Genomic DNA, 144,179 nt, shown 5'->3' with positions numbered 1-144,179 from the left:
TTTTTTGGCCTCTACTTAGCTTTTGGTGACAAATGTTACAGATAACACGAGTTGGGTCATCCTTAGCGATCTGAAAAAATGCACAGGCTATGCAAGGTTTAGAGCCCATGCGACTCTGCTACTAGCAATACTATCAAATGATTGGCTGGGTTAGATGCAGAGCGTCTGGGTTTGGTTGGAGGTCCCCACAGTCTGCCTAGGCTAGATGCAGTTAAAAATTCTCATTAGATACACAGGCGGTGCAGCTTGCTTCGCAGATCGGCTAATACGCCCAAAGTATTGGTAGACTCTATACTAAATAAGGAAGGATTCACTGACTGTGGCCCCTCCGTGGGCAGTGGCGATTGGTGGAGATTTGGTGAATGATTATAGGAGAAAGCTCATTAATTGAGAAAGTTGGTGGATTTATACTTTAAATACACGTGTACCAGCGGGTTTAAACATCAGACATGATTTGATGTATCATTATGAGTGATAATTTATAGATTATTATTATTTATATGTTCCTTTTTTCTTCTTTTCTTTTTCTTTTTGATTATTTACATTTATATGCATTGTTTCTATGCTATACGATTTTAACATGGTATGTGTGTTTAAATTTCTGATTAACTCAGCCTTGAACAGGTGCATAGCAGGACATGACATATAAATACCACTTCCTTGCTGTTTTTTTGCTATGCAATGATTAAGAACTCGTATATATATTGTGCAGAAAGAAGGGTGAAAGTCCGCCCAGGCGGGAGGAAATTGGAGTTTCATAACAAATATTTGAACTGGAGAGGTATTAGAGGCCTGCTATGGCCACAGGTACTAATGGAGGTAATCAAGGTAGGGAGAGAGGCAAGAGGTCCGGTCATCTTAGTTATACAGGCCGGGGGAAACGACATAGCTTATCAGAAGAGCGCATAACTAATGGTAATAATGTAACTAGACACTGAGCGCTTCAGAGAATTTTTCACAAAACTAACTATAGTATGGTCAGAGATTGTGCAGAGAATGGTATGGAAAAGTGCGTGAGACATCACGGCCATCGAACGGACAAGGCAGGTAAGAAATATTTGGATGGCAAAATTTATAAGAGACAGAGGCTGTGTAGTGATACGACACCGACAACTGGAAGGAGATAAAGCAGGCCTCATACGGCCTGACGGTGTTCACTTAATGGATATTGGACTGGACATATTCCTGTCAGGACTCCAGGACGGAGTGGAACAAGCGTTAAGAGTGATGGATGGTTGTCGGAGTCCTGCATACGAGTAGTGTTGAGCCACCCCCGTAGTGTTCGAGTTCGGTTCGGTTCGTCGAACACCCGTGTGTTCGCCGAACTGTTCGTCGAACTGTTAGTTGAACACCTTCGAACACCGTTAAAACCAATGGCAGGCAAACAAAAACACATAGAAACACATAGAAAACACCTTCAAAGGTGTCCAAAAGCTGACAAACTGCTCAGAAGACACAACTAACACATGGAAAAGTGACAAGTACATATAGTCATGCGAAAAGAAAAGAGGTGGAGGAGTAAAAGGAGGGGGAGACACAGATATAGGCATGTCATGCCCTTCTAAAATCCAAAAAGTGAGAAGCCGACACGTTCAGTCCGCTCCTGCCCGTGCCACCTCCACGTCGCCGGGTTTGTGCCAGAGCCGCGGTGAACCCTGACTGCCAGCCCCCCTCTCCCAATACTGGTGCCTGTCCGCTGGTGGGTCGAGCGAGCCCCCCTGTGGTGGAGGCAGCTCTAAGCTTTTAAATTTAAATTGTCTCTCTAATTTGAATGAATACAATTTAAATCCATTTACAAGGATCTATTGGAGGGCAAGTCTCATGCCAGCAGCCACGTAATTCCAGCTCCAGTAGCGTCCACTAAAGCTGCTGCAGTTAAAAAGCTTTTATAAGGATCGAGCTCGGCTGTCCACCCCAAGGCATCCTACTGCCAGTCCCAGCCCCTATACCTTGGGGTGCCTCCTGATGCTCTTCACTGAGTATCCCGTGGTCCCGAAGCATTTCCTTTGAAAAAATTAAGTGTCCAAACTACAGGTGGTGTAGCTTGCTTAACAGCCGGGATAATCCGCTGACTAGCAGACACTGCTACTAGGCACAAAGTATTTCCTGGGCTAGATGCAGTTAAAAATTTGTAATTAGATACTCTCGTTGGATGCTGAGAAAGCATTCCATAGAGTCTCCTGGCACGCCATATATGATTCTCTTAAAAAGCTTGGGGTAGGGGTCTAGGGGACACTTTTATAGCCAAAATCACGGCCCTGTATCGCAATACGTCACCTAGGCTGAAGATAAATGGAACTGTAGCACCCTGAGGGCTCGGTTGCTACAGAGGTATTGCACCTCACCCAGAGGTGTGATATCTCACTCTCAGGTAAGGATGTAGTGTGGATCAGGACCCGACACCTGCATGCATTACACCACATTGCCGTGGGGCAGGGCGACCAATATGCCCCTGAGATGGGCACGACAGTCCCTGTCCCTGGCTGGAGTGGGGGGAGGGAACACTGAGGAAGGGGAACCCTGTAGTGCAGGAGCAGGGAGGAAGCAGTTCCTGGGTGCATTGAGAAGGGAGTATAAAAGGTGGGCACCATCTTAGTTCAGTGCAGAGAAGTCTGAGCAGAAGTGGCAGGGAGCAGGGGCTCTGCATGAGCTCTGCTCCGGAGGCGGGCCTAGTAACAGAGGCCCAGGCCTGGAAGAGGGAGAAGGAAGGAAGAGGAGCGGAGAAGGCTCCAGGAACGAGGAACGAAGGGATCCCAGGGGTGCGGACGGGCGAGTCGCCACCGCACGCCCGAATCCACCTGCGTGGAGGGGTCAGGCCAAAGGGGGAGACCAGTCCCCGAAACTTGTGGAGGCAGGAAACGACCCTCAGCTAGAAACAGGAGGCTGTGACATTTTATGTGGCGCAGCCCCTCACTACACCCGCTAGGAAGGCACCACATAGGGTCAGGGAAACTGGCGCCAAGTTTACCAAGAGGAGGCCCGAGGCAGCCGGACAGAAGGGTTGGTAAGAAAGGCCAGACAAAGGACACACAAAGGGGGTCCTGTGAAGCGCTCCAAAGTTATCTGGGAGTTGTCTGAGCCCCTCACCTGGTGAGCACAGTACGACGTGGGCAGCCGTTACCTGCAGACGTGGTCTGGATAATAAGAACTGTGAGTAAAGGCCCTGGACTGCATCACTGACTCCGTGTCGTTACTGCTGCTGCCCTGCACCATCACCCCCATCCTCCGCATACACTGCCCTGAGGCTATACTCATCCCGTGGGGAGTTATGCTACGCTCTGCTGCACCCACACCAGCCTCAGCGGTCTGCCCTGCAGCGGCGGTTCACTCTGACCGCAATCCACGGGTGGCGTAGTCGGACATTTAAACATCAAAACCACATAAATAGTTCCGCCACTGGTTTGACTGCCCTGAGCCACAGAACCGGGTCACCGCCACGGAGACTACAACCACCAGCATCCACCAAAAAGGGTCCGGCTCCGGGTGTCCCAAGGCCCAGGGGGCGCGTCAGAACATTTTCATCACCTTTCACAATCACCAATGGGACAAGGCAGGGATGTTCTCTGTCCCCTCTCTTATACATCCTAGTGACGGAGCACCTGCTCTCATCAATTCGCCATAACCCCAAAATTAGGTGGATTGAGGTGGGAGGCACCGAGTACAAGTGCTCTCTATTTGCTGATGATGTCCTAGTATATATCACTCAATCACATATAACCATCCATGCTGTTATGGCTGAAATAGATCACTTTGTTACATGGTCAAATTTTAAAATCAATGCAGCGAAGTCTGAGGCCCTCGATGTCTCCCTCCCCAAATCCATATAGGATTCCATCCAGTCCAACTTTCCCTTTGCCTGGCCCTCACAGGGTATCAAATACTTAGGAATTCCTATTCATAGAGACCTCTCCCATCTATGTTATCTTAATTTTGGTCCCTTTATTGAACAACTCCATACAGACCACGGTTGGCAAGTTAGAACTGTAAGATTCACTACGTGAACCACTGGTGTTTTGTGGAAAAGCACATGTACACTGTGTTCCAAATTATTATGCAAAAAGTGTTTAGGAGTGATAAGGGAAGAATTTGTTTGTTTGTCAGTTACACTCATTGATGGTGATGTGTGTCAGGGCTCTTTATATCACTGTAAGCAATTGCAGACACCTGTGCTAATTAGTTTGGCAGGTGTGTCCAATGAAAAGCAAGACTACTTAAGAAGGCTGTCTCACATTATTAAGCAGCCTACATTTTCTGCCAAAATGGGAAAGAAAAAGGATGTGTCGGCTGCTGAGAAGCAACAAATTGTGGAGTGTTTAGGTCAAGGCATGACTACAATCAACATTGTGCGATGATCAGGATGAAGTGTCTTGGCAATCAAGAAGTATGTAGCTGATTCAAAGTACACACGTGTGCGTGCTGATAAGGGCAAATTGAGGACTCTTTCCTACAGGCAATTACGTCAGGTTGAAAGAGCAGCGGCAAAAAAGCCTTGTCAAAGCAGCAGACAAGTTTTTGAAGCTGCTGGTGCCTCCAACGTCCCCCGAACAACAAGATGCAGGGTCCTTCAGAGGTTTGCAGCTGTGCATACGCCATCCTGTCGACCTCCTCTATCCACTTCACACAAGCAGAAACGGCTCCAGTGGGCCAAACATTACATGAAGACTGATTTCAAAACTGTTTTGTTCACGGATGAGTGCCGTGCAGCGCTCGATGGTCCAGATGGATGGAGAGGAGGATGGCTTTTTGATGGACACCCCACGCAAACACGGCTACAGCGCCAACAAGGAGGAGGTGGAGTAATGTTTTGGGCTGGAATCATGGGGAGAGAGATTGTCGGCCCCTTTAGGATCCCTGAAGGCCCTAAAGATGAACTCCATAATGTATGTGGATTTTCTCAAACAGCACTTCCTGCCATGGTTCAAGAAGAAGAACCGTGTATTTCACAGCAAGATCATTTTTTTGCATGATAATGCACCATCTCATGCTGCACATAAAACATCTGCATCTCTGGCTGATATGGGCATAAAAGGGGACAAACTTATGGTGTGACCCCCATGCTCCCCTGACCTCTACCCCATTCAGAACCTTTGGAGCATCATTAAAAGGAGTGTCTATGATGGGGGGAGGCAGTTCACATCTAAGCAACAGCTCTGGGAGGGTATTCTGTCCTCATGCAAAACAATTGAAGCAGAAACCATCCAAAACCTGACAAATTCAATGGACGAGAGAGTTCAGAAGCTCCTTTCGAACAAGGGGTCCTATGTGCAAATGTAACATCACCTAGAATAAAGTTTTGAGTTGAAAACTGTTTGATTTCAGTTTCTAACAACCTGCTAATGCTTATAATTTCAAAAATGACCATTTTTTTGGTCTTTATTAAAATGAAAAGGTTGATCGAAAAGTTTCGGGGATCTAAGAGTGTGGCAACCCAGTAGTCATGATTACTTCGAATTCTGACAATATGAGGGTCATGCTGCAGGTAGTGCAGCAAGAAGGCACTTATGTGACTTGCGCATCTCGGAGCCCCAAAATTATTTTCCGGGCTAGATGCAGCTAAAAATTATTATTAATTTTAAATCTGGTGAAGCTTTAGTATAGATGGCCTAATAGGATCAGTGCTGCACACTGCTACAAAGCCCAAATTATTTTCCAGCCAAGATACAGATAAACATGATTAGTAATTTGAAAGCTTAAAACGGTTGGTAGGGTGATTTTTACCAATCATCAAGCTTTAACTCTCCCCAGGATGACACAGGAGTAGAAAAGTTGTTTCGGATCCATGATTTGTTCATCTTTATGAACGTGAGTCTGTCTACATTATCAGTGGAGAGCCGCGTGCGCATATCTGTCAGCACACCACCAGCAGCGCTGAACACACGTTCAGACAGAACGCTGGCTGCGGGGCATGACAAGATCTCCAAGGCGTAAGTGGCTAGCTCCGGCCTTTTATCCAGATTGGAAGCCCAAAAAGAGCAAGGGTCCAGTGACACAGTCGTGGCTTCAATGTTTACTTGGAGATACTCCTGTACCATCGTCTCTAGGCGTTGACTATGTGTCAGACTTCTTGTCTCCTGTGGCCTTGCAAAGGATGGGCTAAAAAAGTGGTGAAATGATTCCGCAAAATTGATGTTACCAGCAGATACTGTGGTTCTGTTACGGTTTGAGTGCTGAACACTTGACGGTCCCACGGTTGGAAAGTTGGAACTGTGAGGTTCACTACGTGCACCACTGGTATTTTGTGGAAAAGCACATGTAAGATTCTGCAACAGTCTCTGCTGATACTCCTGCATGCGTGCATCCCTTTCTATGGCAGGAATAATTTCTGCAAATTTACTTTTGTACCGGGGATCTAACAGTGTGGCAACCCAGTAGTCAGGATTATTTCTAATTCTCACAATTCGAGGGTCATGTCTCAGGTAGTGCAGCAAGAAGGCACTCATGTGTGTTGCGCATCCAGGAGCACCAAGTCCCTGTTGTGTTGGTGGCGAGGTAACAATCATGCTTCCTTCCTCTGTCCTCTCCCCCCAACCTCGCACAACAGAAATGTGATCAAGGTCTCCCTCATCTGATGAGTCTTCCATCAGTTCGTCCTCCACTTCTTCCTGGGCTCCTGCACCTTCCTCACTAGTTTGGCTGCTACCAAGCGCCCTGGTAAAACCATCTCCCCCACCCTCACATGCCTGCCGCCTTGGTGCTGCCGACAGTCTGGACCTTGCAGATGTTAGCCCTTCCGCATACAACTCCTCCTCCTCTACTTCCTCCACCTCCTCTTGTGCCACCACCTGACTCCGAATTCTGTTTAACATGTGCTCCAGCATGTAAATCACCGGAATAGTCATGCTGATAATGGCATCGTCAGCACTAAACATCTTCGTCGCCATTTCAAAACTGTGCAGAAGGGTGCATAGGTCCCTGATCTGAGACCACTCCTCCAGCTTGATTTGCCCCACCTCTGGATCTCGTTGGCCCAGGCTATACGTCAGAACGTATTGCACCAGGGCTTCCCGGTGCTGCCACAGTCGCTGCAACATGTGCAGAGTTGAATTCCACCGGGTAGGCACATCGCATTTTAGCCGGTGAAGTGGCAGGCCCAACAACTTCTGTAGAGATGTAAGTCGCTGAGCTGCGGGATGCGAACGGCGGAAGTGAGCACACAGCGACCGTGCACTCTGCAGAAGGCCATCTAGTCTGGGATAGTGGGCTAAAAATTGCTGGACAACCAGGTTCAACACGTGAGCCATACAAGGCACGTGTGTGACATTGCCCTGGCGAAGGGCCGCACCCAGGTTTGCAGCATTGTCGCACACGGCCTTCCCTGGTTTCAGGTCCAGTGGAGACAACCATTCATGAAATTGGTTCTCCAGAGCTGACCACAACTCCTCAGCTGTGTGACTCACATTTCCCAGACATTTCAATGTAAAAACCGCCTGATGACGTTGAGCCCTACTGCCAGCATAGTAAGGAGGTGTGCAGGATCCCTTCTGCGCAGTTAGAAAGCTTGTGGCATGACCAGACAGGCTTTGGGTGCAGGTGGAAGATCGAGAGGAGGTTGAGGAGGCAGAAGCAGTGGAGGAACTTTGACATAAAGAGGATTGACGCACAACTCGTGGGGACGGCAAGACTTGGACAGCAGCCCCTTGTCCTGCTGTCACCATAGTTACCCAGTGCCCAGTCAGCGACATGTAACGCCCCTGTCCATGCCTACTCGTCCAAGTGTCTGTGGTGAAATGCACCCTGTCACACACAGAGTTTCTCAAAGAAGCGGTGATGTTGTGTGCGACATGCTGGTGGAGCGCAGGCACACCTTTCTTTGAGAAGTAGTGCCGACTGGGCATCTGGTACTGGGGCACTGCGACGGACATAAGGTCTCGAAAATCCTCTGTGTCCACCAGGCGGAAAGGCAGCATTTCTGTAGCCAAGAGCTTGCAGATGGTGAAATTCAACCTCTTAGCTTTCTCATGGCTAGGAGGAAATGGTCTTTTACTTGTCCACATCTGAGGGACCGAGGGCTGGCTATTGTGCTTAGACGGGGTTGATAAGGGTGTCCCCGGCAAACTGCCGGTCTGTGAGGAAGATGCAGGCGGACATGTTAGGTTGCCTTGATCCAAAGGTGGTGCTATCGATGTCGGACAGCGCTCAACACCAGCTGGTGTTACCACCTCCAAAGAAAATGATGACCTGCCAATCACGCTGGCTGTTGCGGGTAAAGAGGTGGCAGGTCTGCGCCCCAAAACAGGTGTGACTGCTGTCCCCCCAGTCACAGAGGATGAAGAGGCCACGGATGCACAAGATATGGCAGACAGTGGTTGGCCCGGCCGGCTAGGCCGCATTGTAGCACACTGAGCTTCCCACTGCAACTTATGCTTCATGTCCATGTGCCGGTTCATGCATGAAGTACTCAAACTATGTATTTTTTGGCCTTCACTTAGCTTTTGCTGACAAATGTTACAGATAACACGAGTTGGGTCATCTTTATCGATCTGAAAAAATGCCCAGGCTATGCAAGGCTTAGCACCCATGCGACCTGAAGAGCCACCACGACTTGTGGTGAGAGGCAGAGTTGTGTTTGAGGATGCAGTTGTTGACGTGCTTCCAGTACTACGTCTCTGTCCAGGAAGGCGCAACCTGACCTCGTCGGCACTAGCATCTTCCTCCACCTCCTCTGCTGACCTCATCTCTTGGCTGACTGTGGGTTGACAGTAAGTGGGATCTCCAACCTCATCATCATCACCCTGTGCGTTATCACACCCGTCGTCCTCAGAGCCAACCTGTTCCTGCCCTGACAAAAAACTAAAGTTGTCGTTCCAATCAGGTATTTGAGTCTTATCATCGTCTTCCTCATTGTCTCCACCAACAGGAGTTACAGTTTGGGAATGAGGGTCTACATTATGGTCAGAACCTTCTGCGTCTGGTCCTGGATCCGACTCATAAAGATTCTGGGCATCAGTGCAGATCATTTCCTCGTCTGGATTCACAGAAGCGCTGGAGTCGACCTCTGATTCCCAGGCTATAGTATGAGTAAACAGCTCTGCAGACTCAACCATCTGTTCTACCTCATACTCAGACGGGCAGCTGGAGATTTGGGAGCTGTGAGGAAGCAAGTGCGATTGGGGTGACACCTTTGAGGACTGGAGTATTTGTGATGTTGAAGTTGATGTGGAGGAGAGCCCACTTAAAGGAGCACTTGATATCCGTTGAAGCACCTGCTGTTTTTGTGCCTCATCTGGAATTTGTAGCGATTGGCGTGGCCGTAAGAAAGGGATCTTAGCACATTGTCTGCTAAAAGAAGTAGACATTTTAGTTTGGCTGGAAGATGGTCTTTCTTGTGCAGATGTTACTGTTGCTTTAACACCTACCCCACGGACACAACCTTTTTTCCCCTTCCCAACATGCCTATTCCCCTTTCCACCAGCAGCAGGCCTTTTTCCACTCATTTTGGTGGTTAACTAATTAACAACTCTGGAGTTGTTTGCACAAAAAAACAATGGATGGGAACCGAGCAGAGCTGAGTGGCCAAACTGTGGTATTAGGCCAAAACTATTGGCTGGGTTAGATGCAGAAAAGAATTATATTCAATTTGCAACCTGATGGAGGTCAGTATAGATGGACTAATAGAGAAAGTCCCACACACTGCTAGAAGGCCAAATATTTTTTCAGAGGTAGATGCAGAAAAAAATATATTCAGTTTGCAACCTGATGGAGGTCTGTATAGATGGATTAATAGAACAAGTCCCACACACAGCTAGAAGCCCAATATTTTTTCAGAGGTAGATGCAGAAAAAAATATATTCAGTTTGCAACCTCATGGAGGTCAGTATAGATGGACTAATACAACAAGTCCCACACACAGCTAGAAGCCCAATATTTTTTCAGAGGTAGATGCAGAAAAAAATATATTCAGTTTGCAACCTGATGGAGGTCTGTATAGATGGATTAATAGAACAAGTCCCACACACAGCTAGAAACCCAATATTTTTTCAGAGGTAGATGCAGAAAAAAATATATTCAGTTTGCAACCTGATGGAGGTCTGTATAGATGGACTAATACAACAAGTCCCACACACAGCTAGAGGCCCAATATTTTTTCAGAGGTAGATGCAGAAAAAAATATATTCAGTTTGCAACCTGATGGAGGTCTGTATAGATGGATTAATAGAACAAGTCCCACACACAGCTAGAAGCTCAATTTTTTTTTCAGAGGTAGATGAAGAAAAAAATATATGCAGTTTGCAACCTGATGGAGGTCAGTATAGATGGACTAATACAACAAGTCCCACACACAGCTAGAAGCCCAATATTTTTTCAGAGCTAGATGCAGAAAAAAATTATATTCAATTTGCAACCTGATGGAGGTCAGTATAGATGGACTAATAGAATGATGCTATGCCCAAAAGATTTTACTTCACTAGGTGCAGTAAAAAAAAATTGGTATTCTATACACAGGTGGTATATCTTGCAACACAGATAGGCTACTCCACTGACTAACACACTCTGCAATAGGCCAAAAAGGATTAGCTTTGCTAGATTCAGCCAAATGCTGTGAAAAAAACTTGCACAGCACTGGCACAGACCTGCCTGGCAAAAACTGATAGGAACTGATGTAACCTAGTCCTGAAAAGGACTCCAATTACAATTAGTCTTTACTCCCACAATCTATCTATTTAAGAGCACAGACCTGCCTGATAAAAGTCGTAGGAAATGCTGTAACCTAGTCCTTAAAAGGACTGCAATCACAACTATTCCCTACTCCCAAGCTATCTGTAGATTTGTGCGAAAATTGGCTTGAAATTAACAAGGTATAGCGCACACAGCAACAGCGGTGCCGTCTAACACGCAGCTGCAGCAGTGAGAAAATGGTGGCGACGGGGAAAATGGCTTGGTCTTATAGGGCAAAGACATGTGACATACACTGCCAATGACACATGCCCTTGCTTGTGTGAAAAAAAGCACTTCGCTCCGTGTGTGCGCTGCTGATAGGCTGACAGATTGCACCTCCCCACTGTAAATGCGGGAAAGAGAAAAAAAAAATGGAGATCTTCATTGTTCCTGCAGAGATCCATCCCCTGCCCCTCCCCCCACCCCGCTGTACACTCAAACTGCGTATTAACATTAATTTTCATCATTACTGAGAAAAAATCCAGTTATGATTTTGGTGCACGAACAGTTATCGAACATAATCTCGAACAGCCGAATTTTTCTCAAATTGTTCGTGTTCGCCGAACGGCTCGAACACCACCCAAAACAGCTCGAATTTGAGATTGGCGAACAGTTCGAGTAGAACAACGCTCATCTCTACATACGAGTAAGCAGGATCCTCCGTGGCCTGGAAAAAGAAAGGACATGTTGGAGAGTTACACTTGTTGGCCAACTTGCCGTTGTGGAGACTGGAGACACAGGGCATGCTGCAACAAGCTGAATTATTTTAGAAATAAAATGAATTTCTAATGGAATGAGTATAAACAGTTAATAAAGCTGTGACCGATCCTCACCCATCCAGTTGTAAGAGTTACATGATTGTATTGTCAATGAAAGGGGGCATTAGGGGGCTGACCGTCTGGGTTTGGTTAGGGGTCCCCACAGTCTGCCTTGGCTAGATGCATTTAAAAATCATTATTAGATACACAGCAGGTTACTGCGCTGACTAGCAGACACTGAAGCTTTGGAGCAGACCTCTGAGTAAAAAACTCTTCAGACTCAACCATCTGTGTTACCCCAAGCCATAGTGTATGTATTTTCTTACGATTAAAAGGGGGAGGGGGAGACCCAACCCACCTCTAATTGATGATGGCAACGTCAGGTAAAACAAAGCAAGGGGACTCCAAAAAGAATCTCCATTTATTCCAAAAATTTGTGCACAGACACCACTTAAGTGGCATCAATTGCCCCAGAGTTGCTTAAAATGGTTGGTTAGAATGAGTACCACAAACTGCTACTATGCCCAAAATTATTTTCCAGACAAGGTGTAGCTAAAAATTTTTAGTAATTTGCAAGCTGGTGGAGCTTAGTATAGATGGCATAATAGAATGAGTACCGCACACTGCCACAAGCCCAAAATTATTTTCCAGACAAGATGCAGCTAAAAATTATTAGTATTTTGCCAGCTGGTGGAGCTTAGTTTAGATGGCATAATAGAATGAGTACCGCACACTGCTACAGACCCAAAATTATTTTCTAGACAAGATGCAGCTAAAAATTATTAGTAATTTGAAAGCTTAAAACGGTTGGTGAGGTGATTTTACGAAATCCTCCAGCTTTTACTCTCCCCAGGGACACAGGCATAGAAAAGTCCTTGCGGATCCATGATTTGTTCATCTTTATGAACGTGAGTCTGTCTAAATTCTCAGTGGACAGCCGCGTGCGCTTATCTGTCAGCACACCACCAGCAGCGCTAAACACACGTTCAGAGAGCTCTGGCCATTTATCCAGATTGGAAGCCCAAAAAGAGCAAGGGTCCAGTGACACAGTCATGGCTTCGATGTTTACTTGGAGATACTCCTGTACCATCGTCTCTAGGCGTTGACTAGGTGTCAGACTTCTTGTCTCCTGTGGCCCTGCAAAGGGTGGGCTAAAAAAGCTGTGAAATGATTCCGCAAAATTGCTGTTACCAGCAGATACTGTGTTTCTGTTACGGTTTGAGTGCTGAACACTCGACAGTCCCACGGTTGGCAAGTTAGAACTGTGAGATTCACTACGTGCACCACTGGTGTTTTGTGGAAAAGCACATGTGAGATTCTGCAACAGTCTCTGCTGATACTCCTGCATGCGTGAATCCCTTTCTATGGCAGGAATTATTTCGGCAAATTTACTTTTGTACCGGGGATCTAAGAGTGTGGCAACTCAGTAGTCGGGATTACTTCGAATTCTGACAATCCGAGGGTCATGTTGCAGGTAGTGCAGCAAGAAGGCACTCATGTGTCTTGCGCATCCAGGAGCACCAAGTCCCTGCTGTGTTGGTGGCGAGGTAACAATCATGCTTCCTTCCTCTGCCCTCTCCCCCCAACCTCGCACAACAGAAATGTGATCAAGGTCTCCCTCATCTGTTGAGTCTTCCGTCAGTTCGTCCTCCACTTCTTTCTGGGCTCCTGCACCTTCCTCAGTTTGGCTGCTACCATGCGCCATGGTAAAACCATCTCCCCCACCCTCACATGCCTGCCCCCTTGGTGCTGCTGACCGTCTGGACCTTGCAGATGTTAGCCCTTCCGCATACAACTCCTCCTCTACTTCCTCCACCTCCTCTTGTCGCACCACCTGACTCCGAATTCTGTTTAACATGTGCTCCAGCATGTAAATCACGGGAATAGTCATGCTGATAATAGCATTGTCAGCACTAAACATCTTCGTCGCCATTTCAAAACTGTGCAGAAGGGTGCATAGGTCCCTGATTTGAGGCCACTCCTCCAGCGTGATTTACCCCACCTCTGGATTCCGTTTGCCCAGGTTATACGTCAGACCGTATTGCACCAGGGCTTGTCGGTGCAGCCACAGTCGCTACAACATTTGCAGAGTTGAATTCCACCGGGTAGGCTTATCGCATTTTAGCCGATGAAGTGGCAGGCCCAATGACTTCTGTAGAGATGTAAGTCGCTGAGTTGCGGGATGCGAACGGCGGAAGTGAGCACACAGCGACCGTGCCCTCTGCAGAAGGCCATCTAATCCGGGATAGTGGCCTAAAAATTGCTGGACAACCAGGTTCAACACGTGAGCCATACAAGGCACGTGTGTGACATTGCCCGGCCGCACCGAGGTGTTCAGCATTGTCGCACACGGCCTTCCCTGGTTTCAGGTCCAGTGGAGACAACCATTCATGAATTTGGTTCTCGAGAGCTGACCACAACTCCTCAGCTGTGTAACTCACATTTCCCAGATATTTCAAGGTAAAAACAGCCTGATGACATTGAGCCCTGCTGCCAGCATAGTAAGTAGGTGGGCATAATCCCTTCTGCGCAGTTAGAAAGCGTGTGGCATGACCAGACAGGCTTTGGGTGCAGGTGGAGGACCGAAAGGAGGTTGAGGAGGCAGAAGCAGTGGAGGAACTTCGAAATAAAGAGGATTGACGCACAACTCGTGGGGACGGCAAGACTTGGACAGCAGCCCCTTGTCCTGCTGTCACCATAGTTACCCAGTGCCCAGTCAGCGACATGTAACGCCCCTGTCCATGCCTACTCGTCCAAGTGTCTGTGGTGAAATGCACCCTGTCACACACAGAGTTTCTCAAAGAAGCGGTGATGTTGTTTGCGACATGCTGGTGGATCCCAGGCACACCTTTCTTTGAGAAGTAGTGCCGACTGGGCATCTGGTACTGGGGCACTGCGACGGACATAAGGTCTCGAAAATCCTCTGTGTCCACCAGGCAGAAAGGCAGCATTTCTGTAGCCAAGAGCTTGCAGATGGTGAAATTCAACCTCTTAGCTTTCTCATGGCTAGGAGGAAATGGTCTTTTACTTGTCCACATCTGAGGGACCGAGGGCTGGCTGTTGTGCTTAGACGGGGTTGAGAAGGGTGTCCCCGGCAAACTGCCGGTCTGTGAGGAAGATGCAGATGGACATGTTAGGTTGCCTTGATCCAAAGGTGGTGCTCTCGATGTTGGAGAGCGCTCAACACCAGCTGGTGTTTCCACCTCCAAAGAAAATGATGACCTGCCAATCACGCTGGCTGTTGCGGGTAAAGAGGTGGCAGGTCTGCGTCCCAAAACAGGTGTTACTGCTGTCACCCCAGTCACAGAGGATGAAGAGGCCGCGGATGCACAAGATGGGGCAGACGGTGGTTGGCCCGGCCCGCTAGGCCGCATTGTAGCACAGTGAGCTTCTCACTGCAACTTATGCTTCATATCCATGTGACGGTTCATGCATGAAGTACTCAAACTATGGATTTTTTGGCCTCTACTTAGCTTTTGGTGACAAATGTTACAGATAACACGAGTTTGGTTATCCTTATGGATCTGAAAAAATGCCCAGGCTATGCAAGGCTTAGCACCCATGCGACCTGAAGAGCCACCACGACTTGTGGTCAGAGGCAGAGTTGTGTTTGAGGATGCAGTTGTTGACGTGCTTCTAGTACTACGTCTCTGTCCAGGAAGGCGCAACCTGACCTCATCGTCACTAGCATCCTCCTCCACCTCCACTGCTGACCTCATTGACTGGCTGACTGTGGGTTGACAGTAAGTGGGATCTGCAACCTCATCATCATCACCCTGTGTGTTCTCATACCCGTCGTCCTCAGAGCCAACCTCTTCCTGCCCTGACAAAAAACTCAAGTTGTCGCTCCAATCAGGTATTTGAGTCTCATCATTGTCTTCCTCATTGTCTCCACCAACAGGAGTTACAGTTTGGGAACAAGGGTCTACACTATGGTTAGAACCTTTTGCGTCTGGTCCTGGATCTGACTCATAAAGATTCTGCGCATCAGTGCAGATCATTTCCTCGTCTGGATTCACAGAAGCTCTGGAGCCGACCTCTGATTCCCAGGCTATAGTATGAGTAAACAGCTCTGCAGACTCAACCATCTGTTCTACCCCATACTCAGATGGGCAGCTGGAGACTTGGGAGCTGTGACGAAGCCAGAGCGATTGGGGTGACACCTCTGAGGACTGGAGTATTTGTGATGCTGAAGTTGATGTGGAGGAGAGCCCACTTAAAGGAGCACTTGATATCCTCTGAAGCACCTGCTGTTTTTGTGCATCATCTGGAATTTGTAGCAATTGGCGTGGCCATAAGAAAGGGATCGTATCACATTGTCTGCTAAAAGAAGTAGACATCTTAGTTTGGCTGGAAGATGGTCTTTCTTCTGCAGATGTTACTGTTGCTTTAACACCTACCCGACGGACAGAACCTTTTTTTCCTCTCCTAACACGCCTATTCCCCTTTCCACCAGCAGCAGGCCTTTTTCCACTCATTTTGGTGGTTAACTAATTGACAACTCTGGAGTTGTTTACACAAAAAACGATGGATGGGAACCGTTCAGAGCTGAGTGGCCAAACTGTGGTATTAGCCCAAAAGGATTGGCTGGGTTAGATGCAGTAAAACAATTTTATTACATACACAGGTGGTGGAGCTTAGTATAGATGGACTAATAGAATGAGTACCACACACTACTACAAGCCCAAAATTATTTTTTTAGCTAGATGCAGATAAAAATTATTTGTAATTTGCAAGCTGGTGGAGCTTAGTATAGATGGACGAAGAATAAGTCCCACACACTGCTACAAGCCCAAAGTTATTTTTCTAGCTAGATGCAGATAAAAATTATTTGTAATTTGAAAGCTGGTGGAGCTTAGTATAGATGGACTAAGAATAAGTCCCACACACTGCTACTATGCCCAAAATTATTTTCCGAGCTAGATGCAGCTAAAAATTATTTGTAATTTGCAAGCTGGTGGAGCTTAGTATAGATGGACTAAGAATAAGTCCCACACACTGCTACAAGCCTAAAATTATTTTCCGAGCTAGATGCAGCTAAAAATTATTTGTAATTTGCAAGCTGGTGGAGCTTAGTATAGATGGACTAAGAATAAGTCCCACATACTGCTACAAGCCCAAAATTATTTTCCGAGCTAGATGCAGCTAAAAATTATTTGTAATTTGCAAGCTGGTGGAGCTTAGTATAGATGGACTAAGAATAATCCCACACACTGCTAAAAGCCCAAAATTATTTTCCGAGCTACATGCAGCTAAAAATTATTAGTAATTTGCAAGCTGGTGGAGCTTAGTATAGATGGCCTAATAGAATGATGCTATGCCCAAAAGGTTTTACTTGGCTAGGTGCAATAAAAAAATTGTATTCTATACACAGGTGGTGTAGCTTGCAACACAGATACGCTACACCACTGACTAACACACACTGCAAGAGGCCAAAAAGGATTTGCTTAGCTAGATTTAGCCAAATGCTGTGAAAAACAGTTGCACAGCACTGGCACAGACCTGCCTGGCAAAAAGTCCTAGGAAATGCGGTAAACTAGTCCTCAAAAGGACTGCAATCACAACTATTCCCTACTCCCAAGCTATCTGTATATTTCTGAGAAAATTGTCTTGAAATTAACACTGAAAGTATAGCGCACACAGCAACGGCACCCATCTAACACGCAGCTGCAGCAGTGAGAAAATGGTGGCGACGGGGAAAATGGCTGGGTCTTATAGGGCAAGGACATGTGAAATACATAGCCAATGACACATGCCCTTGCTTGTGTGAAAAAAAGCAGTTCGCTCCATGTGTGCACTGCTGATAGGCTGACAGATTGCACCTCCCCACTGTAAATGCGGGAAAGTGAAAAAAAAATGGAGATCTTGATTATTTCTGCAGAGATCCATCCCCTGCGCCCCGCTGTACACTCAAACTGCGTATTAACATTGATTATCAGCATTACTGTGAAAAAATCCAGTTATGATTTTGGTGCACGAACAGTTATCGAACATAACCTCGAACAGCCGGATTTTTTTCAAATCGTTCATGTTCGCCGAACGGCTCGAACACCGCTCAAAACAGCTCGAATTTGAGATTGGCGAATAGTTCGAGTCAAACACCACTCATCTCTAGTCGCTGGCTGTTCAGACACCAATATATCTATTTTAACAAGTCTGGTATACACCAGGAAATTATAACAGTGGTTTTGCTGTAACACAGTTCAAATATCTGTATTATCCACTGTTTTGTCTTTTTTGCATAAAAAAAAACATTTTCAGTGTCTCGCTGACTGTTCAGACACCAATATATCTGTTTAAAAGAGTCTGGTGTAGGCCAGAGAACTAGAACTGTGTTTTTTCTCTTCCACGGTTCAAATCTGGGTGTTATCAACCAGCTTGCCTTTTTTCCATAAAAAAAACAGTTTGAGTGTGTCACTGACTGTTCACGTAAAAATTAATTCATCGCACACTCATAGGAAGTTTTGCTTTTTAGTGCCAATTTATTCATACAAATGAAATGTAGGAAAAATAACAGTGGTGAAGGCTACAATAGGTAGACGTTTCGGCTACACTGGCCTTATTCATTAAGTCGTTACTGCAAAAAAGATAAATAGGATGATGAGAAAAAAATATAAGCTGGAAGCTGGAAAAGGACTTGCAACGGTTCTATCATTCCATACGTCTCAAGACCCATTTCAGTCTATCTAATGAGATCACCGTGAGCAGGATACCTCCACCCGGGGGTACCCCGGTTCCGGAACTCTCCATTACTACTCTTGGCCTACGTAACCCGAGCTCTTTCAACCCCCCTCATACCAATCCTGCAGCAGAAACCACTATAGCCCTGATTGATAAAGACATCAGGAGTTTAATACACCAACAACGCCTGGGATTTTCTCCAACCCATCAAAATCTCACTATTGACGAGAGACAGACACTTAAAAACCTACAGAACAACAAACACATTATAAAACCCGCTGACAAGGGGGGAGCCACGGTCAAAATGGACAAATCAGCTTACACGGACGAAATTCTACGCCAATTGGCGGACACTGCTACATACAGACACATAAGCCATGACCCCACCAGTACCATCCACTCCAAAATCCAAACTATCCTGAAAAAATACCTTCACAACAACACCATTGACTCCAAAACTGCTTCTTTCCTGACCAATACCCACCCCATCACTCCCGTATTCTACATCTTACCGAAAATCCACAAGTCTCTTACTAAACCTCCGGGTCGACCTATTGTAGCTTCCACAGATTCCATCCTATCACCACTGGCAATCTACCTGGAGAAGATCCTGACACCACCTGTAAAAAATACACGAGCCTTTCTACTCGACACAAATGCTTTTTTAGGAATAATCAGGAATATCCCCTGTCTTCCACCAGGCAGCCGATTGGTCACGATGGACGTGAACAGCCTATACACCTCCATAACCCACGACAAGGGTTTGGATGCTACCTCACATCTTCTCCATAAATCTAACTTAGCACCATCATCAATTGAATTTTGCCTGGAACTACTCTCGCTTATACTACATGAGAACTTCTTTTTATTCAGGGAAGAATTCTACACACAGAGACGGGGGACTGCAATGGGCTCCAACGTAGCGCCAGCGTATGCTAATGCATATATGCATAAATTTGAGGAGGAATTTGTCTACATCAATGATCTCTTTAAAATATACTGCACCACCTATTACCGTTACATTGATGACGTCTTCCTCATCTGGCAGGGCCCAGTGGATACTCTCACCACCTTTTTCACCCATCTGAACTCCATTAGACCAGAGCTACAATTTACTCTTAACCACGATGCAGACAAGATTTCTTTCCTTGATACATTAGTCATTCAGGACGGCCGTGGCAAACTTACCACTGATCTATTCACTAAAACCACCGACTGCAACAGCTTGCTACACTACTCCGGTTGCCATGCCAAAACTACAAAGAATAGCCTACCCCGTTCTCAGTTCCATAGGATCACCCGGATTGTTTCAGACCAAAACATTCTTCCACAGCGATTACAAGACATGTCACAAAAATTTCAGGAACGCAACTACCCCACCAAACTTCTCATACAAGAAAGGAACCGGGCCCTGACACCTACACCACAACATCCACCCACCGTAAAAATTTAAAGGATACCATTCGTTCACACATATCATCCTTTTATGCCAAAAATGCACGCCACCATCAAAAAACACTGGCCACTTCTTTCCAAAGCCTATCCAGAGATCCCGGCATTTTCAACCCCGGCTCTTATGTGCACCAGGAGAACACGCAACATTAAGGATAAAATTGTTATAGCAGACCATGGCAGCACACGGACACTCCCATCCCAACGTTTACTCAATACCCGTCGCAACGGGACATTCCCCTGTCTCAACTGTGCAGCCTGCTCTAATATCATTAAATCCAACTCTGTCACCCACCCCAGGACAGGAAAGAGTTATCCAATTAAGGGATTCTTCACATGCGATTCCAACTTCGTCATTTATGTTATCAAGTGCCCTTGCGGCCTACTCTATGTAGGAGAGACGACACAGCACGTACGTGACCGGATTGCAAGTCATAAATCCACAATCTGCTGCAGTAAAAATTGGCTCCCACTACCTGCCATTTTTCTAAAGCAAAGCATTCCGTTGCCCAACTTCGTTTTCAAGTTTTAGAACACGTAGCCAGACCCAGACGGGGTGGTAACCACATCAGGCTTCTCAAACAACGTGAGACCTACTGGATCTATACCCTGCAAACCCTCTCTCCTGGGAGACTCAATAGGAAAATAAATTGGACCTACTGACATTCTTTTTCCTAGAGGGATACATACCTTCCAAATTCTCATAGTGAAATAAATTGGACTTACTAACGTATTCCCTCTCTTAGTGGTATATATACCTGACAAATCACCCCCTTTGGGATTCAATAGTGTATTAAGTTGTACCTTCTAACGCACTCCTTCTTTTACAGACCCATTAAAAAATCCCCCTTCCTTCGGGTGAGTACCTACTACCCCACTACCGCTTCATCTTTTTACGCATGACCACTACCCCCCCCTTTCCCCCCCCACTTTACATCGTGACAGGCATTACCTGACATTCTCTCTCTCTACCTCTCTATGAGTATATATACCATATAGCATGTTGTGCATAATTATTCAGGAGAATCGTCCCTACTTGCCATAGCATGTCACTCCCCAATATATAGGGTTACTTTACATTACCTTCTACCTGTTACCATACTATTGCTGTGGGTTACTAAACTCTGTGCTTCTATGCCATGATGGGTCAGTTCATACACGACAAATATCAGGTTCGCATCACCATGATAACCTGCATGCATCACCTCCCACATGTGACCTGCTCACAGCACGTCATTCCTCTGTATATCCCACGGCTACTCCAAGTTCAGCCCTCCATGCAGAGCTCTGTGACTCTGTACATGCCCACAGTTACTCCCTCTCTCACTACAACCCCCTACACAGCGCGATGTGGCTGGTTACCATGGCTACCAATAAACAACCGCTGTCACATGACGAACCAGCAACGTGCCACTTCCGGGACACTCCCCCTGATGACGCACTTCCTGCAGCACGCAGCACTGCGTATATAATTCAACCTGACTCCCACACTACCAACAGCCTAACGTGGGAACGCTGCCTGTACCCTCCACTTCTACCATTTATGGGACTCCCCATCTAGAGACACCCCTGATACAGGAACTGCAGGTACTTATTGACCCCTATGGGCTTTACTCCTTATCCAAACCCTTTGACAGCACTGGTAACCGGCATTACTTCTATTTCAGCTCTCCACAGGCTTATGAACCCCTGTCTTTTGTTAAGGTACTTAAATCCACTAACTTAGGCATTCTACCCCATGCCTCATGATACTGATCCGCATCCCCTCATTGTTGCAGCTTCTGACTGGAACTTCTCTCTACATTCTATGGTGCCTTCCTACTAAAACAAACTTGATACGAGTAAGGAACCCCCTATACTCAAATACCTGTGCTCCCCCTGGTATACCTTGACTGTTTTTAACTGTTTTTATTTGTATATAATATTCCTCTGCCTTCATCCTATCTCAACCCTCCACCCCAACCCCCCTTCCCCCCACTTTAACCCCTTCCCCCGCCCCCCCCCCATTCCCCCACCCCTCCCCTCCTCCTCTCTCTCCCTCCCCTTTCCATCCCACCCTTTCCCCTCCTCCCTTTTTGACATCGTCTATTCCGTCACCTACCTCTTTCATAACTCAGTGTCAACCGAGATGTATTTTTATGTATGACTTTCAATTATGCATCTTTTGTTATATTTTTTTCTCATCATGCTATTTATCATTTTTGCAGTAGTGACTTAATGAATAAGGCCAGTGTGGACGGAACGTCTACCTATTGTCGCCTTCACCACTGTTATTTTTCCTACATTTCATTTGTATGAATAAATTAGCACTAAAAAGCAAAACTTCCTATGAGTGTGCGATGAATTAATTTTTACGTGATTTGAGGACATTTCCAGTCCATTGCATCTGCACCTCAACTCTATTTGACAGTGTGCACGCTAATTTTCTATTTGCTGATTGTTCAGACACCAATAGATCTACTTTAACAAGTCTGGTATACACCAGGAAATTATAACGGTGGTTTTGCAGTTCCACGGTGCAAATCTCTGTATTATTCACTTTTTTGTCATTTTGCATAAAAAAATACATTTTCAGTGTCTCGCTCACTGTTCAGACACCAATATATCCGTTTAAAAGAGTCTGGTGTAGACCGGAGAACTAGAACTGTGTTTTTCCACTTCCACGGTTCAAATCTGGTTGTTATCAACCTACTTGCCTTTTTTCCATAAAAAAAAACAGTTTGAGTGTGTCGCTGACTGTTCAGACACCAATATATCTATTTTAACAAATCTGGTATACACCAGGAAATCATAATGGTGGTTTTGCAGTTCCACGGTTCAAATCTCTGTATTATCCACTTTTTTGCCTTTTTTGCATAAAAAAAAAAAATTCAGTGTCTCGCTGACTGTTCAGACACCAATATATCTGTTTAAAAGAGTCTGGTGTAGGCCAGAAAACTAGAACTGTGTACTTCCTCTTCCACAGTTTAAATCCCTGTATTATCCACTTTTTTGTCTTTTTTGCATAAAAAAAAAAAACATTTTCAGTGTCACACTGATGGTTCAGACACCAATATATCTGTTTTAAAGAGTCTGGTGTAGGCCAGAGAACTAGAATTATGTTTTTCCTCTTCCATGGTTCACATCTGGGTATTATCAACCTGCTTGCCTTTGTTCCATAAGAAAAAACATTTTGAGTGTGTTGCTGACTGTTCAGACACCAATATATCTATTTTATCAAGTCTGGTATACACCAGGAAATTATAACGGTGGTTTTGCAGTTCCACGGTTCAAATCTCTGTATTATCCACTTTTTTGTCTTTTTTGCATTAAAAAAAACATTTTCAGTGTCTCGCTGACTGTTCAGACACCAATGTATCTGTTTAAAAGAGTCTGGTGTAGGCCAGAGAAGTAGAACTGTGGTTTTCCTCTTCCATGGTTCAAATCTCATTTTTATTACCCTTTTGCCATTGATAGTGCGAGTGTAAGCTATTTTACTTCATTTACAATGGGCAAGGTGCATGGCAAGGGACGTGGAAATGGACATTCTGGTGATGGTGCGTGCAGAGGATGGGACCGTGGCCAAGGTGAAAATGTGCCACTACCAACAGCCACATCTTTTTGCTCCCAGTTCTTCACCGAATTACTAGGGAAGCACACAACAGCACCACTATTGCGAACTGATCAGTGTGAACAGGTTATTAATTGGATAGCAGATAATACTTCCAGTCACATGGGCACCACCACCTCCGGTCAGTCTTCCACACGGTCAAGTGTTAGTAGCCGTGAGTCTCGACTGCATACTCCTCCTCACCCTGATGCTCCTTCCTCCCATCATGCCGAGTGTCGTCAGACAGCAACTGATCCCACACTTGTCCACTCTGAAGAGCTGTTCACTGGTCCATTTCCATATTTGTGCCCCTCGCCTGCTCCGCTTGAAGTGGTGGAAGAAGAGATACCATGTAGCGATGCCCAAATATTTGAACAGCCACAGCCACAGGAAGGCGACGCTGGCAATTTGTCACAAGAGGTGGACGAAGACGAGACACAGTTGCCACGAAGTGAGGAGGAGGACCTTGGTGTGGAAGTGGAAGAGGAGAAGGTGGTGGATGATCTAGTAACTGACCCAACGTGACAGGAGGACACGCAGAGGGAGGCAAGCAGCACACAGGTGGAGGGAGGCAGAGAACCCCAACAGGCAGGAAGAAGCAGTGTGGTGGCCCCAGACAGAAGGCGGGCAACCGTTCCCCGTAACACCAACACGAGGGACGTTGCCAGTACAACCGGTAGGTCTTCCAGAGTCTGGAATTTTTTTAAAGACTCTGCTGATAACCCCAAAAAGGCCATTTGTACCACATGCCAGGCCAGCATCAGCAGGGGTGACAAAACTACGAGCCTGACTACCACCAGCATGATCAGGCACATGTCAGCAAAGCACCCCACTTTGTGAGGCGAACCCCAGGGTCCACGACCAGTGTCAGCGGGTGTCACCACTGCTTCTTCCGCTGTTGTGCGTGTAAGAGAACCCCCTGTTGTGTGTGCAAGGCAATCCTCTGTCCATACTGCTTGCAAAGATGGCCCCTCCTCTCAGTCTTCACTTGTTATGGCAGTTTCTCAAGAAACAGCATCAACGTCCACGTTCACGTCCCACCGCAGCGTTCAATTGTACATATCCCAGACCTTTGAACGAAAGCGGAAATTCAGAGCCAACGCCCCACAGGCCACAGTCCTAAATTTGCACATTTCACGACTGCTTGCGTTGGAAAGGCAGCCTTTTAGGCTGGTGGAGACGAATCCTTCCGCAACCTTATGGCGGTGGCCGTCCCTTGGTACTCGGTCCCCAGCCGACACTATTTTGCCCGGTGTGCCATCCCCGCACTACACAAGCACGTGTCCCAAAACATCTACCGTGCCCTCAACAACGCAGTTGCAGGGAGAGTCCACCTGACAACGGACACATGGACAAGTGCTTGTGGCCAGGGACGGTACATCTCCCTGACGGCACACTGGGTAAACATAGTGGAAGCCAGGACCCAGTCGGACCTTGGGACGGAACAAATCCTCCCCACACCAAGGATTGCGGGCCCTATGTCAGTCAGAATTGCCCCCACAGTGTACAACTCCTGCGCATCATCCTCCTCCTCATGTTCAGCCTCAATCTCAGATTTCACCACATCATTTACAAGCAGGTAGCACTGCAGTACTGCCTCAGTCAAGCGACAACAGGCTGTGCTGAAACTCATAAGCTTAGGTGATAAACCTCACACTGTTGTGGACAGCTGTGAAAGAGCAGGCAGATCTGTGGCTGAGACTGCTGAACCTACTTCCAGGAATGGTCGTGTGTGACAATGGCCGTAACCTGGTGGCGGCTCAGAGGCGAGGCGAGATCACACACGTACCATACCTAGCTCATGTGCTTAACCTCGTGGTTCAGCGGCTTCTTAACCGAGTTGCCTGATCTGCTCGTCAAAGTACGCCGCCTGTCAGCTCATTTTCGGAAGTCGGCTACAGCTTCCACCGCCCTTGCTGTGTTGCAGCAGTGTTTGCTGCTTCCGGCACACCGACTGGTGTGTGATGTCCCCACACATTGGAACTCTACCCTCCACATGTTGCAAAGGATTTGTGAGCAGAAGAGAGCAGTTGTGGAGTACCAGCTGCAACAAGGCCGTCAATATTCAGGTCAGACTCCACACATAAGACCTCAGGAGTGGACCTGAATGTCTGATATATGTACCATCCAGACAAACTTTGAGGAGTCCACCAAGATGGTGAGTGGCGATGACGCCGTCATTAACATAAGCATCCCACTTGTCTGTCTTTTGCAACGCTCTCTGCAGAGAATTAAAGAGGAGGCATTGCAGCCAGAGTTTGATGAGATGGATCAAGAAGCCATAGCGGGCGATTACACACAACCCAGCCTCATCTCATCGCAACGTGCATTGGGGGACAATGAGGGAGAGGAGGAGGAGGAAGAACAGGAGCTGGTATCATGCGCTGTAGACGGAAGTACCTGTACAACTGTCATTCTGTCAGTTCAGCGTGGGTGGCCTGAGAACAGGGAGGAGGAGGAGGAGAGCATGGTCAGTCGTCATCTTGGTGAGGACATGGAAGTCTTGCCCGTTACCAGTCTGGCACGCATGGCTGACTTTATGTTACGCTGCCTTAACCGTGACCCTCGCATTGTCAAAATGTTGGGTGACAGTCATTACTGGTTGATGACACTTTTAGACCCCCGTTACAAGGAGAACTTTCACTCTCTTATTCCTGAGGTGGAGAGGTCTACAAAAATGGGGCAGTACCAGAAGGCCCTTGCTGCAGAACTGTTAAAAAAATTCCCATCTGAACACGCTAGAGGCAGAGGTCACAGTTCGTTGACCAACCAAGGCGTACAGGCGAGAGAGACGCAACTCCAATCCAGCAGAGGCAGAGGAACACTCTCAATGTTCTGTCACAGTTTTCTGAGACCCGCCCAACTTACAGTCCCTGAGGCGCGGGGTACTCTCACAAGGAGTGGAAAGTTTCAAAATATGGTGAGGGAGTACCTTGCCGACCGTACCAGAGACCTCCATGATTCCTCTGTGCCTTTTAATTATTGGGTATCCAAGCTGGACACTTGAAATGAACTAACTCTGTACGCCTTGGAGGTTCCTGGCCTGCCATGCCGCTAGCAAGTTATCGGAGTTTGTTTTTAGTGCCACTGGGGGAAATATAACTTATAAGTGCACTCGACAGTCAACTGACAATGCTGACAAGCTGACCCTTATCAAAATGAACAAGGGCTGGATTGGGCCAGACTTCTCATCACCACCAAATGACAGCAGAGTAACATAAAGTCAAATCCACTGTGTTGTTTTGGGAGGTGTATTCCCATGCACCGCTTCACACCCACACATGGGTATATGCTTCCTCCTTTCGGCTGTTTTTTGCTCTTCTCCTAATCCTCAGCCTCCACCACCACTATACCACCAGGGTGACCGTGGTCCGTGTTGCCAGCATTGCAAGTTCCTCCGTTCTCATATTTGGCAGCTTTTGCTTGGAAGGCATAGGCAAAGACTATGGGAGACCCACTCCCCAATAATGGAAATAATGTTTTTAATATGCTGTACTGCACGGCTCTTGTAAGGGGAATTAAAACCGTCTTGTTAAGCTACTGTGACCTCCACGTCTCTTCCACGGGGCATTAAAACCGTCTTGTTAAGCTACTGTGACCTCCACCACTCTTCCAAGGGGCATTGATATTGTCATTTTATTCCACTGCGACCTCCACCACTCTTCCAAGGGGCATTAAAACCATCTTGTTAAGCTACTGCGACCTCCACCACTCTTCCATGGGGCATTAAAACCATCTTGTTAAGCTACTGTGACCTCCTCCACTCTTCCAAGGGGCATTGATATTGTCTTTTTATTCCACTGTGACCTCCTCGTCTCTTCCAAGGGGCATTAAAACCGTCTTGTTAAGCTATTGTGACCTCCACGTCTCTTCCACGGGGCATTGATATTTTCTTTTTATTCCACTGTAACCTCCACCCCTCTTCCAAGGGGCATTAAAACTGTCTCGTTAAGCTACTGTGACCTCCACATCTCTTCCAAGGGACATTAAAACCGTCTTGTTAAACCACTCTGACTTCCACGTCTCTTCCAAGGGGCATTAAAACCGTCTTGTTAAACCACTCTGAACTCCACAGCTCTTCCAAGGTGCATTGAAATGTTGTTTTTAATTAACTCTAACCTCCAAGACTCTACCAATGGTCATTGCATTTCCTCCTAATTTTAGTCAGATTTTGCTTTTCAATGCATAGGCGATCACTATCGTAGACCCACTCCCCAATAATGGGTAGAAGGTTTTAGTATGCTGTAATCCACGTTTGTTTCAAGGGGCATTGCAGTTTCTCATAATTTTTGGAAAGCCTTCCATTCACTGCTTAGGCTAACAGTGTACAGGAGACCCAGTTGATATAAATGGAAAACATGATTTAGTTAAGGCCCTCTGACCTCCATGTCAATGCCAAGGGGCATTGGAGTGCCTCAAAATTTTTTGTAAGCATTGCATTCACTGTATGCCTTATAACTGTGTAGCCGAACTGCTCCTTTTGGTACAGAAACATATCCTACAAGACATGTGTGGTTGACTGGCCTGATATTTATGTGAATGGTCCCTGTTCCTCCTGCTCTTTCTCCTTTGCCACCACCTCATCCATCATTCATCACCTGAAGCTTTGTTTTAACGGGAGTCATAGAACTGGGATAGTAGCAGGAAAACATCCAGCAATCCTCGGAGGAGGTAGGATATGCGCCAAAACGCTGACCACCTCAGGCCTAGCCGCTACTACGTACATGCGCTTGCATTCCAAGGAATGGAAAGCTAAGGAGATGGATGGCCTCATGATCATGAATAATTTACTTGTTGTGTAGGAGGTTTACCACTGCTGCTGTCTACCTTCTGAAATTTGTGTTGAAGCCTTATTGACCCAGGACCCGCAATCCTCTATGTCTGGAGGATGTGTTGCATCCCAGTGTCCAACTGTGTCCCGGCTTCCACAATATTAACCCAGTGTGAAGGCGTCAGTGAGATGGACCATCCCTGGCCACATTCACTTGTCCATGTGTTTGTGGTTAGGCTGTCCTTCAAATAGGGGCGGCAGGGGACCGTGTGTGGGTACCCGGCCGTGGGACGGCTGGGGACCGAATATGGACACCCGACCGCCCTCTGGCGGCTGGGGACCAAGAGTGGACACCCGGCCGCTGGGCAGCTGGGGACTGAGTATGAATACCAGGCCACCGACGCAGCCATGACGTGGTGGCCATATTCTGCCTCCACATGCCTAAAAGGCCCAATTTCAAGTGCAAGCAAGCAGTATGGTATTGCAGCCTGGGGGTGGGTGGGTGGGTGGCATGCTGCATACTTGCACTTGCATTGCAAGAAATGGGGGAGGTACAATTGAACACTGCCCTGGGACAAGGACTTGCACGGGGATAGTTGCAAGTCGGCATCTTCTGATGCGGCAAGGATCTCTTCTGATGGGCACACTTTTAGGCAGTGACCTGGGTGTCAGAGATGCTTCAAGGGGTCTTCCCCATGCTGTTCCCATTTGTTTTCAGCACTGTATGCATGTGTCACACAGCACATGGCCAGATAAGATTGTAAAATGTTAAAATGACATTTCCCGGTGAATGCATTTGTCACGGTTGAAAGCAATACAAAAGTGCAAAAACGCATAAAAAATGCTACTTGTGAACATAGCCCAAGGTGTGGAGGAGTATTTTTGTTTTTGGTTACTTATTTTACCTTATACACAAGTCTTTACCCAGGAAAAGATGTTCCTTAACATATTTCACAGGAAAGCAGTATCAGTTTCGTTTTTAAACGTTTTATTGTGAGCCCATAAAAGTGGCTTAATACCTCTGACCACGCTGTTGACAGCATTGACCTGGGGGTCAGAAATGTTTCCTGGGGCGATCCCCATGCTGTCCCCAATGTCATTTGAGCACTGTCACTATTGTTTTGGGCACTTTTTAGGCTTTCTACAGACTGCCGGGGCGTGCTGCCTCAAAAATGCTCGGGTCTCCCATAGACTAACATTGGGCTCGTTGCTCGGGTCGAGCACCCGAGTATCACGGTGAGCTCGGCTCGAGCTTCGAGCACCCTAGCATCTTAGTGCTCGCTCAACACTAATATGCATATATATATATATATACTGTATACATACATACATACATACATACAGCGCTGGCCAAAAGTATTGGCACCCCTGCAATTCTGTCAGATAATACTCAGTTTCTTCCTGAAAATGATTGCAATCACAAATTCTTTGGTATTATTCTCTTCATTTAATTTGCTTGCAAGGAAAAAACACAACAGAGAATGAAGCAAAAATCAAATCATTGATCATTTCACACAAAACTCCAAAAATGGGCCGGACAAAAGTATTGGCACCCTCAGCCTAATACTTGGTTGCACAACCTTTAGCCAAAATAACTGCGAACAACCGCTTCCGGTATCCATCAATGAGTTTCTTACAATGCTCTGCTGGAATTGTAGACCATTCTTCTTTGGCAAACTGCTCCAGGTCATGGATATTTGAAGGGTGCCTTCTCCAAACTGCCATTTTGAGATCTCTCCACATGTGTTCTATGGGATTGAGGTCTGGACTCATTGCTGGCCACCTTAGAAGTCTCCAGTGCTTTCTCTCAAACCATTTTATAGTGCTTTTGGAAGTGTGTTTTGGGTCATTGTCCTGCTGGAAGACCCATGACCTCTGAGGGAGACCCAGCTTTCTCACACTGGGCCCTACATTGTGCTGCAAAATTTGTTGGTAGTCTTCAGACTTCATAATGCCATGCACACGGTCAAGCAGTCCAGTGCCAGAGGCAGCAAAGCAACCCCAAAATATCAGGGAACCTCCGCCATGTTTGACTGTAGGGACCGTGTTCTTTTCTTTGAATGCCTCTTTTTTTTTCCTGTACACTCTATGTTGATGCTTTTTCCCAAAAAACTCTACTTTTGTCTCATCTGACCAGAGAACATTCTTCCAAAACGTTTTAGGCTTTCTCAGGTAAGTTTTGGCAAACTCCAGCCTGGCTTTTTTATGTATCGGGGTAAGAAGTGGGGTCTTCCAGGGTATCCTACCATACAGTCCCTTTCCATTCAGAAGTCGACGGATAGTACGGGTTGACACTGTTGCACCCTCGGACTGCAGGGCAGCTTGAACTTGTTTGGATGTTAGTCGAGGTTCTTTATCCACCATCCGCACAATCTTGCGTTGAAATCTCTCGTCAATTTTTCTTTTCCGTCCACATCTAGGGAGGTTAGCCACATTGCCATGGGCTTTAAACTTCTTGATGACACTGCGCGCGGAAGACACAGGAACATTCTGGTCTTTGGAGATGGACTTGTAGCCTTGAGATTGCTCATGCTTCCTCACAATTTGGTTTCTCAAGTCGTCAGACAGTTCTTTGGTCTTCTTTCTTTTCTCCATGCTCAATGTGGTACACACAAGGACACAGGACAGAGGTTGAGTCAACTTTAATCCATGTTAACTGGCTGCAAGTGTGATTTAGTTATTGCCAACACCTGTTAGGTGCCACATGTAAGTTACAGGTGCTGTTAATTGCACGAATTATGGAAGCATCACATGATTTTTCAAAGGGTGCCAATACTTTTGTCCACCCCCTTTTTTAGGTTTGGTGTGGAATTATATCCAATTTGGCTGTAGGACAATTCTTTTTGTGTTTTTTTCATTGAAGACAAATTAAATGAAGAGAATAATACCAAAGAATTTGTGATTGCAATCATTTTCAGGAAGAAACTGAGTATTATCTGACAGAATTGCAGGGGTGCCAATACTTTTGGCCAGCACTGTATATATATGTATATACAGTACAGACCAAAAGTTTGGACACACCTTCTCATTTAAAGATTTTTCTGTATTTTCAGGACTATGAAAATTGTACATTCACACTGAAGGCATCAAAACTATGAATTAACACATGTGGAATTATATACTTTACATAAAAGTGTGAAACAACTGAAAATATGTCTTATATTCTAGGTTCTTCAAAGTAGCCACCTTTTGCTTTGATGACTGCTTTGCACACTCTTGGCATTCTCTTGATGAGTTTCAAGAGGTAGCCACCAGAAATGGTTTTCACTTCACAGGTGTGCCCTGTCAAGTTTAATAAGTGGGATTTCTTGCCTTATAAATGGGGTTGGGACCATCAGTTGTGTTGTGCAGAAGTCTGGTGGATACACATTCAGTCTACTGAATAGACTGTTAGCTGCTTTTTTCTTGCCATAATACAAATTCTAAGTAAAGAAAAACAAGTGGCCATCATTACTTTAAGAAATGAAGGTCAGCCAGTCCGAAAAATTGGGAAAACTTTGAAAGTGTCCCCAAATGCACTTGCAAAAACCATCAAGCGCTACAAAAGAAACTGGCTCACATGAGGACCGCCCCAGGAAAGGAAGACCAATAGTCACCTCTGCTTCTGAGGATAAGTTTATCCAAGTCACCAGCCTCAGAACTCACAGGTTAACAGCAGCTCAGATTAGAGACCAGGTCAATGCCACACAGAGTTCTAGCAGCAGACATATCTCTACAACAACTGTTAAGAGGAGACTTTGTGCAGCAGGCCTTCATGGTAAAATAGCTGCTAGGAAACCACTGCTAAGGACAGGCAACAAGCAGAAGAGACTTGTTTGGGCTAAAGAACACAAGGAATGGACATTAGACCAGTGGAAATCTGTGCTTTGGTCTGATGAGTCCAAATTTGAGATCTTTGGTTCCAACCACCGTGTCTTTGTGCGACACAGAAAATGTAAACGGATGGACTCTACATGCTTGGTTCCCACCGTGAATCATGGAGGAGGAGGAGTGATGGTGTGGGGGTGCTTTGGTGGTGACACTGTTGGGGATTTATTCAAAATTGAAGGCATACTTAACCAGCATGGCAACCACAGCATCTTGCAGCGGCATACTATTTAATCCGGTTTGCGTTTAGTTGGACCATGATTTATTTTGCAACAGTTCAATGACCCCAAACACACCTTCAGGCTGTGTAAGGGCTATTTGACCAAGAAGGAGAGTGATGGGGTGCTACGCCAGATGACCTGGCCTCCACAGTCACCAGACCTGAACACAATCGAGATGGTTTCAGGTGAGCTGGACCGCAGAGTGAAGGCAAAAGGGCCAACAAGTGATAAGCATCTCTGGGAATTCCTTCAAGATTGTTGGAAGACCATTTCGGATGACTACCACTTGAAGCTCATCAAGAGAATGCCAAAAGTGTGCAAAGCAGTCATCAAAGTAAAAGGTGGCTACTTTGAAGAACCTAGAATATAAGACATATTTTCAGTTGTTTCACACTTTTTTGTTAAGTATATAATTCCACATGTGTTAATTCATAGTTTTGATGCCTTCAGTGTGAATGTACAATTTTCATAGTCATGAAAATACAGAAAAATCTTTAAGGCTGAGTGCCCACGTAGCGTTTTTCAAGCGTTTATGCTGCGGAATTTCCGCAGCATAAACGCTTGTGAAACGCTAGGTAATCCGCACCCCATGGTCCCCAAGGGGATTCCGCATGTTCTATGCACATGCTGCGGATTTTTCCGCAGCGTTTATGCTGCGTACAAAAATCCGCAGCATGTCATTTAATTTTGCGGAAGAGCAGCGGAACTCCCGTCATTGACTTGCATTGAGACGCATAGAAACCGCGACTGTACATTTTTACAAGCGGCTTCTATGCGTCTGTATGTGCGGATGGTACCCATTTCTGGAGGAGAGGAGACTCTCATCCAGACCTGGGTACCATTGTACCTGTAAAAAAAAGAATAAAATAAAAAATAAAGTTGATATTCACCTGTCCGGTGGCTTCTCTCTGAATGCCGGCATCGCTTGAGGACCTGCGGTGACGTCACAGTCATGTGACCGCAGGCCCTTCACCGCTCTGTCTCGCGATATGCCGGCAGCCGGGAACCAGACAGGAACGAGCGCTGCAGCCACGCCGGGGCCTCGTGGGTGAGTATAGCTTTATTTGTTTTCATTTTTACGGTTCACACTATATAAATCCATGCCGTTTGCATGGATTTATATAGTGTGACCTAGTTGTCAAGCACTTTCCAAGTGATGCTATCGCCTGGAAAGCGCTTGTCAATCTGCATGCGGAAACGCATGTGAATCCGCATGTGGATCCGCATGTATTCTGCAGGAAAAACGCATGCACAATCTGCATGCGTTTTTTCTGCCAGGGAGATGCAGAAATGCTGCAGAAATTTTCTGCTTCATTTCTGCATCGTGGGCACATAGCCTAAATGAGAAGGTGTGTCCAAACTTTTGGTCTGTACTATATATATATACATAATATACATGCATTTGTATGTATACTTATACTATTACATATACCACTTTGACTAAGAACTGATGTCAAATTTGCTGTAAGGTGCCTGAAAACGTGTGCCAAAATCAATAGAGTCATTAACCCCTAAACAAACAGAAATGTGTATTAACCTTTAAGCAACTTAAAAAAGAGCTTGAATAAGTTCATCCAGTAATTAATCAGGTTACAGTACTGCCTTTCTCTAGTAGCATCGGCATATTAAGCAAAAATGTCTATAAATTCAATGCAAAATATCAAGCGAATAAACAAATCCGAAAGTGTTATCTTACAGTATTTCTTATCTCATCATTGTAGATTTATATATAGATCTCATATTCATTCACAGCCATCATTTTATGGTTGTAAGGAACACTACAATTCTTGTAAAGGTTTTTTTATAACTATAGCTGCCAAATGATGTGCTGTGAATACTGTAGATGGTATCAATCTATCATAAAAACGAGCACCATTTCCCTGCAACTTTGTCTTGAAATAGATGATGTGCAAATAAAGAAATATAAATGAAAGAGGTCTTATCGCACCAAGTGATTCATGAGAGGTAAATGATTTTCATGCATCCATCAGTATAACCTACTGCAAGGGCTTCTTTGATCATGGGCTTTACATTGTAATGAAAGTAAGAAGAAAGTTTGTGATTAGCTTATTGATTACTGGTGTTCAGAGTAAACTTGCCAGGACTCCATGTGGTGCACTGCGCTGTCCGCAATCTGTGGAACTTGTAGCAATTATCTTTATTGATAAGCAGAGAAACAAATCAGCACAAAAAGATTGCAAGCATCCTACCTTTAAATGTCATGCACATCGCATAGCACTGAGTCTATATGGAGGTATGTGGCGTTCCCACAGCTTCTTCCTAAAGAGTCGTAGGATCTTTTTGTACAGCTATATGGTGCCATAATGCAACATTGTATTATATTATCCTGCCCTAGAGACAATGGGAGAAATGTGCTGTGCTGTGATTCACCTGTGCTGTGCTGTGCTGAGATTCTTAGTGAGGCTGCAGAGCATTTTAAGTGCGGAGGCGGAAGATAAGTGCATAGTTAAACACAATATTGTAGTTTAACACGAGCATAGTTTTGTGTTTTCCTTACTAGCTTCCCATTGTTTTTTTCTCCTTTTATCTGTATTGTTTAGCCTCATTTAGAATGTGCTCCATGGACAATGCTACCAGGTGCGCGTCTTGTGGAATGTATGCATGTCTTGGACAACCATTTGAGGGTGAATATGTCTGCACTCGATTTCAGAGAGTTACATGTTTGAAAGCCCAGGTACTGGATCTAAATGTGCAGCTAGCAACACTCAGGAGTATTGCAAACCTGGAGAGGAGTTTAGAGCTCATTGAGCTTGCGCTAGCTGGGCAAGTGATATGTAAGAGGGTGGAGGTGGGGAAGATCAGGACCGAGAATACGTAGCTGGGTAAATGTTACAAGAAGGGGTAGGGGGAAAAGTGCCAGGGAGCCCAGTCCTGATCTGGCATAACCTAGTAAAAATGCCTGTTTGGCTAATTTTAGGATTGCAAGCCCAGCACTGGGATCACTACAGCAGGACGTTGCTCCTAGCAATCAGGAAATCAACCATTGGAGGAAGTAGGGAAATAGGAGTGCAGCAATGGCAAGACAGATGTTAGTGGTAAGGGACTCTATAATTAGGCGGACAGACAGTATCTTCTGCCACCTAGACGGTAAATGCCGAACAGTGTGCAGTCTGCTGGGTACTCGGGTTCGACATATTGCGGATCGGATAGAGAGATTGCTGTGTGGGGCTGGGGAAACCCAGCTGTCATGGTACACATTGGTACAAATGAAAAAGTTAGAGAGAGGTGGAAGGTTCTTAAAAATGATTACAGGGAACCAGGAAAGAAGCTGAATGCCAGGACCTCCAAGGCCGAGTTTTCAGAAATACTGCCAGTGTCACGAGCGTCACTAGAAAGACAGCGGGAGTTTAGGGAGATAAATAAGTGGCTTAGGAATTGGTGCAGGAAGGAAGGGTTTGGCTTTATGGAGAACTACCAACTTTACGGTAGGGGTGGGTTGTACTGCAATGGGGAGGGTGAAGCTGTGCTTGGGGAAAAAATGGTCAGTCAGATAGAGGAGCTTTTAAACTAGGATATATGGAGAGCGGAGGGTAGTTGTGCTAATAAAGGGATAGAGTAGAGAGAGAGAGGGAGACCGTAGGTTTTAATGAGGATTTGGGGGGCTGGGATATGCAAGGAAAGTAGAGAGTTGAGTAGGAGTAACAAACTTACTAACAGTATTAAATGTCTGCTGGCAAATGCAAGAAGTCTCACAAACAAAAGGAATGAACTGGAGACTCTTATGTCAGTAACAGAATACGATGTGGTGGGCATTACCTGGCTGGATGAAAGCCATGACTGGTTGACAAACATAGAGGGTATACTACATTTAGAAAGGACAGGAAAGACAAAAAAGGTAGATGGGTGTGTATTTTCAGTAAATCCAACTTAAAACCTATGCTCATTGACGACATTGGCGGGAGCTTCAACAATGTAGAGTCAGTATGGGTAAATGTACATGGGGACGGCAACAATGGAAAGCTGCTAATTGGAGTTTGCTACAATCCACCTAGCCACTTGATATAGCTGAACAGGTAGAGAATGAAATGCTGCAACAAATTAAGCAGGCAGCAAATGATAATGGTGTCCTCATTTTGCGGGATTTCTAACTATTCAGACATTCAATGGGACATATAATCTTCTGGTTGTGCTAAAAGCTGCAAGTTATTATCCACAGTTCAGGACAATTACCTCTCTCAGCTGGTAGATGAACCAACCAGGGGAGATAACCTGCTAGATCTGGTTCTGACAAAAAGACCAGATATAATTTCAGATCTACAGGTCAGGGAGAATTTGGGAAGCAGTGACCTTAATAAGGTAAGTTTCAATGTAATTTTCAATCAAACATTCAAAAGGGGAAAAACAAAAACCTAGAACTTTAGGAAAGCAGATTTCAACAAATTAAGTGAAGAGCTTAATCGTGTAGACTGGGAGCATGCTATGGCACCTGGGGATACATAACATAAATGGGGCATGTTTAAGAAAATACTACTAGAATCCTGTAGAAAATTTATACCCTCTGGTAATAAAATGTCAAGGAATAGAAAGAAACCATTATGAATAAATAAGACAGTACAACGTTTAAAAAGGCAAATACAAAGGCATTCAAAATATTGAAGGCCGAGAATACAGAAATAGCATTTCAGGAGTATAAAAATCAAAATAAGAAAGGTAAAAAAGAAATCAAGCTAGCAAAGTTATCGCCAGTGACATGAAAATAAATCCCAAAATTTTTTATGAATACATCAATGCCAAAAAGAAAAAAACAGTTGGTACGACGATAATAACAATAATTAACGAGGACAAAGAAAAGGCGGAAATATTAAACAGGCACTTTCATCCATGTTCACCAATGAACTGTCTGTTCCAGGGATCTTTAAAGAAGGTAAAAATCAAAGTTCACCACCTGATATAATTAGTTTAACAAAAATACGAGTACGCCTGTGTCTGAGTAACTTAAACATTGACAAATCCACCGGCCCAGTTTGCATTCATGTACGAATACTGAGGGAATTGAGCTCAGTAATTGACAGACCGCTGTATCTTATATTCTTAGACTCTCTTGTAACAGAGGTGGTGCCACAAGATTGGAGGATGGCTGATGTGGTACCAATATTTAAGAAAGGTAAGTAGGTGGATCCAGGTAACTACCGTCTGGTAAGTCTGACATCAGTAGTGTGCAAAGTTTTTGAGAACATCTTGAAAGATGACTTGCAAAGATATAGCGCACAGAATAATATAATAAATGATAACCAGCACAATTCATGAAAGATAGGTTGTGTCAAACCAACATGTTGAGTTTTTATGAGGAGGTAAGTGCAAATCTGGATGTTGTTAATGCAGCTGATGTAATTTATCTGGACTTTGCATAGGCATTTGATCCTGTACCATATAACAGCCTTATACTGAAGGTACAGTAGTAGAGATTAGGGGAAACTTAATGCAGATGGGTAAGGAATTGGCTAAATAACAGGAAACAAAGAGCCGTCATAAATTGTACATTCTCTAAATGGGATATAGTGAGCAGTGGGGTGCCGCAGGGATCTGTGCTAGGACAGATTCTTTTAAACCTATTTATTAATGACTTTGTGGATGGGATTGAGAGTAAACTGTCAGTCTTTGCTGACGACTCCAAACTATGTAGGATGTTAAAATCTGATCTTGACGTTACAACATTGCAGAACGATCTGGATAAGATGACTGAATGGACAAACACTTGGCAGATGAGGTTTAATGTAGATAAATGTAGAGTAATGTACCTAGGACGGAGTAATACTATTGCTACATATACAGTACAGACCAAAAGTTTGGACACACCTTCTCATTTAAAGATTTTTCTGTATTTTCATGACTATGAAAATTGTACATTCACACTGAAGGCATCAAAACTATGAATTAACACATGTGGAATTATATACTTAACAAAAAAGTGTGAAACAACTGAAAATATGTCTTATATTCTAGGTTCTTCAAAGTAGCCACCTTTTGCTTTGATGACTGCTTTGCACACTCTTGGCATTCTCTTGATGAGCTTCAAGAGGTAGTCACCAGAAATGGTTTTCACTTCACAGGTGTGCCCTGATGAACACTCCTGATGAAGGTGGTTGTGTCCACCGAAACGCATTGTGTGTATTAATAAATCAGTCCTTTTAATATTTTTGCCCTGTTATTGGCGCTCTGGTGCCGCTATTCACATTTACTGATTGTCCTTTTCCCCCTGTTGGGGTGCAGTAGAGCTGCCTTTAATTTATTGTTCTTTCACCTGTGGGAGGAATTTAATTTGATTTACTACCCTGGTTTTCCAAGCTGCGCTGCCCTAACCCCTCCGTAACGCTGCCGGGGGTGTTGGTGAAGCTGGGCGTCTATCTCGGCGTTACATGCTACTAACCTGACCACGTGATCCACCACCGAGAGATCAGGATCTGTGAACGCCGCTGGAAATAGATGACATCCATCAACAGAGCAGAGCTTGTGGAGCTTTACACTGGGGTTGTGCAGAGGTGCACAACTTCATAAGGTTAGTAGCCATCCCCACACCCCTCTAACAATTGCAATACTGAGTCAACCATTGCGCCTTGTTCTCTCCTCTCTTTAAAGTACAAAATACTGGCACATGACTTACTCCTTACAAAGACCATACTAAGGACCAGGGGGCACTCATTATGGGTGGAAGAAAGGTGATTCCGGCAGCTTAATAGGAAAGGATTCTTTACAGTTAGAGCAGTCAGACTGTGGAATGCCCTACCACAAGAAGTAGTAATAGCCGACACTATAACAGCTTTTAAAAAAGGTCTGGTTGATTTCCTCGACACACATAATGTGGCGCCCTGCTACGCACTGGTGCCACAGAACCCAGAAGGGTGCATGGATGGACTTCTCCACAAGAGGTCCTCACACATTCACACACCTCCACCCTACCACCTCAGACCAGCAGAGGGAGCCTGTCAGGGACATATATATATATGGAGGGTGGAGCTAGGCAGTTAGTCAGTCTCTCAGTCAGAGCGAGAGTGTGCTGGCACTTAGACCAGTGAAGAGGCAGCACGCTGGCTGCTGTGCTTAGGCGAGCCAAGGCCTACCGCACGAGTGAAAGCCTAGTGAGGACCCTGAGTGTGGCCGAAGACGAGAGGAGAAGGAAGAAGTAGCAAAGGGGCAGAGGAGCATACCAGGCTCACCCTGAGATATATACCGGACACCGGGTCCACGCATATCGGGTCCCTTTATACCCAGTAGAGACCACCGGACACCTGGAAGACTACAGGTCCCAGGTTTACCAAATGCTGACTACAGTACCAGGGTTAGGAGTCACAGAGGCCCCAGTGTCCAGGGAGAGTGATCTCCAAGAGAAGGCCCTACCACCAGGTCGGCAGGTGCAAGAGAGAGACAGTAATCAAGCTAGGCCTAGCTCCACGCAGGTCAGAAGCTCAGCGAGTAAAGCCACGGATCAGGAGGCCCTATACCCGCTCACTGGGGAGAGTCCAAAAGTGCACTCTTCGTCCGGAGTACCCTGGACTGTGCCTGCATCATCACAAGTAAAGGTACAGAAGCTTACCCCCGTGTGAGTGTCCGTCTTTTCTCCGGGACTGTCCTGCCGTCTCTCACCAGCATCCACCATCTATCCCTACTCTGCCCTGAGGCCCGATCCACCTGTGGGGAGCCGTCCTAACAAAGCTGCCCAAACACCCGCCTCAGAGGACTGTCGCAGCGCTGGTAATCCTTACCAGAAACCACAGGTGGCGTCATGAACTTATTATAAATCCCCTATAAAAATATCCCCTTTCTATTGACCGCCCTGGACCGGGCCAGCCACCGTGATACCATCCCCAGCATCTACCGGCCCGGCACCGGGTACCCCATGGCCCAGGGGGCGCGTCAATAACGTTGTGGGTTATGGCTAAATTAGTGACAAAATGTACAATTGGTGGAGGAAGGTTGAACATGATGGACTTAGGTCTTTTTTTAGCCGACTGTAACTATGTACCTATAATTTGTTTGCACTTGTTTTTTGGATACACAACTAGTCATTTCTAAATTTGAGACACATTTATACATTTATAAAAATAATGCAGCATTTTTAAAGCATTTGTGCCAGATCTATCATTCTTATTTTGGGCATATTAAAAGAGACAGATACCTGGTCTTGTTTATGATTTGTGGCTTTTTTAAAACATTGCACAATTAGCCACAGACTCCCTCCATTAGGGGGGTGGAATAAACAATGGAGTAACATTTCTAGTCAGACGTTTAATATCTCAAGATGCCTAAAATTTATCAAGCACTGTATGAAACTTTCATCAATTTGGCACAAATAACAGCAACGCAACTACGAGCAACTTACAGTACTTAAAAAACTCGCCTCAGTGAATTTCTCTTCAATTCAGTGACTGATTGAGCATGCTATGTTTTTTCCTTTCTTTTATTTATATGGAATCCAACAGAATGTTTTTATGTCTCCATTTGAAATCCTAGTTGACTATAGGTTTAGTAGCACCTCGTATACCTCAATAAGTGCAGAAAATCTGTGGTTGCTTAACCCTTTAACAACTGCCGACATGCATTAAAAAGGCGGTCGTTAAGGGACCTTATTCCCTCATTGTCCTTTTAAAACGGCGATCAGGAATAAGGTTGTAGCACCCCTCAGAGTTGCAAACTCTCCGGGCTTTCAGCTACCGGGGGTACCTGAGACCCTGGAGAAAATGATCAGGGCTGGTTTTTCTAGTCCCTGACATTGAATATCAGCAATCACGTGATTAGGGACCGAAAAAAAACTGATCTGGTTAAAAATAGATTCTTTCTCCTCTGACATGATCTAACATGTCAGAGGAGAGAGAAACGTTGTCCCGGACTCCCCACTAGAGATGAGCGTTGTTCTACTCGAACTGTTCGCCAATCTCAAATTCGAGCTGTTTTGGGCGGTGTTCGAGCCGGTCGGCGAACACGAACAATTTGAGAAAAATTTGGCTGTTCGAGGTTATGTTCGATAACTGTTCGTGCACCAAAATCATAACTGGATTTTTTCTCAGAAATGATGAAAATTAATGTTAATACGCAGTTTGAGTGTACAGCGGGGCGGGGGGAGGGGCAGGGGATGGATCTCTGCAGGAACAATGAAGATCTCCATTTTTTTTTCTCTTTCCCGCATTTGCAGTGGGGAGGTGCAATCTGTCAGCCTATCAGCAGCGCACACACGGAGCGAAGTGCTTTTTTTCACACAAGCAAGGGCATGTGTGATTGGCAGTGTATGTCACATGTCCTTGCCCTATAAGACCAAGCCATTTTCCCCGTCGCCACCATTTTCTCACTGCTGCAGCTGCGTGTTAGACGGCACCGCTGTTGCTGTGTGCGCTATACCTTGTTAATTTCAAGCCAATTTTCGCACAAATCTACAGATAGCTTGGGAGTAGGGAATAGTTGTGATTGCAGTCCTTTTAAGGACTAGGTTACAGCATTTCCTACGACTTTTATCAGGCAGGTCTGTGCTCTTAAATAGATAGATTGTGGGAGTAAAGACTAATTGTAATTGGAGTCCTTTTCAGGACTAGGTTACATCAGTTCCTATCAGTTTTTGCCAGGCAGGTCTGTGCCAGTGCTGTGCAAGTTTTTTTCACAGCATTTGGCTGAATCTAGCAAAGCTAATCCTTTTTGGCCTATTGCAGAGTGTGTTAGTCAGTGGAGTAGCCTATCTGTGTTGCAAGATATACCACCTGTGTATAGAATACCAATTTTTTTACTGCACCTAGTGAAGTAAAATCTTTTGGGCATAGCATCATTCTATTAGTCCATCTATACTGACCTCCATCAGGTTGCAAACTGAATATAATTTTTTTCTGCATCTAGCTCTGAAAAAATATTTGGGCTTCTAGCGGTGTGTGGGACTTGGTCTATTAGTCCATCTATACTGACCTCCATCAGGTTGCAAATTAAAAATAATTTTTTTCTGCATCTAGCTCTGAAAAAATATTTGGGCTTCTAGCAGTGTGTGGGACTTGGTCTATTAGTCCATCTATACTGACCTCCATCAGGTTGCAAATTAAAAATAATTTTTTTCTTCATTTATCTCTGAAAAAATATTTGGGCTTCTAGCAGCGTGTGGGACTTGTTCTATTAGTCCATCTATACTGACCTCCATCAGGTTGCAAATTAAAAATAATTTTTTTCTGCATCTAGCTCTGAAAAAATATTTGGGCTTCTAGCAGTGTGTGGGACTTGGTCTATTAGTCCATCTATACTGACCTCCATCAGGTTGCAAATTAAAAATAATTTTTTTCTGCATCTAGCTCTGAAAAAATATTTGGGCTTCTAGCAGTGTGTGGGACTTGGTCTATTAGTCCATCTATACTGACCTCCATCAGGTTGCAAATTAAAAATAATTTTTTTCTTCATTTATCTCTGAAAAAATATTTGGGCTTCTAGCAGCGTGTGGGACTTGTTCTATTAGTCCATCTATACTGACCTCCATCAGGTTGCAAATTAAAAATAATTTTTTTCTGCATCTAGCTCTGAAAAAATATTTGGGCTTCTAGCAGTGTGTGGGACTTGTTCTATTAGTCCATCTATACTGACCTCCATCAGGTTGCAAATTAAAAATAATTTTTTTCTGCATCTAGCTCTGAAAAAATATTTGGGCTTCTAGCAGTGTGTGGGACTTGGTCTATTAGTCCATCTATACTGACCTCCATCAGGTTGCAAATTAAAAATAATTTTTTTCTTCATTTATCTCTGAAAAAATATTTGGGCTTCTAGCAGCGTGTGGGACTTGTTCTATTAGTCCATCTATACTGACCTCCATCAGGTTGCAAATTAAAAATATTTTTTTTCTGCATCTAGCTCTGAAAAAATATTTGGGCTTCTAGCAGTGTGTGGGACTTGGTCTATTAGTCCATCTATACTGACCTCCATCAGGTTGCAAATTAAAAATAATTTTTTTCTGCATCTAGCTCTGAAAAAATATTTGGGCTTCTAGCGGTGTGTGGGACTTGGTCTATTAGTCCATCTATACTGACCTCCATCAGGTTGCAAATTAAAAATAATTTTTTTCTGCATCTAGCTCTGAAAAAATATTTGGGCTTCTAGCAGTGTGTGGGACTTGGTCTATTAGTCCATCTATACTGACCTCCATCAGGTTGCAAATTAAAAATAATTTTTTTCTGCATCTAGCTCTGAAAAAATATTTGGGCTTCTAGCAGTGTGTGGGACTTGGTCTATTAGTCCATCTATACTGACCTCCATCAGGTTGCAAATTAAAAATAATTTTTTTCTTCATTTATCTCTGAAAAAATATTTGGGCTTCTAGCAGCGTGTGGGACTTGTTCTATTAGTCCATCTATACTGACCTCCATCAGGTTGCAAATTAAAAATAATTTTTTTCTGCATCTAGCCCAGCCAATAGTTTTGGCCTAATACCACAGTTTGGCCACTCAGCTCTGCTCGGTTACCATCCATTGTTTTTTGTGCAAACAACTCCAGAGTTGTGAATTAGTTAACCACCAAAATGAGTGGAAAAAGGCCTGCTGCTGGTGGAAAGGGGAATAGGCGTGTTGGGAAGGGGAAAAAAGGTTGTGTCCGTGGGGTAGGTGCAGAAGAAAGACCATCTTCCAGCCAAACTAAAATGTCTACTTCTTTTAGCGGACAATGTGATAAGATCCCTTTCTTACGGCCACGCCAATCGCTACAAATTCCAGATGAGGCACAAAAACAGCAGGTGCTTCAACGGATATCAAGTGCTCCTTTAAGTGGGCTCTCCTCCACATCAACTTCAACATCACAAATACTCCAGTCCTCAAAGGTGTCACCCAAATCGCACTTGCTTCCTCACAGCTCCCAAATCTCCAGCTGCCCGTCTGAGTATGAGGTAGAACAGATGGTTGAGTCTGCAGAGCTGTTTACTCATACTATAGCCTGGGAATCAGAGGTCGACTCCAGCGCTTCTGTGAATCCAGACGAGGAAATGATCTGCACTGATGCCCAGAATCTTTATGAGTCGGATCCAGGACCAGACGCAGAAGGTTCTGACCATAATGTAGACCCTCATTCCCAAACTGTAACTCCTGTTGGTGGAGACAATGAGGAAGACGATGATAAGACTCAAATACCTGATTGGAGCGACAACTTTAGTTTTTTGTCAGGGCAGGAACAGGTTGGCTCTGAGGACGACGGGTGTGATAACGCACAGGGTGATGATGATGAGGTCGGAGATCCCACTTACTGTCAACCCACAGTCAGCCAAGAGATGAGGTCAGCAGAGGAGGTGGAGGAAGATGCTAGTGACGACGAGGTCAGGTTGCGCCTTCCTGGACAGAGACGTAGTACTGGAAGCACGTCAACAACTGCATCCTCAAACACAACTCTGCCTCTCACCACAAGTCGTGGTGGCTCTTCAGGTCGCATGGGTGCTAAGCCTTGCATAGCCTGGGCATTTTTTCAGATCGATAAAGATGACCCAACTCGTGTTATCTGTAACATTTGTCAGCAAAAGCTAAGTAGAGGCCAAAAAATACATAGTTTGAGTACTTCATGCATGAACCGGCACATGGACATGAAGCATAAGTTGCAGTGGGAAGCTCAGTGTGCTACAATGCGGCCTAGCTGGCCGGGCCAATCACCGTCTGCCATATCTTGTGCATCCGCGGCCTCTTCATCCTCTGTGACTGGGGGGACAGCAGTCACACCTGTTTTGGGGCGCAGACCTGCCACCTCTTTACCCGCAACAGCCAGCGTGATTGGCAGGTCATCATTTTCTTTGGAGGTGGTAACACCAGCTGGTGTTGAGCGCTGTCCGACATCGATAGCACCACCTTTGGATCAAGGCAACCTAACATGTCCGCCTGCATCTTCCTCACAGACCGGCAGTTTGCCGGGGACACCCTTATCAACCCCGTCTAAGCACAATAGCCAGCCCTCGGTCCCTCAGATGTGGACAAGTAAAAGACCATTTCCTCCTAGCCATGAGAAAGCTAAGAGCTTGAATTTCACCATCTGCAAGCTCTTGGCTACAGAAATGCTGCCTTTCCGCCTGGTGGACACAGAGGATTTTCGAGACCTTATGTCCGTCGCAGTGCCCCAGTACCAGATGCCCAGTCGGCACTACTTCTCAAAGAAAGGTGTGCCTGCGCTCCACCAGCATGTCGCACACAACATCACCGCTTCTTTGAGAAACTCTGTGTGTGACAGGGTGCATTTCACCACAGACACTTGGACGAGTAGGCATGGACAGGGGCGTTACATGTCGCTGACTGGGCACTGGGTAACTATGGTGACAGCAGGACAAGGGGCTGCTGTCCAAGTCTTGCCGTCCCCACGAGTTGTGCGTCAATCCTCTTTATGTCAAAGTTCCTCCACTGCTTCTGCCTCCTCAACCTCCTCTCGGTCTTCCACCTGCACCCAAAGCCTGTCTGGTCATGCCACAAGCTTTCTAACTGCGCAGAAGGGATCCTGCACACCTCCTTACTATGCTGGCAGTAGGGCTCAACGTCATCAGGTGGTTTTTACATTGAAATGTCTGGGAAATGTGAGTCACACAGCTGAGGAGTTGTGGTCAGCTCTGGAGAACCAATTTCATGAATGGTTGTCTCCACTGGACCTGAAACCAGGGAAGGCCGTGTGCGACAATGCTGCAAACCTGGGTGCGGCCCTTCGCCGGGGCAATGTCACACACGTGCCTTGTATGGCTCACGTGTTGAACCTGGTTGTCCAGCAATTTTTAGCCCACTATCCCAGACTAGATGGCCTTCTGCAGAGGGCACGGTCGCTGTGTGCTCACTTCCACCGTTCGCATCCCGCAGCTCAGCGACTTACATCTCTACAGAAGTCGTTGGGCCTGCCACTTCACCGGCTAAAATGCGATGTGCCTACCCGGTGGAATTCAACTCTGCACATGTTGCAGCGACTGTGGCAGCACCGACAAGCCCTGGTGCAATACGTTCTGACGTATAGCCTGGGCCAACGAGATTCAGAGGTGGGGCAAATCACGCTGGAGGAGTGGTCTCAGATCAGGGACCTATGCACCCTTCTGCACAGTTTTGAAATGGCGACGAAGATGTTTAGTGCTGACGATGCCATTATCAGCATGACTATTCCGGTGATTTACATGCTGGAGCACATGTTAAACAGAATTCGGAGTCAGGTGGTGGCACAAGAGGAGGTGGAGGAAGTAGAGGAGGAGGAGTTGTATGCGGAAGGGCTAACATCTGCAAGGTCCAGACGGTCGGCAGCACCAAGGCGGCAGGCATGTGAGGGTGGGGAAGATGGTTTAACCAGGGCGCATGGTAGCAGCCAAACTAGTGAGGAAGGTGCAGGAGCCCATGAAGAAGTGGAGGACGAACTGATGGAAGACTCATCAGATGAGGGAGACCTTGATCACATTTCTGTTGTGCGAGGTTGGGGGGAGAGGACAGAGGAAGGAAGCATGATTGTTACCTCGCCACCAACACAACAGGGACTTGGTGCTCCTGGATGCGCAACACACATGAGTGCCTTCTTGCTGCACTACCTGCAACATGACCCTCGAATTGTGAGAATTAGAAATAATCCTGACTACTGGGTTGCCACACTGTTAGATCCCCGGTACAAAAGTAAATTTGCAGAAATTATTCCTGCCATAGAAAGGGATGCACGCATGCAGGAGTATCAGCAGAGACTGTTGCAGAATCTTACATGTGCTTTTCCACAAAATACCAGTGGTGCACGTAGTGAATCTCACAGTTCCAACTTGCCAACCGTGGGACCGTCAAGTGTTCAGCACTCAAACCGTAACAGAACCACAGTATCTGCTGGTAACATCAATTTTGCGGAATCATTTCACCACTTTTTTAGCCCATCCTTTGCAAGGCCACAGGAGACAAGAAGTCTGGCACATAGTCAACGCCTAGAGACGATGGTACAGGAGTATCTCCAAGTAAACATTGAAGCCACGACTGTGTCACTGGACCCTTGCTCTTTTTGGGCTTCCAATCTGGATAAATGGCCGGAGCTAGCCACTTACGCCTTGGAGATCTTGTCATGCCCCGCAGCCAGCGTTCTGTCTGAACGTGTGTTCAGCGCTGCTGGTGGTGTGCTGACAGATAAGCGCACGCGGCTCTCCACTGATAATGTAGACAGACTCACGTTCATAAAGATGAACAAATCATGGATCCGAAACGACTTTTCTACCCCTGTGTCATCCTGGGGAGAGTAAAAGCTTGATGATTGGTTAAAATCACCCTACCAACCGTTTTAAGCTTTCAAATTACTAATCATGTTTATCTGTATCTTGACTGGAAAATAATTTGGGCTTTGTAGCAGTGTGCAGCACTGATCCTATTAGGCCATCTATAATAAGCTTCACCAGATTTAAAATTAAAAATAATTTTTAGCTGCATCTAGCCCGGAAAATAATTTTGGGGCTCCGAGATGCGCAAGACACATAAGTGCCTTCTTGCTGCACTACCTGCAGCATGACCCTCATATTGTCAGAATTCGAAGTAATCATGACTACTGGGTTGCCACACTCTTAGATCCCCCAAACTTTTCGATCAACCTTTTCATTTTAATAAAGACCAAAAAAATGGTCATTTTTGAAATTATAAGCATTAGCAGGTTGTTAGAAACTGAAATCAAACAGTTTTCAACTCAAAACTTTATTCTAGGTGATGTTACATTTTCACATAGGACCCCTTGTTCGAAAGGAGCTTCTGAACTCTCTCGTCCATTGAATTTGTCAGGTTTTGGATGGTTTCTGCTTCAATTGTTTTGCATGAGGACAGAATACCCTCCCAGAGCTGTTGCTTAGATGTGAACTGCCTCCCGCCATCATAGACACTCCTTTTAATGATGCTCCAAAGGTTCTGAATGGGGTAGAGGTCAGGGGAGCATGGGGGTCACACCATAAGTTTGTCCCCTTTTATGCCCATATCAGCCAGAGATGCAGATGTTTTATGTGCAGCATGAGATGGTGCATTATCATGCAGAAAAATGATCTTGCTGTGAAATACACGGTTCTTCTTCTTGAACCATGGCAGGAAGTGCTGTTTGAGAAAATCCACATACATTATGGAGTTCATCTTTAGCGCCTTCAGGGATCCTAAAGGGGCCGACAATCTCTCTCCCCATGATTCCAGCCCAAAACATTACTCCACCTCCTCCTTGTTGGCGCTGTAGCCGTGTTTGCGTGGGGTGTCCATCAACCAGCCATCCTCCACTCCATTCATCTGGACCATCGAGCGCTGCACGGCACTCATCCGTGAACAAAACAGTTTTGAAATCAGTCTTCATGTAATGTTTGGCCCACTGGAGCCGTTTCTGCTTGTGTGAAGTGGATAGAGGAGGTCGACAGGATGGCATATGCACAGCTGCAAACCTCTGAAGGACCCTGCATCTTGTTGTTCGGGGGACGTTGGAGGCACAAGCAGCTTCAAAAACTTGTCTGCTGCTATGACAAGGCTTTTTTGCCGCTGCTGTTTCAACCTGACGTAATTGCCTGTAGGAAAGAGTCCTCAATTTGCCCTTATCAGCACGCACACGTGTGTACTGTGAATCAGCTACATACTTCTTGATTGCCAAGACACTTCATCCTGATCATCGCACAATGTTGATTGTAGTCATGCCTTGACCTAAACACTCCACAATTTGTTGCTTCTCAGCAGCCGACACATCCTTTTTCTTTCCCATTTTGGCAGAAAATGTAGGCTGCTTAATAATGTGAGAGAGCCTTCTTAAGTAGTCTTGCCTTTCATTGGACACACCTGCCAAACTAATTAGCACAGGTGTCTGCAATTGCTTACAGTGATATAAAGAGCCCTGACACACATCACCATCAATGAGTTTAACTGACAAACAAACAAATTCTTCCCTTATCACTCCTAAACACTTTTTGCATAATAATTTGGAACGCGGTGTACATGTGCTTTTCCACAAAACACCAGTGGTTCACGTAGTGAATCTTACAGTTCTAACTTGCCAACCGTGGTCTGTATGGAATTGTTCAATAAAGGGCCCAAAATTAAGATAACATAGATGGGAGAGGTCTCTATGAATAGGAATTCCTAAGTATTTGATACCCTGTGAGGGCCAGGCAAAGGGAAAGTTGGACTGGATGGAATCCTATATGGATTTAGGGAGGGAGACATCGAGGGCCTCAGACTTCGCTGCATTGATTTTAAAATTTTACCATGTAACAAAGTGATCTATTTCAGCCATAACAGCAGGGATGGATATATGTGATTGAGTGATATATACTAGGACATCATCAGCAAATAGAGAGCACTTGTACTCGGTGCCTCCCACCTCAATCCACCTAATATTGGGGTTATGGCGAATTGATGAGAGCAGGTGCTCCGTCACTAGGATGTATAAGAGAGGGGACAGAGGACATCCCTGCCTTGTCCCATTGGTGATTGTGAAAGGTGATGAAAATGTTCTGACGCACCCCCTGGGCCTTGGGACACCCGGAGCCGGACCCTTTTTGGTGGATGCTGGTGGTTGTAGTCTTCGTGGCGGCGATCCGGTTCCGTGGCTCAGGGCGGTCAAACCAGTGGCGGAACTATTTATGTGGTTTTGATGTTTAAATGTCCGACTACGCCACCCGTGGATTGCGGTCAGAGTGAACCGCCGCTACAGGGCAGACCGCTAAGGCTGGTGTTGTGGGTGCAGCAGAGCGTAGCATAACTCCCCACGGGAGGAGTATAGCCTCAGGGCAGTGTATGCGGAGGATGGGGGTGATGGTGCAGGGCAGCAGCAGTAACGACACGGAGTCAGTGATGCAGTTCAGGGCCTTTACTCACAGTTCTTATTATCCAGACCACGTCTGCAGGTAACGGCTGCCCACGTCGTACTGTGCTCACCAGGTGAGGGGCTCAGACAACTCCCAGATAACTTTGGAGCGCTTCACAGGACCCCCTTTGTGTGTCCTTTGTCTGGCCTTTCTTACCAACACTTCTGTCCGGCTGCCTCGGGCCTCCTCTTTGTAAACTTGGCGCCAGTTTCCCTGACCCTATGTGGTGCCTTCCTAGCGGGTGGAGCAAGGGGCTGCGCCACATAAAATGTCAGAGCCTCCGGTTTCTAGCTGAGGGTCGTTTCCTGCCTCCACTAGTTCGGGGACCGGTCTCCCCCTTTGGCCTGACCCCTCCACGCAGGTGGATTCGGGCGTGCGGTGGCGACTCGCCCGTCCGCACCCCTGGGAACCCTTCATTCCTCGTTCCTGGAGCCTTCTCCGCTCCTCTTCCTTCCTTCTCCCTCTTGCAGGCCTGGGCCTCTGTTACTAGGCCCGCCTCCGGAGCAGAGCTCATGCTGAGCCTCTGCTCCCTGCCACTTCTGCTCAGACTTCTCTGCACTGAACTAAGATGGTGCCCACCTTTTATACTCCCTTCTCAATGCACCCAGGAACTGCTTCCTCCCTGCTCCTGCACTGCAGGGTTCCCCTTCCTCAGTGTTCCCTCCCCCCACTCCAGCCAGGGACAGGGACTGTCGTGCCCATCTCAGGGGCATATTGGTCGCCCTGCCCCACGGCAATGTGGTGTAATGCATGCAGGTGTCGGGTCCTGATCCACACTCCATCCTTATCTGAGAGTGAGATATCACACCTCTGGGTGAGGTGCAATACGTCTGTAGCAACCGAGCCCTCGGTGCTACAGTTCCATTTATCTTCAGCCTAGGTGACGTATTGTGATACAGGGCCGTGATTTTGGCTATAAAAGGGTCCCCTAGACCCCTACCCCAAGCTTTTTAAGAGAATCATATATGGCGTGCCAGGAGACTCTATGGAATGCTTTCTCAGCATCCAACGAGAGTATCTACTTACAAATTTTTAACTGCATTTAGCCCAGGAAATACTTTGTGCCTAGTAGCAGTGTCTGCTAGTCAGCGGATTATCCCGGCTGTTAATCAAGCTACACCACCTGTAGTTTGGACACTTAATTTTTTCAAAGGAAATGCTTCGGGACCACGGGATACTTAGTGAAGAGCATCAGGAGGCACCCCAAGGCATAGGGGCTGGGACTGGCACTAGGATGCCTTGCGGTGGACAGCCGAGCTCGATCCTTATAAAAGCTTTTTAACTGCAGCAGCTTTAGTGGACGCTACTGGAGCTGGAATTACGCGGCTGCTGGCATGAGACTTGCCCTCCAATAGATCCTTGTAAATGGATTTAAAGTGTATTCATTCAAATTAGAGGGACAATTTAAATTAAAAAGCTTAGAGCTGCCTCCACCACAGGGGGGCTCTCTCGACCCACCAGCGGACAGGCACCAGTATTGGGAGAGGGGGGCTGGCCGTCAGGGTTCACCGCGGCTCTGGCACAAACCCGGCGACACGGAGGTGGCACGGGCAGGAGCGGACTGGCCGTCTCGGCTTCTCACTTTTTGGATTTTAGAAGGGCATGACATGCCTATATCTGTGTCTCCCCCTCCTTTTACTCCTCCACCTCTTTTCTTTTCACATGACTATATGTACTTGTCACTTTTCCATGTGTTAGTTGTGTCTTCTGAGCAGTTTGTCAGCTTTTGGACACCTTTGAAGGTGTTTTCTATGTGTTTCTATGTGTTTTTGTTTGCCTGCCATTGGTTTTAACGGTGTTCGAAGGTGTTCGACGAACAGTTCGACGAACAGTTCGGCGAACACACGGGTGTTCGACGAACCGAACCGAACTCGAACACTACGGGGGTGGCTCAACACTACTCCCCACCGGTACGTCAGTACTGGATCCGACATCTCCCCCGGCCTCCCTCCTTCTTGTGATGAAAGAAAATGTCGACTGCATGCTAAAGTATGCCCACCAAGATCTGCCTCCCTGCACCTGGCAACAGCAGGGATTTTTTTAAATTGGCTGCAGTCCAATCATAGTTATCGAAAGCCCCCAATATTTGTAAATATGGCAGCACTTGGGCTGTGCCTCTCCCTTCTCTCCTAGTAGTTGTTCTTGGAGAGAAGAGAGATACACTATGTCTGAGTGCTGCCCAGTCAGTGAAGAAAAAGTGAAAAAAAAATAATTTCTACCTCCATGTCTGTATACCTAACCCTCATTGATCACCTCTCCTTCTATGTCATCCCCCTTGTCAGATTACATTTTTTTTATAATTTTTTTTCATTCTTTGCAGTTAGGTTTAGGGTTACTAAAGTTGGGTTAGGGTTACTAGGGTTAGAGTTACTAGGGTTAGGCTTATTAGGGTTAGGCTTAGGCTTGTTAAGGCTAGGCTTACAGGTTTTTCAAAAGTAAAAAAAAAAAAAAAATATAGGGCTAGATTAGGTTTAGGTATAGTAGTGTTAGGTTTAAGGCTAGTAGTGTTAGTTAAGTTTAGTTTTTTTGTTTAGGCAGTTGTATAAAATAAAGCAATGGCCCACAGAACATTCACCGCAGAACAGACGTTCACCCTGCTTTGCTCTGGCAGCTCCAGCAGTGAAACAGAATCTGCCCTTGAAGCAGATCAATTTTCAAAGAGTGATGTTGACTCTTCCTCTACGGGATCTGACAGCCCAATGGTAGCGCAGTTGGTCATCATTGCTGCAACTACAGAGGCAGGGCTAAGTATTGCATTCCCCCCACTGCTGTGGTATCACAACAGTTCCTTTTCCCCGCAAATTAACCCTATTTTAGCAGGCTCTGTTATAAAAGTTGATGTAGCCAATTTTACCCCCTTTGATTTTTTCCAAATTTTCATTACCCCTGAAATCCTACAATTGATTGCTCACCAAACCAATTTATATGCCCTTCAATACATTTCTCAAAAACCCACTGCCTTTCATTCCCATTCCTGGATCTCTACAAATGTCCCCGATATGAAAAAAAAAATTAGGCATTACCATGGGATTAGTAAAAAACAAACAAACTGTGCTTCTACTGGGCAACAAAATCTGTTCACAGCAGCTCTGTATTTGCAGCTGTAATGCACTGAGACAGCTATAAAACCCTACTGAGATTTTTTCACTTTAATTATAATCCCCAGGCCCCCAAGAACTGACCCCAACTAAAATTGGCTGAATAAATTAAGACCTCTAATTTCCTTCCTGGAGCAAAATGTGGCAGTTGTTGAGTCCTTGATGAGTTTCAAGGACCGTCTGTCATTCCGACAATTCCTCCCCTCCAAGAGAGCAAAATATGGTGTCAAGCTCTCCAAAATGTGTGAGAGCACAACAGGCTACACATCCACCTTTATAATTTACGAAGGTAAAGACTGCCAAATTAGCTCCCCAAACTGCCCTCAGACAATTGGGATCCCAGGTAAAATTGTATGGGAGCTAATGTTGTCCTTTCTCCATTAAGGGTACCATGTGAATACCGACAACTATTACACAAGTATCACCCTATACCAATCCCTCCATGCTGCAAATACAGGGGCCTGTGCGACAGTCAGGAAACACTGAGTGGGGTTTCTGTCACAGTTGATGTCCAGAAGTTTGGAGAATGGGGCGTCATTCTCACTTTCAAGTATCCAAATTCTTGTAGTGAAGTGGAATGACAAGAAGGATGTTTACATGGTGACCACGCTGCATGCGGTGACCATTGTGATGGTCAGAGGCAGGGGCAAGGAAAAACTAGTCTGCATTAGTGTTGAGCGAGTATGTTCTGTTAACCCTTTCAGCGAGTATGCTCGGGCCGAGCTCTGAGTATTGTAAGGCAGCGCTAGTCATCATCCTGGGGGATACTCGCTTCGCTGCGTCAATCAATGCACACGTGCAATGTCTTTCCGTTTTTCCACAATGCTGCAGTTTATTACTTCATAAACCACATATGACCGGGTCCAGCTCAGTGGCACGCCGACACACATATATACAATATTCATGAGCCAAGTGGCACACAGGCCCACTTGCTCCAGGTACAGCCTTCAGCGAGGTAATCATATAGCAATGTCCATAGCAATGTCCATATAACGTAGTGTATTACCTTTGCCGGATTTAGCTGTCTCAGTCCATTAGGTTTTCCACCACTGTGGCTTTAAGGCTTACCACACGTGGTCTCCAGACCTTATCCCGTCCAAGACCACTGGCATCTCTCACACACAGATCCAGGCTCTGTCCTCCAGGACGTTTACATTCCAGCCTCGGGCACTCCAAGGCTTACTGGCATCACGTTCACACTCTCAGCGATCCAGGCTTCACCCTCCAGGAGTCCACCAGGCCTCGCACGAGCGGTGTTCCCTCCACACACAGTGAACAGCCTCATGCCTCTCACCCAGTGTCCACACGGGAACACCTCACACAGGAACTCCCAACACAGGAACACACCCGTCACAAATCACCCAGGGTTTATATATCCTGTAGCACACACACACACAGACAGGACCTTGCTGATGTCACAGTCATGTGATCAGACAGACATTCTGTGCGCACAGGACCTTAGCTATGTCACAGTCATGTGACCAGTCACCTGAGGGGGAAGAAAATAGCATAAACAGACATACTAGATCATTATAGCAATGCTGCTGCACCACAGTATTTATAGCTGCTCGGTGATATGGTTAAATCGCTCCTGTGTGCATGATTTGTGACTGTTTGACAGTTTTATTACATGTCAGGAATGTCTATTTCTTACACATTCCTCACATGTAATAAAACTGTCAAACAGTTGCAAATCATGCACACGGGAGCGATTCAACCATATCACCGAGCAGCTATAAATACTCGGAGCTTGGCCCGAGCATACTCGGACAGAACATACTCGCTCCACACTAGTCTGCATCACAATAATAATAAATAATGTAATAAATATATGGGAGGCATTGACTTGTCGGACCAGGTGCTACAACCATATCTGGCGTAGAGGAAGGCCAGGGCCTGGTACAAAAAGGTAGCAATGTACCTCATTCAGATTGCTAATCACAATAGCTTTGTACTCTATAAAAGATCACAAAGAGCACTGAAATTTATACAGTACCAAAAGAAAATTGTCTAGTGTCTCCTATTTGACTCAATGCCGGCACAGGAGACAGTCTTCGAGTCAGAGGATGTCCGGAGACTATCAGAGCAACATTTCATTCACTTTGTCCCTGCCACTCCCACCGAAAACCATCTCCAAAAAAGATGCCGGGTTCGTAGAGAGCACTTTAGAAGGAGTGATTTCCGATATTATTTCCCCTTGTGCCCATCCCAAGAAGAGTTTTGTGTCACCCCTTGTTTTGAAATCTACCAGGCAACTTTCCAATATTAATTTGACATGAATAAGAACAAATTGTGTGGTAGCGTCTTTTTTTTCAAATTATTTATATTTTCTGTTCAGTGGGCCCAGTAGAGAGGAATTTTTATTGGACAAGTAATGAAAAGAATATTTTTGTCAGTAAAACTCATTTTACCCAATTTCACAATTAATTCCAGTACTTGTACATCACATACCAAACTATTATTCAGACAAATTCTCATCCACATACCCACATCTGTGTACTCCAGAATGTGGACCCCACAAATGTTCTTGAAAAAAGTCAGGTCATCTGACAATTCCATGACTAGATTATTACATACCAAACTACAGGGTGGGCCATTTATATGGATACACCTAAATTAAATAGGAATAGTTGGTGATATCAACTTCCTGTTTGCGGCACATCAGTATATGGGAGGGGGAAAACTTTTCCTGATGGGTGGTGACCATGGCGGCCATTTTGAAGTCGGACATTTTGGATCTAACTTTATTTTTTTCAATGGGAAGAGGGTCATGTGACACATCAAACTTATTGAGAATTTCATAAGAAAAACAATAGTGTGCTTGGTTTTAACATAACTTTATTCTTTCATAAGTTATTTACAAGTTTATGACCACTTATAAAATGTGTTCAGAGTGCTGCCCATTATGTTGGATTGTCAATGCAACCCTCTTCTCCCACTCTTGACACACTGATAACACCGCAGAAGAAATGCTAGCACAGGCTTCCAGTATTCGTTGTTTCAGATGCTGCACATTTCGTATCTTCACCGCATAGACAATTGCCTTCAGATGACCCCAAAGATAAAAGTCTTTAGGGGGTCAGATCGGGAGACCTTGGTGGCTATTCAACTGGCCCACGACGACCAATCCACTTTCCAGGAAACTGTTTATGTAGGAATGCTCAGACCTGACACCCATAATGTGGTGGTGCACCATCTTGTTGGAAAAACTCAGAGAACGTGGCGTCATCAGTGCATAAAGAGGGCAACACATCATCATGTAGCAATTTCAGATATCCAGTGGCATTTAGGTTTCCATTAATGAAGAATGGCCCCACTATCTTTGTACCCCATATACCACACCATACCATCAAAATACGAGATGTGCGTCATCTGAAACAATGGATACTGGAAGCCTGTGCTAGCATTTCTTCTGCGGTGTTGCTATTAGTGTGCCAAGAGTGGGAGAAGAGGGTTGCATTGACAATCCAACACAATCGGCAGTACTTTAACACATTTTATAAGTGGTCATAAACTTGTAAATAGCTCATGAAAGAATAAAGTTATGTTAAAACCAAGCACACCATTGTTTTTCTTATGAAATTCTCAATAAGTTTTATGTGTCACATGACCTTCTTTTCATTGGAAAAAATAAAGTTGGATCCAAAATGGTCGACTTCAAAATGGCCACCATGGTCACCACCCATCTGGAAAAAATTTCCCCCTCCCATATACTAATGTGCCACAAACAGAAAGTTGATATCACCAACCATTCCCATTTAATTTAGGTGTATCCATATAAATGGCCCACTCTGTATTATTCAGTCAAATTCTCGTGCAAATGCCCACATCTGTATACTCCAGAATGTGGACCCCACAAATGCTCTCTAAAAAAGTCATGTCATCTAACAATTAATTCCAGTACTTAATTACTCACATTAACATTTTTGCCAATTTTTCTTAGTTTGACTGTTTTTACGATTATGTTTTGCTACACAAAATTTTTGTTTCCATTTATGTTACTTACATATTTATGTTGGTAATACAGGCATGATCATTTTATTGAAGGATCTCTAATATGGTGTACCACATCTATTGGCAAATTCGTCTCTCATATTGATGGAGTTAAACGGACGTTGTACGACCAGTCTCTGAAAGCTATATCTGTCATTCTAGCTCTGGTAGTGTTCTTTCATCTTTAAAACCAACTCTGGTTTTCCACATTTGCCCTTCACTCCAGTATAGTTTATTCTTCCTGCTATAATATAAACAAATGCAGGACAACTGTTCTGTTAAGAAGACCAAGTTTTATAATCAGCAAATGTGTTTTAGGGGCATGCCTCCTTCTGTGAGTAATAATTGCTAAAAGGATTTTCTTGTTTGCTCAATGTCTCTGTAAGCTTTGAATAGGTCCTGGAATTCCATCAATTTTACTCTAAAGGCCAAATGGTGCAACGTCTATTATTATAGGCACAGCTGTGGGTATAGTTTTCACATTGGTGCCATATTGGATGTACTTATGAACACTGAAAAACTAGTACAATAAAATTTGAGGTGTGTTCCTCAGATCGTACAAAACAGATTCATAAATGAGATGGTAAAATAATGCAAATTGTAAATTTTTAAACTTTTGTTTCATCAACTGCATAAAAAATGGTGGTATCAAACTACTCACTACCTCCCTAGATAAATACATTACAGGGTATAATTTACAAAAAGACATTTATGGGGGATTTGTGTTGCTCTTGAACCACACAGGCTTTGCAATTATGACAATTTATTCCAAAAAGAGCCAAATTTGTGTTCCAAAATTCACATTGTGCCCCTTCCATTACAAGCCCTGCAGTTTGTCCAAACAGAGCTTTTTGACTACATGTAGAGTATTTCCACACTTGTAATAAAGTGGGTAACAAATTGTGGGGTCCACTTTTTGGTGTTACTTCTGGAAAAAGTGCGAAAATTTTAGGCTAAAGCAAGATTTTTGTGAAAAGGCTGTCTGTTCAGCCTTTGTCAAATTTTTCTGGAGTCCACCTGTAATCTTGCCAGTAAGGGCTAATCAAACAGCTGCAAGCTGTTTTTAATAGCCAGGGAACATTTTGGGCTAATGGCCCCTTCCCTGGCTGGTAATATCAACCCCCATTGGTCGACTTTCCCTCTGCTGGTTATGAAAATGTTAAGGGAGCCCAAGCTGCTTTTTTAAAATTCTTTATTTTACACTAAATGTACACTGTGGGTGCTGACTACAACTTCCATCTGTTAGGTGTCGGGCGTTTGCTGGATTTGAAATGGGTCCAGAACCTTCTGTGGTTTCCCATTCCAGTCCAGCCAGGGCTGATGCTGCTCAGCATCATCATCAGTCCCAACGCATAGCTGGTCCACGAGACGTACAGGTTGTCTCTTGGGTCTTTGTTCCTAGCAACATGAAGGATAGGTTGCGGAGTGAGACAGGGCTCTTAAAGCCTAAGTCCAGAATTCTCTGTACTGAGCTTGCCCGTGACATGGCAGACCGTGATTGGTGGTTTGGGAGTCAGCTGATCTGATGACCTGGCACCGCCTGATTGGTCGCGGGTGACGTAACCAATGGTGCGACGGTGGGCAGGGCTTAATCTTTAAAAAGCCCGCCCACAAACATGTTGGCGCGCTCTGATCATTGAGCTGTGATGGTGTTGTGTGGACGCTTGGTCTCTTGGGCTCCACGTGTGCGATAGTTTCTGACAGGCAGGTTTAGTGGAAATAGGCAGGCTTAGATGAAATAGGCAGGTAGCTTCATCTGATAGTCTGACTCCGACAAAGGGGTTGCCTTACGCCCCGAGCAGTCTGCAGACACCCTATTCCCGGTACCACCTGTAAGCCACGTGGAGAGATACTCCTCAGTCCGGTAGCACGCCGGCTGGGAGCACGTATTCGCCGGCGTGAGTCACACACGCATCCTAGCGCCAACTGTGTAGTCCCTGTGTTGCAACAGGACTACAGATACATTATTTATCGCACATCTCTCGTGCAGTTAAGAGAGAGAGTGCGAATCCCTATTCCCGCTCCGGTGTGCTGTAACACAGAGGGGATTGTTATTTAAGTTGGTTGTTTTACCTTCTCACCGGGATGGTGTTCGGCCGCAGTCCACCAGGCTGCATCGCGGAACCCGGGTTCAGTTGATTTCCATTATTTAATAAAGTTGTTTGCAACCGTCCCCTTAACACCATCATTGTCACCTGGTTGCGTTGATCTCAGGGACACCAGACGACAATGATGTGAGCTGCACTCGGCACTCCGACATTCAACAGTTTGGCACTAGAGCTACCGTGAGACTTGGTAGCTTGAACTCAGGTAACCTTTCAGTTACCAGAGTTCAAAGCCACCAGGTCTCCTAGCAACTGGGAGGCCCAGAAACTGATGGGAAACTTTGAGGGACATTTAAAGTTCACTGGACTTTCCAGCTGCTGGAACACCTGGAGACTGTGAACTAAAGTTACCTTTGGTGTGTATTATGCTGTACTTGTTAATAAATAAAAAAATAAATGAAAAAAATGGCATGGACTCCCTCATAATTTTTATAACCAGCAGGGGGAAAGTTGACCACATGGGTTGATGTTACTAGCCAGGGAAGGGGCCATTATCCAAAGATATTCCTTGGCTATTAATAAGAGTCCACAGCTGTTTGCTTAACGCTTAATGGCTAGATTACAGGGGATACCAGAAAAAAATTGACATAGGGTCCCCCCTATAAAAACTAACTAGCAAGGGCTAGGCAGACAGCTGTGAGCTGATACTTATAGACAGTGAAGGGGCCTTGGATGCTGGCCCCTTCTGAGGCTAAAAATGTCATCTCTCAGTGGCCCCTGAAATGGCGCTTCAATAAGATGCTCCAAATCTGGTGCTTCGCATCGCTCTTTCCACTTGCCGTGTGGTGGTGGCAAGTGGAGTAATAGGGTTAGGGTTCATGTAATCCCTGTATTGGCAGCTAACATGAAACACAAGTTAGTAATGAAGTGAAGTCTATAAGATGCCCCCATTAGTAACCCCATAGTCAAATTGTAAAAAAAAAAAACTGAAGCACCCCGAAAAAAAGTACTTTATTTGAAATAATGATACAGACTCCTTTAGTGATAATTCTCAATTTACCAAAAACAATTATACTTTCCTAACGCCCAATCCACAGAAGCCAATGTCTCCTTTAAAAAATCAAAAATCAAAAACAACCATATCCCCTCACCTGTTCTAAGTTCTGTCCCATGCCGTAATCTATGTCTGGGATAAATAGTTCTCTACCTGGACGGTGCCAAGATGCGACCATCCCAGCTGAAAACCTGTGAGGAATGAGCTGCTATGAGCTCAGCCTCAGTTACTAGCGGTGATGTCATAGAGTTCACCACTGGTCATTGAGGCTGCATTCCCAGCTGGGGCAAAGAACTGCGGTGACCTCAGTGAGATCACCACTAGTGGCCCGGCTGGGAACGCAGCCTCAATGACAGGCGGTGAATTCTATGATGCTACCGCTAGTCACTGGGGCTGAGCTCATTCCTCAGTGGTTTTCAGCTGGGACGGTTGCATCTTGGCATCGTTCAGGATGAAAACTAATTATCCCAGACTTGGATTATAGCAAAGCACAGAAATTCGGACAGGTGAGCGCTTCAATGGAATGAGTGTTAGGTAAGTATATTAGGTAAGTATAACTGTGTTTATTATTTTTAAATAAAAAGTAAAAGTGTGTGTGTTTTATTTCAAATAAAAGACTTTATTCTGGGAGTTTGTCTTTATCTACAATATAAATATAGGATCAATAATGGAGAGGCATCTTGTAGACGTCTCTCCATTATTAACCCATGGGCTTGGTGTCACTGGACAATATAAAGGTGACATCAACCGCACGAATATTACCCTACTTGCCATCACAACAGGGCAATGGGAAGAACCAAGCAAAGCACTAGTATTGGCTCAACTAATAGATGCACCTTTTCTGGGGCGGCTGCGGGATGCTATTTTTAGGCTGAAGAGGGCCAATATACATGGCCTCTTACCAGCCTTAGAATACCAGCCACCAGCTATCTGCTTTACCTTGGCTGGTTGTCAAAAATGAAAGGGACCCCATGCCAATTTTTTTAATTATTTCTTTAAATAATTTAAAAACAGCATGGGGACCCCTCTTTTCTTGATAACCAGCCTTGCTAAAGCTGACAGCTGAGAGTTGCAGCCTGCAGCTGTCAGGTTTGCCTGGCTGGTTATCAAAAACATAGGAATCCCCACTCCATTTTAAATTTTATTCATTTATAGTGCAGGCACCATCAAATGAATACTCCCATCAGCCGCACCTGCTCTCGCTGTTATCTGCGACAGGAGGAGTGGGCTGATGGGTGTAGTAGTCCTATCTTCCGACGCCTGTGACCAGAGGTAAACATTTTACCTCTGGTCACATCTGCGTGCTCACATTGTCATTTGACATCATGGGAACCACAGCGCACTAACCGGTGGTATTAATCTTACCACCAATAAGAGCCGCCAGTGTTTCTCGGGCTGTCATGCTGATAACAGCGCGAGAAGAACCTTGTGTTCGGGGTGCCAAATCTGAACAGTAACATGGACTTCCTGGTGAAGTCCCTGTTCGCGGTCCATGCCTCAACAGTAAGTGTTCAGATCGGACCCCGAACTTTACTGCAAATACTAATGAAAAATGTGTAAACTTTTGACTTTGTAGTAAGTAATAAACATTAGTGATGAGCAAGCACTAAAATGCTCGGGTGCTCGAAGCTCGGGTCGAGCACATTGGAATACTCGGGTGCTCGACTCGAGCAACGAGCCCAATGTAAGTCTATGGGAAGCTCGAGCATTATTCTGGCGGTCCCCCCTGGCGGTCTGCAGAAGGTCAAAAATTGCCCAAATCGATGGGAACGGTGCTCAATTAAACGTCAAGCAGGCAGAATATATAGGCAGACAGGCAGACAGGGTATATAGGAGGGTGCATGAAAAACATAGCAGGGCAATTGGAACACACTAGTGCCCTCCGATTTTCATGCACCCGTCTCTTTAAAAAAGCCGGCCGGCAATTCATCAGCGGCATACACCGGTACCCAACAATTTAGAACAGAAAGAATAGAGCATTACACATAGATTAGATAGATAGAAACATGTCAGTCAGATATATAATAAGTAGAGTGACAGTGTTGGTTACTGTACTTGTCATTTAGTGTTAAAATAAAGGATTTATTAAAAAAAATAATAGTATTTTTGTCTCTTTAAAAAAGCCGGCCGGCAATTCATCAGCAGCATACACCGGTACCAGACAATTTAGAATAGAAAGAATAGAGCATCACACATAGATTAGATAGATAGAAACATGTCAGTCACATATATAATAAGTACAGTGATAGTGTTGATTACTGTACTTGTCATTTAGTGTTAAAATAAAGGATTTATTAAAAAAAATAATAGTATTTTTGTCTCTTTAAAAAAGCCGGCCGGCAATTCATCAGCAGCATACACCGGTACCAGACAATTTAGAATAGAAAGAATAGAGCATCACACATAGATTAGATAGATAGAAACATGTCAGTCACATATATAATAAGTACAGTGATAGTGTTGATTACTGTACTTGTAATTTAGTGTTAAAATAAAGGATTTATTAAAAAAAAAATTGGCGTGGGGTTCCCCGTAATTTTAGTCTCTAGCGGAGGTTAAGCAGACAGCTGGGGCAGATGCTTGAAGCCTGGGAAGGGGGTAATACCCACGGAGCTTCCCAGGCTACTAATATCAGCCCCCAGCTGAATACCTAGCCTTTTCTAGCTATTAAAATGGGGGACCCAAAAAAAAATGACGTGGGGTCCCCCCTATTTTCATTAAACTCAGCTCACCTCATGCACGTCACTGACAGCGTGGGAAAATTCTGCTGCGCTTTCTGTGAGCGCAGGAGAATTCTCTCATGCTCACCGCATGCGCAGGAGAATTCTCCCACGCTGTCAGTGACGTGCATGAGGTGAGCTGAGTTCATTGGACATGAACTCGGCTCATCTGGATGCCGTCACAGCGAGTCACTGAGGAGCGCAAGCAAGCCTGCGCTTCTCAGTGTCTGCGGCATGGCAAGCTGGATGGCAGCTATCGGCTGCGATCCAGCCTGTCATGTGAATGTAGCAGAGCTGGAGCCGCCCTGGGAACCATGGAAAGGTAAGGATGAGGTTGGTTTATTATTTTACTTTTATTGCAGAAGACATTGGCTTCAGCTGGAATGGGCGTGATGATAAGTATGGTTTAATTTAGAACATTAAAGAATTGTGTTTATTTCAATTAAAGGACTTTATTCTGGGTGTTTGTGTTTTTTTGTAACTTTGAATATGGGGTTAGCAATGGGGGTGTCTTATAGACGCCTCTCCATTACTAACCTGGGCTTGATGTCATCTGGCATTATAAGCTGACATCAACACCAGCCCTATCACCCCACTGCCACCGCTACAGGGCAGTTGGAAGAGCGAGGCTAAGTGCCAGAAATGGCGCATCCTATGGATGCGCCATTTCTGGGGTGGCTGACAGCTGGTGTTTCTAGCCTGGGAGGGGGCCAATATTTATGGCACCCTCCCTGGACTATTAATATCAGCCCCCAGCTGTCTGCCTAGCCTTTGCTAGCTATTAAAATAGGGGGGACCCCACGTCATTTTTTTTGGGGGGTCCCCCATTTTAATAGCTAGTAAAGGCTAGGTATTCAGCTGGGGCTGATATTAGTAGCATGGGAAGCTCCGTGGGTATTACCCCCTTCCCAGGCTTAAGACATCTGCCCCAGCCATCTGCTTAACCTCCGCTAGAGACTAAAATTACGTGGAACCCTACGCCAATTTTTTTTTTTAATAAATCCTTTGTTTTAACACTAAATGACAAGTACAGTAACCAACACTGTCACTGTCCTTATGATATATGTGACTGACATGTTTCTATCTCTCTAATCTATGTGTGATGCTCTATTCTTTCTGTTCTAAATTGTCGGGTACCGATGTATGCCGCTGAAGAATCGCCGGCTGGCTTTTTTAAAGAGACGGGTGCATGAAAACACTATTATTTTTTTTTTTAATAAATCCTTTATTTTAACACTAAATAACAATTACAGTAACCAAAACTGGCACTCTACTTATTATATATGTGACTGACATGTTTCTATCTATCTAATCTATGTGTGATGCTCTATTCTTTCTGTTCTAAATTGTCGGGTACCAGTGTATGCCGCTGCCTAATTGCCGGCTTTTCATGTTTCACTGTGAGCAGTGTTCCCATCGATTTGGGCAATCACTGTAATGCCACAACCACCATGGCTGTGACATTACAGTGAGTGGCAGACAATCCCTGCATGATTGGTGCTCTAAATAGTGCCAAACATGCAAGACGGGGACCCTAGCTCCCGCCCAAGCATCTCGAAAGTACTCGGCGAGCTCCGAGCATCTCGAGTACTGAGATGCTCGGGCGAGTACCGAGCAGTGGCGAGCACGCTCGCTCATCACTAATAAATATGCCTTAAAACATTCTCCCTCTCTAATTATTCTGGCATTTGGCAAATATTAAAAATTATGGTAATCCTAATTGACCTAAATGGGAAAGGTTTATTCTGATTTCATGTCAGATATTGAGAAAAACATGCATATGTGTCTTTTGATATAAACAGAAAAAACTGACCGCCACGTCCATGACAAGAAATAGGTGTTTACAGGTGCTTACTATGAGCAGCTACCTCCATATACAACTTAAAAACAAAGCAGCACACTGCAACGCTAAGTAAATATTGATTTTAACTTTTTTTTTTACTTTCAGCACAAGTACTCACTGCGGATCACAGGTGCCGGCTGATTAGACTACTTCTCCCATCAACCGGCGCCTGCTGTCACTGTTAACTGTGAGTCCAAGCTCACTGTTAACAGTGACAGAAGGTGCCAACTGATGGGAGAAATAGTCTCATCATCCGGCGCCAGTGATCCGCGATAAGCTATTTACTACACGTCACAGTCATAGCTGCGGGATCACGCTGACATCTGACAAATGATCAAAGCCCTTGTTTCCCACATTGTCATCTGTGTGACAACCAGAAATGTTCAGGTTCGGGCTCTGCCGAATTTTGCTGATTTTGAGCCAAATACTTGGAAATCCGAACACAAATCCGAATGTCGAATGTTTGTGCCAACTTTTTTGATTGGCGAACGTTTTCTGAACATGTTCGCTCATCTCTACACAAGAGCCCCATCAAATTCATTATCATTAAATGAAAAGAACATGGTACAACAACGAACCTGCCCAGAGAGGGCCGCCCCCACACAACTCTCAGCTCAGGCAAGGAGGGCATTAATCAGAGAGGCAGCACAGAGAACAAAGGAAATCCTGAAAGAGCTGCAGTGTTCCCAAGCAGAGATGGGAGTTTCTGTCCGTATGACCACAATAAGCCTTACACTCCATGGAGGTGGCCTTTATGGAAGAGTGGGCAGTAAAAATCCTTTGCTTACACACAAAAATTGTAAGACTCATTTTGAGTATGCCAAAAGAAATGTGAGAGACACCCCAAATGTATAGAGGAAGGTGCTGTAGTCAGATGAGACCAAAATAGAACTTTTTGGCCACCAAGGTAAATGCTATGTCAGGTGACAAACCTATAAAGCTCATCACCCCAAGAACACCATCCTCAGAGTGAAATATGATGGTGGCAGCATCATGCAGGAAAACAGTGAAAAGAGTCGAGAGGAAGATGATTGGTGCAAAATACAGTGATATTCTTGAGCAAAACCTGTTTCAGTCTGTCAGTGATTTGAGACTGTGACAGAAGTTCATTTTCCAAGACAATGACCCAAAGCATACTGCTTAAGAACACTTCAGTGGTTTAAGGGGGAACATGTAAATGTTTTGGAGTGGCCAAGTCAAAGCCCAGACCTTAATGCAATTGAGATTCTGTGTTCAGATTTGAAGATTGCTGTTCACCAGAGGAAACCATCTAACTTGAAGGAGCTGGAGCAGTTTTGCCTTGAGGAATGGCCAAAAATCCCAGTGGCAGGATGTGGAGAGCTCATAGAGACTTATCCATAGCGAGTTGCAACTTTAATTGCCACAAAAGGAGGTTCTACAAAGTACTGACTTCAGGGTTTGAATGGTATGCACATCGAAGTTTTCAGCTATTTTGTCCTATTTGTTTTTTGCTTCACAATAAAAAAATCAAATGTTCACAGGTTGTGAGGTGGCAAAACAAGAAAAATGCCAAGTGATGAATACTTTTACAAGCCACTGCAAATCACATTTGTAATATAATCCATTTAAAGGGAACCGGTCAAGTCAGTTGGAGCGTGTAAACTGCCCCCAGGATGTTGTTAGTGATGCAATATGCATCACTAACATGCTTTTTGCATTAAAATTGGTGCTGCAATCTTTTGTAAAAATCACTTTATGTATTTATATCTTACTTGCTCGTTTAGTCATAAGGGTGTTCCTTTCCTTATTCAGTCTGGCTTGTCCCACCCACTCGATTTGAATTGCCCCCCGGTGTGCACTGACGTCACATGAATAGGTTTGCTTTGGTCACGCTGATGCTGTAAACCACGCTTGCGCAATGTGTATTGAAAGGCCGCGCATGCACAGCGATGATCGGCCACAGCGAGGGTGCAGCGATGTTCATCTCCCTTGCGTGCAAGACGATGATCGGCTCCCATGCGTGCACGTGAGCCGCTCGTCACTGTGCATGCGCGGGAGCCGATCTTCACTGCGCACGCGCTGGAGCCTGTCATCACTACACACGTATGGCCGTTAAGTACACATTGCGCAAGCATGTGTCACAGCATCAGCGTGACCACAGCAAACCTATTCATGTGACGACGGCGCACACCGGGGGCAACTCAAATTGAGTGGGTGGGACAAGCTTGACTGAATAAGGAAAGGAACACCCCTATGACTAAACGAGCAAATAAGATATAATTACTAGAGATGAGCGAGCATGCTCACTACTGCTCGGTGCTCGCCCGAGCATCTCACTGTTAGAGATGCTCGGCGCTCGCCGAGTATTTCCGGGGTTGCTCGGCGGGAGCTCGGTTCCCCTTCCTGCATGTTTGGTGCTCTTTAGAGCGCCAATCAACATGCAGGGTTTGCCTGCCACTCACTGTAATGCCGTAGCCATGTTGGTTGTGGTATTACAGTGATTGGCTGGCCGCACAGTGTCACCAGGTCTATATCAGACCTGGCGCCGCCATGCTCGCCATAGTCACTCCGGAATCAGACAGTATAGGGAGAGGTGCTGCTGCGTCAGGGAGAGATTTGCTTGTGTATTAGGTAGTGTAGGGAGAAAAACCGTACATTACACATTTCCATCTTAACAAACAGTCCTTTTGAGGACTAACTGATCCATCTGCAGACATATCAGGCAGGCAGGCAGGGTATATAGCAGACTGCAGTGCATATAGCACGAGGCTCCATTTCAATTCTGCCTTCTGCTGCTGTTAGATATTTCTATACAAAGGCCCAGGCCTCAGGGGCCAGGAATACTATTTTTTGGATTTTAATCCTCATTATTTGCTTAAAAACCAATCCAGAGCACACAGTTTTTCTGTGCCATATGCTTGTTGGCAATGCAGAATACAGCCAGGTCCTTTTCATATTACAGCGCTAGAAATCCAGCTATTTAAAACCATGTTTTCTCCGTCAAACAGATTACATATACGTTGTCAGAAATAACTGCCATTTCTGGCCTCCATTAAAAATTTCCTTTAGTGTGTCAGTGAAGCAATTCACAGCAGTTTGCTGTTCAAACTACTTACCTACAGGCCAGGTATTTAAAACTCTGTTTTCTCCGTCACACGGATCACATATACGTTGTCAGAAAATACTGCCATTTCTGGCCTCCATTAACAAGTTCCTTTAGTGTGTCAGTGAAGCAATTCACAGCAGTTTGCTGTTCAAACTACTTACCTACAGGCCTGGTACTCAAAACTCTGTTTTCTCCTTCACACGGATCACATATACGTACGTTGTCAGAAAACACTGCCATTTTTGGCCTCCATTAAAACTTTCCTTTAGTGTGTCAGTGAAGCAATTCACAGCAGTTTGCTGGTCAAACTACTTACCTATAGGCCAGGTATTTAAAACTCTGTTTTCTCCGTCACAAGGATCACATGTAAGTTTGCTCCAAACTCAGTCATTTGTAGTGAGCGTGGAAGATACTGTCCTCCATTTAAAATGGGCAAGGCACGTGGCAAGGGACGGGGAACTGGACTTGATGGTGATGGTGCATGCAGAGGCCGAGGACAAGGCCGTGGGCAAGCTGAAATTGTGCCATAACAAACACCCACATCTTCTCGCCTGACCTTCCTGTCCCAATTCCTAGGGGACCGCAGCACACCACTAATGAAACCAGAGCAGTGTCAAAAGATTGTTGGTTGGATAGCGGATAATGCTTCCAGTCACTTAGCCACCATCACCACCACCACCCTGTCTTCCACACGGTCAAGTCTCAGTAGCCGTGAGTCTGGACTGCATATTCCTCACCCTGATCCTCCTTCCTCCCACCATGCCGAGTGCCTGGAGACAAATGATTCCACACTTGGACACTCTGAAGAGCTGTTCACTTTTCCATTTATAGATTCGAGACTCTTGCCCGGTCCACTTGAAGCGGGGCAAGAGGAGATTGCGTGTAGCAATGCCCAAATATTTGAGCAGCCACAGTCACATGAAGGCGACGGTGGGAAAGTGTCACTAGAGGTGGACGATGATGAGACACAATTGCCAGAAAGTCAGGAGGAGGACCAGAGTGCGGAAGTGGAAGACGAGGTGGTGGATGATATAGTAACTGACCCAACATGACAGGAGGACATGCAGAGCGAGTAAAGCAGCACACAGGGGGAGGGAGGCAGAGCACCCCAACAGGCAGGAAGAAGCAGTGTGGTGGCCGCAGACAGAAGGCAGGCAACCGTTCCCCGTAACACCAACACGAAGGAAGTTGCCAGTACAACTGTTAGGTCTTCCCCTAGTCTGGTTGTTTTTTAAAGACTCTACCGATAACCCCAAAAAGGCCATTTGCACCACCTGCCAGGCCAGGATCAACCGGGGTGGCAAAACGATCAGCCTGACCACCACCAGCATGAAAAGGCACAAGGCCGCAAAGCACCTGACTTTGTGGGCCGAACCCCAGGGTACAGGAAAAGTGTCTGCAGGTGGCACCATTGCTTCTTCTGCTGTTTTGCACGCAAGCCAATCACCTGTCCATGATGCATGCGAAGATGCCTTCTGCCCTGCACCTATCGTTGCGCACTCTCAAGTAGCACCATCAGGAAGCATGTCCATGTCCTTGTCCCCGTTCAGTTGTCCATACCCCAGTTCTTGGAATGCAAGCGCAAATATGCAGCCAACGCCACACAGGCTACACAACTAAATTCTCACATTTCACGACTGCTTGCGCTCGAAATGTTGCCTTTTAGGCTCATGGAGATGGAAGCATTCCACAATCTGATGACGGCGGCCATCCCTCTGTACTCGGTCCCCAGCCGCCGCTATTTCTCCCTGTGTGCCGTCCCCGCATTACACAAGCATGAGTCCCAAAACATTAGCCATGCCCTCAACAACGCAGTTACCGGGAAAGTCCACCTAACCACGGACACGTGGACAAGTGCTTGTGGGCAGGGATGGTACATCTCGCTGACTGCATACTGGGTTAACATAGTGGAAGCCGGGACCCAGTCGGACCTTGGGACGGAACACGTCCTTCCGACGCCAAGGATTGCGGGCACTATGTCAGTCAGGGTTGCCCCTGTGGTCTACAGCTCCTGCACCTCATCCTCCTCAGCCTCATCCTCCTCTTCAGCCTCCATCTCCGAAATGACCACATCAGTCACAAGCTAGAATCACAGCAGCACTGACTCGGCCAAGCGGCAACAGGCTGTGCTGAAGCTAATATGCTTAGGTGACAAACCGCACAATACTGAAGAGTTGTGGACAGTTCTGAAAGAGCAGGCAGATCTGTGGCTCACACCGCTGAACCTACAGTCAGGCATGGTCGTGTGTGACAATGGCCGGAACCTGGTGGCGCTCCTGAGGCGAGGCGAGCTCACACACGTACCATGCCTGGCCCATGGGCTTAACCTCGTGGTTAAATGGTTTCTCAAATCCTACCTGGAGCTACCGGAACTGCTTGTTAACCTGTGTGCCCATTTTAGAAAGTCAGCTACAGCTTCCGCCGCCATTGCCGAGTTTCAGCAGCGTTAGCAGCTTCCGGCTCACAGACTGGTGTGTGAAGTCCCCACGCGTTGGAACTCTACACTGCAGATCTTGGGAAGGATTTGTGAACAGAAGAGGGCAGTTGTTGAGTACCAGCATCAACAAGGTCATCGATATTCAGTTCAGACTCTACTCATAAGTACTCAGGAGTGGACATGGATGTCAGACATATGTACCATCCTCCAAAACTTTGAGGATTCCACTAAGATGGTGAGCGGCGATGATGCCATAATTAGTGTCACCATCCTGCTTCTCTGTCTTTTGAAATGCTCTCTGCTCACAATCAAAGAGGATGCATTGCAGGTGGAGCACGATGAGATGGAGCAAGGAACCGAACAGGGTGATTACACACAGCCAAGCCTCATCTCATCACAATGTAGATTGGGTGACAATGAGGCAGAGGAGGAGGAGAAAGGTCAGGAACTAATTTCAGGCACTATAGACGGTACTACCTGCACAGCTGTCATACCGTCTGTTCAGCGTGGATGGCCAGAGGACAGAGAGTAGGCGGAGAAGGAGGAGGAAGAGAGCATGGTCAGTCATCCTCTTGGTGAGGACACGGAAGTCTTGTCTGTTATTAGTCTGGCACGCATGGCTGAGTTTATGTTATGCTGCCTTTCCCATGACCCTCGCATTCTCAAAATTTTGGGTGACAGTCATTACTGGTTGGTGACACTTCTAGACCCACACTACAAGGAGAACTTTATATCTCTTATTCCTGAGGCGGACAGGTCTACAAAAATGGGGCTGTACCAGAAGCCCCTTGTTGCGGAACTATTAAAAAAATTCCCATCTGAAAACACTGGCGGCAGAGGGCACACTTCATTGAACAACCAAGGAGTACAGGCGAGAGATGCACAACTTCAATCCAGCTGAGGCAGGGGAACCCTGTCAAAGTTCTGGGAGAGTTTTCTCAGACCCTCCAATAGCACAAGCCCTGAGGCGTGGGGTACTCTCACAAGGAGTGCAAAGTTTGGGAAGATGCTGAGGGAGTACCTTGCCGACCGTACCAACGCCAATTTTGCAACACCAACATAATTTTTTTAAAGGGTTTTTATGATGCCCGTAAAAATAAATTTTTACACAGTATGTTCATGTATACCCCCCAGGGGTAAATGTTTGTCAGACCAAACACTTAGTGCATGGGCATTACAAGTATAGGAGGCCCGCTCCTTTCTAAGGGGAACATTTTTTTATGAGGCCCTCCTCCATGTCTCTTCCAAGGGGCATTGAAGAGCCTCCAAATTTTTGGCAGACCTTGCATTCACTGCATAGGCCAAACTATGGGAGACTCTCTCCTTTCTAATGGGAATTTGTCGTTACTGTGGCCCTGCTCTATGTTTCTTTAAATTGTTAGTGGGGTTTTTCCTAAATTTGGTCAGTCATTGGACTCACTGCATACCCTATAACTGTATAGCAGACACTCTCCTTTCTAATGGGAATTTGTCGTTACAGTGGCTCTGCTCTATGTGTCTTTAATTTCTTAGTGGGGTTTTTCCTAAACCGTTGGACTCACTGCATACCCTATAACTGTATAGCAGACTCTCTCCTTCTAAAGGGAATTTGTCGTTAATGTGGCCCTGCTCTATGTGCCTTTGATTTCTTAGTGGAGTTTTTCCTAAAATTGGTCAGCCGTTGGACTCACTGCATACCCTATAGCTGTATAGCAGACTCTCTCCTTTCTAAGGGGAACAGGTCCTACCTTGTTACTGTGACCCTGCTCTATGTGTCTTTAAATTCTTAGTGTGGTTTTTCCTAAAATTGGTCAGCCGTTGGACTCACTGCATACCCTATAACTGTATAGCAGACTCTCTCCTTTCTAATGGGAATTTGTTGTTACTGTGGCCCTGCTCTATGTGTCTTTAATTTCTTACTGGTGTTTTTCCTAAAATTGGTCAGCCTTTTGACTCAATGCATACCCTATAACTGTATAGAAGACTCTCTCATTTCTAATGGGAACATGTCATACTTGTTACTGCGGCCCTGCTCTATGTGTCTTTAATTTCTTAGTGGGGTTTTTCCTTAATTTGGTCAGCCGTTAGACTCACTGCATACTCTATATTTGTACAGCAGACCCTCTCCTTTCTAATGGGAACATGTCGTACTTCATACTGTGGCCCTGCTGTGTGTGTCTTTAAATTCTTTGTGGGGTTTTTCCTAAAATTGGTCAGCCGTTGGACTCACTGCATACCCTATAACTGTATAGCAGACTCTCTCCTTTCAAAATTGAATTTGTCGTTACTGTGGCCCTGCTCTATGTGTCTTTAAATTCTTTGTGGGGTTCTTCCTAAAATTGGTGAGCCGTTGGACTCACTGCATACCCTATAACTGTATAGCAGACTCTCTCCTTTCTAATTGGAATTTGCCGTTACTGTGGCCCTGCTCTATGTGTCTTTAAATTCTTAGTGGGGTTTTTCCAAAATTTTGGCAGCCCTTGCAGTCACACAGCATGGGCATTTCCACTATATGAGACCCGCTCCTTTATAATGGGAACATTTTTTACTGAGACCCTCCTCTATGTCTCTTCAAAGGGGTATTGGCAGCCTTTGCAGTTACTGGATACGCAATAACAGTATAGGAAACCCACTTGTTAATAATGGGAACTGATGGCTCTCTAACAATAGCGAGGGCCGACTGCTGGCCTTTTAAGAGTAGTAAGGGCCGTCTGATGGCCGTATAAAAATAGGCTTTATGACTTTCAGAGTCCCTCCATCATAAATAAAACAGGATGTGTCTGATGATGTGTCACACACCACATTGCCAGATAAGGTTGTAAAATGTTAAAATGACATTTCCCGGTGAATGCATTTGTCTTAAAAAATAATGTAAAAAAACCCAAAACAATAGGATCTTTCTTTAGTATAAAAAACAGCGTCGCCAGTTTAACCTCAATGTAATCACATTGTTCAGCTAATGCTCCTCCTCCTCCATCTCCGAAATGACCACATCAGTCACAAGCTGACAGCACTGCTGCACTGCCTTGGCCAAGCAGCAACAGGCTGTGCTGAAGATAACATGCTTAATGCTTAATTGACAAACCGCCCAGCTCTGAAGAGTTGTTGAAAGCTCTAACACAGCATCCTGATCTGTGGCTCTCATCGCTGAACATACAGCCAAGCATGGTCGTGTGTGGCAATGTGCGGTACCTGGTGGCGGAGAAATGACAGCCAGAGTAGATACAGTTTCCCTCTATGCCAATCCTTTCACCGAGCTAAATGCAACTCTCAGCAAAAAAAGCTGTAGACTGGCTCCATACTGTCCCTGGCCACATTCACCTGTCCACGTGTTTGTGGTTAGGCGGCCCTTCAAAGTAAGATCACTGAGGGGGGCACGGGTTTTGTTGTGGGACCCATGCTTGTGGAAGGCGGAGACAATACCGAGAGAAATAGTGGCGGCTGTGGACCGAGTATGGATACCCGGCTGACGCCGGCATGAGGTTATGAAAAGCTTCCGCCTCCACGAGCGTAAAAGGCCACATTTCAAGTGAAAGCTGTTTTAGAGGACTTCCTGGGAGAAATGACAGCTGGGTAGATATGGTTTCCCAAGTCCTTTCACCAAGCTAAAGAATATGGCTGTGGTGAAATACAACTCAGCAAAAAAAGCTGTAGACTGGCTCTGTACCGTCCCTGGCCACATTCCCCTGTCCACGTGTTTGTGGTTAGGCGGTCCTTCCCAGTAAGTGCACTGGGGAGGGCATGAGTAATGTTGTGGGACCCGTGCTTGTGGAAGGCAGAGACGATACCGGGAAAAATAATGGCGGCAGGGGACCGAGTATGGATACCCGGTCATCGCCGCCATAAGATTGTGGACAGCTTCCGCCTCCATGAGCCTAAAAGGCCACATTTCAAGTGCAAGCAGATGCCCAGAAATCTGGCAGTTTATCGTTGCGGTCTGTGGATGGGTTGGTGGCTGGCTGCATACTTGCGCTTGCATTCCAAGTAACAGAAAACTAAGCAGATGGTGGCCTCTATCATCAGCATGGCCTCACCTCGGCACTATGAACTATCCTGAAGGAGAAGCCAGGTCCCACTGGAGCAGTCTCCAGTTCTCTGGTGGGCCCTTCCAACCCTTCCGAGAAGCAGCCCTGGCTAAGAAAAGTGTGGGGGAAGGTTCCCGGACACTCTATGGCTGCTTTTTTTATGTGGATCGGACATGATTATGCATGTTATTTCTTAAACCGCATTGCAGATCAGGCCATTGTCCAACTTTGTATTCATGAAATTAAATGCGCAAAGAAAGATGTTTGTGTGTCAAATCACCAGTGACATGTGCGAGTTGACATTGGACGGGCTGCCATTGCTTCTGCAACAAGCTGCAGTAGAGGACTTTCTGGGTGAAATGACACCCAGGGTAGATACGGTTTCCCTCTATGCCAGTCCTTTCACCGTGCTAAATACAACTCTCTGCAAAAAAAGCTGTGGACTGCAATATTGTGGGACCCGTGCTTGTGGAAGGTGGAGATGACACCAGGAGAAACAGCGGCGGCTGGGGACCGAGTATGGACACCCGGCCGCAGCCGGCATGAGGTTATGAAAAGCTTCCGCCTCCATGAACCTAAAAGGCCACATTTATAAATTGGCAGTAAAGTATTGCAGCCTGTGGGTGGGTGGGTGGCTGGCTGCATACTTGCGCTTTTATTCCAAGAAATGGGGTAGGGACAACTGAACGCTGCACTGGGACAAGGACATGGACGGTGATTGTTGCAAATTTGCAATGACAGGTGCATGGCGGTAGGCATCTTCGCATGCTCCAAGGATCACTTATGATGGGCACACTTTTAGGCAGTGACTTGGGAGTCTGAAATGCTTCCAGAGGTCTTTCCCATGCTGTTCCCATGTCTTTTCAGCACTGTATGCATGTGTCTGATGATGTGTCACAGACCACATGGCCAGATAAGGTTGTAAAATGTTAAAATTACATTTCCTGGTGAATTATTCCTGGTTATTTATTTTGCCTTATATACAAGTCATTACCCTGAAAAGGATGTTCCTTAACATATTTCCCAGGAAAATCCATTTTGGTTTCGTTTTTGTATGTTTTATTGTGAGTCCTTAAAAGTGGTGTAATACTCTGACAACATTGTTGACAGAAGTGACCTGGCAGTCAGAAATGTTTCTAGGGGTCTTCCTCATGCTGTTCCCATGTCATTTGAGCACTGTTCCCATCAATTTGGGCAATTTTTAGGACCTCTGCAGACCGCCGGGGGGAGCCGCCTGAAAAATGCTCGGGTTTCCTATAGACTTACAATGGGCTCGTTGCTCGGGTCGAGCACCCGAGTATTCCAATTTGCTCGACCCGAGCAACGAGTACCCGAGCATTTTAGTGCTCGCTCATCACTAATAATTACATAAAGTGATTTTTACAAAAGATTACAGCACCAATTTTAATGCAAAAAGCATGTTAGTGATGCACATTGTATCACTAACAACAATTTGGGTGCAGTTTACATGCTCCAGCTGACATGACAGTTCCCCTTTAAAAGGCGTCTACTAATTAACAGTTTTTTCAGATGAAATTGTTGAAATCTTACTGAATTTGCATTAAATTAACCAAATTGCTTCAAAGTTGTAAACAAATTTGAGGCGAGTACTAAATAGAAATGTTTTTTTTCTTTTTCAATAGTTTTTTTGGTGATGAAGATCGGTGAAAATTTGAATGCCATTTGTTAAACATTTAAAAATGAAAGAAAAAAGAGAACGTTTGTTTCTTGTTTTATGAAGAAAGTATGTGTTCAACACTTAACCCAAGGTTCAATAAAAAATTGCCATCTATTAGATTAATTAAAAATTAAAGTGTAAAAACATAGATGAGTGTAGACTGTTGACAAATTCCAAACCCTAATCCATGGGTTCTTAATCATAACATGTTGATTTTTAATTAATCTAATAATTGTGATATTTTTATTGGATGATTGCTGGAAACATCTCTTGTACATTATGTGAAACCGAATACCTGCTTTATTCCATGCACTGCATGACTTATTCGACTGTGGAGTTTGCGTCATAGAAGGGTGAGTTGAAATTGCACTTTTTTACTAGTTTTATGCTCATGCACTTTACATGCGTAAAGATCCAGGCTGTAGGAGAGATGCCTTTTGTCTTTTCAGTTTATCATATAAACAGTAAATCCTATATAGCAATAGTTGTGAGTTCATCATAAAGGTTTTATCTGCATAATATGGTGTGGACAAAATTGTAATGATTGGAGGGAGAAGTAAGATAATTGCATCAGAATTCCTAAGTCATTTACACAAAAAAATGGCTTTCATGACTTGTACCATGTTTATTATGTTCTCTATATGTTTTGGAGCCTTGTCTAACAAGGGGGAGTGACTTAGTTGAAAAGGGGTGTAGTTTAGTGGAAAGGATAGTGCTTAATATACACCGTACTGCAAAAAATTGTGTAAAATATTTTACACAAATTTCTGGCACAAAGTAGACCTATCAATAGAAGATATAAACTTTGAACTGAAAGTCTTAAAATGCCCTCAATTCATCATACATAGTGAACCACTATGATAAATTTAACTCTTTTTGAAACTGTGAAGTAAAAGGGCCCAGTTCGTCATTTGCAATGTTTTATAATCACTTTTCTTTTTTTGTCTTGTGGTTTTTGCAGACTTTTTTAGTACTAAATTCTTCACACATGGATAATGAATTCTGCACAAAATCAAGCATACTCTTTTTTGTCTTTAACCATTTTCATTACTTCTTTGCTTAAAAAGTCATATGTTGCGCTCAAAAGTTTCTAAATTTTTGCAAACAAAATTCAGACGTTCGTAAAATCACTTCAGGGCAAGTACTGGAGTACATTTGTGAAAAATTGTGAAACTTTTTAAAAAGTCACAATTGATGAATCATTTGAAAAAAATCTGAAGCCTCAAATCCCACCCACAATGACAAAAATGATAATAAAAACAAATCCCAACGTTTTAAAAGGCGCAAATTAAAAAAAGAAAAAGGTGCTAATGAAAAACAGGCAAAAAAGGGCAAAAACAGAAAAAGGTTCAAATGCAATAATGTGTCCTAAATTTACACTGTCTAAGAATTAGATAATATTGATAAATATGCTCCATGGTGCCATAAAGCTTCCTGGACAATTGAATCACTTTGGATTCTTTTTTATTTACACACAGTTTTTCTTTTTTGTTATCATCAAGAAATGGATTCAGATATGCTTAGACGTGCAAGTACTTTTTCTATGGTACCTTTTAATAGATTCATTAAAAATGTCTTTTATACTTCTAGGCTGCTTTATATCATTTTATTGATCCATTTTTTGGATCCTTCCTATGCTTCAATGAACAATAGTGCAGTAGAATACACCTTTTGGCTTACATTTGTCAGTTCAATATTCTGCAGCTAGGTTAATATCCAAACTACCGCAACATGCTCTCATAACATCAATCCTCCTTACTGCACTTAATGTCCATAAAATGAACAATATATTTTACAATTTGGCTACTGATCTTTATCCATTTAATATTATCTCAGACTATTAAATGTGAGTCACGTCACTCACTTATGCCACACACAGTACATTCACATAAGATACATGTTATACACGTCACTCACACATTAGAATATACATTTTTACTTACTCTACAAATACACTACGTACCTTCTTGCAGGTAAGACATTGGCAACCCTGCTGCAATAATCAGCTGATCTATTGATTTGTTAGGCTGTGGCAACAAGTCATATTAAACCACCCACCATGTCATCTAGAGGAGGTCTGCAACTGCCACAATTCTGTGCTCATTATTTGCTGCAGGAAGGTGGTTGCCACTAAGCTTTACAAGCTCTCATATGTTCAATGTTTTAATTAAATCAAGATAATTTCAAGAGAAAATAAAAAATATTTCTAGAGAAGATTCCAGAGTATTGCAAAACAATTATTTTATATACAGTACAAACCAAAAGTTTGGACACACCTTCTCATTTAAAGATTTTTCTGTATTTTCATGACTATGAAAATTGTACATTCACACTGAAGGCATCAAAACTATGAATTAACACATGTGGAATTATATACTTAACAAAAAAGTGTGAAACAACTGAAAATATGTCTTATATTCTAGGTTCTTCAAAGTAGCCACCTTTCGCTTTGATGACTGCTTTGCACACTCTTGGCATTCTCTTGATGAGCTTCAAGTGGTAGTCATCGGAAATGGTTTTCACTTCACAGGTGTGCCCTGTCAGGTTTAATAAGAGGGATTTTTTGCCTTATAAATGGGGTTGGGACCATCAGTTGTGTTGTGCAGAAGTCTGGTGGATACACAGCTGATAGTCCTACTGAATAGACTGTTAGAATTTGTATTATGGCAAGAAAAAAGCAGCTAAGTAAAGAAAAACGAGTGGCCATCATTACTTTAAGAAATGAAGGTCAGTCAGTCCGAAAAATTGGGAAAACTTTGAAAGTGTCCCCAAGTGCAGTTGCAAAAGCCATCAAGTGCTACAAAGAAACTGGCTCACATGAGGACCGCCCCAGGAAAGGAACACCAAGAGTCACCTCTGCTTCTGAGGCTAAGTTTATCTGAGTCACCAGCCTCAGAAATTGCAGGTTAACAGCAGCTCAGATTAGAGACCAGGTCAATGCCACAAAGAGTTCTAGCAGCAGACACATCTCTACAACAACTGTTAAGAGGAGACTTTGTGCAGCAGGCCTTCATGGTAAAATAGCTGCTAGGAAACCACTGCTAAGGACAGGCAACAAGCAGAAGAGACTTGTTTGGGCAAAAGAACACAAGGAATGGACATTAGACCAGTGGAAATCTGTGCTTTGGTCTGATGAGTCCAAATTTTAGATCTTTGGTTCCAACCACCGTGTCTTTGTGCAACGCAGAAAAGGTGAACGGATGGACTCTACATGCCTGGTTCCCACCGTGAAGCATGGAGGAGGAGGTGTGATGGTGTGGGGGTGCTTTGCTGGTGAGACGTTTGGGGATTTATTCAAAATTGAAGGCATACTGAACCAGCATGGCTACCACAGCATCTTGCAGCGGCATGCTATTCCATCCGGTTTGTGTTTAGTTGAACCATCATTTATTTTTCAACACGACAATGACCCCAAACACACCTCCAGGTTGTGTAAGGGCTATTTGACCAAGAATGAGAGTGATGGGGTGCTACGCCAGATGACCTGGCCTCCACAGTTACCAGACCTGAACCCAATCGAGATGGTTTGGGGTGAGCTGGATCGCAGAGTGAAGGCAAAAGAGCCAACAAGTGCTAAGCATCTCTGGGAACTCCTTCAAGATTTTTGGAAGACCATTTCCGGTGACTACCTCTTGAAGCTCATCAAGAGAATGCCAAGAGTGTGCAAAGCAGTCATCAAAGAAAAAGGTGTTTACTTTGAAGAACCTAGAATATAAGACATATTTTCAGTTGTTTCACACTTTTTTTGTTAAGTATATAATTCCACATGTGTTAATTCATAGTTTTGATGCCTTCAGTGTGAATGTACAATTTTCATAGTCAAGAAAATACAGAAAAATCTTTAAATGAGAAGGTGTGTCCAAACTTTTGGTCTGTACTATCCACGTTTGTTTGCAGGGCAATTGTCCTGCTCTTACCCACATTTTGCTTCCATTTACAGCCCCCTAGCCCTTACTACAACTATTTTACAGCCATTTTACAGAACCAAAGTTCGGGTCTCATTTGACATCTATAGGTTTGGATTTCGGGGTCAAGTTCAGGTTAAGTTCTGGTACCCGAACCGAAATTTGGACTAAATTTCGGCTAAATCTGATGATCCCAAAATTTCCCGGGTCCGCTCATCCCTACTCAGCTTCTATTTCAGCAAGACTGTGATAGCGTAATTATGCCCTACATCAATCTTGAGGAATTAGCCCCATTGCATCCATGTGTGCAGAGTCTTACATGTTCCTTTACTGCTTTACTGTGTTGAAAAGATATAAATCCACTTTGACAATGGCCAATCACCCACTTTACATCCAGGATGTCATCTTAGAATTTTACAGTAAGTCTTTTAATTGTCATACGCTTTACAGATGACAGTCCTCCACTCCCACTGAGGACATACAACACGTCTTTTACTAATATGGCTAAATTAGGCCCAGTACCTACTGCATTTATTCTACTTCCATCAGCAAGATAAATGGTTTCTTTGTATTTTAAGTCAAGTTATGTGAAAAAGCTTCTATCACTTATCCTGTGACTTTTTGGTCAGGACTCGGTGCATCATCTTTGCGATGTCTAATTATTTGTTTCTTTAAAGGTACCATTACAATTATTTGAGCATGGATGAGAGACTGTAGCTTTGACCTTTTGTTTAGTTCTTTTTTTAATTGTTTCCGTTGTTCTGCTTTCCATCTTGTACAGTCTATGTTTAAGTGTCCCTGTTTGTGACATTTGAAACATGCTTTGTTTTTCTTATTGTGTGATCTTGCATCCATGGCTTTAAGAGCAATTCCAATGACACTTTCTGTGGAACCTTGTACAAATTAGTTTTATGTCTGGTATTCATCTACTAGCCTGGTATTTACAAATCCTAGTGTCAGGTCAGTCTCAGGCCTTGTCTCTAGTGCTTGAATCAGAGCACTGTGTCCGGTAAACTGCATAGTAATGAGGCTGCAACATGGCTGTCTTTTATATCTGCAGCCTCTGATCTCAGTTGTGCAATTACTTCCTGCATTGCATGTATGTGCTCTAGCATTGTCTTTTCTGAGTCTCATTTTCCTTAGTAGAAATAAATTGCTATTTAGTCTGGATATTTCATGCAGCTTTTGCAAATCATTATACATGCTTTTTGCAGTGTTCTTATGTCTCCTGTGATTCAGTAAGTCATTCTCCACTAATAAGCATACTATGGCTCTTTCCTGAATGTTTATCTTGACCAGTTCCTGATTATTAATTCTTTCTAGCTGTAGTAATAATCTCCCACAAGGAGGTGTTATTTATTTAGTAATAAGCACAAGTTTGGACAGTAACAATACTTCCATAGGTTAGCTGTCAGCCATTTTCCTGCTCTCCATTGGATGTATATATTCAGCTTGTTGTTTGTATATAAGACAGATGAGAACAGGGGTGAAAAATTAATTTTACCGAGGGGCCACATGAGAAACTGTGACTGTTGTGTTGGGCCGAACCAATAGGCTGAAATTAATTCTGCTCAATATTAACATATTATTTATAATTATTTTATATTAATTGTATCACTTAATATTGAGCAGAATTAAGTATAATGATATCCCCTATATACTGTATGAGCCCGAACACAGCCCTCCCATATATTGTATAAGCCTCTCTATATACAGTATGAGCCCCTACATAGTCTCCTATATCCAGCATGAGCCCTCACATAGCCCCTTGTATACAGTATGAGCCCTCACAAAGCCCCTCTTTATACAGAATGGGCCCTACATTGCCCCCTATATACAATATGAGCCCCCACATAGAAGCTCTATATACAGTATGAGCCCCAACACCCCAACATATCTTCTCTATATAAAACATGAGCCCTCACATTAGCCCTCTGTATGCAGCATGAGCCCCAACATAGTCTCCCATATACAGTAGGAGCCCCCACATAGCCTTCCATATACAGTATGAGCCCCTACATAGCCTCCTATATACAGTATGAACCCCCACATAGCCTCCTATGTTCAGCATGAACCCCCACATATCCTTCTATATGCAACATTTGCACCACATAGCCTCCCTACATATAGCATGAGCCCCCACATAGCCTCTTATATATAGTATGAGCCCTTACATAGCCTCATATGTGCAGCATGAGACCCACATAGCCTCCCTATATACAGTATGATCACCAACATAGCCTTCCTATAAACAGAATGAGCCCTCACATAGTCTCGTATGCACAGTATGAGTTCCACCTAGACTCCTATATACAGTATGAACTCCACATAGCCTTCTATATAGAGCATTGGCCCCATATAGCCTCTTATATACATACAAATATCACATACACATGAAAACAAACAATACCACATACTTATCTTGCTCCCTTTCCCCCAGCACTCTGCTCGCTCCGATGCACTGAATCAGTTCACAGCAGATGCGATGAATTGATGTCATCGCGAACATTGTATTCACCGCTGTCTGCATCCTGAGGATGCGAATAGTGGTGACAGCAGTCATATGTGGATGGGTGAGGGCATGGTGCGACCCATACGCCACTCTTTTAGCCCTTTGGCTCTCTCCTGCCACAGTCTGGATTGGAACAGCCAAAGAGCCAGACGTGGCCCACAGACCGCAGTTTGCCCAGATCTGCTTTAAAAGATTCTTCATAACTTTCTGTTCACCAACACTGTCCTGTGCTCTGTGTATGAATGAGCCCACAACCTGCTGCGTATTTCACCATTCAACACAAACATTCAGTACTCAGACATTGTGGGAGAATCAGGGGAGGACATATAATTGGCGCAACTTGTGCAGCTGCACAGGAGCCCCAGGGGTAAGATGGTCTACTACCACTTCCAAAGCAGGTGGAATTGTGCATAATGATCAGCTATAAGACTGAAAAGGGCCCATATACTGTTCTTATACAGGGGCCTTCTTCTGTTTGTGTCCTCTCCTTGGGAGGATAAACTGTTTACTTGGAATATACAGCATCCGTTTTCTGACTCATTATAACATGGACAATGATCAACATATGAACAAACTATAGATTTCATGCAATTTAGTATCAAACCCTTAATGTTATTTGATGCATATACCATATCCAACATGAGCACCTCACTTTGCATCCCATGATAGATATGTACACCGTGATAATTGCACGGTACAGTTTCTGTTGTAGCATAACTCCCAATTCTCCTGGATCCAGTGGGACAGTCCCAATTTGAGGGAGGAATCCTGCAGTCCCAGAAGGTCAGAGCTGTGTCCTGCTTTCTACTCACTCCATGCAATATTTTCTCTCTCACCATCCTCATTACTTTGTAGCTCCTCGTTCTCGGGGGAGTGGAGCTGGCATCTCTCTGCTTTGCACACACTTACATTGAACTAAATAAACTATTTTCTTATTTTCTTGTGATCTGGTCTTACCAGAATTCAAACCTACAACTTGCATCATTGTAGGCAGTAGCAAAAGTTGTAAACCAACAGCATAAAGAAAACCAATATATACAAACGGAGGTTTCTTTTTTAAAATTTAGCAACTCTTTATTTCATACATAATTAAAAACAACAAAAAATTAAAAAAGCATGAAAATATTGCAGTAATGGTAATTAAGTGGCATGACAAATAGTGATGAGCGAGCACTAAAATGCTCGGGTACTCGTTGCTCGGGTCGAGCAAATTGGAATACTCGGGTGCTTGACCCAAGCAACGAGCTCAATGTAAGTCTATGGGAAACTCATGCATTTTTCAGGTAGCTCCCCCCGGCGGTCTGCAGAGGGACTAAAAATTGCCCAAATCGATGGGAACAGTGCTCAAATGACATGAGAACAGCATGGGGAAGACCCCTGGAAGCATTTCTAAATCCCAGGTCACTGCTTGTCAGAGTATTACGCCACTTTTATGGACTCACAATAAAACATACAAAAACAAAACCAAAATGGATTTTCCTGGGAAATATATTAAGGAACATCCTTTCCAGGGTAATGACTTGTATATAAGGCAAAATAAATAACCAAAAGCAAAAATACTCCTCCACACCTTGAGCTATGTTCACACGTAGCGTTTTTGATGCGTTTTTGCACTTTTGCATTGCTTTCAACAAAGACAAATGCATTAACTGGGAAATGTCATTTTAACATTTTTCAACCTTATCTGGCCAAGTCGTGTGTGACACATCATCAGACACATGAATACAGTGCTGAAAAGACATGAGAACAGCATGGGGAAGACCTCTGGAAGCATCTCTGACTCCCAGGTCACTGCCTAAAAGTGTGCCCATCATAAGTGATCCTTGGCGCATGCAAAGATGCCTCCCGTCATGCACCTGTCATTGCAGACTTGTAACAATCACCATCCATGTCCTTGCCCCACTGCAGCGTTCAGTTGTCCCTACCCCATTCCTTGGAATGCAAGCGCAAGTATGCAGCTTGCCACCCACCCACAGGCTGCAATACTATACTGCCAAATTTTTGACAACTACTTGCACTTGAAATGTGGCCTTTTAGGCTCGTGGAGGCGGAAGCTTTTCATAACCTCATGCCGGCGGTGGCCGGGTGTCCATACTTGGTCCCCAGCCGCCACTGTTTCTCGCAGTGTCGTCTCCGTCTTCCACAAGCACGGGTTGCACAACATTACCCGTGCCCTCCCCAGTGCACTTACTGGGAAGGACCACCTAACCACAAACACGTGGACAGGTGAATGTGGCCAGGGACGGTATGGAGCCAGTCCACAGCTTTTTTTGCTGAGTTTTATTTCACCACAGCCATATTCTTTAGCTTGGTGAAAGGACTTGGGAAACCAAATCTACCCAGCTGTCACTTCTCCCTGGAAGTCCTCTAAAGCTGCTTTCACTTGAAATGTGGACTTTTAGGCTCGTGGAGGCGGAAGATTTTCATAACCTCATGCCGGCAGCGGCTGGGTGTCCATACTCGGTTCCCAGCTGCCACTATTTCTCCCGGTATCGTCTCCACCTTCCACAAGCATGGGTCCCACAACATTACCCGTGCCCTCCCCAGTGCACTTACTGGGAAGGACCGCCCAACCACAAACACGTGGACAGGTGAATGTGGCCAGGGACGGTATGGAGCCAGTCCACAGCTTTTATTTGATGAGAGTTGTATTTAGCTGGGTGAAACGACTGGCATAGAGAGAAACCGTATCTTCCCTGGGTGTCATTTCTCCCAGGAAGTCCTCTAATGCAGCATGTTGGAGAAGCAATGGCAGCCCGTCCAACATGAACTTGCACTTGTCGGTAGTGCTTTGACACACAAAAATCTTTCTTTGCGCTTTTAATTTCATGAATACAGAGTTGGACAATGGCCTGATCTGCAATGCGGTTTATGAAATAACATGCATAAGCATGTCTGATCCACATTAAAAAAGCAGCCATAGAGTGTCCGGGAACCTTCCCCCACAATTTTCTTAGCCAGGACTGCTTCTCGGCAGGGTTGGACGGGCCCACCAGAGAACCGGAGACTCCTCCGGTGCGCCCTGGCTTCTCCTTCAGAAGAGTTCATAGTGCCGAGGTGAGACCATGATGATGATAGAGGCCACCATCTGCTTACATTTCTGTTACTTGGAATGCAAGCGCAAGTATGCAGCCAGCCACCAACCCACAGGCCACAACACTAAACTGCCAGATTTCTGGGCAGCTGCTTGCACTTGAAATATGACCTTTTAGGCTCATGGAGGCGAAAGCTTTTCACAACCTCATGCCGGCGGCAGCCCGGTGTCCATACTTGGTCCCCAGCCACCACTATTTCTCCCAGTATCGTCTCCGCCTTCCATAAGCACGGGTCCCACAACATTATCCATGCCCTCCCCAGTGCACTTACTGGGAATGACCGCCTAACAACAAACACTTGGACAGGTGAATGTGGCCAGTGACAGTACGGAGCCAGTCCACAGCTTTTTTGCTGAGTAGTATGTAGCTCAGTGAAAGGGCTGGCACAGAGGGAAAGCCTATCTACTCTGGGTATAATTTCTCCCAGGCAGTCCACTAATGCAGCTTGTTGCAAAGGCAATGGCAGTCCGTCAAACATCAACTCACACTTGTCAGTTGTGCTTTGACATACACACATCTTTGCGCATTTAATTTCATGGCTACAGAGTTTGGCAATGGCCTGATCTGCAATGCGGTTTGAGAAATAACATGCATAAGCACGTTCGATCAACATTAAAAAAGCAGCCATAGTGTACGGGAACCTTCCCCCACACTTTTCTTAGCCAGGGCTGCTTCTCGGCAGGGATGGACAGACCCACCAGAAAACCAGAGACTGCTCCGGTGGGCCCTGGCTTCTCCTTCAGGAGAGTTCATAGTGCCGAGGTGAGGTCATGAAGATGATAGAGACCACCATCTGCTTAGTTTTCTGTTACTTGGAATGCAAGCGCAAGTATGCAGCCAGCCACCCACCTGCCCACTCACAGGCCGCAATACTAAACTGTCAGATTTCTGGACAGTTGCTTGCACTTGAAACATGGCATTTAGGCTTGTGGAGGCGGAAGCTGTCCACAATCTTATGGCGGCAGCGACCTGGTATCCATACTCGGTCCTCAGCCGCTATTATTTTTCCTGGTATCGTCTCCGCCTTCCACAAGCACGGGTCCCACAACATTATCCGTGCCCTCCCCAGTGAACTTGCTGGGAAGGACCACCTACCTACAAGCACGTGGAGAGGTGATTGTGGCCAGGGACGGTACGGAACCAGTCCACAGCTTTTTTTGCTAAGAGTTGTATTTAGCTCAGTGAAACGACTGGCATTGAGGGAAACCGTATCTAATCTCGGTGTCATTTCTCCCAGGAAGTCCTCTAATGCAGCTTGTTGCAGAAGCAATGGCAGCCCATCCAACATCAACTCGCTCTTGTCAGTGGTGCTTTGACACACATACATCTTTAATTTTATGACTACAGTGTTGGGCAATGGTCTGATCTCCACTGTCGTTTGGGAAATAACATGCATAAGCACATCTGATCCGCTTTAAAAAAGCCTCCATAGAGTGTCCGGGAACCTTCCCCTACACTTTTCTTAGCCAGGACTGCTTCTCCACAGGGTTGGACGGTCCCACCAGTGAATCCTCCGGTGTGCCTTGGCTTCTACCTCAGGAGAGTTCATGATAGCACTAACTTTGCAGCTGCTATCATGAAAAACATTGTGCCAACCAGAGGATTTGATTCTGAGGGCTCTTGAGTGGGGGAGAAAGGTGAGCCCTCAGAATCAAATCCTCTGGTGGGCACAATGTTTTTCAATCTGAAACAGCTTCTCAGTGGAACTTGTATTTCTCCACAGCCATATTCTTTAGCTTGGTGAAAGGACTGGCATAGAGGGAAACCGTATCTTCTCCGGCTGCCATTTCTCCGTCACCAGGTTCCGCCCATTGTCACACACGACCATGCTTGGCTGTATGTTCAGCGGTGAGAACCACAGATCAGGCTGCTGTGTTACAGCTTTCAACAACTCTGCAGCGCTGGGCGGTTTGTCAATTAAGTATTATCTTTAGCACAGCCTGTTGCAGCTTGGCCAAGGCAGTGCTACAGTGCTGTCATCTTGTGACTGATGTGGTCATTTCGGAGATGGAGGAGGAGGTGCAGGAGCTGAACAATGTGATTACATTGAGGTTAAATTGGTGATGCTGTTTTTTATTCTAAAGAAATATCCTATTGTTGGTTTTTTTTTGCTTTATTTTTTAAGACAAATGTATTCACCAGGAAATGTCATTTTAACATTTCACAGCCTTATCTGGCAATGTGGTGTGTGACACATCATCAGACACATCCTGCTTTATTTATGATGGAGGGACTCTGAAAGTCATAAAGCCTATTTTTATAGGGCCATCAGACGGTCCGCACTATTCTTAAAAGGCCAGCAGTCGACCCTCGCTATTGTTAGAGAGCCATCAGCCGGCTATGCTTTGTTGTTCCCAGCATTAACAAGTGGGTCTCCTATACTGTTATTGCATATCTAGTGACTGCAAGGGCTGCCAAAAATTGGGAAGCAACCCAATACCCATTAGAAGAGACATAGAGGACGGTCTCAATAAAAAAAAATGTTCCCATTATAAAGGTGCGTGTTTCCTATAGTGGTAATGCCCATGCTGTGACTGCAAGGGCTGCCAAAGTTTGGGAAAAACTCCACTAAGAATTTAAAGACACATAGAGCAGGGCAACAGTAACAAGGTATGACATGTTCCCATTAGAAAGGAGAGATTCTGCTATACAGTTATAGGGTATGCAGTGAGTCCAACGGCAGGTCCACAGAAACAAGGTACGACAAATTCCTATTAGAAAGGAGAGAGTTTGCTATACAGTTATAGGGTATGCAGTGAGTCCAACGGCTGACCAATTTTAGGAAAAACCCCACTAAGAATTTAAAGACACATAAAGCAGGGCCACAGTAACAAGTACGACATGTTCCCATTAGAAAGGAGAGAGTTTGCTATACAGTTATAGGGTATGCAGTGAGTCCAACGGCTTACCAAATTTAGGAAAAACTCCACTAACAATTTAAAGAGACATAGAGGAGGGCCACAGTAATGACAAATTCCCATTAGAAAGGAGAGAGTCTCCCATAGTGTTGGCCTATGCGGTGAATGCAGCCAAAAATTTGGAGGCACTTCAATGTCCCTTGGAAGAGACGTGGAGGAGGGCCTCAGAAAAAAATGTTCCCAAAAGAAAGGAGCGGGCCTCCTATACTTGTAATGCCGATGCACAAGTGTATGGGTTGACAAGCATTTACCCCTGGGGGGTATGCATGAACAAACTGTCTAAAAAAAATTTTATACGGGCATCATAAACACCCTTTAAAAAAATTATGTGGGTGCTGCATCACAGACCCCAGTCACCCTGGTGATATGGTGGTGGAGGATGAGGAGAAGGAGAAGGACAAGAGCAAATAGCCAAAATCAGGAAGCGTATACCCATGTGTGGGTATGAAAAGGTGCATGGGAATACACCTCCCAAGAAAAGATTTGAGTTTATGTTACTCTGCTATCATTCAGTGGTGTTGAGAAATCCTGCCCAATCCAGCCCTTGTTCATTTTTATAAGAGTCAGCCTGTCAGCATTTTCAGTTGACAGGTGGATGCGCTTATTAGTTATAATTCCACCAGCGGCACTAAAAACCCCCTCTGATAAAACGCTGGCGGCAGGACAGGCCAGGACTCCAAGGCATAGAGAGCCAGTTCATTCCACGTATCCAGCTTGGATAGCCAATGATTATAAGGCACAGAGGAATCACGGAGGATGATGGTACGGTCGACAAGGTACTCCCTCAGCATATTCCTCAACTTTGCACTCCTTGTGAGAGTACCCCACACCTCAGGGTCTGTGCGATGGGAGGGTCTGAGAAAACTCTCCCAGAACTTTGACAGTGTTCCCCTGCCTCTGCTGGATTGAAGTTATGTCTCTGTCGCCTGTACTCATTGGTTGTCCAATGAAGTGTGCCCTCTGCCGCCAGCGTTTTCAGTTGGGAATTTTTTTAATAGTTCCGCAACAAGGGCCTTCTGGTACAGCCCCATTTTTGTAGACCTGTCCGCCTCAGGAATAAGAGATATAAAGTTCTCCTTGTAGCGTGGGTCTAGAAGTGTCACCAACCAGTAATGACTGTCACCCAAAATTTTGAGAACGCGAGGCTCATGGGAAAGGCAGTTTAACATAAACTCAGCCATGCATGCCAGACTACTAACATTCAAGCTTCCATGTCTTCACCAAGAGGATGAATGTCCATGCTCTCCTCCTCCTCCTCTCTGTCCTCAGGCCATCCATGCTAAATAGACGGTATGACAGCTGTGCAGGTAGTATCGTCTATAGTGCATGAAACTAGCTCCTGTCAGTCCTCCTCCTCCTCTTCCTCATTGTCAACCCATCCACGTTGGGATGAGATGAGGCTTGACTGTGTGTAATCACCCTGTATGGTTCCTTGCTCCATCTCATCGTGCTCCGCCTGCAATGCATCCTCTTTGATTGTGAGCAGAGAGCATTTCAGAAGACAGAGAAGCGGGATGGTGACGCTAATTATGGCGTCATCACCGCTCACCATCTTGGTGGAGTCCCCAAAGTTTTGGAGGATGGTACATATGTCTGACCTCCATGTCCACTCCTGAGGTCTTATTTGTGGAGTCTGAACTGATTACCAACGACCTTGTTGATGCTGGTACCCAACTACTGCCATCTTCTGCTCACAAATCCTTCCCAACATCAGCAATGTAGAGTTCAAATGCGTGGGTACATCACACACCAGTCTGTGAGCCGGAAGCTGCAAACTCTGTTGAAACACGGCAAGGGTGGCGGAAGTTGTGTCTGACTTTCTAAAATGGGCACACAGGCGGGGTACTTTAACTGTTAGAACCTTGCTCTTAGTTTTTTTTCCTTTGCTGGTCACATGACCTTGTTGGCCTATTTAATCCTGCTCCGCCCTTCTGGCTTCGCTGGACTTCATTGTATATCTACTTTCTAGCTAGCCTGTGCTCTGTGTCTTGCTCTGTTAGTTTGCTTGGTCTACTGACCTCTATGTTCTATATATTTTGTTTGTTCGTCTGTCTGCTACTATTTCTGTTAGGAGGTGTCCCATATTCCTCCCAGTCCTTAGTACTTGTAGGGATTCCTTCCTCACATCTATAGGTCTCCGTACAGACTAGCTTAGGACTTTAGCAGGTCTGATCGCAGGATCAGGTTCCCTGTTACATCGTAGGGATTAAGCTGAGTTCTATCGTAGGGACAGATCTCCTCTCTTTCCTTAGCTCTGGTAGCAGAACATAACAGTAAGTCCAGCCAGCAAATTCTCTAAGGAAAGATTTTTCTGTTCCATCATGGTGTCGGTTCAGGATTTGGTTCATCGCCTGCAGGGACTCTCTCTGGAGGTGGCCGAGCTCCGTCAGCACGTGAGTAACTGTCCTGGAGCACATTTCTTGGAGCCTAAGGTATGTTTGCCGGATTTATTTTTTGGTGAACACCGAGAATTTTTTTCATTCAAAAATGCTTGCTTATTGTATTTTCGTTTGAGACCTAAGTCCTCTGGGGATGAATCCCAGCGCGTAGGGTTCATAATGTCACTTTTGCGCAAAGAGCCTCAGAAGTGGGCCTTTTCTTTGCAACCTAGTGATACATGCTTCAGATCAGTGGATAGTTTTTTTTCTGCTTTGGGACTTTTATATGATGATCCTGACCGTGTCGCATCAGCTGAGACTGAGTTGAGACATTTAAAACAAGGATCAGGTAATGTGGAAAAATATTGTACTCATTTCCGTCGTTGGTCTACTCAAACAGGGTGGAACGATTCTGCTCTGAAAAGTCTATTTCTTGCTGGGCTCAGTGAAAGGGTTAAAGACCTGCTAATTGCTTATCCTACACCTGAAGATTTGCAACAGGCTATGCAATTAGCTATACGGGTGGATAGAAGACTGCGTGCAAGGGTTAATGAGAGCAAATCCTCTGCTATGTCAGTTTCTGGTTATGAGAATGTGTGTACTAACAGTGGTGAACCGATGGAGATTGGATCGGTGGCACCTCGCTCTCAAGAAAAAGACCGTCGATTTTTTGAAGGCTTGTGTTTCTATTGCGGAAAATCTGGTCATTTGATTAAAGGCTGTGAGCTTCGTATGAAGAAAGAAAAAAAAATGGTCAGTCATGCCCGTATTGCCTGTTTAAATTCCAAGGGTGTATTTTTAGCTGCTTCCACGATTGCTCAGGAAAAATTAATGGAATTTCGGGTGTTTGTTGATTGTGGGTCTACTCTGAATGTTATTGATGGGGGATTCGTGGAAAGACTCAATTTAAAACCTGAACCTTTATCATCCCCCATTGCTGTGGTTTCTGTGGATGGTTCCCCTTTGAAGAATATTACTCTCAAGGTCTGTGAATTTCCTCTCACTATTAATGGTGTTCACCATGAGAAATTGGATTTGGTAGTGTTGAATAACTTGCCTTCTCCAGTAATATTGGGATTGCCCTGGTTAAAATTTCACAATCCTGTACTGGATTGGTCTACCAGTGAAATTAAATCCTGGAGCCATAAATGTTATGACAAGTGTTGTAATGGGCGTATTGCAGCTTTGGATAGGGGAGAATTGCCTGTTCCTATTCAGGATTTTTGGAGAGTTTTTTCTGAGAAGGAATCGCAGGTTTTGCCTCCCCATAGAGACTATGATTGTTCTATTGAATTTGTCCCTGGAGCGACTCTTCCTAAAAGTCGTTTATTTAACCTTACTATTCCTGAGAGGAAGGCTTTGGAGGAATACATACAGACAAGTTTGGCCGCCGGTCACATTAGGCCCTCTAAGTCTCCTGTGGCGGTTGGATTTTTTTTTTGTAAAAAAAAAGGACGGCGGTTTACGTCATTGTCTGGATTTTCGTGAGATTAACAAAATTACTGTACGCAATCCTTACCCACTGCCATTGATTCCTGACCTTTTTAACCAGTTAATGGGGGCCAAGTGGTTCTCTAAAATTGACCTTAAGGGGGCATACAATCTGTTGCGCATGAAGGAGGGTGACGAATGGAAGACTGCTTTTAACACTCCTGTGGGTCATTTTGAGAATCTGGTTATGCCTTTTGGTCTTACTAATGCTCCTGCATTTTTTCAGAATCTGATTAATGACATCCTTAGACCTTTGATCGGTAAAAATGTGGTTGTGTATTTGGATGACATTTTGATTTATTCGCCGGATCTGGAGTCTCATTGGCGGAGCGTGCGTGAGGTATTACAGTTATTAATGGACAATTCGCTTTTTGCTAAGCTGGAGAAATGTGAGTTCGCTGTACAGAGAATTAGTTTTTTGGGCTACATTATCTCCAGCAAAGGTTTTGAGATGGATCCGGTTAAGGTTCAGGCTGTGCAGGAATGGCCTAGGCCTATTGGTTTGAAATCGATACAGAGGTTTTTGGGTTTCGCCAATTACTATAGAAAATTCATAAAAAATTTTTCTAGTATTGTCAAACCTCTGACTGATCTCACCAGGAAAGGTGCTGATGCGGTTCAGTGGTCTTCTGAGGCCATTGAAGCTTTTGTGTATCTCAAGGAGAGGTTCACCTCTGCTCCCATCCTTATGCAGCCTGATGTTACTAGGCCGTTTTTGGTTGAGGTTGATGCTTCCTCTGTGGGGGTTGGCGCAGTATTGTCTCAGGATAACGGGGATGGATTACATCCCTGTGCCTTTTTTTCAAAAAAATTTTCGGAGACTGAACTGAATTACGATATTGGTAATCGGGAATTATTGGCTATTAAACTTGCATTTGAACACTGGCGCCACTTCTTGGAAGGTGCGGAATTTCCCGTTCAGGTTCTTACGGATCATAAAAATCTGATATATCTTGATGCTGCCAAGCGCCTGAATGCCCGTCAGGCTATGTGGGCACTGTTTTTCTCGCGGTTTAATTTCTCCGTTACTTACATCCCTGGTACTAAGAATGTTAAGGCGGATGCCTTTTCTCGCAGTTTTTCTCCCATAGTCGGTGCTGAGAAAGAGGAGAACATTTTACAAGAAGGTGTTGTGATAGCTGCTTTGGACTCCGTTTTGGAAAATGAGATTCTTAAAGCACAGGAGAATGCCCCTTCTAACACTCCTCATGGGAGGTTGTTTGTGCCTGGGACCTTTAGGAGAGATTTGTTTGTTGAGTGTCACGAATCTCGGTTGGCAGGTCATCCCGGAATCTCTGACACCAAGAGACTGGTGGGTCGCAGTTTTTGGTGGCCTGGATAGCAGAAGGAAGTCATTAAGTGGGTGCGTCAATGTACTATATGTGCTAGATCTAAGTCCTCACATACTCCTGCTGCGGGGTTGCTTTGTCCTTTGGAGGTTCCCAGTGCTCCTTGGACACATTTGGCTATGGACTTTATAACTGACCTTCCCCCCTCTGAGGGTTTTACTGTCATCTGGGTGGTCGTGGACCGTTTTAGCAAGATGTGTCACTTGGTTCCTTTCGTCAAACTGCCCTGCGCTAAAACTCTCGCTAAGGCCTTTGTCAAGGAAATTGTCAGACTTCATGGCGTTCCTACTGACATTGTTTCTGATAGGGGTCCTCAGTTCGTGGCTCGTTTTTGGCGTGCCTTTTGTGATAGGTTGGGAGTTCATTTGTCGTTCTCGTCCGGATATCATCCTGAATCTAATGGCCAGACAGAAAGGAAAAACCAGGATGTTGAGCAGTTCTTGCGTTGTTTTGTGGCAGACAATCAAGAGGGGTGGTCTGAGTTTCTGCCACTTGCTGAATTTGCTCTGAACAATCATACATCTTCTTCTCCTGGTTGTTCGCCTTTTTTCTGTTGTTCTGGGAGACATCCGTCGTTTGGGTCGTTCTCCAAGTTGGGATCTGCCGTGCCTGAGGAGGAGAATTTTTCCGGTGATTTGGAGAGAGTTTGGACGGATGTGCGTGGTAATCTTCAGGAGGCCAACAGAAAATCTAAAGACTACTTTGATAGGAAACGACAGGAGGTTTTGTTCGCTGTTGGTGACATGGTTTGGTTGTCCTCTAGGAATCTGCGGTTGAGGATTCCTTCAAAGAAATTGGGTCCCAAGTTTGTAGGGCCCTTTAAGGTGCTTCAGGTTGTCAACCAATCTGCTGTTAGGTTGGAGGTTCCTACCTCCTGGAGAATTAATCCGGTATTTCATGTCTCTCTGTTGAAAAAAGCTGTTGTATCGAATTGTGACGCCTCTGCCTCTGCTCCTCCGGTGGTGGAGGACGGGGAATATGAAATTTCTCGCATCCTTAACTCTAGACGGTATAGAGGTAGTTTGCAGTATCTTGTGGCCTGGAAAGGTTTCGGTCCCGAGGATAACTCTTGGGTGAGGTCGGATGATGTTTCCGCGTCCAGACTTATCAGAGCGTTTCACAGGAGATTTCCTGATAAGCCTGGTCCTAGGGGATCCGGAGGATCCTCTTAGAAGGGGGGGTACTGTTAGAACCTTGCTCTTAGTTTTTTTTCCTTTGCTGGTCACATGACCTTGTTGGCCTATTTAATCCTGCTCCGCCCTTCTGGCTTTGCTGGACTTCATTGTATATCTACTTTCTAGCTAGCCTGTGCTCTGTGTCTTGCTCTGTTAGTTTGCTTGGTCTACTGACCTCTATGTTCTATATATTTTGTTTGTTCGTCTGTCTGCTACTATTTCTGTTAGGAGGTGTCCCATATTCCTCCCAGTCCTTAGTACTTGTAGGGATTCCTTCCTCACATCTATAGGTCTCCGTACAGACTAGCTTAGGACTTTAGCAGGTCTGATCGCAGGATCAGGTTCCCTGTTACATCGTAGGGATTAAGCTGAGTTCTATCGTAGGGACAGATCTCCTCTCTTTCCTTAGCTCTGGTAGCAGAACATAACATTAACAAGCAGATCCGTCAGCTCCGGGTAGGATTTGAGAAACTGCTGAACCACGAGGTTAAGCACATGGGCCAGGCATGGTACGTGTGTGAGCTCGCCTCACTTCAGAGCCGCCACCAAGTTCCAGCCATTGTCACACACGACCATGCCTGGCTGTAAGTTCAGCGGTGTGAGCCACTGATCTGCCTGCTCTTTCAGAGCTGTCCACAACTCTTCAGCATTGTGCGTTTTTTCACCTAAGCATATTAGCTTCAGCACAGCCTGTTGCCCGCATGGCCAAGGCAGTGCTGCAGTGCTTGCAGCTTGTGACTGATGTGGTCATTTCGGAGATGGAGGCTGAGGAGGAGTGGGAGGCTGAGGAGGATGAGGTGCAGGAGCTGTAGACCGTGGGGGCAACCCTGATTGACCTAGGGCCCGCAATCCTTGGCGTCGGGAGGATGTGTTCCGTCCCAAGGTCTGACTGGATCCCGGCTTCCACTATGTTAACCCAGTGTGCCGTCAGCGAGATGTATCAGCCCTGCCCACAAGCACTTGTCCACGTGTCCGTGGCTAGGTGGACTTTCCCAGTAACTGCGTTGTTGAGGGCACGGCTAATGTTTTGGGACACGTGCTTGTGTAATGCGGGGACTGCACACTCGGAGAAATATTGGTGGTTAATGACCGAGTGCCGAGAGACTGCCGCCGCCATCAGTTTGCGGAATGCTTCCATCTCCACGAGCCTAAAAGGCAACATTTCAAGAGCAAGCAGTCGTGAAATGTGAGAATTTAGTAGTGTGGCTTGTGGGGCGTTGGCTGCATATTTGCCCTTGCGTTACAAGGACTGGGGTATGGACAACTGAACAATGAGCTGGGACAAGGACCTGGACGTGCTTCCTGATGCTGCTACTTGAGAGTGCGCAATGACAGGTGCAGGGCAGGAGGCATCTTCGCATGCACCATGGACAGAGAATTGGCTTGCATGCACAACAGCGGAAGAAGCAATGGTGCCACCTTCAGACACTGTTCCTGGACCCTGGGGTTCGGCCCACAAAGTCGGGTGCTTTGCTGCCATGTGCCTGATCATGCTGGTGATGGTCAGGCTGGTCGTTTTGTACCTTTGCTGATGCTGGCCTGGCAGGTGGTGCAAATGGCCTTTTTGGGGTTATTGGCAGAGTCTTTAAAAAATAACCAGAATCGGGAAGACCTAACAGTTGTACTGGCAACTTACTGCGTGTTGGTGTTACGGGGAACGGTTGCCTGCCTTCTGTCTGCGGCCACCATACTGCTTCTTCCTGCCTGTTGGGGTGCTCTGCCTCCCTCCCCCTGTGTGCTGCTGTACTTGCTCTGCATGTCCTCCTGCCAGGTTGGGTCAGTTACTATATCATTCACCTCATCGTCTTCCACTTCTGCACTCTGGTCCTACTCCTGACTTTCTGGCAATTGTGTCTCATCATCGTTCACTTCTTGTGACACTTTCCCACCGTTACCTTTGTGTGACCGTGGCTGCTCCAATATTTGGGCATCGCTACATGCGATCTCCTCTTGCCTCGCTTCATGTGGACCGGGTGAGAGGCCCGATTCTTTAAATGGGAAAGTGAACAGCTCTTCAGAGTGTCCAAGTGTGGTATCAGTTGTCTCCGGGCACTCGGCATGGTGGGAGGAAGGAGGATCAGGGTGAGGAATATGCGGTTCAGACTCACGGCTACTTAGACTTGACCGTGTGGAAGACAGAGTGTTGGTGATGGTGGTGGCTAAGTGACTGGATGCATTATCCGATATCCAACCAACAACCTTTTGACACTGCTCTGGGTTCAATAGTGGTGTGCCGCAGTCCCCTGAGAATTGGGACAGGAAGGTCAGGCGAGAAGATGTGGGTGTTTGTTGTGACACAATTTCAGCTTGCCCACGGCCTTGTCCTCGGCCTCTGCATGCACCATTACCATCACGTCCAGTTCCCCTTCACTTGCCATGTACCTTGCCCATTTTAAATGGAGGACAGTATCTTCCACGCTCACTACAAATGACTGAATTTGGAGCGAACTTATATGTGATCCATGTGACGGAGAAAACAGAGTTTTAAATACATGGCCTGTAGGTAAGTAGTTTGAAAAGCAAACTGGTGTGAATTGCTTCACTGACACACTGAAAGAGATTTTTAATGGAGGCCAGAAATTGCAGTATTTTCTGACAATGTATATGTGATTCGTGTGATGGAGAAAAGAGAGTTTTAAATACCTGGCCTGTAGCTAAGTAGTTTGAACAGCGAACTGCTGTGAATTGCTTCACTGACACACTGAAAGAAATTTTTAATGGAGGCCAGAAATGGCAGTTTTTTCTGAAAACGTATATGTGATCCGTGTGACGGAGAAAACAGAGTTTTAAATACCTGGCCTGTAGGTAAGTAGTTTGAACATCAAACTGCTGTGAATTGCTTCACTGACACACTGAAAGAAATTTTTAATGGAGGCCAGAAATGGCATTATTTTCTGACAACGTATATGTGATCCGTTTGACGGAGAAAACACAGTTTTAAATAGCTGGATTTCTAGCGCTGTAATATGGAAACGACCTGGCTGTATTCTGCAGTGCCAACAAGCAAATGGTGCAGAAAAACGGTGTTCTTTGGATTGCTTTTTAAGCAAATAATGAGGATTAAGATCCAAAAAAAAGTATTCCTGGCCGCTGAGACCTGGGCCTTTGTATAGAAATATCTAACAGCAGCAGAAGGCAGAATTGGAATGGAGCCTCTTGTGCTATATGCACTGCAGTCTGCTATAGACCCTGCTTGCCTGCATATATACACTGCCTGCCTGATATCTCTGCAGATGGATTATTTAGTCCTCAAAAGGACTGTTTGTTAAGATGGATATGTGTAATGTACGTTTTTTCTCCCTACACTACCTAATACACAAGCAAATCTCTCCCTGACACAGCAGCACCTCTCCCTACTCTGCCTCATTCTGGAGTGACTGTGACGAGCATGGCGGCGCCAGGTCTGATATAGACCTGATGACACTGTGCGGCCAACCAATCACTGTAATGTCACAGCCAACATGGCTACGGCATTACAGTGAGTGGCAGGCAATCCCTGCATGTTGATTGGCGCTCTAAAGAGCGCTAAAAATGCAGGGAGGGGACCCGAGATCCCGCCGAGCAACCCCGGAAATACTCGGCGAGCGCCGAGCATCTCGAACAGTGAGATGCTCGGGCGAGCACCGCGCAGTAGCGAGCATGCTCGCTCATCACTAATGACCAATAAACATTAAGTCTTTAATTATAAACAGGATATATGATATACATAGCTTTAAAGTGCATAGTGCTAGGAAAGTACTACAGTGTCGCCATCTAGTAAAGATGTTTATAAAAAACAGGCAACAAATATTTATTTTAAATCAATCAAAAATCAATTTTTTTCCCAGACTTTTATGCACTATTACCGTCCTGTTACTTGTCTTGCTACACTGTAGTACTTTCGTAGCACTATGCACTTTAAAGATATGTATATCATATATCGTATTTATCATTAAAGACTTAATGTTTATTGGTCATGCCACTTGATGCCCATTACTGCAATATTTCCATGTTTTTTTAATTTTTTGTTGTTTTTAGTTATGTATGAAATAAAGAGTTGTTAAATTAAAAAAAAATAAACCTTCGTTTGTTTATATTGGTTTTCTTGATTAATTAAAGAGGTTATTATAGAGTTGGCCCATTTATTGGTATCAACCAACAGCATAAGCCTGCAGTTATTGTATACTCCAATGGAACGAATCATATTTTCCTAATAGACTATGTTACAAAGATTCTTAAACTCACTTGTACTATTGATTTAAGCATAGTTAAAACAACTGAGCAAACCCTTTAATGGGGTTTCCGTGGACCTTTATTTTGGAAACTATTTGGCTATCTGGATCATGCCCACCATGCTTGTTGAAGTTGGAGGTTTTGTTGGTGAAACTTCCAATGATCAAAATGGTTCTTCAAACCATTTAGGGTTATGCTAGTTAGCGAGATGCCATTTTCACAATAGTTGCCATGTTTTATAGGGTCATTCATAAGGTCAGTAGAGAAAAATAAGTGGATGGTAACAATAAATGTAACGACTTCTCACAGAACTTTTTTTTATCATTCATTATTCTAAATGCAAAGTTTTTCAACTTTGCAAGCAGACTTTTTTTTGTTAATTATGTTATTCTGCTCCTGCAAAGTGTATTTAAGTCTTTTATGAAGCTCCGTACTTTTGCATACAAATGCACCAAATCTCCTGCTTCATTCTGAAAGCTTTCTCTACCGTCCCCTTTCTTATTGTTAAGGCTCATGAAGATGTGCATGCAAAATTGGTCCGATCTCAGACTGCAATGCACAGACAGGAACATATAATATTCCTCTATAATTCTAAATTCCCCTCTGAACAGCATAAATAACCTATCAAGAACACAACAGAGTATAGGGATAACATTATATAATTTTTATTAAACACGATATGTATTAAGATATCACATCATTATTACAGAATATCACATAAATATTTACCAAGTAATAGAAACAGAAAAACACATGGCTAAAAAACTCCTAGCCCACGAGTATATTACTGACCACCGAAAAAGTATTAGATAAATACGTCCCTGCACATAGTTTAAAAATGAAATCCGAATAAGAAAATCACTATATAGTACACTCTAGTATCAATATGATATATCCATATCACAGCTCTAATAACTCAGCATAGATCTAGGCAGGCCCTGGTCCCATATATAACAAATTGAAAGTTATATACCTGTATTCATCATATAGAAACAGCGCTAAGGGGCAGAGAGGATAAAGCCAAAAGAAACACCTCACTGCCTCACACTGTGGCTTCGTCAGGAGATGAACACCTGTAAAAATGATGTGATATCTTCATATTCACATCTTTGTCTCCAAACACAGACAGCCACCTCATGCCATCTCCTGCTCCCACCTATTAACACTTTCCCTGCTCCTTATGACTGCCGGCGATATCTCTCCAAATCCTGGCCCTCCTCAGCACATCCTCTCAGTCACTTCCGCCTTCTATCCACGATCTGTCACAAACTCTCGCAACCTTTCAAACTTATACCCATCCGCCTAGTTTCCACTTCCCCAGTCCCGCTAACATGAGCTCTATGGAACGCTCGCTCAGTCTGCAGCAAACTTTCCTACATCCATGATCTTTTCATTACTAATAAACTTTCCTACCTCGCCATCACTGAAACCTGGCTCACCCCCTCTGACACAGCCTCACCAGCTGCACTTTCAAATGGTGCACTCCATCTTTGTCACACACCCCGCTCCAATGGCAAGCATAGTGGAAGAGTAGGTTTTCTCCTGTCAGATAACTGCTCCTTCACCCAAATCCCACTACAACCCTCTGTTACCCTCCCCTCTTTTGAGGTGCATTCTGTGTTCATCTATTCCCCCTCCAACTGGCCGTAATTTACCGCCCCCTAGGACCAGTCACCTCTTTCTTTGACCACTTCACCACCTGGCTGCTTAATTTCCTTTCCACTGACATCCCCACTATCATCATAGGTGACTTCAATATCCCCATTGACACTTTCCACTCATCTGTCTCTAAGTTTCTATCCCTCACTTCCTCCTTCGGCCTTGCTCAATGGTCTTCTTCCCACACTTTCAAAGATGGCCACACACTGGACCTCATCTTCACCCGATTCCGTTCCCTATCTAACCTCTCTAACTCACCTCTCCCTCTTTCTGACCACAACCTACTTACATTCTCTACCCTTTCCTCTCCAGGGCCACAATCTCCAACCCATAAACTTGCACACCCTCTCAGAAATCTCAAACACCTTCAACTGCACTCACTCTCTGAATCCCTCCTCCCTCTTACAGACATAAGTTCCTTAAACGATGCAGATGCCACTTTATATAACACCACAACAATTGCCGCTCTCAATTCGGTCTTCCCCCTCACACATACCACAGCTCACACACTCAACAGGCAACCCTTGGCACACCAACCTGACTAAAGAACTGCAAAGGGCTTCCAGGGTTGCTGAGCGGAGATGGAAAAAGGCCCACTTCAAAGAGAATTTCATTGCATTCAAACAGTCTCTCACTACCTTCACTTCCACACTCACTGCAGCAAAACAAACATACTTCTCATCTCTCATATCCTCCCTGTCTCACAACCCTAAACAACTATTCAACACCTTCAATTCTCTCCTCCATCCCCGAGAGTCTCCTCCCTTGATTCTTATCTCAGACGAAAACTTTGCCTCATTCTTCAACCTGAAGATTGACACCATCAGACAAAGCTTTCGCCTAAAGTCCCCACAGCCCCTCCTCATATCTATTCAACCCTCCTCCTCCAAAACCAACTACTCCACCATTACAGAAGATCAAGTTTCCTCTTTATCCTACAAATCACACCTCACCACCTGCAAACTTGACCCAATCCCGGCTTACCTCATCCATAACCCTCACCACAATCTTCTTCCCAACCCTAACACACCTTTTCAACCTGTCACTAACAACTGGTGTCTTCTCCTCATGCTTCAAACATGCCTTGATCACCCCCACCCTCAAAAAGCTCTCCCTTGAACCATCTTCTCTGACTAGCTATCACCCCATATCACTTCTCCCCTATGCCTCAAAACTACTGGAACAAAACGTCCACCTTGAACTGTCCACCCACATCTCCTCTTGCTCCCTTTTTGACCACTTACAATCTGGCTTCCGACCACATCACTCCACTGAAACTGCCCTGACTAAAGTCACCAGCGACCTACTAACTGCCAAGTCCAAGCGACACTACTCTTTCCTCCTCCTCCTAGACCTATCATCTGCCTTTGACACAGTGGACCATACAGACTCTGTCATCTCTTGGCATCACAGACTTAGCCCTATCTTGGATCTTTTCATACCCAACAGACCAGACATTCAGTGTCTCCTACTCACACACCACCTCCTCATCTTGCCCCCTATCTGTTGGTGTCCCCCAAGGTTCAGTCGTAGGACCTCTGCTCTTCTCCATCTACACCTTTGGCCTCGGACAGCTCATAGAGTCCCATGGCTTTCAGTATCATCTCTATGCTGATGACACACAGATCTACCTCTCTGGACCCAATATCTCCTCCTTACTAACCAGAATCCCACAATGTCTGTCCACTATTTCATCTTTCTTCTCTGCTAGATTCCTATAACTTAACATGGATAAAACAGAATTCATCATCTTTCTATCGCCTCACTCAACCCCCCCATCGGACCTATCCATTATAGTCAATGGCTGCTCACTCTCCCCAGTCCTGCAAGCTCACTATCTCGGGGTAACCCTGGACTCTAATCTTTCCTTCAAACCACATACCCAAACCCTTTCCACTTCCTGCTGGCTCCAACTCAAAAATATCTCCTGGGTCCGCACATTCCTCAACCACGAATCTGCAAAAACACTAGTGCATATCATCATCATCTCCCGCCGTGACTACTGCAACCTCCTGCTCTTTGGCCTCCCCTCTAACACTCTCGCATCCCTACAATCTATCCTAAACTCTGCTGCCCGACTAATCCACCTGTCCCCCCACTATTCCCTGGCCTCTTCTCTCTGTCAATCCTTTCACTGGCTCCCTATTACCCAGAGACTCCAGTTCAAAACCCTAAACATGGCATACAAAGCCATCCACAACCTGTCTCCTCCATACATTTGTGACCTAGTCTCCTGGTACTTACCTGCACACAGCCTCCAATCCTCACAAGATCTCCTACTCTACTCCCCTCTAATCTCCTCTTCCCACAATCGCATACAAGATTTCTCCCATGCATCCCCCCTACTCTGGAACTCTCTACCCCAACACATCAGACTGTCACCTACCGTGGATACCTTCAAAAGGAACCTGAAGACCCACCTCTTCCAACAAGCCTACAACCTGCAGTAACCACTGCTCCATCATACCGCTGCACGACCAGCTCTACCCTCACCTACTGTATCCTCACCAATCCCTTGTAGATTGTGGGCCCTCACGGGCAGGGTCCTCTCTCCTCCTGTACCAGTCGCTGTCTTGTGTTGTTCAAAATTATTGTAATTGCTTGTGCTTTGTATACCCTTTTCACATGTAAAGCGCCATGGAATAAATGGTGCTATAATAATAAATAGTAATACATATCTATTTAATAAAAATTATACATTTTTATCCCTATACTCTGTTGTGTTCTTGATAGGTTCTGCTTGCAATGCACAGACTGGCCTCAGCTCCACGGACCCAAGCGTGACAGTCTCATAGATATAAATGAATCTGTCACACTCCCATTGGGAGACTCGTAGCCAGTCCATGCATTGCAGTCTGCGATAGGACCAATTTGCACTGGCGTCTGCATGAGACGAAGGAAGGTGTTGTCCTCACATCTCTATGGTGTGAAGAGAAGAGAAAGTAGCTACAGGCTAAGCGAAGGTAGAGAAAACAGTTGTAGAAAAGATAATGAAGAGGAAATAAATGCAGGATTGAAGCTGCGCTTATATATGAGCTAATGAAGACGGCAGCCTTACATCCTGCCTGTATTACTAAGAGAGACATTTCCACAATAGAAAAATCTGAAATTGGTATCAGGCTGCAAACTGCACATCAATTAGTCTGGGAACGAATGAAGGAATAAAGACCGCTATCCGAAGCATAGTTACATTTTATTGACTAATGGTAAATATAACGACTAACATACAGTATGCATATTTAGAAACATATATATATATACTGTATATATATATACATACTTTTATATATATATGACGCGCCCCCTGGGCCTGTGTTGTGTAGCGTTGCGCACGCGGGGAATACCCGGAGCCGGATCTGTCGGGGTTAGTAGTCCTCGTGGCGGTGACCCGGTCCGTGCCCAGGGTGTCAAACTATGTGGCGGAATTTAGCAGAAGATGTTATATTGTTCGACTACGCCACCCGTTGAATGCGGTTATGAAGCCGCCGCTGCAGGGCAGACCGCTGAGGCCGGTGGTACAGTTGTGCAGCGAGGGTAGTATAACCCCCAACGGGAGGGGTATGGCCTCAGGGCAGCAGACGTGGATGATGGGGATAGCAGAATTGCACGCAGGCACCAGGAACCACTCAGAGACGGTGCGGTGTAGTTCAGGGTCTTTACTGGTGGCAAAGGTAGACCCTCCCGGGAGTACTGGCTAGCGATCGGGGCCTGGTCAGTCCGTGAGCAGATAGGATCTCCCCCGGCCAGGCGGAGTTGTAGGCCTCCCCAACTAATTGTACTCTTCCTGGCTACCTTGCTAGAAGCGGGTAAAAGTAGCCCACGTCCCTGAGTGTACCGTGTGGTGCTCACCCGTATGGCCGGTGACTCGGGGCCTTCTGGTAGCCTCTGCTCCACGACGGCGGTGCTGGTCCCTTGCGTGTGACCGTGCCTTCGGGTTTCTTGGCCAGAGGACCTGAAATCCCCTGCCGGACGGTTTCTGCTGCTGGGTATGGAACACTCCCCACAGCCTCGGACTCCGTGTCCGGTGAGATCTCTTCAGTCAGGACGAGCTCTACAGCTTCCAGTCCTGGACCCCTTTTATCACTGCTCCCACAGAGCTCCTGATCTTGCTCTCCCTGCATCTGCTCCACTCCAGACCAGACTGTGTCTCTGTCTGGGACTCCTCATCTTCTCTTCTTTTTCTCTACCTAACCCCACCTCAGCCCCAGTTTATATAGGGGAAGTTCTTCCCCTCCCAGGACTGGGCAGGAGGTGTGGCATGCTTAGGGTTCCTGACCAGGAGACCTCCCACCTGCTCACAGACGTAATATTGCTATTACTGTGGTAACCAGAACCCTGGGGTGCCACATATATATATACAGTATATATATAAACATATATATAAATATATATATATATATATATATATATAAAATCAGTTTTTCCATGCTAAAGCTTTCATGGCCTTTAATTTTTTTCATGCAGGTATAGTAATTTTTTCACTTATTGTAACAAATTATAGATGCTATTTTTTGTTTGCATATAGTTTAGGAGTAGAATTGACAATTTTATTCTAAAATGTATGTTTTTCAGTAATCAGTTCACTGTCAAACAGTTCTTCAAAGTGGCAGGTTTGTATTATGTACTATGTATGAATTCATTATTCAGAATTTTGTTTATTTTATGTTTTCACCAGCTGTGGACTAGTGCCTTCTAGACATCGTCTACAAAAGTCTTTACTTTCTACAGATGGGTGTCACTAGTTTGCCTCTTTTTTTGTCATAATTCAAGGCTCTTTAACTCTTTACTGCCTTAGCCAGATTTGGCCTTCCTGATAGGTGTAATTTTATGTGGTAATAATTAGGAATGCTAATAAGTATCCAAGCAAATCTAAAGTCATTCTTTCTTGTTCACAATATACAAATCCCTGCATACTGGATTGTGCGCAAAACATTGCCATTTCTTCTCATAGACATCAATTGATTGATAAGCACTGTTCTGTTACAAAACAAAATCAAAATGACACTACAATAATTTGGCTTTACAATACAGTAATCAATTCCAAGATATTAAGGTTATTCATAAATATTTTCATATATTGTTTAAAGATGAGATACTGCATAAATTACTATCGGGAGGTATTCGTTTTGTAGCTAAAAAAGGACAATTGTGAGGAAATATAGTCTCATCCAGTCTTTTTTGTTTAAATTCCAAAAGATATAAAAAAACTTGGCTACAAAATAATGTTTTTTGTAAATTTGGAGCCACTCGCTGTAAAACATACTCCTATGCGACTCCTTGCAAAACCTTCATTAACTCTAAGGCCACGTTCACACGTTCATTATTTGGTCAGTATTTTACATCAGTATTTGTAAGCCAAAACCAGGAGTGGGTGATAAATACAGAAGTGGTGACGTTTTTCTATTATACTTTTCCTCTGATGGTTCCACTCCTGGTTTTGGCTTAAAATGCTGATGTAAAATACTGACCAAATACTGAATGTGTGAATGTGGCCTAATAGCGAGCGTGTAGTGTATGTATAATCACAAGCTCACTATGTCATAAATATTATGTTGGCTGTGACGCGCCCCCTGGGCCGTGGGGTACTCGGCAGCGGGCCTCTGGTTGCTGGGGGATATCACGGTGGCTGGCCCGGTCCATGACCCAGGGTGGTCAGTAAAAGGGGGAATAGTTTATAGGGGATTTGGGAAAGTTCGTGACTAGAGATGAGCGTTGTTCTACTTGAACTGTTCGCCAATCTCAAATTCGAGCTGTTTTGGGCGGTGTTCAAGCCGTTCGGCGAACACGAACAATTTGAGAAAAATTCGGCTGTTCGAGGTTATGTTCGATAACTGTTCGTGCACCAAAATCATAACTGGATTTTTCTCAGTAATGATGAAAATTAATGTTAATACGCAGTTTGAGTGTACAGCGGGGTGGGGGGAGGGGCAGGGGATGGATCTCTGCAGGAACAATGAAGATCTCCATTTTTTTTTTCTCTTTCCCGCATTTACAGTGGGGAGGTGCAATCTGTCAGCCTATCAGCAGCGCACATACGGAGCGAAGTGCTTTTTTTCACACAAGCAAGGGCATGTGTCATTGGCAGTGTATGTCACATGTCCTTGCCCTATAAGACCAAGACATTTTCCCCGTCGCCACCATTTTCTCACTGCTGCAGCTGCGTGTTAGACGGCACCGCTGTTGCTGTGTGCGCTATACCTTGTTAATTTCAAGCCAATTTTCGCACAAATCTACAGATAGCTTGGGATTAGGGAATAGTTGTGATTGCAGTCCTTTTAAGGACTAGGTTACAGCATTTCCTACGACTTTTATCAGGCAGGTCTGTGCTCTTAAATAGATAGATTGTGGGAGTAAAGACTAATTGTAATTGGAGTCCTTTTCAGGACTAGGTTACATCAGTTCCTATCAGTTTTTGCCAGGCAGGTCTGTGCCAGTGCTGTGCAAGTTTTTTTCACAGCATTTGGCTGAATCTAGCAAAGCTAATCCTTTTTGGCCTATTGCAGAGTGTGTTAGTCAGTGGAGTAGCCTATCTGTGTTGCAAGATATACCACCTGTGTATAGAATACCAATTTTTTTACTGCACCTAGTGAAGTAAAATCTTTTGGGCATAGCATCATTCTATTAGTCCCTCTATACAGACCTCCATCAGGTTGCAAATTGAATATAATTTTTTTCTGCATCTAGCTCTGAAAAAATATTGGGCTTCTAGCTGTGTGTGGGACTTGTTCTATTAATCCATCTATACAGACCTCCATCAGGTTGCAAACTGAATATATTTTTTTCTGTATCTACCTCTGAAAAAATATTGGGCTTCTAGCTGTGTGTGGGACTTGTTCTATTAATCCATCTATACAGACCTCCATCAGGTTGCAAACTGAATATATTTTTTTCTGCATCTACCTCTGAAAAAATATTGGGCTTCTAGCTGTGTGGGACTTGTTGTATTAGTCCATCTATACTGACCTCCATCAGGTTGCAAACTGAATATATTTTTTTCTGCATCTACCTCTGAAAAAATATTGGGCTTCTAGCTGTGTGTGGGACTTGTTCTATTAATCCATCTATACAGACCTCCATCAGGTTGCAAACTGAATATATTTTTTTCTGCATCTACCTCTGAAAAAATATTTGGGCTTCTAGCTGTGTGTGGGACTTGTTCTATTAGTCCATCTATACTGACCTCCATAAGGTTGCAAACTGAATATAATTTTTTTCTGCATCTACCTCTAAAAAAATATTTGGGCTTCTAGCTGTGTGTGGGACTTGTTCTATTAGTCCATTTATACTGACCTCCATAAGGTTGAAAACTGAATATATTTTTTTCTGCATCTACCTCTGAAAAAATATTGGGCTTCTAGCTGTGTGTGGGACTTGTTCTATTAATCCATCTATACAGACCTCCATCAGGTTGCAAACTGAATATATTTTTTTCTGCATCTACCTCTGAAAAAATATTGGGCTTCTAGCTGTGTGTGGGACTTGTTCTATTAATCCATCTATGCAGACCTCCATCAGGTTGCAAACTGAATATATTTTTTTCTGCATCTACCTCTGAAAAAATATTGGGCTTCTAGCTGTGTGTGGGACTTGTTGTATTAGTCCATCTATACTGATCTCCATCAGGTTGCAAACTGAATATATTTTTTTCTGCATCTACCTCTGAAAAAATATTGGGCTTCTAGCTGTGTGTGGGACTTGTTCTATTAATCCATCTATACTGACCTCCATCAGGTTGCAAACTGAATATATTTTTTTCTGCATCTACCTCTGAAAAAATATTGGGCTTCTAGCTGTGTGTGGGACTTGTTCTATTAATCCATCTATACAGACCTCCATCAGGTTGCAAACTGAATATATTTTTTTCTGCATCTACCTCTGAAAAAATATTGGGCTTCTAGCTGTGTGTGGGACTTGTTCTATTAATCCATCTATACAGACCTCCATCAGGTTGCAAACTGAATATAATTTTTTTCTGCATCTACCTCTGAAAAAATATTTGGCCTTCTAGCAGTGTGTGGGACTTGTTCTATTAGTCATCTATACTGACCTCCATCAGGTTGCAAATTCAAAATAATTTTTTGTCTGCATCTACCTCTGAAAAAATATTTGGCCTTCTAGCAGTGTGTGGGACTTGTTCTATTAGTCCATCTATACTGACCTCCATCAGGTTGCAAACTGAATATAATTTTTTTCTGCATCTAACTCTGAAAAAATATTTGGCCTTCTAGCAGTGTGTGGGTCTCATTGTATTAGGCCATCTATACCAAGCTCCACCAGCTTTTCAATTAATAATAATTTTTCGCTGCATCTAGCCCCGAAAATAATTTTTCTTCCCAATAGTGGTAGCAATAGAAATATGGGGCACGCTCCTGGCTTACAAAAATATACGCTTCATAACAAAAAACACCAGTTTAGCGCACTGCATTAATAAGATGGCATCATCGTCTCTCCCAGTGCTAGGCCTACTACCCAGGCTAGCATTCCTGTGCCTAAAACACAATGTATGGGTCCGCGCTATGCTGAGGGGTCTAAAGCTGCTGCTAACGCTTTATAACAATTCAATTGGCAGATTTTCACAGAGCTCTTCCACAATGCCCACCCATCGGGACAACAGTTGCCCACCTTCCCTATGGGATCTAGTGGCGAATAGTTGATGCCATTAATCAGAGCGTCAGTTGCCCCGTCGACGTGGCAAGCATACGGTAAGGCATGGGAAGAGTGGACACGACTAGTAGCAGGCAGACGGGTTGACCAATGTGAACAAGCCAGATCACAAGTCACCATAGAATTTCTCCACCAGCTAATGATGAGGGGCATATCAGGGGCGTCAGCGCAGCGGTGTCTGACCGGAGTAGCATTTCACTTCCAACTACTGAATTGGGGAGATGTGACAAAGATTCATCATCAGACAATCCATAAAAGGGTGGAAAAGGGGTCAGCCAAGTCAGGAGTGTAGACGTCCCGTCCCGTGTCACTAAAACTGATTTCTCACATCATATCCCTAACACCATTAACATGACACTCACAATTTGAAGCAACACTACTGTCTACTGCATTTGTGATCGCCTTCTTCGGGGCGCTATGCATAAGCAAATTAGTCCCTCAATCCAAAATTAGCACCAGTGGAGGCTTATTACACCAGGACGTAGTCATAGGCAATAATGCAATACGTCTACGCATACACAAATCGAAAATGGTTCCAGCGGGCAGGGGCACTTGGGTACTTCTACAACCCACAAACGGTACACTGAGTCGGGTAACAATAGTAAAACCATATCTAACCATCAGATCACAAAATAATTTGTTCCTATCACACATTGATGGGACGCCATTATCAAGATACCAGTTCCAAGCTATATTTAATAAATGCATAACATCGGCAGGGAACCACCCCAAAGATTACGGGACACACTCATTCCGCATAGGCGCGGCCACAGAAGCAGCAAGAGCAGGACTGTCAGAAACGGAAGTTTAGAGGATAGAGAGATGGTGATCCACGTGTTTGGCAAGATACATAAGACCGGACTTGTTATCCTAACGTGGTTTGTTTCTTTTACAGGTGACGCTAAGCCAACAGTGTGGGTGATAGGCCACTCGTATATATATTGGGCAGATTAAAGGGCGAAAGTCCGCCCAGGCGGGAGGAAATTAGAGTTTCATAACACATATTTCAACTGGAGAGGTATTAGAGGCCTGCTATGGCCACAGGTACTAATGGAGGTAATCAAGGTAGGGAGAGAGGCAAGATGTCTGGTCATCTTAGTTATACAGGCCGGGGGAAACAACCTAGGTCATCACAAGAGCGCATAACTAATGGCAATAATGAAACTAGACACTGAGCGCTTCAGAGAATTTTTCACAAAACTAGCTATAGTATGGTCAGAGATTGTGCCGATAGCGGTATGGCAAGGTGCGCGAGACATCACGGCCATCGAACGGACAAGGCGGGAAATAAATATTCGGATGGCAAAATTTAGAAGAGACAGAGGCGGTGTAGTGGTACGACACCGACAACTGGAAGGAGATAAAGCAGGCCTCATACGGCCCGACGGTGTTCACTTAATGGATATTGGACTGGACATATTCCTGTCAGGACTCCAGGACGGAGTGGAACAAGCGTTAAGAGTGATGGGTGGGGGTCAGAGTCCTGCATACGAGTACGCAGGATCCTCCGTGGCCTGGAAATAGAAAGGACATGTTGGAGAGTTACACTTGTTGGCCAAGTTGCCGGAGTGGAGACCCAGGGCATGCTGCAACAAGCTGAATTATTTTAGAAATAAAATGTCTTTCTAATGGAATGAGTATAAAGAGTTAATAAAGCTGTGACCGATCCTCACCCATCCAGTTGTAAGAGTTACATTATTGTATTGTCAAGGAAAGGGGGGCTGTAGGGGGGCTGAGCGTCTGGGTTTGGTTGGGGGTCCCCACAGTCTGCCTAGGCTAGATGCATTTAAAAATTCTTATTAGATACACAGGCGGTGCAGCTTGCTTCGCAGCTGGGCTACTACGCCCAAAGTATTGCCTAGGCTAGATGCAGTTAAAAATTCTATGCTGACTAGCAGACACTGAAGATTTGGAGCAGACCTCTGAGTAAACAGCTCTTCAGACTCAATCATCTGTGTTACCCCAAGCCATAGTGTATGTAGTTTCTTACAGTTAAAAGGGGGGGGGGGAGCGACCCAACCCACCTGGAATTGACGATGCCAACGTCACGTAAGACACAGCAAGGGGACTCCAAAAAGAGTTTCCATTTTTTCCCAAAATTGTGGCACAGACACCACTTAACCCTAGAACGCATACCTGGGGCCTCGCAGTCCCGCCCTGTTAATTGTTTTCTATTTTCTGCAAGATTACTTTAGTTAGAATTTTGAAACTCTAGGTATTCTTCATGTATATAGTTGTTTGTCATTTGAGTTTGAGTTATTCAATGTTATTTGCACACGGGCCTAGTAGGCCCCAGGTATATGAAAGTGTAGATTTTTAGGGTCATGCGTTCTAGGGTTAAGTGGCATCAATTGCCCCACAGTTGCTTAAAACGGTTGGTGAGGTGATATTACCAAATCCTCAAGCTTTTAGCCTCCCAAGGATAACACAGGACTAGAAAAGTCCTTGCGAATCCATGATTTGTTCATCTTTATGAACGTGAGTCTGTCTACATTCTCAGTGGACAGCCGCGTGCGCTTATCTGTCAGCACACCATCAGCAGCGCTGAACACACGTTCAGAGAGAACACTGGCTGCAGGGCATGACAAGATCTCCAAGGCGTGAGTGGCGAGCTCCGGCCATTTTTCCAGATTGGAATACCAAAATGAGCAAGGGTCCAGTGACACAGTCATGGCTTCGATGTTCACTTGGAGATACTCCTGCACCATCCTCTCTAGGCATTGACTATGTGTCAGACTTCTTGTCTCCTGTGGCCTTGCAAAGGATGGTCTAAAAAAGTGGTGAAACGATTTCACAAAATTGCTGTTACCAGCAGATACTGTGTTACTGTTACGGTTTGAGTGATGAAGACTCGACAGTCCCGCGGTTGGCAAGTTAGAACTGTGAGATTCACTTCGTGCACCACTGGTGTTTTGTGGAAAAGCACATGTAAGATTCTGCAACAGCGTCTGCAGATACTCCTGCATGCGTCAATCCCTTTTTATGGCAGGAATTATTTCGGCAAATTTACTTTTGTACCGGGGATCTAAGAGTGTGGCAACCCAGTAGTCGAGATTACTTCGAATTCTGCAATCTGAGGGTCATGTTGCAGGTAGTGCAGCAAGAAGGCACTCATGTGTCTTGCGCATCCAGGAGGACCAAGTCCTTGTTGTTTTGGTAGCGAGGTAAGAATCATGCTTCTTTCCTCTGCCCTCTCCCCCCAACCTCGCACAACAGAAATGTGATCAAGGTCTCCCTCATCTGATGAGTCTTCCATGCCCATCGCCAGTTCATCCTCCACTTCTTCCTCGGCTCCTGCACCTTCCTCAACAGTTTGGCTGCTACCATGCGCCCTGTTTAATCCCTCTCCCCCACCCTCCCATGCCTGCCTCCTTGGTGCTGCCAACCGTCTGGACCTTGGAGATTTTATCCCTTCCGCATACGACTCCTCCTCTACTTCCTCCACCTCCTCTTGTCCGACCACCTGACTCTGAATTCTGTTTAATCTGTGCTCCAGCATGTAAATCACCGGAATAGTTATACTGATAATGGCATCGTCGTCAGCACTAAACATCTTCGTCGCCATTTCAAAACTGTGCAGAAAGGTGTGTGGCGCCCCTGAGGGTGCAGTCACCACAGAGTTACTGCATCTCACCCAGAGGTGTGGTATCTCACCCTCAGGTAAGGAAGGCGTATGGCTCGGGACCCTAACACCTGCATCCAACACATACCCGCAGTGGGGTTAGGGCGAGATTGCTCCTAAGGGAGAGCACAGTCCCAGGTCCCTAGCTGGTGGGAGGATCCTATGTAGTGGGTGCTTAGGGGAGCAGCTTAGGGGAGCACATGACAGGGAGAGTATAAATAGGAAGCCATCTTAGAAAGAGCAAGCCAGTCAGAGGAGGAAAAGTGACAGGAGCAGAGGCTCGGCATGAGCTCTGCTCCGGAGGCGGGCCTAGCCTGGGAGGCCCAGGACTGAAGGAGAGAAGAGAGGAGTGGGAGCAGGAAGGCTCCAGGAACCGAAGGGACCCTAGGGCTACGGGCCGTGCAGAAGGCCACCTGTACTCCCGCTGCTACCAGGAGGTAGAGGGGTCAGGCCAGTTAAGGGGAACCGGTCCCTCAACTAGAGGAGAAACAGCAAGGCTCAACTAGAAACCGGAGGCTGCAGCATTTCATGTACTGCAGGCAAAAGTCCACACCAGTCTCACTAAGAAGGTAGCCACATAGGACCCAGGGGACGGAACACAAGTCGCACGCCAAGGCCCGAGGATACCGGATAGAAGTGTCACTGGGTGTGAGGTGCAGGGAGAAGGCCAGAGAAAGGACACACAGAAGGGGGTCCTGCTAAGTACTCCGGAGCTATCTGGGGGTGGACTGAGCCCCTCACTGAGTACGCACAGCACGACGGGTGAGATAGCTCTGGTACCTGTAATCTGGACTGCAACAACTGTGAGTTAAGATCTTGGGACTGCATCACACGGACTCTGTGTTCATTACTGACTCCCTGCACTACAACCACCATCATCCACCCACACTGCCCTGAAGCTACACTCTTCCTGTGGTGAGTAATAATACCATTGCAGCAAAACCACCAGCTTCAGAGGACTGTTCCGCAGCGGCGGCCCCTTTGGCCGCACTCCACAGGTGGCATAGTCGGACATTATAAAATCCATATATACAAATTACCGTTGGATTGACCGCCCTGGGTCACGGACCGGGTCACCGCCACAGTGACTACAACCCCCAGCGTCTACCGGCCCGGCTCCGGGTACCCCACGGCCCAGGGGGCGCGTCAACTTCATAGGTCCCTGATCTGAGACCACTCCTGCTGTGTGATTTGCCCCACCTCTGGATCTCGTTGGCCCAGGCTATACGTCAGAAACTATTGCACCAGGGCTTGTCGGTGCTGCCACAGTCGCTGCAATATGTGCAGAGTTGAATTCCACCGTGTCGGCACATCGCATTTCAGCCAGTGAACTGGCAGGCCCAACGACTTCTGTAGAGATGTAAGTCGTTGAGCTGCGGGATGCGAACGGCGGAAGTGAGCACACAGCGACCGTGCCCTCTGCAGAAGGCCATCTAGTCCGGGATAGTGGGCTAAAAATTTATGGACAACCAGGTTCAACACGTGAGCCATACAAGGCACGTGTGTAACATTGCCCCGGCGAAGGGCCGCACCCAGGTTTGCAGCATTGTCGCACACGGCCTTCCCTGGTTGCAGGTCCAGTGGAGCCAACCATTCATGAAACTGGGTCTCCAGAGCTGACCACAAGTCCTCAGCTGTGTGACTCACATTTCCCAGACATTTCAAAGTAAACACTGATGCCGTTGAGCCCTGCTGCCAGCATAGTAAGGAGGTGCGCAGTTAGAAAGCAGGTGGCATTACCAGACAGGCTTTGGGTGCAGGTGGAGGACCGAGAGGAGGTTGAGGAGGCAGAAGCAGTGGAGGAACTTCTAGATAAAGAGGATTGACGTACAACTCGCGGGGACGGCAAGACTTGGACAGCAGCCCCTTGTCCTGCTGTCACCATAGTTACCCAGTGCCCTGTCAGCGACATGTAACGCCCCTGTCCATGCCTACTCGTCCAAGTGTCTGTGGTGAAATGCACCCTGTCACACACAGAGTTTCTCAAAGAAGCGGTGATGTTGTGTGCGACATGCTGGTGGAGCGCAGGCACACCTTTCTTTGAGAAGTAGTGCCGACTGGGCATCTGGTACTGGGGCACTGCGACGGACATAAGGTCTCAAAAATCCACTGTGTCCTCCAGGCGGAAAGGCAGCATTTCTGTAGCCAACAGCTTGCAGATGGTGAAATTCAACCTCTTAGCTTTCTCATGGCTAGGAGGAAATGGTCTTTTACTTGTCCACATCTGAGGGACCGAGGGCTGGCTGTTGTGATTTGACGGGGTTGAGTAGGGTGTCCCTGGCAAACTGTCGGTCTGTGAGGAAGATGCAGGCGGACATGTTAGGTTGCCTTGATCCAAAGGTGGTGCTCTCGATGTCAGAGAGCTCTCAACACCAGCAGGTGTTTCCACTTCCCAATGAACTGACGACCTGCCAATCACACTGGCTGTTGCAGGTAAAGAGGCGGCAGGTCTGCGTCTAAAAACATGTGTGACTGCTGTCCCCCCAGTCACAGAGGATGAAGAGGCCGCGGATGCACAAGATGGGGCAGACGGTGGTTGGCCCAGCCTGCTAGGCCGCATTGTAGCACAGTGAGCTTCCCACTGCAACTTATGCTTCATATCCATGTGACAGTACATGCATGAAGTACTCAAACTATGGATTTTTTGGCCTCTACTTAGCTTTTGGTGACAAATATTACAGATAACACGAGTTGGGTCATCCTTATCGATCTGAATAAATGCCCAGGCTATGCAAGGCTTAGAGCCCATGCGACCTGAAGAGCCACTGCGACTTGTGGTCACAGGCGGAGTTGTGGTTGAGGATGCAGTTGTTGACGTGCTTCCAGTACTCCGTCTCTGTCCAGGAAGGCGCAACCTAACCTCGTCGTCAATAGCATCTGTGACGCCCCGCTGCGCTTGGTATCACAGATCCTAGAAGAGTGTATTGATGGAATCCTCCACAAGAGGCCCCCATAAACATTCACACATCTCCACCTTCCACCTCAGACCAGCAGAGGGAGCCCGTTAGGGATATAAATAGGGAAGGTGGAGCTAGGCAGTTCAGTTCCTCTGAAGAGTTCCTGCAGTAGAGAAGCCTAAGAGAGGTCAGTCTGCAGTGGAGCTCAGTCTAGTCTAGAGAACTCAGTTAATAGTTCAGCAGTGGAGCACGAGGCTCCTGCTAGCTAGATTCAGGGAGCCCAGATAGAGCTTAAGGTGTGCCGGCGTCATAAGATCGGTGAAGCGCGGCAAGCTGCCGTTAGTGTGTATAGCCTATTGAGGGCCCGAGTAGGCCGAAGGCGAGTGGCGAGTTAGTACATAAGGGGCAGAGGAGCTTAACCAGCTCACCCCGAAGCATTTACCGGACACCGGATCCGAGCTTACTGTGATCTCTATGACCCAGTAAGGCATAACCAGAATCCCTGGAGAACTACAAGTCCCAGGATCGCTAAGGTGCTGATACGTAACAGAGCCAGGAAACGCTTAGGCCCCGCATACTGGGAGCGTGAACTTCAAGAGAAGGCCCTACCACAAGGTCAGCCAGCGCAGGACAGAGACAAAGTTAGGCCTAGCTCCAGGCAGGTCAGAAACTTACTGCGCAGAGGCAAGAAACAGGAGGCCCTACACCCGCTCATTGGGGAGGATCCTGATATGCACCCTTCACCCTACAGTGCTCCAGGATGTGCCTGAATTTCCTCCAGTAAAAGGTACTGAAGTGACTACCGTGTCCGTTTCCGTTCTTGCTCTGACCCAGCTGGGTCTCGCCTGTCCTGCATTCCCCCTGCATACGCTGCCCTGAGACCTAGCTCCACCTGTGGGGAGCTATACCATCGAGCTGCCTTATCACGGGCCTCAGTGGACTGCTGCAGCGCTGGTGCTTCTCACCAGATACCACAGGTGGTGTCACAAACTCTTATAAAATTAACAATTATCCACCCTTTTAAAGAGTGACCCCAGGGTACGGGCCAGGGAGCCGACCACCGCGACATCCCAAAGGCCAGGCAAAGGCCCGGGTGACCTCATCGACTGGCTGACTGTGGGTTGACAGTAAGTGGGATCTCCAACCTTGTCATCATCACCCTGTGTGTTATCACACCCGTCGTCCTCAAAGCCAACCTCTTCCTGCCCTGACCGAAAAGTCAAGTTGTCGCTCCAATCAGGTATTTGAGTCTCATCATCGTCTTCATCATTGTCTCCACCAACAGGAGTTACAGTTTGGGAACGAGGGTCTACATTATGCTCAGAACCTTCTTCATCTGGTCCTGGATCCGACTTATAAAGATTCTGGGCATCAGTGCAGATCATTTCCTCGTCTGGATTAACAGAAGCTCTGGAGCAGACCTCCGTTTCCCAGGCTATAGTATGAGTAAACAGCTGTGCAGACTCAACCATCTGTGTTACCCCATACTCAGACGGGCAGCTGGAGACTTGGGAGCTGTGAGGAAGCAAGTGCGATTGGGGTGACACCTCTGAGGACTGGAGTATTTGTGATGTTGAAGTTGAGGTGGAGGAGAGCCCACTTGAAGGAGCACTTGATATCCGCTGAAGCACCTGCTGTTTTTGTGCCTCATCTGGAATTTGTAGCGATGGGCGTGTCCGTAACAAAGGGATCGTATCACATTGTCCACGAAAAGAAGTCGACATGTTAGTTTGGCTGGAAGATGGTCTTTCTTCTGCAGATGTTACTCCCCCCCCACCGCGGGGGGCTCGACCCACCAGCGGACAGGCACCAGTATTAGGAGAGGGGGGCTGGCCGTCAGGGTCCACCGCGGCTCTGGCACAAACCCGGCGACACGGAGGTGGCACGGGCAGGAACGGACTGCCCGTGTCGGCTTCTCACTTTTTGGATTTTAGAAGGGCATGACATGCCTATATCTGTGTCTCCCCCTCCTTTTACTCCTCCACCTCTTTTATTTTCGCATGACTATATGTACTTGTCACTTTTCCATGTGTTAGCTATGTCTTCTGAGCAGTTTGTCAGCTTTTGGACACCTTTGAAGGTGTTTTCTATGTGTTTCTATGTGTTTTTGTTTGCCTGCCATTGTTTTTAACGGTGTTCGAAGGTGTTCGACGAACAGTTCGGTGAACACACGGGTGTTCGACGAACCGAACTGAACTCGAAGAGTACGGGGGTGGCTCAACACTATTCGTGACGCCACCTGTGGAATGCGGCTAAGGGGTGCCGCCGCTGCAGAGCAGTCCTCTGGAACTGGTGTTACGGCAGCAGGGATAGTGTGGCTCTCCACAGGTAGAGCTAGCTCCAGGGCAGCGTGGGGTGTAATGGATGGTGGTGCAGGGGAGAGAAGGCAGGATGGTCCCGGAGGAAAGACGGACACTCACACGGGGGTAAGCTTCAGTACCTTTACTGATGATGGTGCAGGCACGGTCCAGGGTACTCCGGGAGAAGGGCGCAATTTGGACTCTCCCCAGTGAGCGGGTATAGGGCATCCTGATCCGTTGCTTTACTCGCTAAGCTTCTGGCCTGCCTGGAACTAGGCCTAGCTTGGTTACTGTCTCTCTCCTTGCACCTGCTGACCTGGTGGTAGGGCCTTCTCTTGGAGATCACTCTCCCTGGACGCTGGGACCTCCGTGACTCCTAGCCCTGGTACTGTAATCAGCGTTTGGTGAACCTGGGACCTGTAGTCCTCCAGGGGTTCCGGTGGTTCCTACTGGGTGTAAAGGGTCCCTGTAGGCGCGGACCCGGTGTCCAGTATATATATCTCGGGGTGAGCCTGGTATGCTCCTCTGCACCCTCGCTACTTCTTCCTTCTCCTCTCGCCTTCGGCCACTCAGGGCCCTCACTAGGCCTTCACACGTGCTGTAGGCCTCGGCTCGCCTAAGCACAGCAGCCAGCTTGCTGCCTCTTCACTGCTCTCTGAGCGTCAGCACACGCTCAGACTCTCTCTCTCAGTCTGACTGAACACTAAACTGAAACTAGACTGAGCTACCTGGCTCCACCCTCCCTTTATATATCCCTAACGGGCTCCCTCTGCTGGTCTGAGGTGGTAGGGTGGAGGTTTGTGAATGAGTGAGGGCCTCTTGTGGAGAAGTCCATCCATGCACCCTTCGGGGTTCTGTGGCACCAGTGCACAGCAGGGCGCCACAGTTGCACACGTAAAAAATTAAAAGTGTTCATAAGAAAACATTTATATGACATTCTGTAGATAACATGAATTTAAATAGATACATTTCGTCATCAGCAGAACATTGTATTTCAACACATAACAGGAAAACATCCACTTTAAAAATATTTTGTATTGAGAAAATGAACAATCCTCCTAGAGATGGGAATAAAAATAGCCAACTTCTGGATAGAGAGACAGTATGGATGTTCACATTGGATACAATTTATTCAAAAGGTGTGAATTTGTGAAGGGAACTAATGTTCCATTATTAAGTATCACTGTTATTTCAATGATGTTTCACTGCTAACAATGTGGCTTTATTTCTAATATGTTTGTTTCTGATGAAAATTCTTGTTATTAATCATCTCTAATGACAGTATTGATAGTTAAGTTCACACTTGTTTTTCATCCTCATAAATGTTAACCCATATATATAACCTACCCTATCTTTGCTCACTTTTATGCCATGATTAACACCTTTCTGATGGGGCTATTTTCTGAGTTTCTTCATTTTCGTTATTTCCTCCTCGTCTTCAAAGTCTATGTTCACACTAGACATTTTTTCAGCGTTTTTTTCTTCAGTAAAACCTGATCTCTTTGCAGTAAAGTTTGTGCCTAAAAAAAGCAGATTTTGCTTGGTTTTTGCTTGTTTTTTTTTGTTGCGTTTTTGCTGCATATTTGCTGCAGTTTTGCTGCGTTTACTGCTGCGTTTTTGACACTGTCCATTTGTCTCTGTCACTGTCGATTTGTCTCTTCATGCATGTGGATAAAGTTTAGTGACAAAAAAAAAAAACTATTCAACTTCATGAGGTTTTATGCATAAAAACCCCAAGAAAATACTCCTTTTGTGAACATACCCTTAGAGTCATAATTTTGCGAGGGGTGCAGGGTGGTAGTAGTGGCGAGGCACTTTTGTGTTCCTACACCCTGGCTCCCTGACAAAGACAAATTTCCCAATTCTCCTGTGCTGTGCGTGTGGTGCAGAACACTGACGTCTTGGTCACAGATCTCTGTTGTCTTAGGTTTTTCCACTTCAGGAACCGCCGCACTCACAATAGGGGACTTCCACTCAATTTTATAAAAAAAAACTTTACTTAACAGTCCAACTGCAACATGAGGGAACATGCAGTATTGGGTACATCCTTTTCCAGATTCACAGTTCATTGCACAGCATATTTTAATATTCACCGTCTGTTTGTCCTGAGCTTTCCCTTTCATGTTGACCTCTTTGGCCTCTAATCCACTCGATTCAGAGACCTTGGGTCGCACCGGTTGTGTTGGTATGGAAGAAGGACGGGTCCATACGGTTTTGTGTTGATTACTGCAAGCTGAATGCACATAGTGTACGTAACTTCTACCTGTTACCAAGAATCAAAGAATCCCTGTCTGCTCTGGGAAAGGCAAAGTACTTCTCCACGCTTGACTTGGCCTGCGGCTACTGGCAGGTGCATTTTGCAGCTCGAGATCGGCAGAAGACAGCATTCATTTTACCGATGGGTCTGTACGAGTTTAACTGAATGCCCCAGGAACGTTTCAGCGGTTGATGGAGTAATGCTTGGGTAATTACAACTTTGATTCTGTGTTGATCTATCTGGACGATATGATTATATTCGGAGATTCGTTCAATGATCACTTAAAAAAGCTCCGACAAGTGTTGCACCGACTGAGAGAGTATCAGGGGCATGAAGTATCGGTTGAGGGTGTGCGGCTGGCAATGAGTAAAATTGAGGCCATTCAGGAGTGGCCCAGGCCCAAGACCCTGAGGGAAGTACAGGCGTTTCTCAGTTTAGCCGGATACTACCGTCGTTTTGTGAAAGACTTTGCTAAAGTGGCTGGGCCAATGCATGAGCTCTTGAGAGGGACGACGCAGGGGCCAAGGAACCAGCCTATCCAATGGATGGACCGACAACAGGCATTCGATCGGATTCGGGCCGCCCTTGTGCAGGCATCCTTGTTAGCGTATGCACATTTTGATCGATCTTTCACCCTGTACACTGACGGGAGTCTCCATGGTCTGGGAGTCATGTTAGCCAAAGAACAAGAGGGGCATGAGAGGGTCATCGGGTATTCTAGCTGGTCTCTACAGAACACCGAGCAAAATCCAGACAATTACAGCTCGTTCAAGTTGGAGATGTTGGCACTGGTGTGGGCCATGACTAAGAAGTTCGCAGAGTATCTGGCTGGTTCGGAGGTTCTCGTGATGACAGACCAAAATCCGCTGGCGCACTTGAAGAATGCCAAACTGGGAGCCTTGGAGCAGAGGTGGGTGGCGCAGATGACCAAGTTCAATTACCGGATTTGGTTCCGTTCTGGTAAAGAGAACTCCAATGCCAATGCATTGTCACGAGTGACTCGAGGCACACCCGAGCATGTGGTGGATGAAGATCTCGAGGATACTGAGATCCCTGATGTGAGGCGATTACCTGTGTTCATAAACATGACACGTTCAAGTGGGGTGGCGACACTGGTCGCCACGTAGTTGGGAAAGAGTAGGAGTGTGCCGATCAACAGGATGCAGACTCCAAGCTGTTATGAGTAAAAAATGGCTGAGTCAAAAGTCCTAGCCCAATGGAAGGGCGAGAGCTCAGCTGGGTGTAGAAGGGCAGAAACTGTTACGGCAGTGAGATCGATTGAACATAGCGGAAGGGGTACTGTATCTCTGGATCTATGTAGCTGCAGAGCTGGGGTACCATTGGCAGGTGGTAATCCCAGCCTCAGTGGCTCCAGACATTGCACGAAAAGGCTCATACACGAGGTGCAGTCTTTGGGCCTGAGAAGACTTATTGATGGTTCCACCAGTTCGTGTACACACCAGGCTTAGAAGAAGTTGTGAGAGAGGTGTGTGCTAGGTGCCGGCCGTGTGAATTGAATAAGTCGCCAGAATAGAGGGCTCCTGTTCAGACAATCGTGATGTCTGCCCCGTTGGAGATATTAATGGTGGATTACCTAATAGTCGGGTACTCCAGAAGTGATCATTATTCATGCCTAATAATGACCAATCATTTTACAAAGTTTGCTGTGGCTGTTCCCACCAAGGATCAGACAGCTAAGTCCCCAGCAGAGGCGATTTGTAAGCATTTCATTTTGGGTGTCCCCAAAGGGTGCATTCAGATCAAGGTGCCTGCTTTCAGGGTCAGCTCATGACTGAGTTGCTGCAGGTCTATGGGATTCAGCAATCACGGACGATGCCCTATCACCCACAAGGAAATGGGGATTGCGAGCGATTCAACTGAACACTGCTCCCGAGGCTGAGTGCACTGGAACAGAGGCAAAAGGAGCGATGGACTGAGTTCATCCCAGAACTTATGTGGGCCTATAACAACAGGGTCCATAGCACTACAGGGCTCACGCCTTACTTGATGATGTTCGGTCGGCCTGAACGAGAAATCAAAGAACTGGGACTGACTGTACTGGATGAGTTGGAGTATCATACAGCCAGTGAGTGGGTCCAGGATCATTGACAAAAGTTGTGAGAAATCCATCGAATAGTGGAAGAACGTGTACAGGATCATCCCCACCGAGATCGGGAAGCGGTGCACGAGGATGAGTTCCTGTTGGGTGATAAGGTACTAGTGCGGGTCAAGCGTCCGGGAGGGAAGTTGAGTGACAGGTGGGAGGATACACCTTATACAGTAGTGGAAAGGGTATTTTCAGGGAGAAGTGTGTATGCAGTGGTTCTTGAAGCGTGCATTGGACCTTGTCGCACCATGCACCGAAATTGGTTAAAGAGCTGTATATCTGACACACCTGCCTATCCCTATGAATCGCTTGAGCCGTCTGCGGTGGTTTCACCGAACAATGTTGAATGTGACTGTTGGGATGACTTTGGGGCCGATACCGCAGACGTGCAGAGTCCGACAGTGCAAGTTCCTGATGTACCTGGGACAGCCCCTAATGTTACTATTTCACGAGATGTGACGAATGCTCCATTTAGTCCAGCAGATACCGGCTTACGGAGGTCGGAGTGGAGCACAGCTGGTGTTCCCCCGATATGATACAATCCAGAAGAGTACATGCAGCATGTGAGTAGTGAGAAGCCATTTGTTGGGACTTCAAACTATAAGTGGGTGGAGTGTAGTATGTTAATGTTTTCTGTTATAAGATATGATGCTGCAATAACTTATTTTGGCCACTAGAGGTCCCCATTGAACAAGAGAAGAAAACACTGAAAACAGGAAGTAAAAAAAAGAGTCGTCGTCGCGAGGTGATTTGGAGGAGGTGAGGTCCTGCCGTAGAGACACGGAGGATTGGGAGCCTGAGGGTGTGTGCAGACGATCCGGAGCCATTGTGGGTTTGACACTGCTGACTTATGCAGCGTCAAACCCGTAGCGGCCAGCTGTTACAGTATAGTGGATGGGATTTGTACACATCCCTTGTCCACTATGCGTCTCTGTGCACCCGCGGAAACTGACATGCGGCGCATCTTTCCAGACCACAGCATGTCAATTTCTCCTGCGGTTCTGCATGTGGACTTTCCCCATAGACCTAATCTCTATGGGGAAAGTCCGTAGGTTAAAAAAAAAAAGGCTGAGTTCATTTACATATCCGCGCAGCTCCTTTGCAGCGTCAGGGCCGCAGGCTGGAATGCTCATCTGCGCATACCATAAAAGTGACCCAAATTGGATGGTGTGATACAGAGGGAGAGGCTCCATGAGTAAACTTTAATATGTGGCTGGTCACCGAATATTTAGTTAGTTAGGGAGAGCTAGATAGGATTCACAGCATTGCAAGGAACATTACTAATACTGAGAATACAGATGGACTGATGGAGACTGTGTGAGCTCCAGTATATCGAGACTCTGGTAAACGTGGATGCCATAGGAGAGCTCCATGAAATAATACTGGGTTTGATCTGAACCTGTTTCTGCGCCTATAACAGAGAAATTGGTGACCTAGGAAACTGATCAAATATCGTGGCTGGACGTCTGAATAACAAATCCAATTGTTTCATGTTTGAGGATATTCTGTTAGGGCGTCCGTCCTGAGTGCTCACAAAGAGGACAGTGCACTGTGTACATTTTGTGTTGGTTCAAGTGATTGGTTGTGTAAATATATATATTTCAAGGGGAAAACAGGGTACCCGGAATCCATTGTAATTAAGGCGGGAGGCGAGTGTAAGATTGTATTCCTGAGAGGACCACATGTCACGGTCATGGTAGAATTACGGGTAGGCCCTGTAACTGATAAGGTTGGGAGTGGTATAACCTGGGGGTAGTCCTGCTCCTTACTGTGAAACTGGCACTTGGGATCTCTCAGGCTGTATCAGTTGTATTTTGTGGTTGTTGGCCGTTGTTGACCATATCTTGTTTTCGGAGTGAAAAACTGTCATTTATTATAAGTTATAAAAAAAGAAGTTCGTTAGGTATCATATCGGGGTCAGAGTCATTCATAGCAGTGCTGTATCTCATTCACACCCACATACGACTGGCATTACAGTTGTTACAATAACATTTTTACTTTTCCATCCACATAGCAGTATGAGGGCTTGTTTTATTGCGGGACAAGTTGTACTTCCGAAAGACACCGCTCATCTCATCAAGTGATGCACCAGAAAGCAAGAAAAAAATTCCAAGCATTTTGAAATTGCAAAAACAGTACAAAATCACAATAGCCCTCTAGATTTTTTTATTTGCCATGTTTACTATATGGTAAACTGACCTGACAATATGATTCTCCTGGGCAGTATGATTACACAGATACTAAACATGTATAGTTTTTTTTTGATTTAAGTGCTGAAAACAATTTGGAAAGTAGGGAAAAAAAATTGGTTTTTTTCGCCATTTTCCAAGTCCCATATTGTTTCCAAATTTTGGGATCTGGGACTATGTGCCCTCAGCTGTCATTTTTACTCATACCATTTTGGGATAGATACAATGTTTTGATCACCCGTTATTTCATGGTAATGCAATGCTGCTGCAGCCAAAAAAAACGTAATTCTCTTGTTTTGATTTTTTTTTCATAATGCTGTTAACTGATAGGATTAATTTATTTTATATTTTGATAAATTGGACTTTTACGAATGCAACGATACAAAATATGTCTATTTTTATTTTTATTAATAGTTTTATTTTTAATAGGTTAAAGGGCGGTGATTTGAACTTGTGTTTTTTTTATTCTTATTTTTAAAAACATTTTTTGTACTTTTTACTGTATTTAATAGACTTGAAGCTGTTATCATCTGATCGCTTGAGCTATGTATAGTGAAAATCCCAATCCTCTGTGAATGCCAGCCACGGGCTGGCTTTCAGAGGAGTATTGTAATGACAGGCATGGGTTCTTCAGATGACCCCCGGCTGTCATAGCAACCCATTGGTGCCCCTCAGTTAGAACACAGGTTCGCTAATGGGCACATTAACTATCACTGTCACAGGTTGACAATGTATTATATATTTGGATGATTACATTTCAGAGGTCATTTTAATTATTTGTTCTATGGTATTCAGTTTATTTCCATAAGATTGTAATTTGTCGATCAATAATTTCATTTAATCTATTTATAAATAATCTCACTGTTTCTCTGTAAACCGTTGGTTGGTCTTGGCGCCAAGAATAACAGCGGGCTTTTTTCACCACGTGTGGTTTTATGTATATAAGACCGTTTGATAAATCGGTCTACATCAGTTATGTACCTGAGTAAGTGGACGGGACGTCCACGAAACGCATAGTAATCATAGCTTTTAGCAATAAACTACAAGATTGTTTAATTATACAATCTCTAGTCAAATTTCTTCACTACAGAGGAGCGCGGATTTTTTCCCGGCACCTACTTCATCCTACTACAGACAACCTTACAAGATCCCTAGGGATTCTGTGCTGGCTGCAGCCCTTCGCTACAAATTCTGACATGAGTTGTGCATTACACAACTCATAAAGGTGAGCACATTTTCTTTTTACCTACTTGGTTGTTGTTGGATAACTGCGCTATTGCGCCCCTATCTTTCTACTTATTTACAGGTGACAATGGCATTTAACAGGTCACCAGTGGCGGGTGTGCCAATAATTAACCCATCATCTCTCAGGAAATATGTGGGCTTGGCTTACAAGCCCCCATTAAAGTCAGGGAGCTTGCATATATTGTATCAATACCTCATATGTTAGGGGTTAACGACGCTTGCATGTATTTTAAACTAGTTTTTTTCTACTATTTTTTCACTTGGCTTATGAAGTTTTAATTATAGCAATAAAATGCATAATTTTAAAACTCTTGAGCTGGAACAATCTTTATGAATTAACATTGCTCATTTTTTCTAGTGACACATTGACCCTGATTCTTCAAAGCAATTTTGACAGAATTCTGGCCTAAAAAGTTGCAAAATTTTGATGCAACTCGGAGTTACACAAAAATGTTGCAACTTTTGGAGTTTTCACAAGAGTCTCTCACAGCTCCTCAAAAATGGGAGGAGCTGGTGTGAGATGGGGATAGAACACCACAGCTTCTCTTATTCCTGATGATCTGTAGTATTCCTTCTGTAAAATCCAACTCCAGTCAATGACGGGAGAAAGATTTCTGGTGTGGCGCATGAAGTCGCACACAGCTCATCAGATGCCATGAATATACATGCACCTCTTCATGAATCAAGAATATTTGACTGCACCATGTTTCCTCAATGAGACCAGTGAGAAAATGGGCAGTTTTGATGAATCATGGACTTTTATGTTAATGGCCAATTTAGATTGATAAGTTTTCCAATTTACTGATGAAAAAAGCTGAAAATTGGCAAAAAAAAGAGTAACAATTTTATACTAAATATATATTTGTATATTTTTATTTTTATGCCCCTACATTGCATAGTAATACCACACAAAACACTTAAAAATTAATAGTGTTGAGCGAGCACTAAAATGCTCGGGTGCTCGAAGCTCGGGCCGAGCTCACCGTGATACTCGGGTGCTCACCCCGACCAACAAGCCCAATGTTAGTCTATGGGAGACCCGAGCATTTTTGCGGCAGCACCCCCGGCAGTCTTTTAAAAGCCTAAAAAGTGCCCAAAACGATAGTGATAGTGCTCAAAAGACATGGGGGCAGCATGGGGATCGCCCCTGGAAGCATTTCTGACCCCTTGGTCACTGCTGTCAACAACGTGGTCAGAGATATTAAGCCACTTTTACGGGCTCACAATAAAACGTTCAAAAACGAAACTGAAACGGTTTTCCTGTGAAATATGTTAAGGAATTTCTTTTCCAGGGTAAAGACTTGTGTATAAGGTAAAATAAATAACCAAAACCAAAAATACTCCTCCACACCTTGGGCTATGTTCACAAGTAGGATTTTTCATGCGTTTTTGCACTTTTGTATTGCTTTCAACCGTGACAAATGCATTCAACGGGAAAAGTCATTTTAACATTTTACAACCTTACCTGGCCATGTGCTGTGTGACACATGCATACAGTGCTGAAAAGACATGGGAACAGCATGGGGAAGACCCCTGGAAGCATCTCTGACTCCCAGGTCACTGCCTAAAAGTGTGCCCATCAGAAGTGATCCTTGCCGCATCAGAAGATGCAGACTTGCAACTATCCCCGTGCAAGTCCTTGTCCCACGGCAGTGTTCAATTGTACCTCCCCCATTCCTTGCAATGCAAGTGCAAATATGCAGCCAACCACCCACCCTCCCGCAGGCTGCAATAACATACTGCTAGCTTTCACTTGAAATGGGGCCTTTTAGTTTGGAGGAGGCCGAAGCTGGCCACTACCTCATGGCTGCTTTGGCAGCGAGGTTTCCATACTCAGTCGCCAGCCGCCCGGCGGCCGGGTGTCCATGCTCGGTCCCCAGCCACCAGGGGGCGGACAGGTGTCCATACACGGTCCCCAGCCGCCTGGGGGCGGCCGGGTGTCTATAAACGGTCCCCAGCCACCCCTATTTCTCCTGTCACCTTCCCACACTCTTTTCTTAGCCTGGCCTGCTTTAGCGCAGCAGAGGACAAGCCCACCAGAGAACCAGACTCCTCCGGTGGGCCCTGGCTTCTCCATCAGGGGAGTTGAGAGTGCCAAGTTGAGGAGCATGATGATGATGATAGAAGTTAGCATCTGCTTTGTTTTCTTTTAATGCAAGCGTAAGTGTGCAGCCTGCCACCCACCCACCCCCAGGCTGCAATGCCATACTGCTAGCTTGCACTTGAAATGGGGCCTTTTAGTTTGGAGTAGGCCGAAGCTGGCCACTACTTCATGGCTGCTTCGGCGGCGTGGAATCCATACTCAATCCCCAGCCGCCCGGCGGCCGGGTGTCCATAAATGGCCCCCAGCCGCCCCTATTTTTCCTGTCACCTTACCACACACTTTTCTTAGCCTGGCCTGCTTTAGGGCAGCATTGGATGAGCCCACCAGAGAACCAGACTCCTCCGGTGGGCCCTGGCTTCTCCATCAGGGGAGTTGTGAGTGCCAAGGTGAGCAGCATGATGATGATGATAGAAGTTAGCATCTGCTTTGTTTTCTTTTAATGCAAGCGTAAGTGTACAGCCTGCCACGCACCCACCCCCAGGCTGCAATGCCATACTGCTAGCTTGCACTTGAAATGGGGCCTTTTAGTTTGGAGTAGGCCGAAGCTGGCCACTACCTCATGGCTGCTTCGGCGGCCTGATATCCATGCTCAGTCCCCAGACGCCCGGCGGCTAGGTGTCCACACTCGGTCCCCAGCCACCAGGGGGCGGCCGGGTGTCCATACTTGGTCCCCAGCCGCCCCGCGGCCGGGTGTCCACACACGGTCCCCAGCTGCCTGAGGGCAGCCGGGTGTCCATAAATGGTCCCCAGCCGCCCCTATTTCTCCTGTCATCTTCCCACACACTTTTCTTAGCCTGGCCTGCTTTAGGGCAGCAGTGGACGAGCCCATCAGAGAACCAGACTCCTCCGGTGGGCCATGACTTCTCCATCAGGGGAGTTGAGAGTGCCAAGGTGAGGAGGATGATGATGATGATGATAGAAGTTAGCATCTGCTTTGTTTTCTTTTAATGCAAGCATAAGTGTGCAGCCTGCCACCCACCCATCCCCAGGCTGCAATGCCATATTGCTAGCTTGCACTTGAAATGGGGCCTTTTAGTTTGGAAGAGGCCGAAGCTGGCCACTACCTCATGGCTGCTTCGGTGGCCTGGTATCCATACTCAGTCCCCAGCCGCTCCGGTGGGCCCTGGCTTCTCCATCTGGGAAGTTGAGAGTGCCAAGGTGAGGAGCATGATTATGATGATAGAAGTTAGCATCTGCTTTGTTTTCTTGGAATGCAAGCGCATGTATGTAGTAGCGGCTAGGCCTGAGGTGTTCAGCGTTTTGGCGCATATCCTACCTCCTCTGAGGATTGCTGGATGTTTTCCTGCTACTATCCCAGTTCTATGACTCCCGTTAAAACAAAGCTTCAGGTGATAAATGATGGATGAGGTGGTGGCAAAGGAGAAAGAGCAGGAGGAACAGGGACCATTCACATCAATATCAGGCCAGTCAACCACACATGTCTTGTAGGATATGCTTCTGTACCAAAAGGAGCGGTTCGGCTACACAGTTATAGGGCATACAGTGAGTGCAATGCCTGCCAAAAATTTAGAGGTACTCCAATGCCCCTTGGAAGTGACATGGAGGTCAGAGGGCCTTAACTAAACCATTTTTTCCATTTATAGCAACTGGGTCTCCTGTGCACTGTTGGCCTAAGCAGTGAATGGAAGGCTTTCCAAAAATTATGAGGAACTGCAATGCCCCTTGAAACAGACGTGGATTACAGCGTACTAAAAACCTTCTATCCATTATTGGGGAGTGGGTCTCCCTTAGTGTTCGCCTATGCATTGAAAAGCAAAAGCTAACTAAAATTAGGAGGAAATGCAATGCCCGTTGGAAGAGTCATGGGGGTCGCAGGAGCTTAACAAGACAGTTTTAATGCCCCTTGGAAAAGTGGTGGAGGTCACAGTAGCTTAACAAGATGGTTTGAATGCCCCTTGGAAAAGTGGTGGAGGTCACAGTAGCTTAAAAAGACGGTATTAATGCCCCTCAGAAGAGACGTGGAGGTCGTAGTAGCTTATCAAGACGGATTTAATGCCCCTTGGTAAAGTGGTGGAGGTCACAGCAGCTTAACAAGAAGGTTTGAATGCCCCTTGGAAAAGTGGTGGAGGTCGCAGTAGCTTAAAAAGATGGTTTTAATACCCCTTACAAGAGCCAATACAGTACAGCATCTTAAAAACTTTATTCCCATTATTGGGGAGTGGGTCTCCCACAGTCTTTGCTTATGCCTTCCAAGCAAAAGCTGCCAAAATTAGGACGGAGGAACTTTCAATGCTCCTTACAAGAGCCATGCAGTACAGCATATTACTAACATTATTCCTATTATTGGGGAGTGGGTCTCCCATAGTCTTTGCTTATGCCTTCCAAGCAAAAGCTGCCAAAAATTAGGACGGAGGAACTTGCAATGCCCCTTACAAGAGCCATGCAGTACAGCATATTATAAACATTATTCCCATTATTGGGGAGTGGGTCTCCCATAGTCTTTGCTTATGCCTTCCAACCAAAAGCTGCCAAAAATTAGGAAGAAATGCAATGCCCGTTCGAAGAGTTGTGGAGGTTAGAGCTAATTGAAAACAACATTTCAATGCCCCATGGAAGAGACGTGAAGGTCAGAGTGGTTTAACAAGACGCTTTTAATGCCCTCGAAAGAGACGTGGAGGTCACAGTAGCTTAACAAGACAGTTTTAATGCCCCTCGGAATAGACGTGGAGGTCGCAGTAGCTTAACAAGACAGTTTTAATGCCCCTTGGAATAGTGGTGGAGGTCACAGTAGCTTAACAAGACGGTTTGAATGCCCCTTGGAAAAGTGGTGGAGGTCGCAGTAGCTTAACAAGATGGTTTTAATGCCCCTTACAAGAGCCATACAGTACAGCATCTTAAAAACATTATTCCCATTATTGGGGAGTGGGTCTCCCATAGTCTTTGCTTATGCCTTCCAAGCAAAAGCTGACAAAAATTAGGATGGAGGAACTTGCAATGCCCCTTACAAGAGCCATGCAGTACTGCATATTAGTAACATTATTCCCATTACTGGGGAGTGGGTCTCCCATAGTCTTTGCTTATGCCTTCCAAGCAAAAGCTGCCTAAAATTAGGAGGAAATGCAATGCCTATTCGAAGAGTCGTGGAGGTTAGAGTTAATTAAAAACATCATTTCAATGCCCCTTGGAAGAGCTGTGGAGTTCAGAGTGGTTTAACAAGACGCTTTTAATGCCCCTCGGAAGAGACGTGGAGGTCCCAGTAGCTTAACAAGATGGTTATAATGCCCCTTGGAAGAGACATGTAGGTCGCAGTAGCTTAACAAGACGGTTTTAATGCCCCTTGGTAAAGTTGTGGAGGACCCAGTAGCTTAACAAGATGGTTTTAATGCCCCTTGGAAGAGACGTGGAGGTCTCAGTAGCTTAACAAGACGCTTTCAATGCCCCTCGGAATAGACATGGAGGTCTCAGTAGCTTAACAAGACGCTTTCAATGCCCCTCGGAATAGACGTGGAGGTCGCAGTAGCTTAACATGACGGTTTTAATGCCCCTTGGAAAAGTGGTGGAGGTTGCAGAGGCTTAACAAGACTGTTTTAATGCCCCTTACAAGAGCCATACAGTACAGCATCTTAAAAATATTATTCCCATTATTGGGAAGTGGGTCTCCCACAGTCTTTGCTTATGCCTTCCAAGCAAAAGCTGACAAAAATAAGGATGGAGGAACTTTCAATAATGGCAGCACGGACCACGGTCACCCTGGTGGTATAGTGGTGGTGGAGGCTGAGGATAAGGAGAAGAACATAAAACAGTCAAAATGAGAAAGCGTATATACATGTGTGGGTGTGAAGCGGTGCATGTGAATACATCTCCCGAAATAACACAGTGGATTTGACTTTGTTACTCTGTTGTCATTTGGTGGTGATGAGAAGTCTGGCCCAATCCAGCCCTTGTTCATTTTGATAAGGGTCAGCTTGTCAGCATTGTCAGTTGACAGGTGAGTGCGATTATCAGTTATAATTCCCCCAGCGGCACTAAAAACACGCTCCGATAACACGCTAGCAGCAAGGCAGGCCAGGACCTCCAAGGCGTACAGAGCGAGTTCATTCCAAGCATCCAGCTTTCATGCCCAATTATTAAAAGGCACAGAGGAATCACGGAGGACTCTGGTATGGTCAGCAAGGTACTCCCTCACCATCATTTGAAACTTTTTTTAACAGTTCTGCAGCAAGGGCCTTCTGGTACTGCCCCATTTTTGTAGACCTCTCCACCTCAGGAGTAAGAGAGTGAAAGTTCTCCTTGTAGAGGGGGTCTAAAAGTGTCATCAACCAGTAATGAATGTCACCCAACATTTTGACAATGCAAGGGTCACGGTTAATGCAGCGTAACATAAAGTCAGCCATGCGTGCCAGACTGGTAACGGGCAAGACTTCCGTGTCCTCACCAAGATGATGACTGACCATGCTCTCCTCCTCCTCCTCCTCCCCCCTGTCCTCAGGCCATCCACACTGAACCGACGGTATGACAGTTGTACAGGTACTACCGTCTACAGCGCATGATACAAGCTCCTGTTCTTCCTCCTCCTCCTCTTCTCCCTCATTGTCCCCCAATGCACGTTGGGATGAGATGAGGCTGGGCTGTGTGTAATCGACCACTACGGCTTCTTGATCCATCTCATCATACTCTGGCTGCAATGCCTCCTCTTTAATTCTCTGCAGAGAGCATTGCAAAAGACAGACAAGTGAAATGCTGACGCTAATGATGGCGTCATCGCCACTCACCATCTTGATGGACTCCTCAAAGTTTGTCAAGATGGTACATATGTCAGACATCCAGGTCCTCTCCTGAGGTCTTACGTGTGGAGTCTGACCTGAATATCGATGGCCTTGTTGCAGCTGGTACTCCACAACTGCTCTCTTCTGCTCACAAATCCTTTGCAACATGTGGAGGGTAGAGTTCCAACGTGTGGGGACATCACACACCAGTCGGTGTGACGGAAGCTGCAAACGCTGCTGCAACACAGCAAGGGTGGCGGAAGCTGTAGCCGACATGCGAAAATGAGCTGACAGGTGGCGTACTTTGACGAGCAGATCTGGTAACTCGAGGTATGACTTAAGAAACCGCTGAACCACGAGGTTAAGCACATGAGCCAGCCATGGTAAGTGTGTGATCTCGCGTCGCCTCAGAGCCACCACCAGTTTACAGCCATTGTCATGCACGACCATGCCTGGACGTAGGTTCAGTGGTCTCAGCCACAGATCTGCCTGCTCTTTCACAGCTGTCCACAACTCACCTAAGCTTATGAGTTTCAGCACAGCCTGTTGCTGCTTGACTGAGGCTGTACTGCAGTGCTTCCAGCTTGTAACTGATATGGTGATATCTGAGATGGAGGCTGAACATGAGGAGGAGGATGATGCGCAGGAGCTGTACACTGTGGGGGCAACTCTGACTGACATAGGGGCCGCAATCCTCATTGTGGGGAGGATGTGTTCCGTCCCAAGGTCCGACTGGGTCCCGGCTTCCACTATGTTTACCCAGTGTGCCGTCAGGGAGATGTACCATCCCTGGCCACAAGCACTTGTCCACGTGTCCGTTGTCAGGTGGACTCTCCCAGTAACTGCGTTGTTGAGGGCACAGCAGATGTTTTGGGACACGTGCTTGTGTAGTGCGGGGATGGCACACCGGGCAAAATAGTGTCGACTGGAAACCAAGTACCGAGGGACTGCCACCTCCATAAGGTTGCGGAAGGATTCCGTCTCCACCAGCCTAAATGGCAGCATTTCCAACGCAAGCAGTCGTGAAATGTGCGAATTTAGGACTGTGGCCTGTGGGGCGTTGGCTGCGAATTTGCGCTTTCGTTCAAAGGTCTGGGATATGGACAATTGAACTCTGCGGTGGGACGTGGACGTGGACGTTGATGCTGTTTCTTGAGAAACTGCCATAACAAGTGAAGACTGAGAGGAGGGGGAATCTTTGCATGCAGTATGGACAGGGGATTGCCTTGCACACACAACAGGGGGTTCTATTGCATGCACAACAGCAGAAGAAGCAGTGGTGACACCCGCTGACACTGGTCGTGGACCCTGGGGTTCACCCCACAAAGTCGGGTGCTTTGCTGCCATGTGCCTGATCATGCTGGTGGTGGTCAGGCTGGTAGTTTTGTCACCCCTGCTAATGCTGGCATGGCAGGTGGTACAAATGGCCTTTTTGGGGTTATCAGCAGAGTTTTTAAAAATTTCCAGACTCTGGAAGACCTACAGGTTGTACTGGAAACGTTTCTCGTATTGGTGTTACGGGGAACTATTGCCTGCCTTCTGTGTGCTGCCACCACACTGCTTCTTCCTGCCTGTTGGGGTACTCTGCCTCCCTCACCCTGTGTGCTGCTGGCCTCGCTCTGCATGTCTTCCTGCCATGTTGGGTCAGTTACTAGATCATCCACCACCTCCTCCTCTTCCACTTGCATACCACGATCCTCCTCCTCACTTCCTGGCAACTGGGTCACATCATTGCCCACCTCTTGTGACAAATTGCCAGCGTCGACTTCCTGTGTCCGTGGCTGTTCAAATATTTGGCCATCGCTACATGGGATCTCCTCTTCCACCACTTCAAGCGGAGCAGGCGAGGGGCACAAATCTGGAAATGGACCAGTGAACAGCTCTTCAGAGTGTCCAAGTGTGGGATCAGTTGCTGTCTGACGACACTCGGCATGGTGGGAGGAAGGAGCATCAGGGTGAGTATACAGTCGAGATTCACGGCTACTAACATTTGACAGTGTGGAAGACAGACCGGAGGTGGTGGTGCCCAGGCAACTGGAAGTATTATCTGCTATCCAATTAATAACTTGTTCACACTTATCAGTTCGCAATACTGGTGTTGTTCTGTGCTTCCCTAGTAATTTGGTCAAGAAGTGGGAGCGAGAAGATGTGGCTGTTGGTTGTGGCACATTTTCACCGTGGCCACGGCCCCGTCCTCTGCACGCACCATCACCAGAACGTCCAGTTCCACGTCCCTTGCCACGCGCCTTGCCCATTGTAAAGAAAGTAAAATAGCTTACACTCGCACTATCAATGGCAAAAGGGTAACAAAAAGGAGATTAGAACCGTGGAAGAGGAAAACCACAGTTCTATTTCTCTAGCCTACACCCGACTCTTTTAAACAATCTGAACAATCAGGGAGAAACTATTACTGTTTTTCTTTACGGAAAAAATACCAAAAGCTGAATAATAGAGATTTTTTACCGTGGATTGGCAAAACCACAGTTATTGTTTACGGGGTATACCAGACAATTTTATAGTATACTAGACTTTTTTAAATATATATATATTTGCGGCTGAACAGTGAGCGACACACTCAAACTGTTTTTTTTAGGTAAAAATGGTCCAAAAGTGGATAATACAGAGGTTTGAACCGTGGAACTGCAAACCACACTTCTATTTCTCAGGCCTATAACAGACTCTTTTAAAAAAATTTATTTGTGTCTGAACTGTCACAGACATACTTTTTTTTATTTTTTTTTGGGGGGGGGACACCAAAAGGTTAATAAAATGGGTATTTGTACAGTGTGAAGCAGGAAAAAAAAGAGGATTTAGATGAAAAAAAAGGATTTTTCCTGGTCCCCGAGACCTGGAGCTAAGTCCAGCAATTTCAGCAAGAGGAGCACTCAGGACTGTAATGCAGCGTTTGCTGGTATAACCACTGCGTCTCCTTTACAGCCTGCCTGCCTGCCTGATATCTCGGATGGATATTAGTCCTGTTTGTTTGATCTGGCAGCCTTTACAGACCCTACACTAACTATTTTGAAGTATATATCTCTCCCTAAATCAGCAGCGCTGTCCCTACACTGTCTGATCCCTGCCGTCTGTGTCCAAGATGGCGGCGCCCGGTTTTAAATACTCGAGGTGACGCTGTGCGGCCAGCCAATCAATTTAATGCCCACAACCAACATGGCTGCGGCATTGCAGTGACTGGCTGGCAATCCCTGCATGTTCATAGGCTCTGTAAAGAGCGCCAAACATGCAGGGCGGTGACCCGAGCTCCCGCCCGAGTAACCCGGAATTGCTCGGTGCTCGCCAAACATCCCGAGTAGCGTGAAGCTCGGGCGAGTACCGAGCAGTGTCGAGCATGTTCGCTCAACACTAATAATTAACTTTTACCATATTGCTAATTTACATTTGCATAATTTTTTAAACATCTTTTTATTATCAGCGATATTAGAAGTTTAGTTTTATACAAACTTTCTACATTTGTATGGAAATTTACAAATGCTGTTTTCTAGAGACCAATTCATTTTTTAAGTGGCTTCAACCCCTTCTCGACATGACGGTTTTATATTTTTGCGCTTCTTCCAAAAGCCATAACTTTTCTATTTTTCTGTCGACATAGTAGTATTATGGGTTGGGTTTTTGTGGGACAAGTTGAATGATGCCATTCATTTTATCATATGATGTACTTAAAAGCGGGGAAAAAATTCTAAGTGCGGCCAAATTGCGAAAAAAAGCACTATTTCATAATTGTTTTTGTGTAATTATATGACCTGGCAATATGATTCTCAGTATGATTAAAGTAGTAGAAAAAAATGTAGAAATTTGTAAAAAAAAAAAAAAAACTATTCCTCTTGTGCCGATATTTTCCGAGACCCGTATCGTATTCAATTTTTCATTGGAGTAATGTGAAGGCTTGTTTTTTGCTTCCCGAGATAATGTTTTTATTGATCCCATTTTGGGATAGATAAACATTTTGATTGCCTCTTAATCCATTTTATTTGAAGTGTTGCAGCAGCCAAAATAAATAAATTCTTTTGTTTCAATTTTTTTTTGTCAATACAGCATTTACCGAATGGGTTTATTAATTTTATATTTTGATAGATTGGACTTTTACAGATGTGGAGATACCCCATATCTGTATTTTTTTACCTTTTCTTTCTTATTTTTCAATAGGACAGAAGGAGGATGATTCAATCTTGTATATTTTCTTTTATGTTTTTAAAACCTTTTTTGTACTTTTCACTTTATAAGTTTTCTTAGGAGACTTGAACCTGTGGTCATCTGCTCTCTATTGCAATATGCAGCAATGTAACAGTATTTCTATATTTAGGAAAAATCACGGGCTCCTATAGACACTAGTCAGAAGCTAATGTTCACAGGAGCAGACCATCAGAAGATCCTCGGCTGTCATAGCTAATCATTGCTGCCAGTGACCATGTTATAGGGGTGGCATTTAGAAAAAAATGCCCCACTCGGCAGTGCCCTGTTAATTCCGTTGTCAGAGATCCTCGCGCAGCTGTTAGAGGCAGATAATGGCTTAATAACACAGCCATCATCTACCTCAGGAGTCGACACAGAGCCGACAAATGACTTACCTGTAAGTAATATATCAAGGGTTTAAGGAATCTATGTATTAGAAACCGCCTTAAAGTGACTGATTTTTGATCAGCCATAATCATCAACATTAACAGAAATAAACACTTGACATAGATCACTCTGTTTGTAATGAATATATGACTTTCACTTTTTGTATTGAAGAACAGAAATAAAATAACTTTTTGATGATATTCTAATTTAGTGAGATGCACCTATATGTACAGGAATTCATCTAATGACGTAGTAAGCATTTTTAATCTACATATATTTCGCAGATCTCTTAACAATCGAGTTATGAAAATAAAAAATACACTTATTACATTATTTTTACAAGAGATAATAACATACAGATCACCTTGCAATTCATTACGCAATTTTCAGCCACTGTATTGCATTTGCAGTGCCCCTAAGATACCAGTACAGTGGAAATTACCCAATAGACTGATTACTGCACTAATAGACAGTAATGTCCTTGTGCTGCATTGTATCAAACCTGTCAGTTTTATATTGAAACAGTCTCGAAGATTCTGCTTATGACTAGAGATGAGCGTTGTTCGAATCGAACTGTTCGCCAATCTCAAATTCGAGCTGTTTTGGGCGGTGTTCGAGCCGTTCGGCGAACACGAACAATTTGAGAAAAATTCGGCTGTTCGAGGTTATGTTCGATAACTGTTCGTGCACCAAAATCATACCTGGATTTTTTCTCAGTAATGATGAAAATTAATGTTAATACGCAGTTTGAGTGTACAGCGGGGTGGGGGGAGGGGCAGGGGATGGATCTCTGCAGGAACAATGAAGATCTCCATTTTTTTTTCTCTTTCCCGCATTTGCAGTGGGGAGGTGCAACCTGTCAGCCTATCAGCAGCGCACACACGGAGCGAAGTGCTTTTTTTCACACAAGCAAGGGCATGTGTCATTGGCAGTGTATGTCACATGTCCTTGCCCTATAAGACCAAGCCATTTTCCCCGTCGCCACCATTTTCTCACTGCTGCAGCTGCGTGTTAGACGGCACCGCTGTTGCTGTGTGCGCTATACCTTGTTAATTTCAAGCCAATTTTCGCACAAATATACAGATAGCTTGGGAGTAGGGAATAGTTGTGATTGCAGTCCTTTTAAGGACTAGGTTACAGCATTTCCTACGACTTTTATCAGGGAGGTCTGTGCTCTTAAATAGATAGGTTGTGGGAGTAAAGACTAATTGTAATTGGAGTCCTTTTCAGGACTAGGTTACATGAGTTCCTATCAGTTTTTGCCAGGCAGGTCTGTGCCAGTGCTGTGCAAGTTTTTTTCACAGCATTTGGCTGAATCTAGCAAAGCTAATCCTTTTTGGCCTATTGCAGAGTGTGTTAGTCAGTGGAGTAGCCTATCTGTGTTGCAAGATATAACACCTGTGTATAGAATACCAATTTTTTTACTGCACCTAGTGAAGTAAAATCTTTTGGGCATAGCATCATTCTATTAGTCCATCTATACTGACCTCCATCAGGTTGCAAACTGAATATAATTTTTTTCTGCATCTAGCTCTGAAAAAATAGTTGGGCTTCTAGCGGTGTGTGGGACTTGGTCTATTAGTCCATCTATACTGACCTCCATCAGGTTGCAAATTAAAAATAATTTTTTTCTGCATCTAGCTCTGAAAAAATATTTGGGCTTCTAGCAGTGTGTGGGACTTGGTCTATTAGTCCATCTATACTGACCTCCATCAGGTTGCAAATTAAAAATATTTTTTTTCTGCATCTAGCTCTGAAAAAATATTTGGGCTTCTAGCAGTGTGTGGGACTTGGTCTATTAGTCCATCTATACTGACCTCCATCAGGTTGCAAATCAAAAATAATTTTTTTCTGCATCTAGCTCTGAAAAAATATTTGGGCTTCTAGCAGTGTGTGGGACTTGGTCTATTAGTCCATCTATACTGACCTCCATCAGGTTGCAAATTAAAAATAATTTTTTTCTTCATTTAGCTCTGAAAAAATATTTGGACTTCTAGCAGTGTGTGGGACTTGTTCTATTAGTCCTTCTATACTGACCTCCAGCAGGTTGCAAATTGAATATAATTTTTTTCTGCATCTAGCTCTGAAAAAATAGTTGGGCTTCTAGCGGTGTGTGGGACTTGGTCTATTAGTCCATCTATACTGACCTCCATCAGGTTGCAAATTAAAAATAATTTTTTTCTGCATCTAGCTCTGAAAAAATATTTGGGCTTCTAGCAGTGTGTGGGACTTGGTCTATTAGTCCATCTATACTGACCTCCATCAGGTTGCAAATTAAAAATAATTTTTTTCTGCATCTAGCTCTGAAAAAATATTTGGGCTTCTAGTGGTGTGTGGGACTTGGTCTATTAGTCCATCTATACTGACCTCCATCAGGTTGCAAATTAAAAATAATTTTTTTCTGCATCTAGCTCTGAAAAAATATTTGGGCTTCTAGCAGTGTGTGGGACTTGGTCTATTAGTCCATCTATACTGACCTCCATCAGGTTGCAAATTAAAAATAATTTTTTTCTGCATCTAGCTCTGAAAAAATATTTGGGCTTCTAGCGGTGTGTGGGACTTGGTCTATTAGTCCATCTATACTGACCTCCATCAGGTTGCAAATTAAAAATAATTTTTTTCTGCATCTAGCTCTGAAAAAATATTTGGGCTTCTAGCAGTGTGTGGGACTTGGTCTATTAGTCCATCTATACTGACCTCCATCAGGTTGCAAATTAAAAATATTTTTTTTCTTCATTTAGCTCTGAAAAAATATTTGGGCTTCTAGCAGTGTGTGGGACTTGTTCTATTAGTCCTTCTATACTGACCTCCAACAGGTTGCAAATTGAATATAATTTTTTTCTGCATCTAGCTCTGAAAAAATAGTTGGGCTTCTAGCGGTGTGTGGGACTTGGTCTATTAGTCCATCTATACTGACCTCCATCAGGTTGCAAATTAAAAATAATTTTTTTCTGCATCTAGCTCTGAAAAAATATTTGGGCTTCTAGCAGTGTGTGGGACTTGGTCTATTAGTCCATCTATACTGACCTCCATCAGGTTGCAAATTAAAAATAATTTTTATCTGCATCTACAGTACCTCTGAAAAAATATTTGGGCTTCTAGCAGTGTGTGGGACTATTTGTATTAGTCCATCTATACTGACCTCCATCAGGTTGCAAATTCAAAATAATTTTTTTCTGCATCTAACCCAGCCAATAGTTTTGGCCTAATACCACAGTTTGACCACTCAGCTCTGCTCGGTTACCATCCATTGATTTTTTGTGCAAACAACTCCAGAGTTGTGAATTAGTTAACCACCAAAATGAGTGGAAAAAGGCCTGCTGCTGGTGGAAAGGGGAATAGGCGTGTTGGGAAGGGGAAAAAAGGTTGTGTCTGTGGAGTAGGTGTTAAAGCAACAGTAACATCTGCAGAAGAAAGACCATCTTCCAGCCAAACTAAAATGTCTACTTCTTTTAGCGGACAATGTGATAAGATCCCTTTCTTACGGCCACGCCAATCGCTACAAATTCCAGATGAGGCACAAAAACAGCAGGTGCTTCAACGGATATCAAGTGCTCCTTTAAGTGGGCTCTCCTCCACATCAACTTCAACATCACAAATACTCCAGTCCTCAAAGGTGTCACCCAAATCGCACTTGCTTCCTCACAGCTCCCAAATCTCCAGCTGCCCGTCTGAGTATGAGGTAGAACAGATGGTTGAGTCTGCAGAGCTGTTTACTCATACTATAGCCTGGGAATCAGAGGTCGACTCCAGCGCTTCTGTGAATCCAGACGAGGAAATGATCTGCACTGATGCCCAGAATCTTTATGAGTCGGATCCAGGACCAGACGCAGAAGGTTCTGACCATAATGTAGACCCTCATTCCCAAACTGTAACTCCTGTTGGTGGAGACAATGAGGAAGACGATGATAAGACTCAAATACCTGATTGGAGCGACAACTTTAGTTTTTTGTCAGGGCAGGAACAGGTTGGCTCTGAGGACGACGGGTGTGATAACGCACAGGGTGATGATGATGAGGTCGGAGATCCCACTTACTGTCAACCCACAGTCAGCCAAGAGATGAGGTCAGCAGAGGAGGTGGAGGAAGATGCTAGTGACGACGAGGTCAGGTTGCGCCTTCCTGGACAGAGACGTAGTACTGGAAGCACGTCAACAACGGCATCCTCAAACACAACTCTGCCTCTCACCACAAGTCGTGGTGGCTCTTCAGGTCGCATGGGTGCTAAGCCTTGCATAGCCTGGGCATTTTTTCAGATCGATAAAGATGACCCAACTCGTGTTATCTGTAACATTTGTCAGCAAAAGCTAAGTAGAGGCCAAAAAATACATAGTTTGAGTACTTCATGCATGAACCGGCACATGGACATGAAGCATAAGTTGCAGTGGGAAGCTCAGTGTGCTACAATGCGGCCTAGCTGGCCGGGCCAATCACCGTCTGCCATATCTTGTGCATCCGCGGCCTCTTCATCCTCTGTGACTGGGGGGACAGCAGTCACACCTGTTTTGGGGCGCAGACCTGCCACCTCTTTACCCGCAACAGCCAGCGTGATTGGCAGGTCATCATTTTCTTTGGAGGTGGTAACACCAGCTGGTGTTGAGCGCTGTCCGACATCGATAGCACCACCTTTGGATCAAGGCAACCTAACATGTCCGCCTGCATCTTCCTCACAGACCGGCAGTTTGCCGGGGACACCCTTATCAACCCCGTCTAAGCACAATAGCCAGCCCTCGGTCCCTCAGATGTGGACAAGTAAAAGACCATTTCCTCCTAGCCATGAGAAAGCTAAGAGCTTGAATTTCACCATCTGCAAGCTCTTGGCTACAGAAATGCTGCCTTTCCGCCTGGTGGACACAGAGGATTTTCGAGACCTTATGTCCGTCGCAGTGCCCCAGTACCAGATGCCCAGTCGGCACTACTTCTCAAAGAAAGGTGTGCCTGCGCTCCACCAGCATGTCGCACACAACATCACCGCTTCTTTGAGAAACTCTGTGTGTGACAGGGTGCATTTCACCACAGACACTTGGACGAGTAGGCATGGACAGGGGCGTTACATGTCGCTGACTGGGCACTGGGTAACTATGGTGACAGCAGGACAAGGGGCTGCTGTCCAAGTCTTGCCGTCCCCACGAGTTGTGCGTCAATCCTCTTTATGTCAAAGTTCCTCCACTGCTTCTGCCTCCTCAACCTCCTCTCGGTCTTCCACCTGCACCCAAAGCCTGTCTGGTCATGCCACAAGCTTTCTAACTGCGCAGAAGGGATCCTGCACACCTCCTTACTATGCTGGCAGTAGGGCTCAACGTCATCAGGCGGTTTTTACATTGAAATGTCTGGGAAATGTGAGTCACACAGCTGAGGAGTTGTGGTCAGCTCTGGAGAACCAATTTCATGAATGGTTGTCTCCCCTGGACCTGAAACTAGGGAAGGCCGTGTGTGACAATGCTGCAAACCTGGGTGCGGCCCTTCGCCGGGGCAATGTCACACACGTGCCTTGTATGGCTCACGTGTTGAACCTGGTTGTCCAGCAATTTTTAGCCCACTATCCCAGACTAGATGGCCTTCTGCAGAGGGCACGGTCGCTGTGTGCTCACTTCCGCCGTTCGCATCCCGCAGCTCAGCGACTTACATCTCTACAGAAGTCGTTGGGCCTGCCACTTCACCGGCTAAAATGCGATGTGCCTACCCGGTGGAATTCAACTCTGCACATGTTGCAGCGACTGTGGCAGCACCGACAAGCCCTGGTGCAATACGTTCTGACGTATAGCCTGGGCCAACGAGATTCAGAGGTGGGGCAAATCACGCTGGAGGAGTGGTCTCAGATCAGGGACCTATGCACCGTTCTGCACAGTTTTGAAATGGCGACGAAGATGTTTAGTGCTGACGATGCCATTATCAGCATGACTATTCCGGTGATTTACATGCTGGAGCACATGTTAAACAGAATTCGGAGTCAGGTGGTGGCACAAGAGGAGGTGGAGGAAGTAGAGGAGGAGGAGTTGTATGCGGAAGGGCTAACATCTGCAAAGTCCAGACGGTCGGCAGCACCAAGGCGGCAGGCATGTGAGGGTGGGGGAGATGGTTTTACCAGGGCGCATGGTAGCAGCCAAACTAGTGAGGAAGGTGCAGGAGCCCAGGAAGAAGTGGAGGACGAACTGATGGAAGACTCATCAGATGAGGGAGACCTTGATCACATTTCTGTTGTGCGAGGTTGGGGGGAGAGGACAGAGGAAGGAAGCATGATTGTTACCTCGCCACCAACACAACAGGGACTTGGTGCTCCTGGATGCGCAACACACATGAGTGCCTTCTTGCTGCACTACCTGCAACATGACCCTCGAATTGTGAGAATTAGAAATAATCCTGACTACTGGGTTGCCACACTGTTAGATCCCCGGTACAAAAGTAAATTTGCCGAAATTATTCCTGCCATAGAAAGGGATGCACGCATGCAGGAGTATCAGCAGAGACTGTTGCAGAATCTTACATGTGCTTTTCCACAAAATACCAGTGGTGCACGTAGTGAATCTCACAGTTCCAACTTGCCAACCGTGGGACCGTCAAGTGTTCAGCACTCAAACCGTAACAGAACCACAGTATCTGCTGGTAACATCAATTTTGCGGAATCATTTCACCACTTTTTTAGCCTATCCTTTGCAAGGCCACAGGAGACAAGAAGTCTGACACATAGTCAACGCCTATGACGATGGTACAGGAGTATCTCCAAGTAAACATTGAAGCCACGACTGTGTCACTGGACCCTTGCTCTTTTTGGGCTTCCAATCTGGATAAATGGCCGGAGCTAGCCACTTACGCCTTGGAGATCTTGTCATGCCCCGCAGCCAGCGTGCTGTCTGAACGTGTGTTCAGCGCTGCTGGTGGTGTGCTGACAGATAAGCGCACGCGGCTCTCCACTGATAATGTAGACAGACTCACGTTCATAAAGATGAACAAATCATGGATCCGAAACGACTTTTCTACCCCTGTGTCATCCTGGGGAGAGTAAAAGCTTGATGATTGGTTAAAATCACCCTACCAACCGTTTTAAGCTTTCAAATTACTAATCATGTTTATCTGTATCTTGACTGGAAAATAATTTGGGCTTTGTAGCAGTGTGCAGCA

The sequence above is a fragment of the Phyllobates terribilis genome, unplaced genomic scaffold, assembly GCF_046119375.1.
Source record: "Phyllobates terribilis strain yellow unplaced genomic scaffold, ASM4611937v1 Scaffold_12__6_contigs__length_324123572, whole genome shotgun sequence".
Lineage (NCBI taxonomy): Eukaryota > Metazoa > Chordata > Amphibia > Anura > Dendrobatidae > Phyllobates > Phyllobates terribilis.
This window is presented reverse-complemented; position numbering follows the sequence as displayed.